This window comes from Corvus cornix, chromosome 3 (genome assembly GCF_000738735.6).
Source record: "Corvus cornix cornix isolate S_Up_H32 chromosome 3, ASM73873v5, whole genome shotgun sequence".
Lineage (NCBI taxonomy): Eukaryota > Metazoa > Chordata > Aves > Passeriformes > Corvidae > Corvus > Corvus cornix.
The window spans coordinates 78,659,661-78,803,839 of record NC_047056.1 but is presented as its reverse complement, the minus strand read 5'-3'; the positions used below and the strand labels follow the sequence as shown (position 1 = coordinate 78,803,839).

The 144,179-nt window shown below is 43.0% G+C and overlaps 1 protein-coding gene and 1 long non-coding RNA gene across 7 annotated transcripts; one reads left to right on the top strand and one right to left on the bottom strand.

The window, feature by feature from the left end:
• Positions 1–15,470: 15,470 nt before the first annotated feature.
• CNR1 (cannabinoid receptor 1) lies at positions 15,471–34,010 on the bottom strand. 6 transcript variants are annotated; one of them, XM_039569064.1, is made up of 4 exons: positions 33,804–34,010; positions 26,490–26,582; positions 25,987–26,043; positions 15,471–20,955 (listed from the first exon to the last, which is right to left on the bottom strand). In XM_039569064.1, the coding sequence occupies exon 4, from the start codon at positions 20,892–20,894 to the stop codon at positions 19,473–19,475; it is 1,422 nt and encodes a 473-aa protein (XP_039424998.1). In that variant the 5' UTR covers positions 20,895–20,955; positions 25,987–26,043; positions 26,490–26,582; positions 33,804–34,010; the 3' UTR covers positions 15,471–19,472. The 6 variants fall into 6 exon arrangements, with proteins under 6 accessions (XP_039424998.1, XP_019145618.1, XP_019145615.1 ...); XM_019290073.3 differs by lacking the exon at positions 33,804–34,010 and adding an exon at positions 32,835–33,364; XM_019290070.3 differs by lacking the exon at positions 33,804–34,010 and adding an exon at positions 27,636–32,804.
• A 31,332-nt stretch (positions 34,011–65,342) lies between these two features.
• LOC104692348 lies at positions 65,343–143,241 on the top strand. Its single transcript, XR_752349.3, has 3 exons — positions 65,343–65,686; positions 138,873–139,531; positions 142,176–143,241. It is a non-coding gene; the product is annotated as an uncharacterized LOC104692348 (long non-coding RNA).
• Positions 143,242–144,179: the final 938 nt, after the last annotated feature.

Sequence of the window (144,179 nt, the reverse complement as noted above, 5' to 3'; positions counted from 1 at the left end):
CACACCCTTCAGTGATGTCTTAAAATTTCAGCTTGTCTTTGGCAAGATTGGTTCATCAAGAAGTGAGATGCCAGACCTTAGCAGAGAAAGAACCGTATTTATCTGTCTCTCGCAGACTAATTCACAGTGTTACTTGAAATGCAAACAGTGTTTCTAGACTTTTCCAAGATGAATGAAAAAATATTAAATAGAAAGTAAAATTAAAGGATCAGAACATGGTATAGAATCCTTCCTTTCAAATACAAGTGTAATTCCCCTAACCTTGCTGGCTACAAAGTATCTTTCTTTCTTTCTTTCTTTCTTTCTTTCTTTCTTTCTTTCTTTCTTTCTTTCTTTCTTTCTTTCTTTCTTTCTTTCTTTCTTTTTTCTTTCTTTCTTTCTTTCTTTCTCTTTCTTTCTTTCTTTCTCTTTCTTTCTTTCTTTCTTTCTTTCTTTCTTTCTTTCTTTCTTTCTTTCTTTCTTTCTTTCTTTCTTTCTTTCTCTTTCTTTCTTTCTTTCTTTCTTCTTTCTCTCTCTCCTTCCTTCCTTCCTTCCTTCCTTCCTTCCTTCCTTCCTTCCTTCCTTCCTTCCTTCCTTCCTTCCTTCCTTCCTTCCTTCCTTCCTTCCTTCCTTCCTTCCTTCCTTCCTTCCTTCCTTCCTTCCTTCCTTCCTTCCTTCCTTCCTTCCTTCCTTCCTTCCTTCCTTCCTTCCTTCCTTTTCCCCTCCTTTCTTTTTCTTTCTTCCCTCCTTCCCCATTTCATCCCTTCCTGAACTTGTCTGCTCCTCCCTCTCTCCTTCCCTTGTTTCTTTCCAGAACTGTTGACTTTGAATGAGAACGGGCAGTTTTTAAAATTAAAATTGGCATAGGAAAAAGGACAAAGTCATGCCACCTCTTTGTCTCAGTTCTGAGGATTCCAGGAACACAAAAATAGTTTCTAAAAGCACAGAATTAGCTCAGAACTTTGAGTCGGTTTTCATAGATATCAGTGAAAAGTTGGGTCCTGATGACTAAAACTGCTCCATAATAATAATCTCAAAGTAATAATCAAAGTCTAACTCTTTGCTTTGAAAACCACAGCTGAGCCTCTGGGCTGTGCTTGGGGACCTGCATGCCTCTGGATGCTGGCAGCATGGGCGCTGACGGAGGGCTCAGATCAAGCTAGTGGGAACCAGGCAGCTTCTGCTACTCCTGTGGGATCTGCAACACCTCCTGGCTGCTGTTTGCCCTTGGGCCAGAATGGACTTCTTCCAAAATGAAAAGGAAGGGGCTTGTTTCAGGGTCAGCATTAATGCAGGGAAGCACTTGAGGAAAGCCCTCAACGCTGCTGAGCCCCATAGCCCATGGGGGCAGAACCTTGTTGTTAATAAGGTCTGAGTGCAAACTATCTCCTGATAACAAGGAAGGTACTGGAAATCTGTGCTGAGCTTTGGTGCCTGGAAGGACCCTGGCTGCAGAGAGAGGAGTAGGGTAGGATCAGTGCCAGCATATCACTAGCCACATTACTGCCTGTACCAAGCCTGTGCCAAACAGTGTGTGGCACACTGGGGGTCTGTAATCCACTCGGTTGCCTTTCAAATCCCTTTCGCCTGGCAAATAAGTTGCATTGGAACCAACTCACACCCAGGTGTCCTCCTTATGCTGCTCTTACTGCTGAGCTGTGCAGGCCACAGACCTCCCTCGCTGGGCTCTTCACCCCATGCTAAGGATGAGCCTGGGGATGCCACAGGTTTCCTTGCACCGCTCTTTGGGCTCGTGCATGTCAGCTGCTCCCCTCAGGAGTTCCTACTGCCAGCCAGATCATCATCTTGGACCCCAGATCATCTTTCCCTGAAGCAGGGGGTGTCGACAGCTTCAAGTAGGCAACAGCCCTGGTGAACTGGTGGGTGCAGAGGAGTGTGGGGTGAATTCACAAAGTTTTCTTCCTGCCTTTCATGGTCAATGCATGGGAATTCCTGCACTTCAGAAAATGGCAGCTGTGTTGCAGCAACAGCAGTGAGCTCCATGATTTAAATTCTGGTAGGAGAAACACTTGTCAAATATTTCACACTAATCAATAAATGTCATCTAATAACAAAAGAATCTGTCATCAGCCATGAGCTCCATCCACGAGACATTCACCTTGGATTTACAAAAAACCTTGCGTGACCAGCAGCTGGGCTTGTTAGGTTTCTTGTGAATACAGCTCTGAAATTCTTGTCTTACCTCTCTTTGCATGCCAAGGAAATGAATATTTTTAATTTCAGAGTAGGTCAGTCCACGTATACCTAGCAACAAAAATTATGCCAGTAGAATCACAGGGCAGGAAATATCATGTTAACTTGATCTTGGCTGTGCTTTTTATCCTTAACAAGAGAAAATCAGGAAATAAGGAGAGTGTTGGATTTAATTTGGAATTTCCTGGCCCCTTACTGTTTGTTGTCTTGAAGATAACACTATCTAAACATCCAGGGTCTTAAAAATTTAATTTCCTTTCTCTATTTCCTAGTTTGTATTGCTCAGGATTTCAGGCTTCTATTGCAGCTCCTCTTGAAGAAGAGACTTTTTATAATTCTGAGTGTGTTTCCACATGGCATTTACATTCCTCTTGTTCTTTTCCACTTTTCTCCCAAGTGAAAGCTGTCCATTCCTGCACACTTAGTCAGCCTGTGGTGCTAGAGGGTAGGCACAGAAAGGAGAATTTGTTGATACTGCTGGACCTTTTGTATTTTCCTTTTCAATCTTCTTTTTGTGTCACCAAAGCTGGCTATTGCTCAACAGGGCATGTCAGCAGACCTTACATAGGGCATCTTTGATCTCAGTGTCCAGTGTGCTCTGCAAGAGCAAGGAATTCTCATTCTAGAGGCCAAAAATAAACCCTGTCTTGTCATTGCATCTGGAGACCAAGAGGCACAAGCACAGATGCTTTCCTGTGATGTCACTGAACTCACCTGTGTGAGCTGCTGCCACCTCAGTAGAGGAAGGACATCCTGTTAGGATTTTGACCACAACTGTGTCCTTGCTGCTCCCTGTCTGGGAGCTGGTGGTCATACATGGGCCAGGGAGTTCACTTCCATCTCACAGTGAATTCTCTGCCAAGACCAGCAAATTCAGAGGGATTCTGGCAAGGGACATGGTTGCCCCATTCAGACCTTTTTGAAGGTTCAGAGAGTCCTCTTGCTTGGTTAAAATACAGGGACCACACATTCATTTTATTGGTGCTAAAAGGGCATCACCTATTCTTTCAGTATGGTCTGGAGAGTCACACTTTGCAGACAAGGAAATAAAGACATGTTTTCATAACAGAGAATCTTTTGCTAATTCTAGGCAGCATGTAGATTAGGCACACTGCTTCCCACTTAAAATCTAAAACAAATTCAAGTGGCTTGGTATATGCGGAAATTATTTTTTAATAATGTGTAGGTATTCTTGTTTATTATTTATGTGCATATAATTCTGGTAGCAATTAACATTTTAATGAAATCTTTGTATAGAATAATTTTTTTAATGAAAACACAATTGTGAATATGATTTGCTGCTCCTAGCAAACCAAGCATAATTAGATCCAGTGTAATATGGAAACTATTAACATATGAAAAATGTACTCTGAACACATTCCTGTGATGACACAGGTTCATCAGAAGAAGCTGAACTTGCTTTTCCCAAGGTCCTGCAACACAGATGAGGCTGAGATGCTGTTGCAGTTTACACCACACTGATCCCACTGGTGAGATTCCCAGGCATTTATTTGCAGAAAGCCTGTGCACTATGAACCTTTATTTACCTTTTCTCACCAGAGATTTTACTCCTTGAGCAAGGGATGAAGCCTCTTTCAACTTTAGATTTCAGGAAACTCAAAACTCAATGAGAAATTAAGGTCTTGTTTGGTTTGGGGATTTTGCCATATTATACCACTGGTGACAGCCACTAGTGGAGCTTTGTCAGCATTGTCCCCAAGTGCACACAGGCAAAGCTGCTATTTGCACTGGTGGAGATTAGCTGGCCACCAAACAGCAGTAAATTGCACAAATGCAAATCAGAGCTTGCTGTGCCTTGCTGACATATGCCCCTGCCCATGGCAGGGGGTTTGACTCGAGGATCTTTAAGGTCCGTTCCAGCGCTAATCATTCTATGATTATGTGACTTGCATAAAGGGTTTTCCCAGTGTCAAGGGGAGCATTTTTACAGGGCAACTAAAGGCTGGTGCCTAGCGGCTAGCATAAATTTGGATGTGACATATCACACCTCAAGCAAAGCAGTGGAAAGGACAGTCAAGCTGTGAAATGTGCTTCAGGGCAGCTTGACTCAGACACGGGCCAGGTGACTTGCAGCCCACAGCCTTCCCTCCTAGAGTACACAGAAGTCTCTTCAAAACTTCTGGTAAGTCCAAGATTTGAGCTTATACTTTGAAACCTTCTGGGCAGGTTTTTGTTTGAATTTTTTCTCTTTTTTTCTTGAACATGAAATAACTGCCCCATTCTGCTCAAACTCACACTGGACAGACCAGGAAAGGACTGAGATGGGAATCCTCTCTGGATGCCTGAGGAGCTCAGAGGCTGCAACAGGTACTTTAGCAGGCTTTGGCCACAGTTAAATCCAGATGGGCTTTCCCTTGTTGAGACATATTCTACCATGGCCTCACAATTATTTATACACGAGGACTCACATTTTCCAGTGTGGCTGGGTACAGCCATTTTTACACACCTAATTAAGCCCAGAAATGCATGTTTAGTGTTCTAATAATGACAGAACCACCCAATAATTTTTAGCACTTATATACATATGAAATGGTGCATACAACATCAAAGCTGTGTACACACATTAAATAATTCATCCTTATAATAAGTGCTGGGGGCAGGGGGGTGAGGCATTAGCTAAAAATCTCACCCCCCTTGTTGCAGCAAGTCATTGGTAGAGTCAAGGTTAAGCACTCTGAGGGTTTGGTGCTGGGCTTTATGCTTCATCTATTAGCTCCCACTTCTCCCCAGTTCATATGTTATTTGGAACGTTTCCTACTCCAAGACATTCTCCTGTGGGAAGCAGCTATGAGTCCTTATGAACAGAATATTCCATAAAAATAAAGCAGCGATCCCCAGGTTGGAGTGACTGATGCTGTTGAGGAGACACACAGATAAGTGATGCTGCCTGAGTTGCTCATGACACAAACACCCACAAATGTGTTGTGACGCTGCGAGGCCACGCACCCACACTCTCCAGTGGTGGGCAGGAGCATCCGGGTGTCACAGTATTGGGAGCATGGTGCAGAGGAGGGCTGGGTGCTGGGAGATGGAGAAAAGCCCAAAACAAGATGAGCGTGGCAGCTGTGTCAGTGTCTTTGTGCTCTGCTGTGCTCATGACCAAGGAGTACAGCCCTACTTTGATCACCCTCCTACTCACTGTCGTGATCAAATTCAATCAGCTATTAACAGAAATTACGTAAAAAATGACCCCAAAATCCCTTCCAAAACACGAGGGGTTTGAGACTGGTGGGGGCTCCCTTCCCCCTCCATCAGCCTTCAGCCAAAGTGAGAGAACGAAGCACTACAGGAAAATTGAATTTCTCTACAGACATCCTGTAGATTTATGATCAGGATGCATCCTCTTGCATGATATTATTTGCATGGTTCAGCTGTGTGTCACATGCGTTGGCTTTTGTTTGTCTCTTCCCGTGAGCGGTGAGGTGTACGACACCTCTGAAAAAGCCCATCTGCAGAAGGCAGCTTTCCGAGGCTGGTAGAGACGGTAGCCAATGCTCTGGGAAAGAGCCAGCTCAGATGCAATAATAATGTGATGTTTCACTGGCCGAGGACAGCAGCTCCTGCTATTCTGCTGACAATTGGCAGGTATACGGCTCTACACATTGTGCATTTCTGACAGAGATGGCTATTTTTCCAAGAAGCCTTTGGACTTCAAATGTTATAAATGTTTTGTTGTCTTATTTTAATCTAGGTTGCCATTTGGTGTAGTTATCTTTGTGCTCAGTACACGTTTACTTGTGAAGTTTATATTGTCCTTTTGGGATGATAGCACTGAGTCCACATATTCTTACAAAAGTCACATTGTCTTCAAAGAAAACATCCTAAAAATCCTGTCCATATTCCAGAGCTTAGCACAACATATGAGAGGCTCTGGAGAGACCTAAATAATAGGGACCATTTTCTATCTAGATATGTTTGGACATTCCTTTGTAGAGCATGTGGAAATATATTCCATTTTCGAATAGATACACCCTCCTCCTGTAACATGAGTCAAGAAGAGAAAGCCCACACAGTTGTTTTGGTTACTTAGGAACTTCCATGCCTGATTAATCAGTTTCTCTCCTCTGCTTCGAGGAACCTAATTGAACTTGTCATTTTATTCCTCTGAAATGTACTCGAAGATCCAAAAAATTCTGGCATTTCTAATATTTATTTCCCACACTTCAGTTGCCAAATGTACCTCCCTTGGGGATATTACAGATTGGCTTCCATATTAGCTGAGATCATCCTGTACATTTTCTGGTCCTTGCCTATGGGGAATGGAGCATCTTCTGCTCTTTTGGAGCAGTTTGGCAGGAACTGAGCCCATTCCTATATCATGGTGCTTTCTGTACCAGCAGTGCACCTCCTTCTCTTGCTCCCACAGTATCTTTTCCCTCCAGCATCTTCCAATTACAGTATTCCTTCCATTACCATTAAATTTAATATAATCCATCAAATAGTCCCAGAGGGGATATCTTTCACTTTGGATTTATCTGCTAATAGACACATGGTAGCAGATGATCTCTCCTCTCTCCCTTTTTTTTCTGTGAGATTATTAATTACTAATGCAATTTTATCACAGAAACCTGGCAGTCTCCAAACATAGTCTTGTATCTTCCTGTTTCATTTGAATTTCTCCAGTGTAAGTTACTGCCTCACAGTCCTGGTTTCTATAGGTGTCACTGCATTCCAGCATAATTCATTAAAAAGTAGAAATAAATTATGTCACTGGTGTGTTTCTTCATCCTTAGCTCCCCATTCATTGTTTCATTCTATTCTCTTTGGTGCATTTATACACTCATTTTTCACCGGATTATAAATGTTGCAGTCAGAGGCTTGGATCAAATTCTCAGCTATAGGCACAGGGCTCCCATCTAGATGAATGGCTTCTTAGGTTTAAGGCCAGAAAGAAACATTAAAGCATCTGTTCTTATTTCCTGTATATCACAGGCCATTACATCTCACACAATTACCCATGTATTGAACCTAATAGTTTCTTTGGCTAAAGTACATCTTCTAGAAAGGCATCCAGCCATGATTTGAAACTCTCCAGAGATAAGAATCCACAGCTTCCCTTGAGGATTTGTTCCAGTGGTTAATTAACCCCACTCTTAAAAATATATGGCTTATTTCCCATTTTAATTTATCTGGCTTCAGCTTCCAGTCACTGGCTTTTGCTATACATTTTGCTGCTGGTTAAAGAGCTTTATAGTAGCTCATATTTCCAGGACAGTTATCTTTCAGTCTTCTCTTTGACAAACCCCCAAAAGTTACAAGCTAGGTATCTATAGAAAAATGGATTCTCAAGGCATTAAATAATTTCCATGGCTTTTTCGGAACCTTTTTCAATTCTCCCTTACAAGAAATAACATTCACATATCTGGAAACCCTGCTGTCTTCCCCTCAGTCCTTTTAGAATGTAGTCCAGGTGCCATCAAGACATGGTCATGCATGAACATACACTTGGGCCCAGTCCTGGGAGGTGAGCTTTCTCAATCAGTCCAGCACAGCCCGAAAATTAAGTCTTGTCCTTCCCAGGACAAGGAGGCTCTGGACGGTAAGACAATCTTGATCCAGATGTATATCCTGCCTCCTGCCCTCCCAGCCCATCATGAGACTGGAAAGAAGGGCCATGCTGCTTCATGGTCCCTTGGCTGAGCTAGCAGGCATCCATTATGGAAAACCTCTTTTGGTTTTTTGTGTTGCATTTTTCTCCCCCAAGAACTGGCAACTTCTCTGCAAATAATGGTAGTTCCAGAGAAGAAGCTTTTGAGTGGCCATTCCCATGTGGGGCTCGGGCAAGGTAGAAGCAGCTACTGAACACGTGCACTGATGTACCTAGCCTACCCAGGCCTAATGCTTATTTTTATTAGTGGTAAGTTGCTGTGAGTGTGTCTGAATGTCTCTTCTAGATAATGAAATTTTTGCTTCAGAAAACAAGCAGCAAATAGCTTTAAGGAAGTGTTCTGACCAAATTGGGAGGTGCTGTTCATTTTATGGCTTGTGGACCCCAAGGAGAAGAGAGGGCTTGAAGCACTTTGCATGAAGCTCAAGCTGCATCAATTCCATCTGTGTTCAATTAAATCCTGGCCAGCCAGTGATACCCATCATCGGGCCTGCTGCAGAACGCACTGCAGCTGCTGCAAGAGGTGAGACCCACTTGCAGCCTAAGACAAAGGGTAGGCGACTGAGGCAGGCATTCCTTGTCCACCTATTCAGCCCAGGATCAGGTTGTCACCTCAGAGCTCCTGTTTAGGTGCATATAAGCCTTTATGCTCCATAATGGAGGTATTGATGGCGGTTGCTAAAGATTTTAAGTGCCTTTAGAAATTAGATGCTGTCAAACCATGCTGGATTAATGAGGCTTAGGATGCCTGGCATATGGTGGGATTTAGATGTGCTTATGGCTCATGGCAGTACAGGACAAGGAAAGCGTCAGGCTGAGTTGCCTGTGCCTGTACCTGCTGTGCAGTGTTTCATGGCATTATCTTCTAGCATGCATGCAGGGATAGTGAATGGTGCTGGCCAGTGTTCCTCCACCTGTGCCAGCCAGCATTGAGAAAGTGCTTTGACTCTGCTCTTTCAGCTTCATTAGCAGGCTTCAAGTATGCATCCCCAGGAGGAAATCAAAGGCAGTAAATAAATTCAGATTTTCAAAACAAAGATCCTGTGAGAAGCACTGGAAAAGGTTGTGTTTGTAGGCTGCTGAAGACACTGGAGAAGGAAGAGACACTTAGTGCTCTGCAAGACTGTGATCTGAGGCTTATGACAAGTCATCAGCCTCAAGGTTTGTTTTTAATCTTGTAGCCACACCAGAGGGGTTGATATTCCAGTTCCATGAACAAGTCTCTCCTAGATCCCTGAGCTCAAGGATATATTAGAAATGTCTGTGCTAAGTGATAGTCCTTAGATATTGCTCTTCTGCAGACCTCGTGGCCATGCTGTGAAGATCCTCCCTTTGGGCATGCGGAGAGGGAAAGATGAGGCAGGGAAGAAGCTTTTTTTGATGTTGAAACATTTTGTTTTTCAGGGAGAGGGGATAGCTATTTATTTACTTTTGATGGAGCCAGGACAAACCATTTGTTTGATGGATTAGGCAGTTTTAATATGTCAGGTTGCCTAGGGTACAGGCCAGGCAGGTTAGCTGAAGCAATTGTCTCTATACAAATGGAAAGAATAATGTCCTGAAAAGGCAGCATTAAGGGTTCTGCTCTCTCATCTGCAGACTATTCCACAATACTTACCCTTTAAATCCCAGTCGAGCCTCTTAAGGAGACCTGAGTTAGCAGTGAGAAGTAAAGGCTTTTGTGGCCTTTTAGCTGCAGACTAAATACTGCTTTAATAATGCAATGTTACGTTTTTTTCCCCTCATAGGAATTGTTTGATAATGACTGGTAGTTTTGGTGGGGTTTTTTGGTTGGTTTTTTTGGGGTGGTTTTTTTCTTTTGTTTGGTTTGGTTTTTGTTGTTCTTGGTTTTGTTGGGTTTTTTTTTGTGCTGTTACAAATACCTCAAGCCTCAATTATCATGAGTTTCCAGGTGTAACTGCAATATAAGTAAAACCAGACCATTATCTCAGTGACTTGCAAAGGAGAATATTATGAGTCTAATCCTCTTTGGCCAGAAAGCTTACACATTACTGGCAATGCCTGGCTCAGTTTAGGTTAGGGTGGCTCAAGGGTACACAAGGTACATGTCAGTGTGAGGAGAGATAGTCTGGACTGCCAGGGATGATGACGACTGCCAGCTTCCCATGTGAGTCTTTGTACATCTGGGACAATGTGGGGTGCTTTGCCCTCCTTTGAAAGGATATGGTTGCAATTGCTTTTGGGTAGTAAACACATCCACAGCTCAGCAGTGTGACTGACTCATGCATGATTGGCCTCTATTGCTCTGCTTGTGAATATGGTAGAGCTCTGCTAATTTATAGCAGCTTCCCCTCCTGGTTTATTTACCAACTCAGCCTTTGGAGAAGATTGATTTTTTTGATACAGAGCTAGGCAGTTTCTTTTTTTTAACAATACAGGCCTGAATAATCAAAGTTTGACTTGTTTTTTTCTAAGAGCGAACATTTCCCAAGTGCTCATGTTGTCCTTGATAGGGATTCAATTAAATTTGAGAAATTAAAAGGCACCAAGTGCTCATGCTGCTGAAAAGGTTGGGGTGGTTGTCATGCCTGAGTGCTGCAGATGCGCCCAAAATGTCGTTTGCTTCCACAGCTACCCACCAACTGGCCAGCAGCTCCTGCTCTCTGCAGTGATGAGAAACAAGGGGCTTCAATTCCCATTAACTTACTGCTTTGATTCCCCATAGTGACAGCACAGAACAGATACAGCAGTACAGAGAGGGACCCCCTGAAGCAGGTAGCAAGAGGAGTTTGCCCCAGAATTGGTGGCCACTTGTGCCAAGGGGTGCTCACACTGTGACCCAAGGGCTGCTGCAGCACCACCATGCTCTCTGCCTGCCCTGGGACATTGTGTTCCAGTGTGAACAGGCATTCACCAGGCTGTGCCTAGAGCAAAGGGAGCCCGTGGCCAGCCAGCCATGTGGCTGGGAGCTGGGCTTGCCTGTTCTGCCCATTCCTCTGGAGGGAACTTTGCCTATGAAGGACACAGATGCAGTCCCTACAGTTTTGGTGCTTCACTGGGCTCTGAAACTCAAGTTTCCCTCAGAGTTCCTGTTTGGAAGCACAGAACACATTTAGATTGTTCTGATAATGAAAAACAAGACCCTGAAAGTCACATTACACGCTTGGCACAGCAGGAACCAGGTTTGATGGAGCTGTTGAGTTGCCTGCTTGACAAATTCTGCTCCAGTTTCCAGCTCTGAAACCCAGGTCATGTAGTCTGGACATGATTTGGCAGGCATAGTATGTCCAAAACAGATTTTTTTTTTTTGGCTGGATCAGTTCAGCTGGATCTGACTCACCAGGCAGGCATGCAAGCACTTGTGTCGGCACTGTGGAGGTGGCAGCATAGAGAGAAGGCACAAATTGCCAGAGGGCATGGGACCACAGAAAATGTACATCAGCCCATGTTCTTATGCCTTGCCATTGTTCACTTTTCAGAGAGAAACACTTTCCTATTCATTCCCACCTCCACACTGCTCTCTAGAAGGCAAGCAACATACTCCTTTTTGAGATCGCAGTCTACACTTTCCTGGTCAGCAGAAGGATTTAAGCCTCAGCAGGGGCCAGCTGACACAGCAGCTAAGATTAGATCTCAAATAACTATTTAAAAACCTTGTGTAACCAGCAAGAAAGGGCAAAGAGCTAAGGCATGATCATAGAGCAGCACGGAGTTTGAATGCCCCCCTGTCCTTTCTTATAACAGGAGTAGCTTCATCACGTCTGCAACAATAAAACAAAGCATTGCAGGGCCCAGTGTTATTTTGAATGGGATTAAAAAGAAATGAAATTATGGACACTTGCTTCAAATCAGGGCTGAATGTTTTGGATGAGAGAACCCAACAGTTCTCAGCTTATATATCTGTTTAGGAGGTCAGCTGTTGGTCCCTGTATGGTCCTTTCCAGCATCAGATGCAACCACTGCCTGCCTTGGCACTGAATGAGACAATTCAGCCTTTAAGTAAGTCAGAGTAGATCCTCAGCTTTCCCAGGGGAAAATGAGATAAATGGTTTACCTGCATATATCACCTGCATAGAAAAGTACTTGGGCTAAATGACTAATTTATCCGTGGATAATGTGGCCTTTTTTGGTCTTTTATGACTTTTAACTTTGCTGTTAAGCTATTCTTCCTGCAATCTATCTGTAAGAACAGTAGACGTGTAGTTTTTTATCACATGCACATACCCACATTTTGGTCAGCTTCAGGATCCTGAATGAGGAACTCCAAAGGTGCAAGTGGAAGGTTTCCTTAAACACCAACTTGAGCTATAAAGTCCAACTTTCAAGCGAGGCACAATTCACAGTCAGCACAGGCAGGAAGCAGCCAGGTCCCTTTGTAAGTGCCTTGCCATGGGCACTAATCCTGGGATACAACAATTTTTGCTGGGCTTCCTGCCAAGGAGCCCAGCAACTGCTGCCAAGGAGGGAGTAAAACACGGGGCTTTCCTACCCCTGTGACAGTGTCCACGCAGCATCTCCCAAGCTGTAAGGGGCTGCACCCCAGAAAGCTTTGCTCTTCCTTCATCTAGGCTAGCTATGAAGTAGCAAATCCTCTCTCTTTCCCTCCTTGTCCAGATCAGCGTTTCACATTCCCTGGGTGCCCTGAACTTGCTGCAGCAGGCAGTTCAGCAACACCAGTGGCCACATGTGGAGAGATTGTCTCTCCTTCTGCCACAGCTATCGGGTTTGCAAGTGCTATAATAAGAATAAATAAAACCCCTCAAATAAATAGGAAAAGATAAGGAGGCAGGTAACTGTAATTCTCATGACTGATAGTATTACTCAATTTAGACATTAACATTCTAGCTAAAGCTTTAAACCTTGGATTTACTGAGCATGCCTGTTACTAATTTTGCCAACTCAGACTGCATTGGTAGCAGGTAGGTGTATAATTTTAAAATTGCTTTGAATTATATTGCAAGTTAAGCATTGCAGAGACAATGATTATATTTTTTTCCCCAGGCAGCTGATGAAAGGTCTTACAACATTTATTACTACCCTTCTGAAGGTTTGGGAGGAGTGTTTACTGGATGGATCCATAGCCTGCATAACTTCCCATATTCCTCTATTAAAATGATACCCTTAATCCTTGTTCTGTAACTAAGAAATGACACATAGCAGGTCCCCATCTCTGATTCATTACACTGCAAAATATTAAATCCTTTCTTTTAAGGGTTTCAACCAGAGAAGATTATTCTTCACCCCTCTTGATGTGGTTTCTGCTCTCAGCCAGGTCACAGCAACCACCTTTCCCGAGGGCACAGACACCATGGGGGAGTCTCCAGAGACTCTCACAGCACTACACACACAGCAGCTCCAAGAACAGCCTGGCACAAAAAAGGACCAAGGAGTTTCCAGCTCCCTTTCCTTCTCTCTCTCTTCAGCTTGACGGAAAGTGGGGTATCCCTGTTGTGCTGAGCCCTGGAAGGACTTTCAGTGAGTTCCATGGGGAAAAATAAGAAACGGTTCAGATAACAAGGTTAGGATTTGATCCATACAGATAAGGCTTCAAACGGCAGGAGAGGCTTCCCTTCTGTGAAATCAGTGGTTGCGACATTGCTTCCCATAATAATATGAATATTATTAATATTATTAAAACAAAACAAAAAAAATACAGGTAGAGATACTACTTTATTTTGGGGGAAGATTTTGAATGTGTGTGGCCTGTTTTCACCATGCATACACATATATGAGAAGGAAAGAAAGCAGCATCAAAACCGCACCAGTGCAAGCAGTCAAGAAGCAACTGTCAGCATTACTGAGAGCAGCTTTGCTCATGATGTTCTCCACCCCATCTGCACACAAATGGATAAATAAATTGCTTCACTCACATGACAAGTCCATTGAACTCCTGCCAGACTACAATTCTGCATTGACCCACCAAAATTCAAAATAGATTTTCTTGAAGGTAAAACCCCCCAATGAATATAGAGGCTGTTATTTATTCTGTCCCATCTTTGTTTTAATGTCAGTGAAAATGCAAATATACTGGAGTATAAAATTGCACTTTCCAAAAGCAAACTGATAGTTCAAAAACCTGGGGTAAGATATAATTTCTGCTGAAGTCATTAAAAAATTCAGAGGAACTTTACTGAGACAGGATTCAATACCTTAAAATGCTTTAGCATTAAACTGAGTGCTGCCCTAAATACACAAGATGATTTATTGGAAAGCAATACCAGGACATGTCATACCTCATCATTAAGATTACCTTGGTCTCATTATCACTTTTTCTCCCAACTGAACTTCAAAGATCAGTATTAGATGGCTGCTTATATTGAGGAGTCCTGTTAAAGACAATCATGCTTCATATTCTGTGCTGCTATTTAAAGAAAAGTCTTTATATTGATTACCTAAAAAGATCAATGGACAAAAATAGAATGGAGGAAGACATGTATTCTAAACTGTCAGATACACGCCCCGCACTGCGCTTTCTTAAACACAGGAAAAATTATTTTTTTCTCTTCTGTTTTAAACTGTTCCCTGATATGATGATTTAATTTTTCAACAAGCAAAGCTGGACTTTAATTGAAGACAAAGCATTAAAAAATCCAAACCAAACGAACTGAAGATGTTTTATTGATGTTGTGTGTGTATGATGATATTGTAACTTCTTAAAACAGCTGTCAGAAAAGCAGAAAGAGTAAGAGATGTTAATGGGAAGGGCTGAAACGATGATGGTACTTTTGCCCGCATGCTTCCTGAGCTGGTATAGTGTGGGAAAACAGTTGCTTGGAAAGTTGTCATTATTTCCTTTTGTGTTGTTCAGTACAGACTTATAAATACAGCCAGGTGTTACTGTGAAGAAGAGCTGTTAGTTTGTGGTAGCATAACCCTTGTTTTCCAGTGAGCATGGAAATACAGAGGGAATTGTCTCCTGGCTGCTTTGAAAGTGACAGCTTTCAGCAGAAATATTCAGACTTAATTTAAATGTAATATGCAGCTAAAGATTAAGAGCTAATCTTTTATTTCTAGTTGCTTTTGCTTTGCCAAGACTTTCTCAATTCACCAGTGACCCAGTTTTTAAAAATAAAAATATTGTGACACAACCGTGATCCTAAGCCTTGGCAGTGTGAGGTTCATGTTTGGACTTGATGATCCTAGAGGTCTTTTCCAACCTAAATGATTCCATGATTCTATGACATGCTCACTTTATCCCCTTAGGATGTTTTCAAGCCACAGATGTGAAGAAGGAAAATTGCCGAGTAACATGAATCTGAGATTAAATCATATGGAAAACCGATCCTCTGAAACAGGCAGGGACCTTTCTACAGCATTTAGTGGTCTTTTTCAACCCTTCCTTTCAGATGTGGATGAGCAGCAGTGGGAGCACTTAAATGTGATTCATAGGCAGTGGCACGGCTGAGCCTGCTATGCCTGCACAGCTTCGATGAATCCCTGCTGGACCACTTCATCATCCACTCCCTACACCCATCAACTCTGTCCCCACTGGCACTGGCCAAAACTAGACTAACTCTTTGTTTGTCTCCAATCTTTGATTACCCTCACAACCCCCAACAACTAATTTAGGTTGTCACTGCTGCTGGCAGCACTATTTTAATTTGTACTCCTTTCTTCTTTTGTGTTTTGTTTTTCTGAAGAATATGGGCTTGTCTTAATGTGACATCTCTGAGCAAACATATGCATCTGAGGAAGGCAAAAGGAATTTATTGCATTTTGGCTAATACAGAGGAAAGGGGAAATTGCCTACATAATGAAACAGGAGATGCAGTTTTAACTGTCATTTCTCTCTTGTCTCCATAGTACTGAATACACAAATATAAAATATATGATCTGCCTCCTCCTTCAAACATATCAACGTACAATTAAAACCCACAAAGCTTGACAACCTGTTGTCAAGTTGTTTAAGCAGTTGTTTCAGAATGACAGACAAACTTATAAACAAAACGTAGAGCACCAGATCGTGGGATGAGGCAGCATCATCACGTGGCTTCCTCAGTTATCTCAAAATTTGGAACACAAAAAAGCAGAGGAATACTTTTTCTCCTTGAATAAATAACAGTTTAATTACATTATAGAAATAAAATATGATATGATAGGAATACACTGGAAATCTTACAGAAATACTATTCTGCTACTGGTAGGTAAATGGTCAAAGCTACTTTTCATGACAATCTGAACAGTACTTGTGTACAAACTATTATACAGGTTGCTAATGAAAAATATTGCAACAGTTGCAAGAATGTTACCAGCTCAAACAAACATCTAATGATACAATATTCTTCTAAGAGGAAGTAATAATGTTAGATTTACAGACAATAAAGAGTTATGTTCTCCACTTCGAAACACTGGAAATAAAAAGCTCAGGTAATCCAATTTCTTTACCTCATATTATCACAAGGAAAGATTTTCCTTTCACTGTGAAACAGCATCCCAAGAGACCCTGTAGATAGTTTATTCAAAGGTAGTATTTGAGATGTCACAGCAACTTCAACAATTTTCCTAGTCCACAATTACAGACTTTTTAGGCCACTGCTTGTAGAGATGACTTTTTTTTTTTCACTTATTTACATACATTCAGCCCAATAACATCAAGTAGAATGCACTGTCTATCTCACAATAGACACACTAAAATTTTCATCAAAAGGCCAGTGCAAGATGTGGATAGTGACTGCACAGCATTGAGGAGATTATATTATACAAATATACAATTAGACTGTTGAGAATCTAACTCTACACACATGTGACATAGATGGTCTTCTCGGTAGGTACGTGACACTTGGAGTTGGCACATACACGTAACTGCAACTAGCGGTGGTGGGTGGATGATGATGATGATGATGGTGTGGGTGGCCATGGAACACAGTGTCGTTTGGCTGTGCTATCACTAAGTGAAAGTAGGCAACTGCAAATTAGGAATACCTAAAGCTGAAGTATAAGAACAGCTTATCTTGGAACGGCAGCAGATTTTTCTAATGAAAGAATAGTTCTACTTAGTGTGCAACATGTACGGAAATTGTTGCCATCTCTTTAATAAATGGTTCTAAGTGAACCGATGCAGTTCCCAGAGCTTTAGAAAAACTCATTATGCAAATGAAGATACTGATGATAGAGGATAACATTTCACAGGATGCTATTTCTTATTATATCAGTAAGCACCAAGTTAAGTGCCAAGACAGCCCCATTGTCCCATGATTTATCGTAAAATTTAGAACTTGAAAGCACAACAAAATTCCACAAAGTTTGCATTTAATTCACAAGAAGACAGTTTCAAAAATGGCTCTTAAAATACCCTTACATTTCAAATGGGCTTTCCCCCACTCCTCCAAGAGGACTGCTTTAGGATGGACTAGACCCAGACATAAAAAACATCTTTCAGGACTTGACATCCTCTGGGAATCCTCTGCGATCCACTGGTTTTGGCTGACTGCAGTGGGCCCCTTGAGAGTGTGGTGCGCTGTCCTGCCACACAGGTAAGCTGCAGGGGAGGTGGGTAGAGGAGCAAAGTACCCCTGTCTCTTCCAGCTGTTGCTCAGCACCTCACCTGATCCAATCTTACCTTTAAAACATGTCATCCTCACCAAGCCTAAACTTGGAGCCACTTGCATCCCCACAGGGCCACTGCCTGAAAGGGGCTGGGTGCTCGTTCAACCAGTTGCTCTGGCCTGCACTGAGACAGCCAGAGACCCTGGGCTGCTGCCCCTTCTCTCTCCCTATGTAAGCACAAGGATGGGTGGCAGGGCAGTATGGATTTGGCTCCACTCGCCCTGCGTCATGGAGAAAGTCACCCCCTGTTGCGGCAAGTGTCAGGCAGCTGAAGGACTAAGCTGCGCTTGCAGCTATTTTGGCAGAAATCAGTCAGAAGGGTGAGGAAATGGTCTGAAAAAGCAAGGCAGCAGAGAAGAGGATCCCAGACCTTATGACTCAGAACAGAATCACAGAATATCCACGCCTAAAAGACTATCTGGTAGCATGTTCCTTGTGATGGTCTCAGGCTGCAGAAACTGTCCCACTGTGGAACAGTCATTATTTTCCATCAGTAACTTCTTCCTGGTAGTGTCAAACCTTGTCAGTGGTTTCAGTGAGATGCACCTCATTGCAAGCTATCAGATTTTAATACTCACAGCCTTAAAACAAACTACCATTTACTCCTCAGACATTTCTCAGTCTTCAGGAACACTATCAACAGCTGCAGCATTTGTCAGTTCGGGCTCATTCCATGCTCTCTGCCTCTTGTTTCCCTTTATTTTCAAGTGTAACTGAAAGGCTGCTTCCTCTAGCACATGGATATGCTGGATCGAGATATTCTTAACATGGTACTTTCATCAGTAATCAATTGGAAGAACTCAATTTTAGAAACAGAATTCGTGTGCAAAGCGTGCAACAAGAAATACAGTTACATTTGGTCATAGTGTCCTATCTTAGCTATGCTACCATGACTCACACCGATTAGTATACTTACACACGCACGCACACACACACGTACACACACAGAGATATTTATTTATATACACGCTCACACAATAAGAAAATGTTTAAGTCTGACAATATTTCCTCCTCTTTTAGTGAAGACGGGAGTTTGGCATCTCAGGCTCTGAATCTGCTTAGACCTGGGATACAGGAATGTGACACACCTTCAAGTATACATCGACTGCACAGTGATAACATCGCACATTGAGTCTGACACATGCTGTCTTCAGTGGTCCAACACCAGCACATGGCTTAAAACCAGATGCCTATTAAAGGAGCCAATATCCGGGACCTTTGCTTTTCAGTGTTCATATTCACGCAATGCCCAAGAGCAGGGCAGTAGTCTGTGCAACCATAAACATCCTTCTGTATAAACGCAGTGGTATTTAAAAGTCTGAACCAGTGCATTCCTTTCTCACATTCCTCCTCTATTCCTCTGTTGCTGTTAGTCTCATACGCATGTGAAAGTAAAAGGTAGTGGGGAAATAATTTTAGTAGAAGAACACAAAGCCTCTCCTCTAAGTCCACAGAAGACCACTAAAAGTGTAAAATTTCCAAAATACCTCATAGGAATTCTTCAAATACAGTAAGTGTTTTCAATGGGGTTTACATATCACGTTTCACGTTATTTCCACGGAATTCTACCTTATCACTTTGTTTAATCAGACGAATACCAATAACACATAATAAAACAGCACACAATTCACGGGACACGACACATTTTACAAAACCTCTAAACTCAGCACTGCTGCTTTTGGAAAAAATCAGAAACTCTTATTACTTACAGACATGAAATACATTTCACATTGAAATGAACAGCATGATTACAAGGCTTTTTTTCTTGTTTGATGGTATTGGTTTAGGACGCGTTATTTTTCAATTAGGTTTCACAATTCTTCTTCACACCCCCAAAGGAATGATTGCTAATCTGGTATTTTCTCTGTGCTCTTTCTGGAAACATTATTATTCAGTAAACACCTTTTGAGAAAAACTTGTGAAAATTTAGCTAGAATCCCTAATTGTAAAACCTGAAAAACTGGCTGATGGTAATGCTCTTAACACAATCATTGCTCAGCTTACAATGACAAACCAAAAAATATTACAGGAGGGTACAAACACGTTAAGCCATGGGTTTGGTTTTCTCTGTTGTTGATTTTTTTAATTTTAATTTTTTTTTAAACTTAAACTCCTTTTCTCACAATGCTGAGAAGTCTCTGACTTACAACGCTTCAGCAGTTGTGTCCGTGGAGACAGACATGGTAACTTTGGCAATCTTAACTGTGCTCTTAATGCAGCTCTCGGCAGCCCTGTGCACATTCCCTGTGTTGTTGGCATGTTTGTGCTGGCAGTCAGACTCCATGCTGTTATCCAGGGGCTGCGCAGTCCCTTCACAGGTGGGGAACATGCTGCGGAAAGCGTGTCGCAAGTCCTTGCTCCTCAGAGCGTAGATGATGGGATTCACTGTTGAATTCAGCAAACAGAGCATGCTACAGAAGGCAAAGATAGTCTTGATGAGCTTGTTCATTTTCCCAAAGACATCATACACCATGATGGCGAGGAGAGGGCCCCAGCATATGATTAAAACGACTAGGATAAGGACCAAGGTTTTGGCTAACCTGATGTCCATACGAGTTTGATCAGGCCTAGTGATCTGTACCTTACCATCCTCCGTCGACTGAATGATTATGCTTTTCTGTGTGCCTCGCTGCAGCATGCGAACAGCGTGGCTGTGAGCCTTCCACAGAATGTACATGTAGGCATAGACAATGAACAACAAGAGGACGCTGGTGACCCCGATCCAGAACATCAGGTACGTCTCATCGATGAGAGGGAATATGTCCGAACAAACAGAATTAAGTTTTTTGCAGTTCCAGCCGAGCAGAGGAAGAACGGCTATTACAATAGCAATGGTCCACATCACACAAAATGCTACGACAGCCTTTGGTCGGGTAACAATCCTTTTATAAGCTAGTGGCCTGTGTATAGAGATGTACCGGTCTATTGCCGTGAGGAAAAGGCTACCTACAGAGGCAGTGAAGGAGGCTGTAACTCCACCCAGTTTGAACAAGAAGACATTGGGGCTATCCTTCCGATGGAAAACATGGAAATCCACAAAACTGTAGACAAAAATCACACTGCCAAGGAGGTCGGCCACAGCCAGGCTGCCGATGAAATGGTAGGAGGGTCTACACCGGAGGCTTCGGGAGTGGAGGATGACACACAGGACAAGAAGGTTCTCTAGGACTGTGAAGGTGCCCAGGGTGAGCGACAGTACGGCGATGGCTAGCTGCTGGCTGGGGTTCAGGATCATAAAACACTCCATATCCATAAAGTTCTCCCCACACTGTATATTCTCCTCATTATCCTTAAAGGTGGACAGGGACTTGTTGTAAAACTCTGTGATGTTGACCTGATCTGAAGGAATAATGGTCAACAGGGAATCATCTCCTCCAGTCATTTTTTCTTGGAAAGGATCTCCCCTGAAGGAGGAAAGAGGGAACTTCTGGGGGTAGTACCCCAGCTTGGATGCCATGTCGCCTTTCATGTCTTCGTACTGGATATCGTTGGAGCCCACGTAAAGGAGATCTGTCGTGATTGTTCGGAAAGTGGTATCTGCGAGGCCATCTAGAATTGACTTCATAACCCCAGTCTTGTTGGTTTCAGAGAGACTTGGGGGACAGAAAAATGCATCGGAGGAAATCCTGTATGGGGAAAAGGTAAGACTTCATTAACATAAACAGGGAGACAAACTCCACAAACAACTTAGCTGAACTCTGTCAAACAAAATCAACCCTTCTCTGCTATTCAGTGCAGGTCTAGGCTTTGCCACTGTGGGAAATCAGGGTGGGTTGAGCACTTAGAAAGAAATCACCTGGATTTCACTAAAACTGAATTACACTAAGAAGTGACATGAAAAACAGAGGCACAGGGAATTGAGTGTTTCACAGGAAAGTGATTTTCATTTCTCGTCAAAAACTTCTGAGCTGCTCCACCATAAAGATATTCTTCTCAGCTTCTGATTGCAATGTACCTTGCAGACCAATATTCCATGGGCTTGTTTCATTTAGATAATACCAAGTGCCAATGGAGGAGCAGCACTAAACTGAGTCACCACCTTCATTGTTTTTCTTACAAAAGGCACTGAGGGTTTTGAAAAATTGACAACAGAGGGGCAACAGGGACAGAGCCATGCACTCCAAATTTCACAGCTCACCCAGTATGCCTGTATATTCTTATTATCCTGCTATAGCTATCTGAGGTCTACTAACATCCTGAATTTGCTATTGCAAATTTATTAGCAAGGTATTTAATCTAAAAATATATAGCTTCATTACATTCATATACAAAGATTATTCCTTCCTTCTGCTAAGCAAACTAAGGTACTGGAATACTTGAGCAAGTTGAGGGAGGTGGGTTGTTACCCAGCTCTGTCCACAGTTTCAGGAATGGTGACCAGCACTGTTAAGTCAGTGAGAGAATCAGTGATCTGCTCTGTACAGACCAGAAGCCTCAATCAGGGCAGTGTAAGCTTGCCTAGCTAAACATGGCACCAAGTTTAGATCAGGGTGCAGCAGTGGCCAAAACTCCAGGCAAATGGGACCAGGAGTCACTGCTTCTGTGAGAAGCACTGTAATGTAACTCGTCCCCCTAGGGACACCCTCCAAAACATTCTGTCCTCTCCAAAACTGGGGGGACCCAGCAGAAGGTAGCCAGCGGTTTCTGAGTTCTGTCAAGTACAGCCTTTGCTCATGGATGGTGATTTGTGGAGGGGAACAACTCCTGGTCGGGGTTCCCTTGGGAGAGGACCCTCATCAGCACCTGAGCATGCATCGACATACAAGACAAGTCTAACAGCTCTTGTTATGCTGTACTCCTTTATATTACTTTGCCGATAGAAAATGCCTTGAATATGGACTGAACATCTGCTTTACGGCCCTCTTCCACCACCTCAGTGGTTGAGAGTGGTCTGAATACAAATAAGAGCCAGAATCACTCCTTTTGTGTGCTACAAATATTCTGAATCTGCTATGGGACATCTTGATGATTAATCAGCAACAGGAGCAAACCAAGTTTCTTCTTGCTTTTGGTATGGAGGAAATTGTTGCTCTCAAGAAATCCCAGATGCCATTTATAGGCTTTTACTGACTTTACCTGTTCACTTTACACAACTGACAATAAATGGTCAGAAAGGCTGCAAGAGTTTATCTGCCAAAATCAGAGTACTGATCACCTCAACTTCTAAAGAGAAGACTTGCACAGCAGGTACCACTTCTTGTTTCCCAAGAAAATATAGGCAAGAAGAAAAGGATGCCTCTCAACAACAATAGCAGTACTTAAAAATACGTGAAATTATGAGCATTTCCAAAAAAAACAGAGATCACTTGGCTGATGATATATTTATACTGCCCTTATAGTATCTGAACACTCAGGACTTTTTCCACAGCTCTTTAAAGTTTTGCCTTTTATTAAGCAGGCCTGGACATTGATTATTAAAGGAAATATATGAACTTAGACCTTCAGAAGACACTGCAACTCCAGTGCTGCAAAGAAGTATGAGTACAAACAACCCTTACTGGGAGAGTCGCAACACACAAAATATACTGGCTGAGTCAGCTTTTGCAGACACAATTTGCTCAGGAAATAACAATTATTAGACAGACAGTATTAAGGAATTTAATTTTGAGGGCGTGAGCAGGGAGGGAGGGAAATGTCACTGAAGCATACATTAAAAATGAACAGCAATCATCTAATATGGAAGGCACTTTTCTTCCAGAAGGTGTTTTACAGCTGCTCCTAGAGAATTTGCAGATGTTACAAGCTGCAAAGATGACTCTGCTGACAAATCTTCTTTGGGTGAAGTCTGGCAACTTTAAACTTGGCATTGTAACACCATTTTAAAAACACAAATGAAGAATGTGTTATTAACTTGAAAACTATCCAAAAATCCATTAAATAAAACAAGTAGTTCTATAAATATGTAAAGATTGCTGTGGTATCCTGTGCTATTCAAGCTTATTTTTGACAGAAGAAAGGCAACCATTTTAATGAGTAAAGCCACAGCCCCATGTCGAGAAGATTATGTCTGAGGAAAGCTTCATAAATTGTATTCAACTGAGCACTTCTGCTAGACAGACAAACAAATTGTTGTCAGGTAGCTGGTCCCTGCTGGAGTCATGTCAAGTACAGACTTCCTCAGAATTAGGTGCCATGCAACCCCTACCTTTATTTGAAATACAAATGAAAGAACACGAATTCTTGTGTGCTCTTTTGAAGGTGGCAGTGAGTTATGTGACAATATCACTATGCATGCATATGCTATGCTAACAACACGGTTAATGGGATCAGGAGAGGCAAGGCTTACTTTGAATGTCAATGATTTTTTTTTTCCCTCTGTATTTTTACATTGAGATTATTACAGTAATTTTTACCTTATTGTCTCTGCAAAGAGAGTTTTCTTTGAGAGTACTTGGGAGTTCATTAGTAGTGTAGTTTAGGCTTTGGGGGATGCTGCTAACATTAATTTTGTTTTTGTTTGCTGCTGGGAATATCCTAATTGGAAATTTCTAGCAGTATGTGTGCATGCACCTATTCAAGCTGCAGTTGATTTTTATTAAAGTTGCAGTAAAACAACCATTTGCCTGATCTGGAATTACACTTTACATGAAATTCATTTATTTTAATTTAGATACTAGCTTATCCCAGTATAAGCTCACTACTAAAATGCACTGAAGAGATCAGTGAGGTTTTTCCATAGCTGTCTGGTGAAAACAAGACTGGACCTTTGGCACTGCAGTTATCAGGTTACAGGTGCTGCATGATTTGACATAGAAAGAAAAGCCAATGGCAGCAGCAATGGTCTTTTTCTTGGTCTTTTCACATGGCCAGGTGCACATGCCAGTGCCACACATATTTTGGCTCTGAGCATTTCTGTCCGAACCTGGAGTGGTGAGCAGGCACTGCCCATGAAAACAGACACCCCATGCCACGCAGCCACACTGCTCTTTGCAGTTGGCTTCAATACAACCCAAACCCATCCTGCCCAAGAGCCCAAACCCACACTGCCCAAGAGCCATGACTATCTCCACATGAAATACTCCAGGAGCCTCTCTGGCTTCTCAGAGCCTCCCCAGAGAATAAGCGTTCCCCTACACAGATTCATCCTCTCTGCATGCCACTGGAGTGACAGCTGTGTGCTGCAGAAAGCTGCCCTCACGGGCAGGGTGGCAGAAATGGAGAAACTCCCTGCTTTGCCAAGAACTCTCCTGCCCTGCCAGAATGCACTCTTCCAGCTTCTTTTGAGTTTTCAAAGCTCTCAGCTTCATTCCTTCCATAAATGAACTCTACTACCTCACTCATTTTAAAACAGCTTTTAGAAGACTGAAACATTGATTAAATATGAAGGAGAGGCTGCACTGACACCGGCACTCAAAATTTTTGAGGTATTTCCACAACTGCATGCAGCAAGTCACGGCAAGTACTGAATTATGACTACGGATAAGAATTAAACAACAGAGAAAAACTTGAAGGATCTTTTATCTTGAAGACCAGACCAGAACTGTCATAGCTGAACACCATTTTAGACCTTTCTCCCACCATCCAGCAGCTGTTGGTGGGCACTGCCAGACCAGCTGTGTGAAGTGCCTGCCACTAGATGGAGTGGCTTTGACAAACTCCTGGCCTAGCTGTCTGCAGCGACACGCATTCAACTTGCTCCAGCCCTTTTTCCCTGCCTACTTTAGCAGGGATCAAACGTATGAGGTGTTAAACATCACCCAAAGGTTGAAGACACAACTTTGCTTTGCCTTCAAAGTGAAAGAATTAGTGAAGAGTTGAAGGGTCAAGTCTTACTAGTGCCCTCCACTGTGTGGTTACATATAGCCCTAAAGATGCTTGGATAACAGAATATAAATACACGTTAGGTAAAATAAAAAATATGTAGTACAAAAGAGGCTGGTAACTCATCAAGGACAACAAGGAGAATTATACTTCCTCTGGACTTCTTGTTGGTCCACAACACCAGCTCACTTGGGGAACAAGAACATGACTTCATTAAAATGCTATTACCTATCTTCTCCTGCTGTTCTGGGATAGAAGGAGAGCTGGAAAGTCTTTATCATTGTCTATAAAAAGAGCTGAATTTGTTACAATTTTCAAATCAGGATGATTGATAAAGCAATTTTAATAGCCTGAATAGAAACAGTGAGTATTTATTCTCTTCCTCAGAAAGTAATTATGAGCAATACAATGATGATACTGATAACTGCAAAAATGTTGACATGGCAAGAAAAGGAATCAAAACAAGCAAGGGAAATCCACAATCAAACCTCTTTGGCTTCCATTTTAGGAAACATTTTGATCTCCGTGTCTATACATTTCTTCTATGATAATCATAGTTAATTAAGAACAGGCTAAAGGACAAGTAGGAAGAATTCAAACAGTTTTTGAATGCATAAAAATACAGAAACGCACTCTCCTTGTTTACACCTTATAGGGTTCCAAGTCATTCAGAGAAGGGCATTATCTTCTGATAAGTTTGTGCAGTGCCCAACACACTGGGACTCCTCCCAAACTGGGTCCACAAAGTACTACGGCAGGAGAAACAGCAGCAATTTACACTCGTATATGCAGTCAGCTGTAAAACTGTGAGAGAAATGAGATCTACCATGGTAACTGTTGGCCTCTAGGAATTAGAACTGTCCTATAAAATGAAAATTTATATGGCTAATAATTACCTTATCCCATATGGTGATGAACAATACAGCTTCGAGGACAGAACAAGGTTTCCAAGCCTTGGAGAAAGAAATGTGCAGACTGAGAAATGGCATTCTCAGACTCAGTAACACCAAGCAAGGAAAAAACACATGTTGAGAAGAATGTGAAGGCAATGTTATCCCTATCCTATTTACCGGTTTACTGCTCCATCTCCAAAACTGTGCTACTCCTAGGCTAAAAATGGCAAATATGCTGTCACTCCTAATTCAGGAAAACTTGCATTCATTTCAGTCAGAATTTTCTCTGTGTGAGGGATCGGGAAGGAGCACAGACGCTAGGAGAGGAGCAAATAAGGGATGTTATCTTCTAGATACAGCAAGGCACTATCAGCTATGGGGTAAACTAGGGCATGCAAGTAATGAACCAAATTTTGTTCTTATGTAATGTGATCATATCTTTGGCAAGTTGAATCTTAATTAGCAAGAAGGCACAGCTACATGGTTATTTATGTTAATTAACATACCGTTTGCACACTAGCAGGATAAGGGCCAGACTGTTCCAATGTGTGGGCAAATGGCTCCTATGTGACACCCCCCAGCATCCAGCAGCTGACAACCTGAACAACAAAAACAAAACAAGGGGGAAAACAGGGTGTTAATCAGTGACGGACTGTTTTTAAAAGCAATAGTATTATTCCCTCCCCCCAAAGTTTTGCTGGCAAGATGTGTGCACCAGTTTAGCACAGGTGACTTGCAGGTGCAGAGAAAAGGAGGCTGTGCCTTACATCCCAAACAGCCAGAGCATATACATGTGTCTAAAGTCAGAGAGGTGCAAGAGCAAGGCTGAAGTCCTGCTCCTTCTGGTGCAGCTGAAGGACCTAAACTTCGCTCTCTGTGAGCCAGGTGAGCGTGCTGGCAACCTCTACATTCTGCTGCCCATCTCTAAACTGCTCGAGCTGTTCCATGTTGGATTGAGAGCTAAGCATCCGCAAGTAAAGGCACCAGCTGGTATTCCAGGAGGCAGGGTGCATGCCTGGTGAGAGGCTTAGCTTGAAGCCCTTTCTCTGAATTAAGCAAATCAAGGATGCACCTCCTGCATTCCACCCAGATGCAGGGGAGGAAGAGCGGGGGCAGCTGCCCCGTCTGCCTGTAAAAAATCTCTAGAACTCCTGAGATCACCCAAAACCTCTCAGCTTGTAAAATACAACCCCCCACAAACACATTTCCTACCAAGTTGCAGACAAGATGAAGTATTGAAGTCACAAACCAGCAAAGGGACCATCAGGGTGACATTAATGGGAAACTACAGCTAGCTGCTCTGCCCAGCTTTTGGGAGAAAGGACAGAAGGCAAAGGTGGCTATTGTAAAACTGTGGGATTTAAAGATCTTTCACAGTTTACTGTATATTATCTTAATTTCATCTAAAGATAGAAATTTTGAAAGAGGATGAGGAGTCTTGCTGAAATATGAAAGACTCAGATGAAAGGAAACAGTGAAGCAATTGTGACCTGGTTTGTTTGCTTAAAATCAGCTCCAGTTTAGGGACTGGTTTCCCAATAAAGGACTTTGTACACTTCTTTTCCAATAAAGCAGAATGAACAGATAATATGAAGTTTGATACAATGCTATGGAATTTACATTTTAAAGAAAATGGAGGAGAACTCATTAACCTGGTTAATTTTGAACTCTCAAACTTTTTCACAGAAGAGTTCCTCTTGGATTTCAAAATTCCATCAGAAATCGTGTCATTTCCAGCCTCCTCTCTAGCCATTCTACAATGCCAAAAGGTGCGGGCAATTGTTGCTGAGCAGAATTGACATAAATGTTAAATGGGGACAGAGAAGCCCAGCCAGACGCAAAAGAGATGGGGGCTGAACAGTCAATCTTCTGGAAGTACCTAGAAGAAATGGCAGGTTAGTACACAATATGTAGTTTAAGGGAGAGAAGTCATTTGAAACAACAGAGCAGGACATAAAAGACCGGGCTCCATTGGATGCTAAATGCTAAAGGTCTCCAGAAGAACGTAATGTCTAGAGGATCAAACTGAAGGAAAAACAGATTTATTAGGAAGAAACGAGAGAGAGAGGAAGAGAACCACTCCTAGAAAATAGTTTCCATGCAATGGCCAGAGCAGAACACAGAAGGTCATGAATTTGTTGCAGCAGAAAATATTAATGAACTTTATTAAAAGCAAAAGGTTTAGAGACAGAAAGATAGCAAAAACATCAGGCTCCAGGGAGAATTCTCATAAACTGCACAGAGTGTATGTCTGCCTTCTCATCCCCCCACAACAAACTGGCTCTAACAAGTTTTAATTAAAGAAATCATGAGATAGAGCAAGGAGATGCTGAGAGCAAAGGTAATGTGGGTTATTTGTGTGGTGAGGATTGGTAGGAGACAGGAAAGATAGCTACTATCCTCATACTGGGAATAAGACATCTCCACGTGAGACAGGAGCAAAGTGGAGAAAGGTAAGAAAGGAAGACCCAAGTGGAAGTGCCTCTGTGAGGCAGGGATACAGATTTTAGAGACAGAGAAGAATTGCCTTTGTGATAGGCTGGAGGAAAGCAGATGAGGTGAAGGAGAAAATTCATGAGAGAAAACCTCCCTCCTCTTCTGAGCTGTGCGAACTTCAGAGACACCTCCGTAAGCTGAAGGATATAGCTAGTGGGATTTTTCAGATCTCACCATAAAGAAAGAACAGATCCACTGCTCGCTCTGCAGGCAATGACTTGCTCTTTTGAAAGTCCATTTCTGATCTGCATTCAAACGACAAAGGAAGATGCAAAGGGCTCTGAGAAGCCATCCTTGGTAAGGTCAGGGAAAAGGACAGCACTGTACGCACTGACAGTTGGGACCAGGCTGGGGACACTGAGGCGAGGTTAGCTGAGCAAATTTGGCCAGGGACATTAACAAAAATCAAACTGCTTAGGGAAAATGACGTACAGGATATGGACTTCAGAGGTGGAAAGGAAGAGAGTGCTCAAATGGAGCCACTAAATGACCCACACAGCAGATAAACACACCAGAAGTGAAAAAGGGGTTCACAGGCAAAGACAAAAAGTTAGTGCACAGAAGGCCAGCAACACACTGCAAAGCAATATCCCTTCTACCTCAGTCTTCAAGAGTCTGCTTCTCCTGCAAACTGTTTTTAGGCCATAAAGTATTGGCAATGCTCAAAAGCTAGGATAAAAAGGCTTTTGGCAACTGCGATGCCCCATGCCACCAGCATTAGCAAAGGACAGAAATACGCACTCCCAGCTAAAAAATGAAAAACATTCTTTCATTTCTGGAGCCGTCTGGCCTTTCCTAGGATTTAAATAATCTCAGATAACTGTCTTCATAGTTACATTCACAATATAATGATATTCAAATATACTGCCTTCACACACACAAATAACTTGTGAAATTATTTGCCAGCATATTAAGCCACTACACCAGATTGCTTGGCAATGGTGTATGTCTTTGAAACATTCAGATGCTTTTCTTTTTTTAAAAAAAGAAGAGAGGGAGGGAAGAGGAGACGTGAGAAAGAATTACAGTAGAATTTGATATCCAAGTAGCCAGAACAACAAACTGTGGAGAGACTTCAACCAGTATTACATCAGACTTGGAGAAACAGTTAAAATATACTGAAGGATGAGTTATGACTTTATATATATAGGTATACTTCTATGCATAAACTTACAAATAGACATAAACAAAAAAACCATATGCCTAGAGGAAGAACTGAAGTCTCACAAACCCTGCAGTATGTCATGCATAAACTCAAATTTCAAGCGCTAGAGTACATGCAGACAAGCTACAAGTGTAGGTACAAAAATATAGGCAAGATGATTGCTGAATATCGTCCTGAATTCCCTTATACACAGCCTTCTTGGCTAAAAGCAAGAATCTAAAACTAGTATATCTATCACTGACATCCTGTAAAAGTTATTTTACATGTATATATAAATGTGTCACCTAATATTCCAGACATGTACATAGTCTGGACTTCAGTGCTGCATTCCTTAAAACAGGTACAACTGACTAAAACCAGTGATTTCTGAGAGCATGTTTCACATACTCAGCAGAACAGGAAGGTAGCAGCCCCCCAAGATCCTAAACACAAACTTTGAATTGTTTCCTAAAATGCAGAAAGATGGAAACTACTCCAGTGAGGGCTGAAAGTGAATTGACAGTACAGAACCTGCTCCCACTCAGTACTTTGTAGTGAGTAAACACACCTTACTTAAGAATGCATAATTGCCATAGAAGAGGTTAACACAGGATGAGGTACTATTTGAGGCCATCTAGCCTCAATCTACACAAACAATACAACATCTGAATTGTGTAAAATATCCACCTTCACCAACAGTCCAGCCAACGCATAAGAAGTGACCATTATACTAACACACACTGTAATTAAATACCTATTTTGTAATTTGGATGTGGCCAGTTTCACCAAGAAAGGATGTTCCTACTGAAGAGAGGCAGAACCGAGCTTGGGGTGTGCGTCACCGTAATGCCCCTGCATGAGGCACAAATGGCAGAATAAAATGTGCTCCGACCTTATGTTGCAAACCCAATAATTTTTCATGGGCAACAATGGCACCTTCAGGAAAAAGGGGAAAAAAAAGAGAAAAGTTCTTTCTGACAAGAAATTGATTTATAAGTCATTATAGCCATTTCAAAGGGACAGGTCATAGCTGTTTTCAGAGACCATTAACAAAGCCACACACTTTCAAAGGCTGTGAGTTCTGGGGGGAAATCCTTATCCCACCAAGAGTGATTGGGATGTGCACTTTTGGCAGCAGTACAGCATCAGTCTAGAAATGGAGACATACAGAGCAGTACTGAGAAGACAGGTTGACACATTTTTAACTTTGCATTAATAGCAAATGCTCTTGCTGTCTATTCTGGCACTTTTGCAAGTTTGCTTTTAGGTACAAGGGACTTGCATGCATTTCCACTGTAGATAAGAAAACAAGAGCAGCCTTGTTATCATTAAAAGGGTCTATTTCCCTCTGCCTTCTGTTTTGTGTGTCCATCTGCATAGCTGCTTTGAACTTGGCCAAATCCCAGTGTTAGGGTCGCCCACAGTACAAATTTTAAATCATCAGCAGACTGTGAATTTGCTGCTAGAGAAGAGAAAAATCTCCAAATTCTCACCTAAATGGTCGATGAGTGGTTTTGTAGAACATTCATCATGTTACATAGCCTAAACTATTTGGGAAATTGCAGAAAAAAAATAATTTACTGTTTCATGAGAACTGTCAGATGAAGACAAAATAGACATCTGGAAAGAAATGAAGAGCAATCACCACTGAGAAAAATGAATTCTGTGGATGACTAGGTAGGTGACTACATGACTAGAGAGGTCCCAAAGTTTGCATTCGAGAAGTTACAGTAATTTCTCTTTAAGCCATCCAGATTTAGAGGAACTAGGTGAGTGGAAGACAGTGCATGAGACCTGCAGAACCAAGAATGGCAATGCATTTGTAAAAATCTTGGGCAATACTAAATTAATATATGAGTTTGGATTCTTAATCTCCTCACCTACCTCACCTCTACTCAATAGAAAAGAAAACCATGTCAGCTCTCACTCTCTAGTGCACAGAACTTTCAGCACCAAAATTCCCAGTGGGATGACAGTCTGCAAGCATTTTGAGATGGCCACATTAAAGGCTGAAAGTCAAAAATGGCTTCAAAAAGAAAGGAAAAAAAAGTTATTTCTTTCTAAACTTCTGCTGCCCAATCAAAACGTTGTAATAGGGGAAGTTAAAGAAAGGCTTCAGTCCTTCAACAGAGCAAGAAAGCCTTTAACAGGGTCCTTTATGCAATTGAGCTCACATCATTCACGAAAGAACAACAGCCAGGATCAAAGGCATCCACCAGCTCATCCTCGCAATACTATAAACTGCTTCCACCTGCACCTTGAGTTTTATAGGTATTTTGATTGCAATCCTGTGAGTTTAGGTATCATAGAATGGTCAACGACCTAAATTCTCAGCAAATAAATCAATTTCTTTAACTAGTCAACTTTTTTTCACCCTCCTGGCAATAGGTGCCTGCTGGCTCAGTCAAACAATTATTGCTTTTAGCAATTCTGCTTTAAAATGGTTTTATTCAAATGGTTCTGCCTCTTATTCCAAAGACCAACAGATAATAAAGCAAAGCTGTTACTCGTTGCTACAAAACTAATTTTAACCTCAAGCAAATCAGGAATTACACATGCATCTTCTGAACTGTTTAAAGATGTTACGTTCATTTCTTTTATGACTGATTTAATAAACTCTGCCTGCATAATAAATATTCCTGCTATAGTCACAGGGCTTTTTTCTCTTCTTGAGAAGGAAAAGCCCATGCTGGTGGTTGATATGAGGTATAATAGGAAAAGAATTAAGCACAGCCAAGTAATTTTTGCAATGTTGGACATTTTGTTATTAAACATCATATTCACTATTACTCGGATTCTTTGCAGTAACAGCAATGCCACCCCCAGCAGAGAATGCCATATTCCTTTAAGAAAGGGTGAACAATAACAATGAAAACAACATGATACATCTAAGAAAAAAAAGGAAAAAAATTACTACACCTTTAGCAGGTTAAAAAAGCTATACTATTAAAAAAAACCAAAACCCTAACCCTAGCAGATACTAAAGAAGCATTTTGCTATCTGCTTCTTATATATGTCCCTTTATCTTCTGAAATTAGAAAACATGTGCCGAAACTGTTAATATTTTCATTTGCTGCCATACAGAAAATAACACTGATGACAATTTTAGAGAAAGAAGGAAAACTATAGACTTCATCTTCTGACACCATTTTACTTAATCAAACTGCAATCTCAGTAACGAGCTCTCTCCTACCAAAGGTTTGGTACGTACCTCATCCAGGGGTGTTCTCAATGGAGATTTGCAGACGTCTTTGAGACAAAAAGATTCCCATTTAAAATAAGCCCATCTGGTTACTCAAAATTATTTCTCAACAGATGAAGATTTGACATGACAAACGCTGCGTGAAGTTTAAAAGGCTCACTCTTTTTCAGCTCTTTACCCCCCAGACTTCCGAATTTCAGACAAAAACAAACCAACCAACCAACCAACCAAGAAACCCTACCGGGATATTCTGAGGATGCTGGACGACTAAGTGACATTTTTTAAGGGAACATCGTTGCGCACAAAATTGCGAACCGCCTTTTATTTCGGTTACAGCCTCAAAGGCAGAGTTTGGAGAGGAAAAGTGCACAGGAAAGCCGGGCTGAATGCCACCCGCTGTAAATCACCAGTGGGTCAGGACGAGAGGAGAAACCTCCGATGTCAGATAAGGTCCTGTGGGAGCCCGGGAGGCTGCCAGCTCCGCGCACAGAAGAATAGACGCGTGTTAACCATAACGCCACCAGCCGCCCGCACCCCCGCCCGCTGCCGGGCTCCCCTCGCCGCCGGGTCCCCCCTCCTCCGGCCGGGCTCGCGAAGCCAAACTGCGCTCCTCGGACCATCGGCTTTTCCCGGGCGGCCCCGGGGCTACCTCCAACTCGCCCCAGCCGCCCGGGGCGGCGGCGCGGGGCCGTGCGCGGGGCAGAGGCGAGACCCGCGCGGTCCCCGGCCCCCGCCGCAGCGTGGGTCGCGATCGCCGCGGGACGCGGCGGCGGATCACGGGGAGGATGCTCCGCAGGCAGCCGCCTCCCCTCCGCCCGTTCCGCCGTCGGGGCAGGCGCTGTCATTCCCCGAAACCCCCCCTCCCACCCACGCCGCCAACAAACTTTGAGGGGGACGACGGGTCCCTGGTCCCCGACCGGGGGGCACCCGCCGCCCTCCTCTGCCCCCCCGCTCCCCTCCGCCCCGCGCCGTCCTTACCCTCCGCACGGCACCGGTCGCGTTCCCCGCCTGCTCCGGCCGCGCCGACCCCCAGGAGGGAGCGGGAGCGCCGCCCCACCCGGGCACCCCAGCACTGGGGAGCGCCGAGGAGGCGGTGCCGGGAAGGGGAAGGAGGAGGTGGGAGACTTCTCCCCCCGGCTGCCTCCCCTTCTTCGCTTCCCTCCCCTCGGCGCCTCCTCTCCGACCACCGCCGCCCTCGCTCGCCCGGATCAGGCGGCGCGCGGGGCTCCGCCGCCCTGCCGCCGCCGCCGCCGCTCCATGTGCCGCCCGCCCGCCCCCTCCTCCGCCGCCTCCGCCGCCTCCGCCCGCCGCCGCCTCGGCGCGGGGAGGCAGCGCGGGAGCCGCCGGGCGACCGGCGCGGCTCCGGCACACGCCGCCGCTGCGTCCCCCCCGCCTTCCGCCCCGCTCCGGTCCCATTTATGAAGCCCGGCGCCCATCACGTGTCAGTGTGTGCCTTTTGTCCCGGCCCTGGCAGCACCGGGGCGGACAGGCGGCGCTGGCCAAACTTCGCCCCGGGGGAGGGACACGGGAACACCGGGGGACACCGCGGGGGCGGGCGGCGGGTCCGTTCCCGGCCGTGCCCCACCCCGCGGCCCCGCCGGCCGTGGGCGCTGCCCGGCCGTGAGCCCCGTCGTGCCACGCTCCGCCGCCGCGCCCCCCGGCCGGGCGCGGGGAAGCGGGACCGGGGGAGGCGGTGCGCGGGCCCCCAGCCAATGTGGAAGGCAGCGCCTCCTCCGGCCCGGGGGGGCGGACAGCGCATCCCCTCCACGGGGACCCGGCCCGGCCACCCGCCGGCGCTGCGGGGACAGCGGGCACCGGCTCCGCTCTCGCCCCGGGGTCGCGGGGTTGGCGCACGCAGTGGGCTTCAGAGGTTGGCGGCTCTGGATGCCCTCGTGGGGCGTCCTTTCCCCGTCCCGGTATTTCCTGTGGAACACCAGGGGTTTGACATAGTTTATTTTCCTTTTTCTCATTACCCCTGAGTTCCGCCTTCGGTGTTTCGGGGCTTACACGACAGCCGTCATGGCAGCCCTCAGGTGTGCTGGGGGTTCCCTCATTTCCGAGGGGCGACATGGCTCCAGAGGTGGACTGGCAATGGGCATAAGTGGAAAGCTGAGCTTTATTCAACAGCCAGTTCCTAAACACTGTAATATCCAGCTGGCTTTGATCGTGTGTTTTTGCCTCTGCAGTGTCATACATATGTATTTGTCTTCACACGAATTAATACAGAAACATAATAAATATTTATCATTTGACATAGTGTCTAAAGACATTAACTGGTCCATCTACCGTTTACCTGAACTGGTACATCCACCCATGGAGGAGGAATATGTAATTTTCCTTAAATTTCCTTAATTTAAGTTTATCAGGTTAAAAAAATCGCTCAGCTCTTCACAAGTGATGGATAAAGGTTTCTGGTGGCTGTATTTTTAGGGGCGTCCAACTCAAGATGTGCCTGCCATCTGGCAGTAACTCTTCCTCCTGAAGGCTTCTCAAGCTGGGCCCCCAAGATCTGAGGCAACCAAAATCTCCAGGCTGCACCCACCAAAGTGCATCTGCCAAGGAGCAGAGCCTCATTCTCACAATCCAATGTTTTCCCTGCATCGGGTCCCAGAGCAAGTCTGCAAGATCATAATTACTGCCTATAATTTTTCAGCCGCTGGCTCTTTCTGATGGTAATCATTAAATTAACAAGAAAGGAGATAATTTCAAATGGCACTCCCTGTGAGAAAAGTGGAAGGGGAAAAAAAAAAGGCCAACTCATTTGTGCCCAGCTTGAGTTTCGTATTAGTCCGTCTGTTTGGTCATTCGGAAGTGGTGGAATGTATAAAGAACTTTATTTAGGGCTGCATTGAATCAGATCAGATTTCTCTTTAGCTGTGCATTTCAGAAAGTATTGAGTTCTCAGAGGACTAAGACTTTTTCTTCGATTCTTTGAAAGAGTTGAGTACTTTTGCTTTCAATGTGAACCTGCCAAGTTAAACTTCTCTTCTGTGTTTGCGGAGGAACACATCCCCTCTGCAAGGCACATCAACTGGACATGGCCAGACCAAAATCGGCCCTCAGAGGGAATTTAAGGGCAAGTAACTGTTCATCCTACCTCCACATTCTTGCCTTGCTAAAGATTCCTATCCTGAACTGAGCTTTACTCCAGGCTCAGAATAATCCTTCTTTCCATCACTTCTAAACTTGGATGGTAGAGAAGAACACTGCAGGGTTGAACATATAGCCATGCCCACATACTGGGGGTTTTTCCTCCCCTACAGTCCCGCACAGTTGCCACTGCCAGTTCAGCCTACAAGTGTAGCAGTTCCACAGGAGACAAGCCATATGGGTAGCCAGAGGTGATTCAAGCAGCAGGTTTTCAGCCTTCATAAACATTGGGCACCCTGTGACCCCTTATGCCTTGCACGCCCCAGCCCCTCTTACAGGATCCCGCTTGCAATTTAGCAATTTTGCAAAGGGAAGGTTGTTGCAATCCTGTGAAACCTGTTCCCAGTGGAGCTGGTTGGAAAACCTTTGAAAGAATGGCTTTCCACTGGAAAATGCAACCTTGTCAAAATCAAAATGCTTTGCAAACTTGTGTCAGTTGCACTGAAAATGTCATTTAAAAAAGAGTAAGTGGTGGAGGGATGTTCCAACAGTGCGGGAATGTCTTGTGACATTTCCAAGCTAAATGTTTCAATTTCTTCCTTCAAAATTAGTTTTGGTTTCAAAATATTTCCTTTTATATTATATATTGCAAAATAATACAAAAATTGGAAAAGCTGAGTCACTTATTACCATCAATCTGCAATTAATGTTCCCCACAGCTTTCTTGAGGTAAGAATTTTGCTATTCTGATTTGGAGCAAAATTTTAAACTGCAAACACCTAGTGAAACTAGAATATCTGAATTTTGCTGGCCTCTCAACCACATGATGGAATTCTTGAACAGACCATAACTGCCTTTTAAAGTGCATGATTGACCACCCCAGGTACTATTTTCTCCTGATTTGGGCTGTGATAAAGTCAATTTTCTTCCTAGTAGCTGCTACACTGCTGTGTTTTGGATTTAGTATGAGAATCGTGTTGATAAGACACTGATGTTTTAGTTGTTTCTATGTGGTGTTTACACTAAGTCAAGGACTTTTTGGCTTCTCACCTGTGTGTAGACGAAGGGCAAAAGAAGCTGGGAGGACATGGAGCCAGGACAGCTGACCTGAACTGGCCAAAGGGATAGTCCATACTCTATGATGTCCTGCTCATTTTATAAACTGGGGGGAAAGCTGCCTGGGGGTTACTACTCAGGGATTGGCTGGCCATCAGTCAGCAGGTGGTGAGCAATTGCATTGTGTACCACTGGTTTGGTATATTCTAATTATATTGTTACTATTACTGCTGTTATTATTATGCATCACTTGTTTTGTAAATCCATTTTTTCCTCCTTCCTTTTCTGTCCTATTAAACTGTTTGTGTCTCAACCCATGAATTTTGCTTTTTTTCCCTAACCCTCTTCCCCATCCCTCTTGGGGGCAGGGAGTAAGTGAGCAGCTGTGTGGTGCTTAGTTGCTGGCTGGGGTTAAACCACGACATATTGCAACTGGGATTTCCTTCAGTTCTTATTTCAGGAAGAAGAGGCAAGAGGGTAACAGATGAGATAATCCAGCTGATCCTATGCTCTTTCTAAATCACAAATTCTTGCCTTCTCAGTCAGATATTTTTTCCAAATACTTTTATTTTGTATTTTTATGAAAAATTAACTTTACCACATCAGGAATGTTGTCCTTCATCCATTAAGTATTTTAGTTTTTTATTTAGGTTGATCCGAGGTGCCTAATGAGGACCTTGATGATTTACTTGGAAAAATCTGTACAACAGTCAGGTTAAATGCTTTGGTTACCTCAGAAGGATCACTTGCTTACTAGTTTTACAGACCCTGGAGCACCGTGACTGCTTTCAGGATTTCTCCATCATTTCTTGTCAAGAGTGTTGCCTTCTGCTGCCTCATATAAACTCAGAGGTCTTGCTCACTTTTATCTCTTCATCCATAGGTAGAGCCAATTATCAAACAAGACATAAATGATGCACTTGGAAGTGTGCACGTGGAAGAAGCCAGTACACTGGTTTCTAACACCCATCCAGTGTCCTGGCAAGTTGATTTTCACAAAGTTTATGTGGCAGTTTCTTAAATCATTTTCAAATGAGAGAGAAGATTTGTTCTTATGTCTAGTTCATAATTTCAAAGACTGTCTTGTTATCTCAAGGGCTCATCTTTATCTATCCATTTTAAGGGACTTTGCTGCTATGATAGCAAGGAGCACCATGGGTGCACAAAATCCTTTCCACCACTTCACAGGCATACAGTCTCTGGAGAAAACTGAGGAGGGTCTTTACTGTAAGTACAATTCTGCCCCTGCACACCTTGAGGACCACAATAGAAATTCTTTCGGACAAGGAGAATGAAGGATTGAAAAACAAGACCTTAAACCTTGACCATTTCCTGTGGTAGCCTTCTCTTCCTAAACCACAGAGCCTGAGGAACCACCAAGTTCAGGTGCTGCTGCAGCACAAACAAGAATTCTTAAAGCAACATGATTTTTCAGCTTTTCTACATTTTGTCTGCAAGCTGTTAAACAAGCAAGGTCAGTTTGGGACCCACCAAGTCCTGATTCTGCTCCTTAACTTATTATGTGATGTTGGCCCCTTTTTTTCTGTACTGTTGAAGACCTGCAGTTTTCACTGAGTTCAGGAAGAGCAACATGAGCTCGGCCCCTGGGGACGTACTGCTGTTTGTCTTTCTGTGCAGTTGCTCCCCCACTATAAAAAGAGGATAATAATATCTTTTTTCTTCCTTCACTCTCAGCCTTTTCTGTTTAAACTATAAGGTCATTGAAGTGAGAACTGCCTCTTACTAGTGTTTTGCGAGCACCTATCACAACAAAGTCATAATCCTGTCTGTGACCTGCAGGCACTAACACATTGCAAATAATAACAATAAAAACCCAATCAGAAATTTCATTGTCCAGGAGCAGCTTTACTGCCATTCAGCAAATAAAAAAAAACCAGCCCAGGAAATGACAGAACCCATGAAAGTGAGTGGGTTACCCGGGGCCTTTGCTAATTGTCCATCTCCATATTTAGTCAAATATTGGTCTTTTCTGAAAGGGTTGAGCTGCCAGGGGACAGTCGCTGTTTGTGTCACTGATGAGGCATGGCATTGTCCTAGTTATGGGCTGTCCCCACAGCACACTTCAGCCTGTTGCTTGGGTAGTACAGTAGCCCTTCTCCTTCCCCACATCTGACCTTGGCTTTTTGACTTTGCCAGCTGCTGAGAGTGAGAGATGTGCTGCTGGGTTTTGTAAAGGTGTCCACCAGCTAGGAACAGACCGAGACCACCACCTCATTTCACACAAAGGACCTACAAATTGCTCACAGATAGTAATGACTTTGTGTCACTACTGCCCTGAACCAAATTAAAACCAGTGATGCAGGCATTCAAGTCTCTCTATCCCATCATTAACTATCCCCTGAAGCTATCCAGTTCCCCAAATATTTTTCTTTTCAGCTTTTTGCTTTGTCCTTTTAAATTAGAGTTGAGCAACAATGAACCAATTTGGCTGCCGATCTATGTAATTTAGTTATGAACTCAATGAATTAAGGAAAGAAACACGTAACACAGTTAAGAATGCCTGTTCTAAAAAAATTCTCAGTTTACTGCTGACGGGTGTTGGTAGCCATACCAGTCAGAATGCAGTTGAGCTTAATCTTCTGCTCTATTGATACTTTGTGATGTTTTGCCTTTTCTGTTGAGACTGGCACTGCAAGGTACTAACAAGGTTTTTTCTTTTGCTCTGATGGCAGTGATACTGTGCTGTGTCACGTTCCTTCCACCAACTCCTGACAAAGATGACAGAAAAGAAGAGCCAGAAGATTGGCGAGCACTTGCTAGGAGAAACCTCTGTTTTAAAACAGAGGCTTTCCCAGATTCAGAGGTGGGGAATTGCTGATCTAACATCTGTTGCTTATCACATGCTTGCCGATGCCTGGGGAAGGAGCCTTAGAAATGTTCCTTTGGGCTGAAGTCCACTGACCTCTCCTCCTTCCTTTTTGACTCTCTGTGATGCTCAAGTCTCAGCTCTGGCACGCTGGACAGAAGCTGCTGTGCTGAGTGTGAAGCCAAGGCACGGTGCTCCCACTTGGAGCAGCACCTTTTGGCTCCAGCGGCTCTAATTGGCTCTGTGCTTTGAACTATTTGGCACCTCGTGCTCTGCTCAGTGTGGCTTGGTATTGTTCTTCATTGCAGGTATCCAGAGCAAATGGCAGAAATCTCATGAGCATTTTAAAGATCATTATTTTGGAGCTGCAGCATTTGAACATTTACCTAGAGCTGCAGTGTTTGAATCTGTGGCTGCAGCTCTAGGTAAATGTTCATGAACTGCTCCACTGATGGTGCATAGAGCTTCAAGTGCCTTCTGTGGCATTTTTGCACGTTCCTTCAGTACTAAAAGCTTGCTGAGATATTTGAGTTTATTTTCACTCCACTATCTGAAAATTACAAAATGCTGATACAGGTGGAAAAAAGAGGTTGTGAGGAGGAGAGTGAATATACTGTGTTAGAGAGGATGGGCTTCTTTGACCTTGGGGATGCTGCTTTCGAAGCTTTGCATTGTATTTTTCTAACACAAAGGAAATCACTGCTCTACTCCTAAGTGATCTTTCAATCCAGAGAAACACCCTTGTTAGTGGGGTTTTTAATCTTCTCACCTTTTTTCATTAAATCATATTCTTTATGGTTCCAGTTCACCTGCACGTTATGATCTGACTGAAAATCATTTTCCTTTGTTAATGTTTTTTCATCATTGAGCAGTAATATATATAATAGAGCAGTAATGAGGACACAAATCATCTTTTCATTATAAATATGCACAGAAAAGTATAAAAAAAAGAGTGTTCCTAAAACAAATAAATAAACAAAACAGTGTGGTGAAGGGAAGGAATTGAGGAAAACAAGATGACAAAGCTTTTTCCTGATGCTCTACCTTTGCTAGTGTACAAGCATCAAAGTCAGGAAAGTCTCCAAGTGATGTTGGGTGCTCTGAATTCTGCATTTAATGGAAATAGACATAGGATTGTATCTGCAACTTCTGTGTGATGCAAATCAATATAATTCGTCAGTATGGCAAAAGAAAACAACAAATAAACAAACAAAACCCAACTAAAAGCACAGCCTAAGATGACTCTAAAATAGATTGGTTCTTTCATGGAAATATACAGATTTGTTTTCTCTCTTGACTTTTGTTCACATTTTCCTTGTTCCTGCTAGATACGAAAACAACCCATTATGTCATTTTTTTAAATAGGGACAGTATATATCAGTCTGTGTGGCATAGATGTTCAGTTCCAGCAATGAGAAACAATTACGAGTTTGGATGAGAGCTGCACATTTTCTAGCTCGAGTTTGTTTGAGATGTAGCTGTGCGGAGAAGGCACTTTTTCTGCGTGTGTGTTTGTACGGCACTTAATAAAATGAGGCCATTATTGGAGGGTGAGGGAGAGAGCTCAGTTGCTATTGTAATGACTGTAAACCTCAGCTAGGATAAAATGCACTCATCATCTACTTCCTCATCCCTCCCCACAGGTTGCAGAGGATTGTGGTGGAGCTCTTCCCTGTTGCTCACACTCTGCTCAGTGCACAGGTGCAGCTGTACTTAGGGGTCTCCCTCCCTCCCCAGGCTGCGTCTTCCCATCTGTTTGTCCTGCACAGGGAAGCATAGTAAGTCTGGAGAACCCACTTCACCCCTGTTTCAGCAGAAACATGCAGTCACTCCAAAAGAGAAAGAAATACAAACTTCTTTTTCTTCTTACAGTGCCAGTCCTCAGGCTGTATCATACTCTGGTCCTCAAGAGACAGTCTGGCTATTTCTTTTGCCTCTGCCAGCTTTTCTATGCCTTTTCCACAAATACTACAATTATTGTGGCTACATTTGTTCATATGGTCAAAGATTGCTAATGCTATCCCTTCCTGCCCCACAAATTCATTGTAGTGTCTTACAGTATTCAGCATAAAATGTATAGTTGCATGTTTATTTTTACTAATGAAGCACTTTGGTCACAGAAAGGCTGCCAGCTCAGGTTTTGTTACTTCAGAATATTCACCTGAAATCTTGTGGAACCTGTATGACACAGAGGTCACTAGCACTTTGAGCTCTGTGAAGCAGGGAGAGGTGCATGTGTGTGCTTTACAAGTGCTTGTTTAAACAACAAAACCCAAATTACAAATCTCAAGCCCATTCAACATTGTCTCTACAAGGGGGGACTGAACACCATTAACTGTTCACAGCCCTACAGTGTTCCTGGATGCACTGGAAAATAAATTCACATAAATGGCAGCGAGATTGGACAACAAAAACACAAATCAGCCAAGGATCACCTTGCAGGATCAACTCAAGGAATGAAATGGGACAAAGAGCTGGTGGGATGGGGCTTCTTCTAAGGAAACCTTTCTGTAATTGTGTTTTGGCACCACCCATCTTGCAGCCCTGTTGAGAATAGTTAAATTTTCTCACATCATTTTGAGGTTGAGAAGGGGGGTTTGAGGAATGTTCCTGCCACAGGTTGTGTCCCTGTAGCCATCTCAGAAATCCGACGTGTGTGTAAGACAGGTTCATTTTCCATCCTGGAATGGGTTTCTATGCTGTGTAATGATTCTCTGGCTGCTTTTTAAGGCATGTGTTTTTGATTGTGCTTATGAGGTGATTGCTGAAGAAGTAGTACATCAAAGCACAAAAATAGGAATGTTACCTGCTTCTTAATGTCTGCCTCTTTGCTCCAGTGTGCTTCAGGTGCCAGGACAGATAAAGCAGCACATGGTTACCTGGAACAAAGATGATCCAGCAATCATTTTAAACTCTCTGAATGAGAGCAGGTTTACATTAAATTTTTGGGAAGAAATTCTTCATTGTAAGGGCAGTAAGTCACTGGCGCAGGTTGCCCAAAGAAGCTGTGGATGATCCCCATCCCTGGAAGTGTGCCAAGATTAGACTGAATGGGGCTTTGAGCAACCGGGTCTAGTGGGAGGTCTCCCTGTCCATGGTGGAGGGGTTGGAACTAGAAGGTCCTTTTCAATCCAAACCATCCTATACATTCACATTATGAAGAAAACACTTTAAAAATTAAGGAACAGGCAATATGTTTTATCACAAGGGTAATCAGCATCATGATGTGTCCCTAAGAGAACTCTGTCTTGGAAGTATCCTCTGTGGTTGGCTAGGGAAAGCTGACTTCTGAACTCCAACCTAGGGAGGAGATTTAGAAATGAAATATGGTTTTGTCATAACGGCTGAATATTTGAATTCACAGTTCATATTGCAAAATATTAGAAAACAACAGTGTCATTTAAGGACTAAGATATGGACTAAACTATTTTATTATCTGTGATCCAATTCCCCGTTCCTGTTTCTGAGGCTTGAGCTTTTCTTCTGCTGGTCTGTATTGGCTCCAGCTCAAAGAGTCAGATAACTGACTGAGTCAATAACAGAGCTTTTAGCACCAGCACCAGGAGCCATCTTGGATAAACAGAATCATGGATAAATTCTTCAATTTCTCCACTTCCTTCAGCCATTTATAAAAGCTATTTTTATTAAAACCTTCTTGGGTGCTTCTCCTGCTGCAGCTGGGAGAACATGTGATGAGCATTTTCTATTAAACCATAGACAAAAGAGTCAGAAGTGCTTTGTTTACTTCAGAGTTGGCTTTCCTTTGTTTCTGCAATGTTTGTTTCCTTTAGGGTGACCAAGAATACTAGAATGCGACAGAAAAGCCCTGACAGATGCTGCAGCAGCAGAATTTCTCTGTTCAGATGGTATTTTCAGATGAAAAGGTGTGAGACATGTTTAGCTTGTTTGTCAGGAAATTGTTTATTGGTTAACTCATTTTTAGAGCAACAGAGAGAAACCATCTATTTTAGCCCATTACATTGTTTAGGAGGCTGTCCTACAGGACCACGGTTAGCTATTGCACTGAGTAAGAAATGAAATAGTGTGGCAAGGTGTACTACGCTGTCACCACAAACTAGGGGTGTCTTCTCTCATTAGCAGTGGTACATTTGTGGTTAAGTTATTCACAACTGGAGAGTGACAAAAGACATAAAGCTTTCTCACCTATTCACATTGTCTAAACTGTGAGAGAGTTTCGCCTGCACGCTTGCTAAGTCAGTTTTCTGCTGATTTCAGAGTAATTGGATGACCTTAAAAAAGGAATTTCTGTAGCAAGGGTTGCAGAATCAAATTCTGTTGTGCCTGATTTTTGTCCTATATGCAAGTCTGTGTAACTGTGCCTTCTGTTTGCTTTGTACTGTCCCCCCCAACACACACACCTTCACCCCTTTGGAATGGGTATTACTATGGAAACAATTGTGTCCTTGCTATTGTTAAGGGCAGCTGAGTGACATCCAGAAATCCCATATACCCACAGAAAATTGTAATAGTAAATCATCTGACCAGCTATTCTTAGCCATTCTTTTCCTCATGTAAGAGAAGGATGATATATAAAGGGAGATTATATGAAGGAGCTTTTTTTTTGCTCTTAGGAATTTATGACTGCTCAGCTGAAGCATAAGAGTAAAGGTAAAAAACCCAAGGCATTTCATGAGTAGCAGAATTAATGAAGCCTAGTTCCCTATGGATCTGTAGCCTGTGGTTGGATTCTCTGATGACTAATATAATGCTAGCCATCTGATCACATCTTTTCTTTTAGCAGTGACATTCGGAATGCCTTTGTGCCATGTGGATCCTCAGGTATCTAATAACAATTGAGTTCAAATTGCAGCTTTTTGTCAATGAGGGTACTGATAATGGTCTCTCTCATCTGCCCACAAAATGGTTTTCATCAAACTTGTAGAAATCTATAGGAGATTGCTGTACTCCATCATACTTGCTTGAAACAAACTATCAGGTTCAGAGAGTATCAGTGGGGAACAAATAGACATGAAGACATTGAATATGTGATCTTGTGAACCTCTTTTTCTTGGGGAATCAGCCTAAAATTTTGCCAGGTTATTCAGTCTAGCGGTTGAGTAATCCTTCTCTGCTTCCCAAGAGACGACATAAAGATTTTCCAGTCTTTTTTAACAAATGGTTAAAAAGGGCAAAGTTGGAGCAAGGGAAATTCACATGAAATATTAGGAGATTTTTTTTTTCACAGTGAAGATGGTGAAGCTGTGGAACAGGCTTTGCAGAGAGCATGTAGATACTCCAAAGTTGCCCAGGGAAAGCCTGAAGCTACCTTCTGTAACATCTGCTTTTAGTGGTGACTGAACCAGATGACCTTCAGAGATCCATTCCTATCTAGGGTTTCTGTGCTTCTGTATTACTTATTACTTCAGATTTCTCTTCTGTAGGCCTTTGTTCCCCAGGAAGAACCACAGTCAAGGTCAAATGCTCCAGGAACATGATGTTTTGATAAGCATATGCATGCATAAATGTGTGCTGGTGAGGGCAAACCCTCCATGGAAAGGTTCAGATTTTTACTGTCTGAGACAAACTAGAGCTTTTCTGTTGAGTCTTCAGTATTTTCTGAATATTGGTTTTCTCACTGTTTTATTTAAACTGTGTGTAAAGTCACTTTGTATTGGATAAAAAAGCCCTCCTTTTGATATCTCCCTCTCTGATAAACTGAAGAGTGCAATGCAGAATGACCACTGGAGCAACGTCTCTTGCAGAAAACAGTTACTGCTTTTATTGCATGATTTTGGATAATATGCTCTGGAAAACTTGGCTGAAGTGGGAGAAAAAAAGAGAAGTCTTATTTTTATGAAACACAATATTTTAGAGTGTGATTACCTGTCCCAAGTGTAATCAGTCTGTCCATTGAGTTGGCAGTGTTCAGAGGCAGATGAAAGTCTCTTCGGATCTGAAGATTGCAAATGTTGCAGAGCCCTATATTTGGAATATCTGGACACAGGAACTTAAAGTATACAAAAAACCATCATAAATTTATTTTTTCTCCTTACTTTTTTTTCTTTCCATTGACAGTAGTGCAGTGGGAGATGGTGAAATAGTACATCTGTAACGAGTCACAAGGCCAAAACCAAAATGGTTCTGCTCACCCTGTGATAGCACCCAGGGGCCAGTGGCAGGATTGGAGAGAGCACACTGGAAAGCAACAACCCTTGTAATACAGGGTTTAGGAGCTCAGTCCAAAGGCAACAGGTGGATACAACAAACAGCCAGAGGCAGCTCAAGGTATCAATGGGGCGATTATGAACAGCATGGAGAGCAGCTGTCACAGCACACCAGCTGCCTCGCCACCCGACAGCTCATACTGAAGAAAGACAAGAAAGAAAACAAGCCACTAATAACTGATCCCCCTCCCTGAGCCTCACTGGCAAAGACGAGTCTAACTGGAGGTGCTGCATCATTGTTTTTTGGTTACTCACGTCCTTTTTCACCCCTACCCACATGCTGGTGGATGCTGTACCCTCATTTGCCTGTCATCTCTTCTATTTGGAGGCTAGGCTGTTACACATGAGGAGCGTGAAGCAAAACTTTCCTTACCTCATCAGAAGGAAGGGGAGATTTTAGATATTAGGAGATGGGGGAAGGAACACAACACATTAAGAGCAGAAATAGGGAAGTAATTTACTTCTGTAGCACAGCCTGAATCTATGTGAGCATTTGCAGAGGTGAGGTTGGTAAGGATCTTGGGGGCCTGAGAGGGAAGGAAGAGGGAAGAGTGGAGTACCTTTTTTAGTGTACTGAGACACTGCTGTGCACCAGAACAGGAAGTGACTGGTCTGGTTCCTCAGTACAGGCTGAAGTGTACATCTGTCCCTTAGGGTCATCACAGCAGCAAACTTGCTCATCACTGTGGTGTTCTTCATAATCACACACTGGGAGTGGTGGCCACCCGCATATTAAGAGACCTAAATGTAACTGAGTACTTGTAGGTGTTGTGTGTGGGTTGTCTGGCCTCCCATGGTGGCCTGTGAACAGGTTTGTAAGTTGGAGCTAATTGAAATACTCTGAAAATTGCACTGACTGCACTGACTGCCTCTCTGCTGAGTTACCTTGGGGCTTGGATGCCTGTGGTTAACACCTAAACACCTGCATGTACACACCAAAGTTGTAGTGAGACTCTAGAAAACAACAGATAGAAGTCATAGCAATTACTGCAAGGACACAGCTGTTAATTGAGAAACAACTTGAATTAGTACATGTAGAGCTCTGTGCCTCTGCAATAAATCAACTTCCAGTACCTGAGCTAATGTGCTTAAACCTGTGTGATATCCTCATGCTGCATTGATGCTTGCAATGCAGTGCACTTGAAGGGTGGTGGTCCCTTAGGCCAATGTTTCATGTTGAGCATTCTCTGGAATCGTGATATTACTGCACTTTGCAAGAGGGTAACCTTTTGAGTTTTTAGCTGGTGATGAAACTATCAAACACGTAAGACAACATTCAACCCAAAATGTCCTGTATTTTTCCTGCAGTTTGTCTTCAGGAGATGGAAGCAAAGCAAGAAAACAAAACAAAACAAAACAAAACAAAACGAAAAAAAAAGAAAAAAAAAGAAAAAGTGCCAAATTAATAACATTGACAATCACTGACCAGCACTGCTACTAGCATGGAAGGTGTCCCTGGCAGGAGGCAGCTGAGGGCCACCAGCTTTAAGATTAGCTTCAAGCTTACAATAACTTCAAAAGTATATGCAAAAAGACAGAAGGTGAGTATTTGGTGATGCTGGAGCAGAGGTTAGTTCAGAACATGAAAGATGGGGGAATATAGAAATGTAGTTTTTTAATGTTGGGGTTTTTAATAAGACTTATGGTCCTTATGCTTTTTGTTGTTGTTGTTGTTGTTGTGGCAGCAATAAGGTAGCAAATCCTCCCACACTGGCTGTAGCTGAATGAAGGACAAGCCTACCCCTGCAAAAGGAGTGTAATGTGATTTGCCCGCACTAATTTTTTTATTGGATCCAAAGGCAATACAGTGCATCAATAAAGCACGGAACCAGAATAGTGCACATGGACTTTATTAGGCACAGTGGTGCATAGAGGGGGGTACTTCATGTTTTTGACCCCAGCAAGTGTCTTTGCTGTGTAGGAAGAACTTCAAGTATCTTCATCATTGATTTTGAAGGAGTTTCTGCTGTGAGGTCCAATGTAGACATAGTCAAAACTCTTACATGTGAATAATAATTAACACGTGGCACACATACTGACCAGCAGCAATATATCATGTTTTCTTTTTCTTGATGTATCTCAAAGTATATACCCAACACACATTCAATCTCACAGAGACAAGCGTACGTGTGGTTTCAGAAGAGGCAAAAGGAGGGACTGCAGGCTATAAGGGCATTTGCAAATGAGTTGCAAATGTCAGCCGGGCCTTATTTGCATTAACTAATTTTCAAATCAGGAATAAATGGGTTTTGATTGGCTAAATTAAAAGATTTAGGAAAAGAATATGAGAAAGGAGAAGCATTTGAAAAATGTAATTGCACACTATAAAATCCGTGAACATTACTTAAGGATTTACAAATCAGCCTTGAATTACTGGTGAGTGGAGACAAGCATTTTGAATTGTTTTGCTGAAACCCTCGCAGAGCTTGAAATTAATTTAAGAAGGATAGAGGTGGTCTCAAAAATGATGTTAGAAATGCACCCTCATATTCCAGTTTGCAAGGAGCCTTTTAAAAGTAATTCCCTGTCCTTGTTATTATTTGAAGTAGAGGAGACAGAAGGTAATTTTTCTTGGAATCCAGGTAGGTTAAACTACAAGCAGAATTTTTACAGTTTGAAGGTCAGACCCTCAAAATGCCAGTCTTAACAACTGAACTCTTACCAAAATTCCTGCCACCCTCTGAAGGACCTTTGGCTAATGGAAAAAAACTCAACAAACTGAGGAATTTCTGGTTTGTAGTTAAAGGTCCAAATTAACTTCTAATTGTCTGAAAGAGACACAGTCTCAAAAATTATACTCTCTTGTCAAGTGGTGGGGTTTTGTTTTACTTTGAAACACAGGCTCTTTGTAATAAATTCATAGCTTTTCTTTGGCTGTTTCCTCTGTTTTCCTTTTGTACATATCACATTGAAATCTTCCTCCTTGTAACTGGATGTAATCCCAGTCCCAGTTCATAATAGTGGTGGACACGGGTGGTGAGCAGTTTTCCAGGGGGATTCATTGTCTGACTCATTTATAAGTGGGCTGAATAAAACAGTCAAAAGTGTACAGAGGGAGAGGGAACAATTCCACAGTGCTGAGGGTTGGGTTGGATGACCAAAAGGGTATTTTCTATCTTGGATTTCTATGCTGATCATGGAAGCACACAGTCTAATGAGCCAGATATTCAAACATCTTTGAGCAAAGCATTTTAGAGAGGAAGAATGTGCATTGGATGCTCAACTTGATGCATCTGAAAGAAAATCAATAGTTTTCCGAAGGCCATAATAGGACAGAAATAGTGCTGGCAGTTCTGGATATTTCTCTGTGAAAATCCGTTATATAAGCAACCAAGTATTTTTTTGCATCAAAAGCTGTAGTGAGCAATTTTAGTTACTCTTCCCTTTAGATCTTAGTCTTGCTCTCTTTTTATGGATGATATTAGCATAGCGCACTCCAAAGTCTTTTTTTTTAAAATCACATGATTTCCCACCCAGTGGCTTGCACTATTTCCTGTATTGCAGAATGTCAAACAAAGGACCTCCAGTACAGAAAATAATCATCATGTATGTATGGCAAATGAGGAACAACCTGTTTGATGACCCAGCTTCCTTTACCATATCTGACTTCATACAGCATTAAATATCCTGATTGAAGACCAATCTTGGAAAAAGTTCTGCCATATCTGCAGGCTGATGTGATATTCAGATGATAGTTCAGGAGTGGGTGTTTCAAAGCAGGATAACGAGGAAATGCTCCTTTGGGGACCATGTCCAGGATGTCAGGTGGGTACAGCTGGGGCTGGGTTTCAGCAGGGCCAGCTGAGTCATGGCACTGATCCCCTGGAATGTGATCTCACACATGCCAAGAAACCGAGAGGAGAGGAGAGGAGAGGAGAGGAGAGGAGAGGAGAGGAGAGGAGAGGAGGAGAGGAGGAGAGGAGAGGAGAGGAGAGGAGAGGAGAGGAGAGGAGAGGAGAGGAGAGGAGAGGAGAGGAGAGGAGAGGAGAGGAGAGGAGAGGAGAGGAGAGGAGAGGAGAGGAGAGGAGAGGAGAGGAGAGGAGAGGAGAGGAGAGGAGAGGAGAGGAGGAGAGGAGAGGAGAGGAGAGGAGAGGAGAGGAGAGGAGAGGAGAGGAGAGGAGAGGAGAGGAGAGGAGAGGAGAGGAGAGGAGAGGAGAGGAGAGGAGAGGAGGAGAGGAGAGGAGAGGAGAGGAGAGGAGAGGAGAGGAGAGGAGAGGAGAGGAGAGGAGGAGAGGAGAGGAGAGGAGAGGAGAGGAGAGGAGAGGAGAGGAGAGGAGAGGAGAGGAGAGGAGAGACCCCTCACCCATTGCCCCTATACACTTTCCCTTAGTTCAGCAGCACTTTCTTCAGAGCCTCCTGTGCTGATGTAATGGGGTTGTAAGTGATGTAAGGGGCTACAAAACTGCCTGTGTACCTGCAGAGATGCTTTACCATGCTGTGTTATCCCACAGGGGTAGCAGGCAGGTGACAGACCAGCTCTGTAGCAGGTTCAGGTCTTGATGCCACAGAACGGTAGAGTTAAACCAACCAAAATTTCTCCAGAAGTATGTTTATTTAATGGAAAATAACTATTTGCTGAAATTGAAACATTGAAAGGACCTTATTGATGTCCATAAATTTCCATTATTAAAAAAAAGTTCTTAAAATTAGGCATTTTTCTAAAATTAAAATATTTTAGTAAGAGATTTCTGGTTTGAAATTATTTGATTGCCAGTTTTGTAAACTAGCTTTATTTCAAAATATTACATATTTTACATTATTAATAAGTTAATGTGTTTTGATCACTTGTTTTGTACTCTCTACAATGCCAATTGCTAAATCAATTACCAAACCAATTATCTATTACAAATGACCACTTTGCTCTGTTACCAATGAAAAACCAAATATGAATTGCCAAACCAATTAGAATACCAATTAAAAATTTCCATTGTAATTACCAGTCACTAGTAAGAATTACCCCAATGGCCATTTGGAACACCAATTACCAATTAAAATACCAATTACCAAAGCAAATATCAGTTACGGTAACCCTTACCAATTAGAATACCAAAGAATTATTGCATTACCATATCTGATATTGGTTATAATTAAAATAATTATTATGCTCTATTCATATATAAAAATTAAATTACAAAATTTAAAAAGTTCTCCAAATCAAAACAGAAGCAAAACCTTTCAGCTGATGGCAATTATATTTCCTCACAGATATTGCAAGATGGGAGGTTTAAACCTGGGGGCCATTTATGCTAACAATGAACGAAAATGTTGGAACTCCCCGCAGAAGGGGTATTTGAGGTTACCATTTGTAACAGCCAGCTCCGTATCTGTTGGAAAGCCCACCTGCTCCTAGTGCTAAGGCCTCAGACCCTGGCTTTCCTAGTCCTGAATCCCAGGGGTAGGAGCCAGGGCTACTTGCCATGGGAGATCTGGACGGTTGGGTCACAGCTGTCACAGCTGTCACTCTGCCCATGCGGGACACAGAGGTGTGTGTCTTGTCCTCAGCATGAGCAACCCGCAGAGAAACACTCCCCCTCCTAGAGAAACAGCTGCTGAAGGCACTGCTGCTCACTGCCACTGCTTTCCTGCGCCTTTTCTGGCCTGCAGACCTGGGTTTGGCAGGTTCAGCTGGTTGGTGCCTTGTGTGCTTGAGCCCAGAAATCCTCAGTTCCAGGATAATTTTTTGGCCACTGTGATGTTAGCAAGGAGAGGCAATGCCCTCTCTTGTGCTGGTGGAGCAGCCTGACCAGGGGCAGGGGAGCTCAGGAGGCAAGCACGGGTAGGGATGGAGGAGCTGCAAGGCTGAGCCGAGCTGGTGCTCCCACACTTTGGTCGCACAGATGTGGAGTGCCAGGTGCATACATCAGAGTAATGAAATTCTTTCCCCTCACAGTGCCCAGCCATGACAGCAGTCTCACCTGTGGCCATCCCTGACCCTGGCCACTGTCTAGAAGAGCACTATTCAATCCACATCAAAACCTTTTCAGGGCTCCTACTAACTGCCTGACAATGCCAAGAAAAACATGAAACTCCTTGTGCCAGTGCCCTGGGCCTCTTTCACTAGAGGAGGTATAAGCTATGTTAGTTTTTGTTTAAGCATGCTGTGAACTGCAGTTTAGCACTCCTGTTTCTAGGATGGGCTCAGGGACTTGATGCACAAAGATCTAAAACTGGTTGTTTATTTCATTTTCCCTTTCTGACCAGCCTCACATCCAGCAGCATCACTGCAGGGCTGCAGCAGCTCCTGCGTTTTTGTGGGGACAGATAAGCTGATGGACTGCCACATCACACTACATGAATACATAACCTACTCCCCAAGCTATATGAGATCCCAGCAATACACAGACTATTGCTCATTACATAGAATCTGCAAGTCCATATGTTCAAAGGATGATGTGTGATACATATTCACTCTTGCAGTTACTTCATAATTACATGTGTTTGGCTAGCTGGGGCACATAAGTATTCCGAGGTGTCAGTCAGTGTGTTGGAGGCTTCTCTAAGAAATTCAAGATATTGGGGTTTTATGTAGCCAAGATGCTCTCTTGGGATATTTGGTACGAAACATAAGCCTTGGCAGGAGGCTACTGGTGCCCCTGGCTCAGGGGGCTTCTTGGCAGGTGCCAATTACTGACAATTACAAACATCCATGGCAGAGCTTAGGAAATGACAGGCACATCCATGTGTCCAGCTCGGGGATGCAGATACTAAAAAAATGTCTGAGTGTAATGTCCCTTTGCATGAGCACAAATCTCAGCAGGGTGTGTGTGGGAGGCGAGGAGTGGTGTGGGACGGAAGGGACCAATATGGTTACGGATTGCATTTGTGCCCTCTGTGTCCTTGGCTGTTCTGGAGAGTGTTAAGGTCCTTGGCAGTATTTTAGCACTCCTGGGGGGAAATATGGCATCTCCTCCAGACTCTGCCCCCAGCATCTCAGCAGAGGCCTTTAGTGCTTGGCACAGGCACGTTCTGGTGGTCTCTGCAGTGCTTGAACTAAGGGACTGCTCCAAGAAGAGGGCAAGGGACTTCTGAAGCCCTGTAGCACCTCTGTAAAAAAAGTGGGGAAGGGCAGGAGCAGAGCAGACACCTTACCTCAAAATCTCACAATGTTTAGTAACTCCTGAGATGAAAGTATGTGAGAAGAGAAAGATTTATTTGGATTGGAAATGAATGTGTAGAAAGAAAAGAAGGGGAAGGGAAGAGAAGGGAAGGGAAGGGAAGGGAAGGGAAGGGAAGGGAAGGGAAGGGAAGGGAAGGGAAGGGAAGGGAAGGGAAGGGAAGGGAAGGGAAGGGAAAGGAATTATCAATGTTCTACTGCAGTTCTGGCTTCCCAACAAGTACTTAATCTCTTTCCCAGATATTGTTTAATGAACCTTTATCTCTTTCCAAAACCAAAAGTGTTTCTTTTTCTTTTTTCATTTTCTCTTCCAAAATCTGAAGTGCTGGGACTCCTGAAGTTCAGCAGAACTTTGATTTTTGTGAGTTCTATTTGTGCTATTGCAAGTCAGCAAAGCATTTTTCTGTAAGCAATTGACCAGGAAGAAATACACCATTACCTTTTGCTGCCTTAGTAACTTTCATCCAACACCAATGACTTACAGGCAATATTATCCACATCTTAATCATTAAAGATAGAGATTAATTGTCTGGTCCAATATCTCATTAAAAATTAAAATCTATCCCTATGCAGTATCTCTTCATCAGAGTTAAATCAGACTAGACTTTTTCTGGTTTCTTCAAACTGAGGGATGAATGATCATATTTTATCTCTGCAGCATTACATCATGGTCACTTAAAATAAAGTTTTGCAGTGCTCTAGTATTTCCTCCCCAGTTTATGAAAAGATGGATTTGGGAACTACAGAGCAGCTGGCCAGCTCACCTAAGTGATTCCACAGGATTTTTGGTATCTCTTGGTCTGCTTCCACTCTCAGTTCTTTTAGAAATATTAAGGAAGTGTAATGGATTCATGCTGCTAATGGATCCATTCTGGTCTGCTCGTTGTTATTGTGTCTTCTTTCTCATATTTGCAACTACAGTGCTGCTTAAGTTCTTTCTGAGGTCTGTAATTTAGCATTTTTTTTAATTGGAGAACCAAAAAATATACACCTTGCTCATCTCTTATTTAGAGAAGCATGGGATTGCCCTCTAGATTGATACACTTTCAGAAGAATTATCAGACTGAACAGAAAATATTTTGCTCTTGGGAGGACCATATACTCTGGGATAACCAGTTTACAACATAAGCATTTATTATACCGTAATGGCTTTGGGGCCAAAGTTTAATTCAGCTACTTCGTGAGACTTAATAAACTGATTGGTAGTGGAACCTGATTACTGTGTTATGAATAGGGAAAGGTTCAATTCTGGAGAAGGATGTGAACAAATTCTGGTAACCCAGTACAGGAGTAAGAGCCTGTGGATGCCTCAAATCTTTAGCTACACCTAAATTTCTTACACCTATATTCTCTAGGATCTTTAAGTACCTGAGTACCTTACCACAGTTTAGCAACTCAGCCTTTATCACATGCTTAAACCCAGTGACATCCACAAACTGTGCATTTTCCAGATGCTTATTAGCACAAAGGGATAGAGATAACAGGGTCGTATTGTGCTGGCAATGTGGTGAAGGCACTCACTCTAGCTGGGGCAAATCCAGGCTCAGTTCCCTCTCCTGCCTGAAGAAGTTCAAACCCGCGTTTTTCTGCCTTCCTGGGGATTACCCTGCTTTTGAATCTTGCCTAAAAAAGAGCCTCTCGCAGCAAGGATTTACACCCATATCCCCATGTTAGGAGAAAGTAAAATTTAATAAATTTCATATCTGGTTTTAAAGAATGACCAGTTTTAAGAGGAAAGAGTGGCAATTCAGAGAGGAGGGATTTTGCTTGGGATCTCTAGCATTCCAAGCACTTGCCATGAGGATACTGTGCAAGAGAGGAGGCAGGAAGAAGGCAATACCACAAATGGATTTTATTCAGAGGTGCAGGGAACTCGGCACCTTGTCTCCGGCTCTGGACTAGACCCCAGGAGCCAAGCACCTCAAAATTCACCATCAGGATTCATAAATCATCACCATCCCTAAGCCTTTGCCAATCTGTGGCAGAGCACACAACCTTTAAATCAGCACCCAGGTTCCTGCCAGTGCGAGGCTCTGGCTTGCAACAATCAGCAGAAGAGAAACCGTACATGGGCTCAGCTCTAGCACTGCCAGGAAGGGGGCCATCCCTTGCACTTGTCTCCCCTGCTCCTAATGCCTGGTTCTCCTCCTGGATAGCTAATTCTTCTTCCCCAGCTACCCAGGAAGGATTTAATAAGCTGAACCTGGAGCAGCTGCCAACATGGTTTGAACCTGTGTTAGAATATGGGTCAGCAGAAAAGCATGATTACAGAAATGCTATTTAAGGCTTTTCACTAAAATACAAAGGCCATGTAAGAAAGAAAAGGAATCTGTGGGGTCAAGTTGAGAACTGTCTGTCCATCCATGAAATAAAAAAACCTGTCAGAGCGCAGCCGGTCTCAGGAGCCGACAGGGGAGGTGGCATGTGTGAGTGGTGTGTGTGTGGCCGGTGCTGTGTGTGTCTGAGCAGTTCCCGGGAGGTGACAAGAGCTGTCAGCACCTGTGAGCTCCTGCAGCACTTTGCAGGTTTGGGTGTGGGGTGCCTGGTGCTATAAACGCCCACTGATGGCAGCTGCAATTGAGGAACTGTGAAGTGTAGGAACGACTGTGCCACATATCCACCCCCTCATTTCACCACTACCCACCAAGCATCCTGCACCCAGACCTGTGGAGCACAGCAGGATCACAGGCAGGATCTCCAGGATGGGGCCCTGTATCAGCAGGCTGCTCCTTCCTCTGTCTGCCTTTGCCTTCATGGATGACGGCCTTTAAGAACAAAAAATGCCGCTAATTTTGTACTGATTTTTTATGGGTACCCTGCCAAGGTCAACAGGCCTAAAATTTCACATGCATGTGCTACCCTAAAAACATTTAATTTGGTGTTTGTTCTTTTTTTCACATCTCTATTATCGAGGGAGAAAAGTACCACTTTCCAAAAGGAGGGATGCAGCTGTATTAAAATCCCAGCTGGGTGAACTGCTCACAACAGATCCAGCAGATGCGGGTGTGCTGATGGCAGGGTTTTGCATGCCAGCTGTGCCCTCTCTTGCCTCTCCATGTCAGCTCTGTCACTGATAGCTGGCAAGGGATGCAGGCCATCAGGGTGCTGTGTGCAGAGTTCAAGACACTCATCTCCAGGCAAGTTTCTGCTGGCTCACATTGGGTGCCAGGGAGGAGAGGACGACCATACTGCCGATGCCTGTCAGCAGCATAACTGTGTTAACAGAAAACCCAGTCTGCTGAATTAACTCTTCAGCACCAGGCTGTTGAGCTGGGGTTTTTATCCTCCTGCAGCCTCAGTCTCTCTGCATCTTTCAGCCCAAAAGGGGATTCTTTCTCCTTCCCAGCACACACTCAGAAAAACCCAGCAGGTTGAAGGAGGATCAAATTTTGGTCTTGTCAACCTTGCAAATGTTCCTTTAGCTTGTCACCACCCACACATGCTGCATGTACTCATACACATATGCAAATAAGCAAATGTGGTCATATGTGAGTGCATACACACAGAAGGACATACACTTGCACCTAGATAGGTTTTGCGTAGTAAGCATAACAATAACGTACAAAGGACTTGTATAAAACAAGAAAGTCTTTGAGATCTGTGCAGGGGATTTAAGCCCACCAGCCTGCTTTTTGTTATCTTTTCTCCAAATCTCGTCAGAAATTTTGCTGCCATCTTCATTCTTTTTTTTTTCCCCAAAAAGTCCTGCAGTTACCTGTGGGGTGGACAGATAATTACAAATATTGACTGACTTTAAGGTAGAGAGCAATAAAACATTGCCTAGGGGATAAAACCCCCTGCTCCTCAAGTTGTCATACATTGCCTGAAGGCAAAGAGCCAGCAGAAAATACACAATCAAAAGGAACTATTTTTATCCAAAGACAATTTCCTTTCCCACTCCTATCCTCAGAGACAGTTACTGTTTGTAGTTATTACCTGTAGGTTTGATGTGCCCAAAAGCCCAGTCACATCAGGGATACAGTGTGCAAGGCACTGTACAAAATATAGTAATGATGTTGATTTTCTTTTCTCCGAAGATTACTTCCTAAAGGAGACTCCAGGGATGAGGGCAAGCCAAGCCACGAGGTCTTATCCATTGCCAGGAACATCCCGTGAGAAGAGGAATTTCTGCACTTATCTAACACTGCCCTCTCACTCCTCTCCCATGTGGATGAAGAGTCTCTGTAGTTGCAAGTTTCCCTGAGGAAGAGGAGGTCAGAGTTTTTGGATCCATCTCAGAAGGGGCAACCCCATCATTCCCACTGCCACAGTTCTGTGCTCCGATTGCAGGGTGAAGAGCTCAAGGGGACCTGTGGAGACGGCAAAAAAAAAGTGTTTTCAATCATCAGTGTCTCTTTTTCCCAGTTCTGGTCTCCCCAGACAGCTGATACTTTGCAGTCCCACAGAGCTGCTATTTCTTAGCAGCATCTTCTTGCTGCTGGCACCTGCACTTTATGTTCTGAGTCAGACATCCATGCTATATTGGCGCACACACTACCATTTTCTATGGCCAATAAAAATGTGTTTGTGCCTGTGTTCTTGGAAATGAGTCCCCATCTCGCCTCGACAGCATTTAGCTTGTGAGTTAGTGTTCAGATGGGAGGTAATTAGGTCCTATTGGGGGTCTGGATTTACCGCTAGCTCTGAAACCAAATAAATGCATGACACATAACTCATGTTCTCTGTTCCTGAAAGATGTCCCCAGCATTTACCTCTTCTCCCCTTGGAGCAGGTACCACCAGCCTCTGTGTCTCAGCAGTAGTTAAGGCACCTGGGAGAGCGAGTGAGGAGGATGTTGGCATAGATCTAACATATGTTGTTAGCACAACACACAAGCATATCCCTCAGGCTACTTCACTGCCGTCTCTAACACAAGCAGCAAAGTCTTTTGTAACAAAAACACCATGCTCCTTCCCTTATCCAGGGAAGAGGGAGCACAGGTGCATTAGCAAGATTTGCTCTTTGATCTCCCAGTGCAGGTTAAACAGAGACCCTACCATATGCCTGTGATCCCAGAGGATGGTCTTGGAGATCAGAGAAGTATGGCAAACATCCACGGACTGCGTATCAGTGGATGCCCACCGTGAGTTCCCAGATACCTCAGTGGTGAGTATGAGTAATCTAAGTGCTTGATACCGAGAGATCACAGTCCAGGCAGCTAAACTATTAAAATCAAATGCAGAGTTATTACTGTGAGCATGTAAGAGCATTATCAGGAGTACTGGATACAAAAGAGCACTCTCATACACTTTAATTCCTCTTACGCTCATGGTCTGTTCCTGTCTGAACTCCCACAATAAATTCTCATCAGTTGATGCTCAATAGGCTGTGCTGCCCTAATGATGCACTTTAACATTTTTTAACCTTTCTGATTCTGCTTTTGTAATTAGCCCAACATTTTGAAGCCTCATTTGACAATTCTGTCTGATATGTTGATGAAGTAAATCTAAGGGCTTCCAGTATGAATCTGCAGAATGTGGCAACCAGAACAAAACATTTTTTCAGCTTTGTGTACAGTTAGTCTAATTATCATAATGTATAATTACAAATATTCACATGTATATTTGTGCACATTCATGCACACACTCATTTACACATGCATGTGTACATTCCTTAGAGCGGAGGCTGAGGGATGGGTAGACAGATACTCGGCATATACAGAACCTACTGTCCTGAAAAACCCATATTTTTTGAAGTACTGAAACTACTGGCCAGATAATGAGCCCATAATCTCCCTCTTTCCCTGCTGAAAGAGCAGTGCTGGAGCTCTGACATAAATACACAAAAGCAGGAATATTTGAAGTTAAAGCTTCCATTCCCTGGATGTGTGTGGTATATTATACTTTAACCCAAAGATTTCTGCAGTATCTAGACATGACTAACAGAATTAAGCTCACAACAGACAATGAATCTCTGGGGATTTTTGTACCATGCTGAAGACAAAGAAAATTACTGACTTTTCAAAAGCAGAACTAGTGGGGAAAGATATTTCTGTGTAGATGTCAAAGAGATGCCCTTGCTTCATGTCTCCATTTATATGTGCCCGGACATGCACTCACACACACAGACACAGAGACGTGTGTTTATGCACTGCTAACAGAGAGGATGTATCTGTATTTTTAGACTGCTGTACTTAAATCTGTATTTTTTAGTACTATTGTGCATGAGTTGAAAATTTGCTAGCCTAATTTTTAGCCTATTGTATTTGTATCTGCAAATTTTACTGCTATTGTGCATGCATTGAAAATGTGTTCTTAAGGGCCATTCACAGCCTTTTTCCCTCAATCCTACCACTCAAACAATTTCACCTACTTCTGAAATTTTTCCTATGAGAATACAAGTCTCTACCATTAAATTATTTCTTGTATGGTATATTCCAGCATTATACTTTAGTGTCCAATTTGATGTCATAATATTTAAGAAGCGGGCAGGCATGATGATAAAGGATTGACTCTCCACACCCTAAATCTATCAGGGAGTTCTCATGGGAGCAATACAGCCCCATACATTTTGAAATGTAGCATTTCTTATTCATTTCAATCATTTCACCTTTCAACAGTTGCTAATGATGCTTAATATCACATTCAAACCATTTACTAGCTAACCAAGAATGAAAATAAACATCTTTGGCCACTTTGTTTAAATTTGGGAAACTGGCCACATTCAAGAATTAAGAGAGAGTCTCGTTTGACTGACTGTTCAGCTAGTACAGTGTTGACAAATTGCATGACTGGTGCTGAAAAAATCCAATCCTCTAGATTCTACATCTTGCTAAAAATGCAGATAATCTTGATGGTTTTTTAATACTGCAGTGAAACAGAAAGTTTTCCCTGGAATGTGTCGATTGAGAAATATTAAAGGTTAACTTTCCCCATGCTGCAGAAGGTCAAATATACCCCCTTCCTGGGGATTAGCTCTCTGGTAATTCAAGCTACAACAAAACATATGCCTTTGCCTCTCTTCTCCTGCAACACTGGCTCTTCTTAGGGTTTCCTGCAGGACTCCCATCTGTTAGACCAGTCATTTTCCTGGTGTGTATATAGCAAGATCTATAATTATCTAGGTATAGATATGTAAAAGATAAATGATACACATAAATGATACAGATACATATATTCATACACACATACTTCCACATTTGTAATTCCAGACTCTTTGAAGCCTCTGACAGAATCATGACTGATTTCAACAGAGCCCAGATGTGTGACTTTGTTTGCAGGTGCAACTGAGCAGTCTGTTAACAGTAGAATCGATCTGAAATTTTCTAACAGAATATTTTCCTGTTAGAAAATGCCAGTTTGTCCAAAGGGAGCTATTTCATGAAAATGTACTAATTACTGTGACATTTCTCTTGCAGACAGAAATTTAAAGAAGCATATTGATTGGGTCAGATGTGACCCTTTTTGGACATATTTGGAATAGAACATACTTCCTCCAAACTATTTTTCATGTAGAGAAGTTAATGCAGCATTTGATACTATTTTATTAACTAGAATACAGTGGGATATGGCTAGTTTATAAAAATAAAACTCCTGAGTAATTTTTTTTCTTGTGGAGAAAATTGAGAGAGTTTTTTTTAGCTTTTGCCGCAGCTTAAGAGATTCTTCTCTCTCTCTTTTTTTTTTTTTTTTTTTTTAATGGTGCAATTCCTAGTGAAACTCAGTTCCAAAGAAACTAGTTCGATCACAGCCATATGCTACATGGATTTTCCATGAGGTCAGTCTTGAAACATCTGATAGGAAATTGGAAGATGAAGAGGAAGCCATGGTCATGTTATCATTAGTCCTGCCCAAGGCACTGTAGAGATGTCCTGCCTTTAGGCTCTGTGCAGCCTTTGGGTGTTCTGGGAGCCAAATCCAGAGGACTGCTGACACCAAAGGGAGCTGCCTTTGGGTCTCTGTCTTGGCTCAGAGTTCCTCTTTCCTTGTATCTTATAAAACCTTCAGCATATTTTCAGTGCTTAGCCAGTACCAATATCGTGTGAACAAGGGGAAGAAGCTGCTTGCACTGCTTTTTTCAAAAATGGTACAATAAAGCAATGGTCATCTTTTCTGAGACAATGGCCAGTAAAAGGCTATTATATTTTTCCTTCTATCCTTTAGAAACCATGTGAATAGATTGCTTAAATCTCATTTGCTGTGAAATGTGCTACATGGCCCTTTGTAAGTGGGTTGTGTTCGATGCTGCATAAAAGAACGATGTCATGAACTTCTCATTATTTTAATTTTCGAACCTAGAGTTGGTATTTCAAGTTGATGAAAGACATGTGCTATTCACAACAAAATGGTATTGTTTTACTTCATTTTGAAACATTTTTGCAGTGAAAAACATGACCATGAGTCCTCAATTTTCCATTACAGATAGACAGCTTTATTGTCAGGCTGATGGTTATGGGATGATGTCTTTTCTGGAAATGTTGAAAAACCTGCCACATTGTAGATAAATTTCAACCTTGCTGGCAGCGGAAATTCCAAAATAGACTTCAGGTGATGCTGTTATGAACAGCAGAATCAATCCAGTAGTTCAGAAGAAGGCAGGATTAGGAAAAAAATTTAAAATAGAAGAGCACTGCTCACATATGGAAATGAAAACAGTCACTGATGACTCCACAAAGAGACAGCTCAAATTATCCTCACAATTATCAGGTAAAAGACTGCAAATTATGCTCCCAGTTCACAAAGAAAAAGCAATCTAGAGGAGAAGTCCTGATTTACATAATCAATATCATCCAAATTCAGGGATGCTGCCTTTCAGCACACACAAAAAGAGAAAGCAGAGCAGGAGACAGGATTTGCAGTAGGCAGATAATAGAAGAAGAACCCTGCCGAGAGAAAACTGAGATAAAAGAAAAAGGACTTTAGAGAGAGGAGGCAGGACAGCACCACCTTGCCTGTGTGCCAGTCCCAAGCGCCAGCTCTAAGAAAGCTGAAGTGGGGGGTATGATTTAAGGCAACTTTTAAGTTTCTTAATGTCATCTGAAATGGATACTGAGCCCTTAGGCTGGCTTCCATGCTGGAAGTCACAAGCATTTGAAGGTTTCCAGAAGCTATAGGCAGATCCTGAACACATCTTTTAACTGCAACATTGAAGTTCCAAATTTTACGTTCATTTACAATTACAGTATTCAATTACAATTACCATATTCCAAGTGCCTTTGAACTGTGATGGTACAATGACTCAAACCTCTTTTTTTCCCACCCACCTCTTTTTTATGATGTACAGACTCCACGAGATGGATTAACAGCTCAAGCAAATGAGAAGTGTGCCATGAACTCAGTCACACTGAAAGAGTCCTTCTTCCCCTGAGCATCAGACCATCCACTGAGCAAATGTCCCACAGTTGTTCTCGCATGGATCTTTCAACCTGCAACGTCCTGCTGCTGGGGAGAAGCTGAGCGTTCACGGATGTCACTGCAGCCAAGACCCTTTTTGCAGTTGTGACCTGCAAAGTTGATGAAAGCATTCATTTGGGCTTGTAGCTGTAACTGCCAGACCTGTAAATGGAACGGACTCAGTTATATGGATCCTGATCATACTTGGCTTGATCCAAAGGCAGGAGGTGATTCCTGTGGGATTGTGAGCATTGATTAGCAGAGAGCTAGTCCTGCAAGATAGGCTTTGGACTCTATACACATTCTAAAAAGGGCTTGGACACATTTGTAGCTTTAAGCATATTTCCATGGCTCAGTGGAGTCACTGGGACCTGGTGAGCTCAAGGTTGGGATCAGACCAGAGGAACTTCTGGAAAGCAGTAGTGATGGGAAAGGGTGTGTCAGAGCAGGGTACTGGTGCCAGGGCTCATCACATTACTGCTGTGTGTGGCTGGACAGGCTGTAGCCCTCGCAGGGTCCTCCCAGAGGGAATGTTGCAGGACACAAACTGCAGGGAGTGCAGGTGTGTGCGTGTGCAAATGGATCATTGCAGTCACGGCACAGAAATGCACGTGGCAACTGCAAAGGCATCGTTCTCGTCAGGCTTCTTCCTTTGCTCAAAAGCAGCTGAAATGAAGTGCTAGTCAAAAGACTGACCTGTGAAAACATATTCTGGTGGAGAAACTCCCTCCTGCTTCCATTGGCAAAACTCCCTCTGACTCCCGTCAGGGGGTCCCAGCACGCCACATCCTCTGGATTGCTGAAGCAGAACCAAAGCCAGCCAAAATCAGCCGCCAGAAAGCTGACCACAGCTCTCTGTTGCTCCAGGCCACAGTGAATAATGCAATATCCACAACCTTGGAAGAAAACTAAAAATAAATTTACAGGGAAATAATACATTCTTTCTAATCTGAGTCAAACCTAAAAATTAAACAGCTATAATTATCAAACCTAATTTAATTAAAACTGCTGCTCACCATCTGGTGTTATTTGTATAAATTTGGAAATCTACTATTTCATATTAAATTCCTCCATTTAACAAATTATATTAGAGAATATATTTCTCCACTGTAATCATTATGTAACTGATCATTTTACAAATTATGTTTCCTTCCACTTGATAGAAATATATTTTGTACAATAACAGGCAAAAGATCAGCTACTTTTTTCATCAAAACTGAATTTAAAATTAAGACTTGCAACATCAATAAAAAATAATTCACTGAACTAAAAAGATGTAGGATGAAGCAAGATTTTTTTATTTCTCAGTTTGGTCAATGTGAGTATAAATGAGATCTCCATGGGTTTTTTTCTGCAGATGCAAGCACATATGCAGACTGATAATATTATATGTGTATTATGTGTATGCATACATTCTATAATAGCTAATGAAGAACAACAGTTTGATTGGAAGAGCACTGTGTACTTTTCTGAGGCAGTGTGGAAATGTACAGTTGAATCATTTAAAAAGTACTGTCAAAAATATATTTCTTTTTCCCCCAAGACATATAATGATCATTTACACAGTGATAAGTCTATTACTGTAGAAACTGATGCTAAAATAATGATGAGAACATCATGAGAAGACCACACATTGATTGGCACCTAAATACAAGTGTTTGACACAGCCAGCATGGGAGTCGTGGGTTTCTCAGTGCCTTCTTAAACAATTCCTATAATTTTTGACATGTAGATATTTCAGTAAGAAAGTAGAGCAATGTATAGGTATGATAAAAAATAATCCATTGAAATGGGCTCAACTGGATGTGTTTGCAGAATAATACACACAGTGGTCATCCATAGGAAGCCACAGGATGGAGAGGGATCACAGCAAAGTGTTGAGACAGCAGAGTGAGTTCAGTTTAGGGCATGGGTTACTGAAATCAGATTTGGAGACATGGAGTTTATTCCAGCTTGCCTGTTGATCTGGTGTATAAATTATTTATGAATTAGCTCTCTTAGTCCATTCACATCTACGCAGATCATAAACACATATGGGCAGTGGATGGTTCTCCAGTTGCACTTGGGTGAAGAGCCAGAACCTCTTAGTCGTGGCCTCAAGACAGTACTGCAAAAATAAACAACACCAAAACGCAAAGACCAAATAAGTTATTCAAAGTGGATGGTGAGAGAAAAGAAAGGAAGCAACGGAGAGAAAGTGGAGGAAAAAATCTTCCCTGAATCTTAAAAAGACACGTTTTTCAGAAATATGTTTCCACCCACAGTTTTGGCATCACCTGTGGCTGCAAAAACATGAGCTAATCTGTAAGTCACCTATTTGCAATTCCCTAAAAATAAATGCAGGGAATTCCCTTAAAGTGAAGGCAGGGACACTCTAAACTATCCACAGTGACCAGAGGCCCTCTTCAGAGTGAAGCATTTGTTAGTAACATGAGTATATAGAAACAATAAGGGAAATAGTGCTCATGTTTAGCTTGTTTGATAAACAATTATCTTCCACATAGAAAACTTGGCTGGTCCAAGTTTCCTGGGGCTCACCAGCAAGCAAGATGCTTCCATCCATCTTTCCCCTAAGCAGCACCCAGGCTTTTTCCTTGCCAGCCTGGGTTCTCTGCCCCAGAGCCGCCTCATTGCAGTGGGCCACTCCATTCTACAATAATTCTTTTTCACTGACAAATCACTTGCAGAACTTCACCCCCTTTTGACTCATCAGTATTTATAGATTAGCACACAGCAGCATCCATTCCATCGCATTTGGTACTTTGCTTTTTAACAATCAAACAAGTCCTGCATGGCTGAATTTTATAGTTTGGCTGCTGTTAGACTCTACCCTGATGGGAGCCTAAACCCACTGATCTCTTTGGACTTGAGCTGCTTGGCTGCAGAAGGAGATGAGCAGGGAACAAAGTAGCCCAAATGCAAGATGCTCAGATGTATGCAGAGTATGCAAGATGACAAACTGCTAGGTTTGGTTAAATTGGGACTGTTAATTATAGCAGTTTAAATTGGGTTCTGACTCAGATTTTGAATTTGTAGTGGCAAGATGACAGCCTGGAGAAGGTGGTTGCAAATGGCTGACTCAGAGGATGATGATCAGCACGACAGTGCCTGCTGCCTATGCTAGTACTATGTGTTTATAGGAGAGATGTTATAAGGTGACAGTCACCAGTTCAGCTCCACCCCTTGATCTGTTCACCAGACATTATGGAGACTGGAACGACCAAGAGACCAAATGGAGGAAGGAGCATATTAATTGGGTGAGTACAAAATGGCAATCCGCCATCTCTTTGGTGCTCTCTTCTCTTCTTCCACATGCAATGCTGGTTTTCCAGATTCTTCTGTAGGCATCCAGGTGCCTCTGACTTGAGTTGATGAAATGGCTTCTAAGGGAAGAATGACTGGGAGCTTGGTGTCTCCCTTCAGGGGCTGCCAAGAGGATGGACACTTGGGAGAAAAGCTCTCTGATAAAAGCGTTGGAAAACCTGCTTTAATTTCTGACCAAATTATGCAAAAATTGAACACTGGTCCTGGAAATACCAGATGCTGACAACTCCAGTGTCTTTCCTCTCCCCAAAGTGCTTTTTTTCTACCAGTTGTCCTTGAAGTACTTTCAGTCATGCTTTTATGCAAAATGCAAATGTCCAAGATTCCTTTCCCTGTGTACTAATGTGGATTAGCTCAAGTGTTCAATTGGTTGTTGAAATTAATTTGCAAATGTTGTAGGTGACTAAGTTTTGTAACTGTAATTTGTGAGTTACAAACAGGGGTCAAAAATCTAATTCCACAAGAATAATGTAGCTAACCCATGCTTTGATCTTAAAAATCCTTACACCAGTGCTTGGCTGAGGGCACTGTTAGCCAGCCTCCGAGCTGGGAGTGGGGAGAATTTGTTACGAACTACTTGTGACTGACCCAGAAGCCAGGAAGTACATGCACTAACATCACTTATCAGTTTCTTGTAGAAATTATATATAGAACCTGAAATTATTTTCTTCGGATCTCTAACTCTGCTCTAATTGCTAGAATTGAGAGACTAATATATTCAATAAATTACTTTTTTCACCCACCGAATAGCTGAGAACAGACTGTGATTCCCCGGTCTATTTGCTATTCAAATGAATTCAACAGATACCTTTTCTAATCTTTAACACTGTGGACTGAGAGCGAATATCCACGGCATGTACTTGCTGGTGCTCTGATAAATCACTGCTGTTTCCTGACAGGAACACCGTGCAGATACCTCGGCTGAATCCTTGTTTATGCAAGCATACAGCTGGGTTTTCAGAAGTACTTCCATATGTGGCTTTAAAAACTGTTTCCTCTTGCCTTTTTTTGTCATTGTTATTTTGTTTACCGAAGGTCTATTTTCCAAACTATCACTGAAAACAAAAGGAATTTAAAATGGGGCCAAAGCAAGCTTATTTACTCTTTTTCCCCCCCATCGAATATCTATTAACACGCAGTGATTGAGGCCCTGATGCAGAAAGGTGATTTATGATAGGCATAACTTTAAAAGTGCTGTTATGCTCACATTTAATTCCGTGTGACTGTGCAAGCAAAAAATGAAGCATAAGCATTGTCTTGGGAAGATCAGGACCTAAGCAAAGATTATCTGAAAACTTTCTGAATCATTCAGCTACAGTAATTACTGTTTGAATACTTCTCCTGAAAGAACTAAGTCACCCATCACAGTTTAACTGTCCTTTAGACAAACCAAAAAATTGAATGTTGACACTATTTCCCTGTGCAAACAAAACAACAAAGATAACAGTGAGCATCCACAAATATATGCACTCTGTAAGGGGACATGCCCAAGAGACAGAGACCCTGGACAAAGGAACAGTCGTTTGTGAATTTCCCAGAAGTTGCCAGTGGGATTTTTTACAATGTAACTTATTTCACCAAGCAATTTTTTTTTTTTTGCTTGTTTTTTTTCCATTTTTTTTTCCTTTAGAATAGATTTTTCAGAATAGATTTTTTTTTTTTTTTTTTTGGAAGTAAGCAAGAACATTTCTCAAGGGCTTCCAGGAGGATTTCACAGAGTTTGGACTGCATGTAGCTGAGAGAAGGAGGATGGGCAGAGACCTATCTGTCTGAGATCATGTCACCCTATGTATTAATCCACAGCAGAATTCCTGCAGGTAACATCAGGAAGCCTGACTGCTGGCAAAAACAAAACACTGATCTTCAAGTGTTAACTGAACTGAAATTATAATTTCCACAGCAACAACACACAGCTTGCTGGGAACTATTCTTTTGTTGAGTGTACTCTTCCTGGTGATTTTTTTGCCACTGCTTTCCAGTCTGGGAGCCCATTCCTACAACCACACAAAGATGCCCTGCTTTGAGGTTTACGTGCCTGCTCTGTAGAGTAGCCATACAGATCCATCACACAAACTTAATCCAATTCTCAGTCCCTGCTGTGAAATAGATGTTCTGAAGTTAGGGACAAACCCTCTAGCAAAGGCATAAAATCAGAGTGGAGTCTTTCCCCAGGCACAAACTTATGCTTAGCCATATGAGAAATGTTCTAACCTACATTTGTGCCTGAAACAACTCAGCTGGAGGAGGGAACAAGGCATAGGTACAGAGATGTACAGTTTTTTATGTCCTCCAGGGTAGAGATGTAGTGACAGATTGCCCAGTCAGAGAGAAGGCTGGGAGAGATGGAAAGATAAGGCAGGGTATTAGCTGCTTCTGATCAGCCTGCCATCTGGGTGAGCAGCTCTGTTACTGTCCATGGCCATTTGTTTATTTTTCTCCTACACATGCTATCCAGCCATGGTATACCCCATCAGCATATTGGAGTATATCATCTTTGCCTTTCTCCCCACCCCTCTGTGGGTGTGTGTTTGCACCACACCCCACCCCTCATTTGTGTCTGTGTTTGCACCACAGAAGACACTCACAGGGTATTTAAACCAGAGATAGCCAGGCTCTTCCTCTGGGAAGCTACAACCAACATTGCCAAACTCCAAACTGAAATGCTTCCACCACAGTCAGTAGTTTGAAGCAACCTGGGAATGGTTCCCAGTGCCAGAGTTACTCCTGCCCAAACTCTTGCTGTGGTGGAGAGGGTCCACATGTTGGGAGGCCCTTAGAGAAATCAGTTTCTGCCTCCATACTGTGGTGAAGCAGTGCAGTGGATGGAGGAGGCTGGGTGGTTCCAGAAGCTGAATGCTGCTCTGGAGAATAAAAAAGGGCAGGGGCCAAAAAAATAAAATAACAAAAAAACCCCAACACACAGGTGGGCAAGAGGCAAATGGGGAGTGAGTGGCAAGAAGGGCTGGCAGGTGCTGGGGGTGGTGTGAGTGTGCTGGAGGGCACATTCTCAGCATTTTGTGCTTGTTGCACCTTCTTGGGGCTGATGGCCTGCAGCAAAGCAGCCGTAAAAGCCGGCATTGTTTCAAAGCACTTACTCGGTCATGCTTGAAGGGTTTGTACGTGTTTGCTAGAGGTTGGAAGAAAAAAAGGTGACTGAAAAACATAAGGCACGCCCTCGGGGTAGATGTACTCTGTGAGACAGTATAATCTTGTCCTGCTGCTTACCAGCTTTGCACCTGGTTAACTCTAGGTCAGAATGAAACTATATAGTCAGAAGTGATTATTTGTGACCTCAGACAAGAACACGACCTTTCTATCTTTAGACTCCATTCAAATGGCAATACCCTGATTATGGAATATTTCTCAGCTAATTAGGAATGCAGGCTCTACAGGTCACTGGGGGTTCATACTATTCCCTTGGCATAAGCAGATGTCTTCAAGATAAACTTGTACTAAACACATCAACAGCTCCACACTATCTTGTGTGCACTGGGGGAAAAAAAAAAAAAGAAAAGAGAGACAGCATCTCACCAAGGCCTAAAGAGCCAGATGACTCCAGGAGCTGGATATTAATTTATGAACATTAAGTAAATAATTGCCTTTCACGTAGTGGGTCCTGGGCTCTACAGCACATGGCTGACAATATGTAAGCAGGACTTACTGGGGAGGTGCAAATCTGAGGCCAGGAAGATATGCTGCACAGCCTGCAATTCCTGCAGAGCTGGGCAGGATTCATGCAGGGCCAGTGTGGGCATCTGTGCTGTGCTCCCAGCCTGGAGGAGTTAGGGAGCACGGCACACAGGCACTCAGGTAACCATCACCACAAAAGCCTGTGCAAACTTGGTGCAGCAACATCTTCATTTCTGTTTCTACCTCTCTCTATTTTTGTCTTTTTCTTCACTCTGTTTCCCCTCCCAGACGTACTACTGCCTTTCTGATTGCCTCCCAGCTGCTAGCCAAATTCTCCATTCCCCTTTATATCTCCTTCATCTTTCCTTGCCTACCTTAAGCAAACCTTCACATCTTCTCTAAACTTTATTCTCTACTGCTCTGCTCTTTGCCTGATCTATTTTCCCATTTCTCCTTCAGATGGATGCCATATTCCAGTTGCAGTTTGTCCAGGATTCTCTTCTACTCATTGTTCTTGCTGTGATTTCCCCTCCTATAGCAAAGGACTGCTTTCCAAAGAAAACTGGTCATCTTTCTTGGGGAGCTTATGTCCCTCTGCCCTCCCATCAATCTTCTCTGTACGAACAGCTATGATTCAGCTGGCAAGCACCACACACGCTTCAAATACATGCTCAAGGGAGGAGAGTCCTGCTGGCATTGCAGTGCCAGCAGAGAAGCTGAGTGACAGCCTCTCTTTCTCTGAGTAGCCACTCTGGCTGTACTGTCCCAGAACGGCACTCTTAGTTTCCCAAAAAAACAGCAAGTATTTTATTTTGTTGGCCAGGCAGGAGAGCTGAATCTTTCTCATGCTCATGGCTTATAACTCTTCATGTGACAGGTCATGATGGTCAAGGCATCTGCTTTGCTCTTTGGGAAGCAATTGAATTTCATCTGCTGTAGTACAGGGTGCTGTTCAACAAGGTAGCTGATCTCAAAGTTGCTGTCCTGGCCATTTTCCATGAGGATGATAAACTGCCTAGCTACACCTAGCCTGCACAGTGAACACTGTAAGCACACCCCTTGTATGGTTTTATCCTGCAGGACATTGAAATGTTTGCAGCTGATAGGGATGCAGGATGGCATGAGCGATCCTTCAAGTGCTGAGCTGGGATTTTGTCCACACTGCTGCACAACCGATTTTGCACAAAAAGAGGTGATAAATAACAGCCCTTTATGTGCGTCTGCCTCGGGATTCATGGGTGAATCCTCCCCTCTTGTCTGTGGCACTAGTGAGACAGATACACAGGGGATACATGAGAAGCCCCCAAAGGGTAAGAGACATACCCAAAGCCAGTGTTAGTTGTGTGTAGTGGGCATGGTACATGTGAAATGGGAAAGGAATTGCCATAATGTTGGAATTAACGTTCCTGCTTGAGCCATAAAGAAACCAGGACCGTATCTTTGTGTGCCATAACAATGCTAATGCTCCTGGTGGAGCTAGGGAAGCTGGCAGGAGAAGGTAGGAGACTGCAGAAAGCCATGCACTGCTGCCAGAGTTGAGCTCAAGCCAGTTTATACAGGCTGGTCACCCCAGGATGGATACTGCCCTTTCCCTTTCGCATGCAGAAAAACTGGCTCTTCTGTCACCATTCCTCTTCCTCAACCCAGCAGATACATTTGCACACAGCTGGTCAGGAGACAGGAGGGACAGCCAGGGACTTGCTGTGGTACCTGTATTTTCATTAGTAGAAGCACCATCTCTGATTTGTGTTTTATTGCCTCGACTTCCTTTACACCATTGCTTGTGTGAATGATAATGTTTTAATACAAGCAGTATAAAGGCACTGCAGTAAATAGGGGCATTTTTAACTCTGAGCCCTTTTTCTCTCTTCACTAGGACAGTTTATGCATTGTTCAAAACAGAAAGACATAGTAGGAAAACAATTTCTCAGTGGCACCTGTGATGTATGTTAAAAATGTGTGGGCTACTGAAGGGGAAACCTGTTCTCATCTGCTGTGTAAAAGAAATTCAAAGATATCATCCTCTGAGAAATATGACCCAGGCACTGAACAGGTCTTATCCTATATCCTCAGATATTTTCACGATACAGTGCAGGGGTAGGGCTTTTTCCAGTTGTTATATCTACATATGCTATTTCTTTAAACATAAACAAATACCTTTCTGCAGAAGATGCCTGTGCCTTTCCTTCTTTACTGTCAGCAGAGATAAGATATTTTGACTGGTGGAGTCATTCAGGTGGGGAGGAACCCCAGAATGCATTCCGTTGGCTTCCTAAGTGCCCCCAAAGTTGCCTCCTCTCCAGGCTGAAAAAGTGCCCTCATGGGGCCAGTGCCCCTAACCATTTTGCTGGCGCTCTGAATTTGTTCCCATTTACCAGTCCCTTTCCTATTTATCAAGGAGCTCAAGGCTGGATGCAGTAACCTATGTGGTCTCATGAGCAAAGAAGGATAATCCCTTGCCTTCAGCTCCCAAGCAGGGAGTCACTCACTGCTATCACCGACATCACATGGAAATATATTTCCATGATATATGCAAGTAGCAGGCAGATATGTAATGATGTCCCAATGATTTGTTTGTCCCAGTTGTGCCCTCCGTAGATTTCCACTTCTCAAGGACTCTACATATTTTGGGGGAAAGCATAAATGTTTTTTTTCCAATGTCATGTTGGCCTTTGGAAGTCTGACATCACCGTCTGGTCTCCTCTGACACAAAGGGAAACTGTCTATAAAATATCCCTCCTTTTCAGTAATAATAGTCTTAAATAGATTTTGTTTTCACAGCATTAGAGTAGGTTACAATATTTAATATCATTTACCTTTCATAGTGGACCTGTGAGACAGCAAACTAGTTTCATTTTGAATTTATGAATATGCAAATGAGACATGGAGGAACAAATAGATTTATAGAGAGAAAGGCTGTCATAGAATAGGAGCCTGAGTCCATATCTGCTCAGCTATCATGCTCTGTATTCTGGCTATTTCTTCTTTCCTGCTTCTATTTTGGTGTCCTGTTGCCTTCATGGACGAGATGACTTGTATCACTGCACTCTGTTGAGATGTGCAGCAAGATGCAATCTGATCCCACACACCCAATAGAAGTGGGAGAGCACTTGGGTTAATCTATCAGCTCATCAAAACTGAGAGCCCCAAGGGATGCTGAACTTTGTCATCTCCTTTTTTTCTTATGCTGCCTTGAAATGAGCTGATTTTTCACCCTATAAAATGACAATACAAAAGAATGCAGAAAGTTAATTCTTCAAATGCTGATCCAGGAGTACTAGTGGAATAAACACAATCTTCCTTTTATCTATTCTGCTTTTATGTTTGGTTTTGGCATTGAACCTTCTCTGTCCCTCTTTGCCTTGTTTCAAAGCACAAATCATACATGGATCTCTCCAGCCCCCACTCCCCATTTCATTAAAAAAATGGAATATGAAAGGTGTGCAGAAGCCCTGGAGGGAAGTGACACAAACCCAGATGTTGTACGATCTATGTCCCAGCTGCAATGAGCCTGCATGTGGCAGCTGCTTTTGCACAGCCATCAACAACAGCAGCTGGAGGGGCTCTGCTGTTAATGGCTCATCCCCCAGGAAGGAGCTAGTGTGAGGAAAACCAGCAGGCTTTATGTACAAGATATCACATCACTACGCTTTATGGTTCGTTTTTGTTATAAAACAAGCAAGAATCTAGAGAAGAAGAAAGCAAAATTAGATATGGTCCCTTGCCCTAAAAGTGCCATGAGCTATTACTCCCTGTCCCCCAATTAAGCCCTTCCCTTTCTGATTCAGTCCATAAGAGATCAAGGTATTTGTTACTATGTGAACTATTCTAAATACCTTTCCTAAGACAGTAAAAATAGAAGTGGCCTAAAAGCAAAATGAAAATGAAAAAAGAATGGCAAGCTTTAGAGCCTGTCCAGTGAATGCATATTCCTAGTGGGGTTCTTTCTCATCCTTGGAGAAAAAGGCATATATTAGGAGAAATAAAACAAAATAGAGGTTTACATCCTCACTAAAGAAAAAGTAGTTTCCACCTTCATTGTCACTGTGTTTTGATATATGTTTGGTTGTGTTATATCCTAGGATCATCTAATTTCCATATAAAGTGTAGCTACTTCCAGTTTTACTATATAGTGTTCAGGGGAGACTTTGATTTGTGTGCCCTAGGGTAGACCTGAGAAATGCATAATTTTCTTTAAGTCCCTTCTGTCATGCACCATCAGTAAATTCCTGTACAGATTACAACATGGATGTTTAGTCAGAGGTCTGCACTCCCACGGAGGAGAGTGGGAGGGATAATAATAAATGTGTGGACCAAAGTGAAAAAAAAAGGTAAAAGTAAAGAGAGGAAGAGAGAGAGAAATTCCATTAAGAAAGGTTACTGAATCAAGAAGAATTTATCAAAAGTAGACTGGTGAGAGTGGCTCTTGAATTTTTATGAATTTGTGGGGCACACAAGTCAGCCTGCTTTGGACTGTAATTTCAGGTAATAGCAGAATTGGGACCACTAGGGCATAGTCTGTCACTGTTTCTAATCTCCACTGCTCTGGAACAACAGTTACGCATCAATTCAATTAATCACCCGTGATAACAAAAGTTGTTTTTTTCCCACTTTAGAAATGTTCTTTTTAAATTTTTTTTTTGTGCAGAACTTTGTCAGACACAATTTCTTTCTCCCTTGCGAAGAAAAGCTTATGAAGTTCATTTATACAGAGAGCATAAATCCTATCTCCTACTGTTTTCTCCTGTAACCTAACATAAAATATGGCTTATAGCTCAACTAATTCTGAACATTTAGTGTGAACTGATGAAAGTAGTTCATCACTCACAGGGATGCACCAGACTTGCAGCAGCACATACAGACCAGGAAAGGTGCATGCAGCAGCATCATGGCATGACACACACAGTCCCAGATATGCCAAAGCAGCCAGGTATCCTCATGATGCTCGTTGGGGATACATAGCATTAAAAAATGAGTGCTTCCCATTTTACAGCAGCAGTGTCTCTCTTCCTTGTCACTCTTCCCCCTCCCAGATTTATCTCCCTCTCTTAATGACTCCCTTTTTTCAATTTGTCTCTCTGTCTGACAGATAATACTTTGTCTCCTTGTTCTGCTGGCTTAGTATGTGTCTTGCCTTGTTTGCTGCTCATTATTTGCGCTATTTATTTGCAGGACGTAGGTACAAGAACTTGCCCATAATCAGTTCAATAATTCCACTTCAAAACAAGCCATTCCGCTGCCACATATAATCCTGACAACTCATTATCCACCAGCCTGGGTAGGTCTGGCTATTGCACATTAGCTGTGCTGTGACCTCAGCTTCTTTCCCTTGCCTCCTACACTTTAATTCACTGTGAAATTCCCCTTGCCAAATTTTACCTTCAGTTGCATCACTGCAATGGGAAGGAAAGGAGCACAGCAATGCGGCAGGGATCCTGACCTCTTCCTAACTCCCCAAATACCATTTTCCTGGTGAGAACACTTGAAACTGTATTTCCAACTTGTGACATATAAATTATTAGAGCCAATATTTACAATATCTCCCATCTGAAGCCTAGAAGATAACATTTGCCAGCCTGCAAGCAGGCAGGTGTGATCACCCCATGTAATGGAAGGGTAAACTGAGGCATAGGATGAGGACATGAACTTACCAAAGGAAGTCAGCCCTGCACCTTAGATCATTATGTTCAGCTCCACTATCAGGTGGATGAATGAGACAAACACTCTGTTGACAAATGCACCCCACTGCTGCAGCCCTGGCGCCAGCCAGTGATGCCAGCAGAGTGGGCAGTGCAATGTTTTACACTGTCCCGGGGCTGCCCTGGAGAACTGACCAGGAGCAGAGCAGAGTAATGGCCCCAGGGACCCCCAGGCACTCCACAGGATGAGGAAGTTTTCTTGCTGCTGCATGCAGGAGGATCTCATCTTGATAGATGAGACAGGGGATGGTCTCCATGGCAAACAGGAGTGCCTTGCTATGTTCCAAGAGACAGGAAAGTCGGACATTTAGTAAGGCAGACAAGGACCTAACCACATCCTCCATAAAGAGACAGGAGCATTCACGTACAGTTACTGTATCAGTGTGAAAGGAAAAGGTTGAATATGTAGTCTACTAGGCAGCAAATAGGTCTGTCTTGTATCTCCCTCTCTCCTTCAGTCAGGAAAGAACATGTCTATTTCTAGTCATGGAGACCCTATATATAACTAACCAGAATGTTTCTTCTTGTGAAGTGGAGGACAAGGAAAATTTCACAGCCCGATTTCTCTCAGATGGTTTGTGTAAGAGTCAAGCATGCGTTTGAAGCTGAGCATTCATGTATAGCTCAGAAGATGAATCAGGGTTTTGGGTCTGGTTCCTTTGCAGAGACAGCAGCCCCAGTGATGACCAATGTGGTGGCTCTTGCATCAGCTCCTCATAGTGAAAAACGTCTCTGACTCAGTGTTTGTGCCAGGCCATACAGCACCACCTGGCTCAGCCTTTCAGGTACTGTCACAGCACAAACAATGGAAAGAGGCTCTGATTTTTGGACACTCAGTGGAGCTGTCAGTTCAGCTACCACTACCCTGAGATGGCTGGGAAGGTCTCAAGCAGGTGTTGTGCACTCCAGTGCCAAAAGACATTCAGGGCACAGCAAACTGCTCCTTTTTGTATCCCTGATCTGTGTGTCCCCTCCACATCAGGCATTCACCATCCTGCCCAGTATAAAGGACATGCTGTTTATTCAGCACCATTCCTCACCATCTCCAAAAGTGCAGTCCATGCAAGCAGAGGCAGCACTTAGACCACATTTCCAATCCATCACTGATAGCAGCGCCCGGGATGACAGAAGACCTCAACACTTCTGACATGTCAGTTCTGTGCAATCCTGGGCAAGGTAAGGCAAGCTCCAGGGTGCTCCAGCCTGTCCTTCAGTACAGACAGGGAGCAACTTACAGCTGGAAAGGTGGGAAACAGCTGCCATGCCAGTGAAAGTCTAACCTCTGTTAGGACACAAGTCCCATCATGAGCTGTACACATGTAATTAGCATGACCTTTCCTGGAAGGCCCCTGCAGTGATTAGTCCATTTAAGCAGACGCTGCAGTTTTCCACCTCTAGGGCAGTCACTATGTCAACTTTCACTATTTTGCATGTACCTCCTGGTGGCTTCAAGAGCCTTTGCAGCTCTGACAGCCCATACCATGCGGGGCTCAACTAGTACTCTACAGAAGCTGCAAATGCCTGCTCCAGAGAGTGTCCCAGGCAGATAGGTCTCAGGAGAAAACAAAAGAGGTAATATTTGCTCTGCAGTCCTTTTTTTTACAGGCTAGAATGAAGTAGATTGATGCACTGGCGATTGGAGCCATTGAGGCACCCATGCCAAGACAGGTGGCTATGTGTTTGCTGGGGAGAGTACTGCCTGTTTGGACATAAGGTTGTTTGCTTTGGGAGAGTGACTGCAGATGGCTTTAGGACACCTGTTCACACCTCTTTTATACCTTTGAGTTCTTGTTGGGTGCTTTTGGCTGGTTGTGGTGTGAATGCTTAAGTCAGAGAAGACCTGCTCCTTCTGAAGAAATGTTCTCAGCTCTTTTGCAGTGATTCAGTTCCCAGCTGATGCCCCTAGGATGGGAGGGTCTGAGGGCACAATAAAACTGATAGCTTGAACAACTGGGCAAGGGTGTGTGTGCTCTCAGAATGCTCTCAGAGGACAGTACTATCTCTCCATGCTTCTTTGCTTCTTGTCTATCTTAATCTTTTTGCACCATAGGTCTTTTTTTCTCTAATCGCCTTTCTAAGCTGTGCCAACTGACTGCAATTTTCTCCATATCTTCCCTCAAATTCATAAACCATGTGTTCCTGGGTCTCTCTTCGGGTTGCTCTTGCATGACCCTTACAGAAAATTTATGCAACAAGAAAGGGCTTTACACAGTAAAAGTGTTGCTCACCGCAAAGGGCAGAGAGTCAGAAGGCCTTGGGTGGTCAGCTTCACATAAAAGCCAAAGAGGGATATTAAGCAAAGGAAAGAGCAGCAGCGACAGCTGCCTGCAACGACTGTAGCAGGGCTAACCACAGAGTGGGGGCTGTGGCTGTGGCCGAGCATCAGGCAGGCTGAGAGCATTTCACTGCGAGCTGCCACTGCCGCTCCCTGGCCCAGCCTCTCCTCTCCCCCAGGAGCACTGCTTTGTCCCACCCTCCACTTATTCTGTGGGGTGAGCCGGGCTGTGTCCCCTCCCCAGAGGGACAGGGTTCATCACACCACCGAGACACATCCCTGACTCTGTGGTTCAGGACCTGCTGGCACTGTGCATCCCCAAGGCTGATGAGACCTATCTTTCACAACCAGAAGCTTTTTTGACATTTTTGCTCTTGTCAATTCAATTAAATATATTTTTATGGAAGGGTCAGAATAGTGCTGATGAACACCCTTTCCCACCCCTTTGCCTATTCAGTTTGCTGTGTCTCTTGGTGATATGCCTCTATCCTACCTCTGTGAAAGTGGTTTCACTAACCTTAATGCCTGATTGAATCTCTTGTCTCTTAAAATCACTTACTGTCTCTGCCTTCCCCATGCCCCATCCCTGCCCAAGGGCTGGGCTTCACAGAGTCCTGGTGTTTAAGATATTTAAGAGAAAGCTATAGAAAGGAATGGAAGAAATAAAAGTACAGTGATGACCCAACACTCTGGGATAGTAATTAATAATCTAGGATCTACTGCAATGACCTGGATGAATTAGGGGGGCTGTCAGGAAGGAATGAAATATGACAAGTATAGGCTCAGAACAGTTAAGGGAATTTCAGATACAAATACAAAACAGGGTATCCATGAGTGGACAAGACCAGTGCAGGGAAAGAACCTGGGGTAATCAGTCATGAAGAAATAAGGATGAGTAGTTAATGAAAAACCATAATTAAGAAAAGGTAAATAGAGACTTGGGATGTATGAGAAGGAAAATAATATGAAAAATATTACCCAGAGTGTTTTGTCAGAGCAGCTACCATCAGCTGAGATGCAGCTACTAACAGGGCTGGGTTTGTGCCTCTGGAAGGTGAGGACAGGAATCTATCTCCAGGCTGAGGAACTATACTCAAGGTCTCCCTTCCGTCCCTGGGCCAGCAAAGCCTATGTTAAATAACTCACACACACAGTGTAAGGTCAGTCAATTTTCAGGCTGTTTCAGGGGCTGAAAAAGCAAGGAGAGCTTAAACCTTCCTTTCTGGATCAGATGGCAGTTTTCACATCTTTATATTTGATGTTCATTTTTAAAATCTCCTGTTAGTACACAGTGGGGTGAGTCCTAAAGCTATAACAAACACGTGTGGATGAAGAGTTTCTCTCCTGTTCACAGCATGCTCTTGTACACACTGTTGAAATTATGCACAATGGTGGGCAATGGAAAAGGAGATGTGACATTGCTGAAATGCAGGTGAGGGCCTGCTGAGCTTCAGCCAGGCAGCATCTGATGTCTGACTAAAATCACATGGTGACTTCTCCAGTTTTCCTGAAATTGCTGCTTCCAACAGCTCACATGCTGTATGGCCAGCAGCATGAGGAGAGACAGGAGGACAGCTGGCAGTAGGCAAGCTCTGAAGATAGCTGATAGCTGGAGGAATGACAAGACTCGAAGTGGGATGTTCAGAGCTCATATTGGACTCTTTGCAAGTGCTTGTCTGCCTTATCTCTTTTGGAAATTTTGTCCACCCACAGGAAGAGTTACCCACCTGGGCTACCCAAGTCAGCATTCTGGGCTAGTGGGAGACTGACCCATAGCAGGCAGAGAAATGTGACTCTAAGAGAAGATAGCTGCTAAACCCCCAGAATAATGGGGTTATCATGAAATACAAATCACTTGAGCTAAAATAAAAGCAGAATGTGTTATAGAGAATGGGTAACTGGCAAGACAGGCACTGGCTGGGTCCTAAACATGAATACACAAGGTAGTCTCAGAATGAGACAGAAATGGAAATGCCAGTGGAAATGCCAGCAAACACAAAGAATGGAGCAGGAGTCTGCTGTGGTTCTTAACAATGTCAATGGAAAACTATTGCTGCCATCAGAGGGGATGAGTACATTTCCCACATGTAACCACGGTGAGCAATTCTTCCTTACTCTTTTCCATCATGGTGGAAAGATGAACCCTCTCAGCCCTGTTCCCTGGGGACCCTACCCTGGTCTGACTGTGTCTTGACCACCAATACATCACTTTGCACTGGAGCCTGGAGTGCACTGGGGCACGGTGATAAAGAGGAATGGCAAGGGTGCCTCAAACCATCTTGCAGGGAGGCCTGTGGGGCTGATTTTACTTGGTCTCTTCCTTTCCCCTGTGTTTACCAAGACTGACTCCTCTGAGGAGACTGATGGGTTGTTTGTTGGGATAGGAAATGAAATGAGGAGAAAAATATTCAGTGCTCAGGAGAAGGGGAAAATTATGAGGAAGACAAGGTGACTATCTACCTGCCCAACTTCCTTAATCCTATAGAGGCAAGAAGCTACTTTAAAAGTCAGTATTCCCTCTGTTTCCTCATCTACCTGTCTTTGAAGTGAGCTCTTGCCTGAGTTCTTTAAATTCTACAAGGAAAGGGGAAGGAATAGGGGTTGTCTTACCTCAGGAAAAACATCCATGCTGATAACAGTCTGACTTCCCTTTGATGTAGTGAAACTTGAGTATCTAAGTACCGCCACAGTAAAACTGGACATGTTGGGCTCTGTGTCCATTTTAATGCCTTGGTTTGCCTGAAGCTGTGGAGGGACTTCTATGACAAAAGTTTGCTGCTAATAGAGAGGAGATTGGCCCTGTCCTTCCTGTCACAGCTGGGCTACAGCAGCTGACATTGCCATCACAGTAGTGGCTTTTTGCTCTTTGGATACAGTGAGTCCCTACACCCTCTGACACACAGGTGGGAAAACTCAAGTAAGTGTTTGCACATCTGGAAAGCAAATGTGATTCATTATTAATACAGGCCTGTTAAAAGTGTGTTGCACTTTAGAGACATTAACTGATTGACAGGTCCCTGACCTAAGGATATTTCTTCCTATGTTTCAGCATCACAGGACAGGTAAGCATGGCAAAAAAAGGAGGGTTAGATGGAAGAGGTTGAAGTGCTGCAAAATTAATATTACATGCTAGCAAGGTTCATTACACATAAATCTTACACACGCTGAAACATTGCTGACACCAAGAAGTCTGTAAGGTTCAGAAAAGAATTTGGTATTTTACTGTTATGAGGAAGTTTGACTGGTTTCTAGGGAGCCTGCCTAACCCCAAAACCTTATTGAAACCACTGGAAAAAGCAGCAGTTTTCCATGAGGAGGTGTTGAGTCAGTACTCCTTTACTCAGCAGTACCTGACCAAAATTATGGGCTCATGTGAAGATCAGGACACATAGCGAGGGGATTTTAATGCAAATATTTGAGAGCCTGTGAGTCAGAGGTAAAAAGATGGCAAGAAATCCTTTAAGAAGCTAGAGTTTAGAAACAGCAAGTGGAGCAAACTGCTGCATGGTCTGGGGCAAAGGCTACAAGACAGGCAACCTCTTTGGGCAGTATTCTGGCTGAAAAAAAGAGTTTCAAATTTTGCTAAGGAAAACGCTTCCTGTGTTCTTGGTGCCTAAATAAAAAAGGTTGCTTCAAAGAAATATCTGATCACATACTGATAAAAGGCACAGTAAAGCAGATCATCTGCAGCAAATACAAGTGCAGAAGCTGCTGGAATTAACCAGGGAGATATCCAGCTAGCAAGGTAATAAAGTCTGTCTGAAGTTATCGCCACATTGCAGCCCCACCTAGGGCTCTTAATCATGCTCTAGCTCCAAATTCCCTACTATTCATATACAAAATCCTTTGAAATCTGACTTGAGCTCTTAGGCTTTCCGTGGCTAAGGATATGGCTTAAAGGTTGGGATGCCTCAAAAAGCTGGCTTTGAAGTGGGGAAACATCTCCTGTCCATATTGCAGACTTTTTGTAATGACCAGTGGGGTAACACTGGCTGTGATCCTTTCAGTTCTTTTACACTCCTACCTTGCAATGCATGAACCAGCCTCTGAAGGGGCTTCTCTTCGTACTGAGGCCCCTGGGTGCTCAGCTTCAGTGTACAATTAACCTTTGCTAATTTGCAGACCTCTCAGTCAAGCAAGGCAAATCCCACTGGACCTTGGCTGGCAGTGGCCAGGAAAGCTTAGTGAATCTGCTGAAGAGGATGTCATGCACAGGGGTGCTCTCTTTCACCCCATTCTGCACATTTTCTGCTCTCTATTTAATCTTCTGAGACATATATGGGAATATTTTTTTATCATAAGCACAAACCACTCTTATTCCAAAACCAAATTTACCTTTTATTTATAGGATCTGAATAGAATTGCGCTGGATAATTGTGGTCCTGATTGCCCTCATAGGCAGCACAAATGTGTCTTCCTTGCTTGGGTTTTTTCATCAAGAGGTCTGACACTGTGTTACGAAAATACACTTTTCTGTATTTTGGAAAACCTTTCTCCCAACAAACATTCAAGTGCATTGTTTGATCAAGCAATAATAACACTTTAATCTACCTTGTGTATTCCCTTCAACATAAGAGGTCAGAGAATAATAGTTCTCTCTGGTTTTAAAATGAATCCTTTAACAAATGCTTTTAGATGCAAAGTTTTGGTGAAAGGATTTTTCTTGCTTGGAGAATTTAACATTTTGCTGGAAGAAAAATCATGTCCATGGAGTCCAAGATGACAGATAATGGGACTTATTCTTTTGGTGTCACAGATAAGTATCCCACACAAATGTACTGCTCCTCTGTTCTTCGGCAAAATCACTCTCAAATCACGGTCTGATGCAGTTACTTCAAACTTCTCCACTGATATCAATCACCTCTGGATTAGGCCTCCAGAGGATGAAGGAAGAAGTATCTGAATTTGACTATTTATTTGCATCCTTACCCCCCATTGACTCCGTGTGACGAAAAGGAGACTTGGCACATAGTGCCAGAAACTCAGTACCTTATACAGAGGGAGTGAAACAAGCTGGGAGGTGGGTAAGAGAGGTGTAGAGCAGCTGAAGCACTGTGGAATTCACCAAATTCAGTCTCACTCACAGCTCAACGACACCAAGTGAGTGTGGGAGGAAACCTTGGTCAAACTGGTACAGGATTTCCTATTCCTCACCTATGTGTTCAACTCCCATACATAACTACCACAAAATATTACTGATCTCAAGCACTGATCTGGGAGCACCTCAAATACCTGAATGTTTCTATCAAAAGCAAACAACCTTGAGCTTTGCTTCTTTTTCTTACCAAAAATTAAGTTAGTGCTGGGATTCATTTCTCCCAGATTTGCCACTGAAAAGACAAGTGCCAGTTCTACCTAGCTCTCCTTGATACCTTCTTTTGCTACCAGGCAGAAACGGATACTTCCACAGGCCAGTCCATCCCACACCCAACTCTTCCATACCTCCTACAGGAATGTAAAGTACTAGTTAAGCTTTAGGTGGGCAACAGTGGGTAGTATGAATGTATCCTACAAGTAACATAAATGTCTCCTACAAGGACATGGGTATTACACCATGCTTGATCAGGACTTTGTTTACTGTACACTGTTAGCCCCAAAACTGCATAGCAAAATTCTTCTCTGTCTTGGCTGTTCCTTTGAAAAAGATTAGATGCCTGGCTGCTTTCAAATTCATTTAAAAGTCTAGAATGCAGCCAGATAGCACAACAGTCAATCATGACTGTTTTTATCAGGACCTCATCTGTTTCAGGATGTCAGTGGAAGTTCTGCTTAACCAACCAGGGTAGAAGTTGCCCTAGGCATTTCCCCCTCCCTCTGGCTATTATGTTTCTTTGCCAGAAGTTCCTGTATTTCATCTATAGTTTTAGGAACAACTTTTGTTGGAAGTTAGAAAAGTGAAAGCAAAAACTGGAAAGTTAAATTCAAGAATAAGTTAATAAGGATAATTAGGCAATAATGTAGAAAGGCCATCATTTATCTGAATGAAAAGCTCTGGATATGTATGGCCACATTAGGAAAGGCAACAGTCGAAATAATATAATAAGGAATTCTGTAAAGCTAAGGGGTCAAAGGGGAGAGACAAGATGATCTTTTTCTACCTGCATTTTTAAGCATGTCTAATGACACAGGATTTTTGAAGGAGATGGGGGAAAAAGTATCTTTCAAGTTTGCCCATTTGTCAGACAGTAATTCAGCTGAGTTGAGCAACCTGCAAAATGGAGCTGACAGATGCCACTGACTTCGGTGATAAGGTTTTATTCTCCATTATTTTTAATGAATACAAGAAGGATCCAAAATTTTTCCCACAGAAGACCACATCTGGAGATTTTCCAGAAAACTCAGGGTCACTGATTTGTGTAAGATTGAGCAAAATAGAGCTACCTAAATTTTTAATGAGGAAGTAAGATCTGCACAGAACACAGCTCCAACATGCCAGGCTAAGCTGCTGCCAAGGCTGGTCATGTTGAGGAGCTGCAGCATTGGGTTAAACCTCTGTGAGTCTTCAGGACTCGGCAGTACAGGCACAGCAGGACCATGAAACATCAGCCTTGGCTGATCCAAAAGCTATTTTCACCCAAACAGTTGTTCTTTAAAGTGAAACCCAAGTCTGCAAAATTATTTTTCTCTTCTTATCTTTTAATAGAGATGAGCAACATCGGTTTTTTTTTCCCCCCATTCAAATGAACAGCCATAATTCTAGATTCTATGCAGCATTTTAGGTAAATTTCCATCCCTTCCTTTTTACGGAATACATACTCCTGGAAGGACCAACTGGAGATAATATAAATAAGTATCACAAATAATTTTATGAAGCCAAAGGTGATTAAAAAACAAGTCCCAAATGTTTGTGAACCTCGGACTAATTTCCACCTCATTGATGCTGATGCTGCACATTGTCATTCTGAGATAGCCTCTCGTGTCTCCCTGATGTTATTGACTGGAGAAGGTGCAGAGATGAGAACCAGACTTTGCATTTCACATTTTAAGGTTACTTTTAACGAGTGAACTCATTTCACACCAAGCTCTCCTAGAGCATCTTACCATAAAAAACATAATAATTAACAAGCCCTCTTGAAGCATAATAAGCAAGCCCTCTTGAGTAATTTTCAGGCATGGGGAAGTTGACCTTTTGTAGGAACTTCGCGCCTCTCTGCTAGCCCATCCCTGAGGGTGTGTCACAGCCAAGTCTGCCCACAGCCCTGCTGAGAAATCTGCTTCTCCTCTTCTGCCCTGTGCTGCCTTGGGCTGCATCCACTTCCTGCTAGCCAGGCCTCCCATGGGTGTTGGGAAAAGGAGAGCACCAAGCCACCATCTGGAGCTGATCCCAAAGCTCATAAAGCTTCCCCACATGTGCAGGGTCTGGGTAATCACACACAACTCTGCATGCAGACAGTGCAAAGCAGCAGGCATTTGGAAAAGCCCAATAGCACCCAAGGAAAATCAGGGCTTTTTTAAATTTCAATTAGTTTATAAGAGCACATGCGTTTTTGAAACATCATAAATGATGAAGTAATTTGCATTTAACTCAATTGCTATATTGTGGGATTCACCAGAGCTCTTCAATTCAGGTTACAAACTGTGTTTTCCGAAACAATGAGGACAGGCCACATGTTATTCACCAGTTTGTCTCACAGATGCTTCAGCCTGGCTGGAAAAGTAGGGGGATCTGCACAGTAGCCCCATTGCAAAGAACACGGCCAGTACATTGAGGGAGGTGATCCTTCCTCTCTGTGTAGCCCTGGTGAGATGTCTGGAGTGCTAGGTTCTGGTCTGGGCTCCCCAGAGACATTGACATACTGGAGTGCATCTGGAATCATCTTTGTGTCCCTCTTCTAGACTCACTCCAGTGAATCCTGCAGAAAGAAAAGCGTCTCAGCTGCTGAGGAATCCAACTTCTGCTACAGTGAGGGGCAACCCAGCCTGAACGTCAATGCAGTTTTCTAGAGAGCATGGACCCTGGAAAGTTGTTTGGTACAATGAACACAATCTACATTTCCCAGATGGATGGTAAAGATACAAAAATGCCTGTTACCTAAGGAATTTAATTTTTTAGAGCTAAAGGGTTGTCTCTGTTGGGAGAATTCTACCCCTGCACACTCAGCCCCTCAGTGATGCTCCAGGAGAGCCTGGCTGGCAGCAAGAGCCCTGCTGCCTCTGCCATCCTGAAATTACGACCTTCTTCTAATGCCAAGATATCCCCAAGTTAGCAATCATGCAGCTGGGCCTTCCCAGCAAATCAGAACCTCTCAGGTATCCCAAAGCTGCAATGGCTATAACAAACATCCAGAGAAAACTTCTTGGCTGTCAGCAGAGGATAGAGCAATATCCCTACAGTGCTATGACAATTTTACCACGTAGTAGTTCTTTCCATGTCCCATAACTGCAGGTATAGTGGGATGATGGGATCACTGTCAGGTCTGGCTAGTGACATGCAATCTGAACACGTGACAAGGCAAGTGTTGTCTTATTTGCCTTTAGTTAAAAATTATGATGAGCTCTATACTTGCTGTATCACGATGACCTTGTTTCCACCTCCAGTTTAGAAGACGGTCAGTTAGCTCCCCTTACAAATTGCCAGTCATTCTTAGCTTAAGAAGAAAAATTTCACTGCTAAATTACTACTACCATGTCCTCTCTTATTAGAGGTTCTGCTATTCACTTGTATTTCTTTAAGATTTCATTTCTCTTATCATTGGAATGATTATAAATATCGTAAGTGTATTTTGTATTCTCCAGTTTGGTAATATTAGATTATATCTGTGGAACAATATATAACCCCTTGTTTATAAACCTAGAATCATGCATCTAGGCAATGTGTCATTCAATAAATTTATTTGTTTGTCTTTTCCCAGTGATGAATCACTTTCTTCACACCATTGTACTCTAACCTCACAATGGCATTCATTATCATACATACTCAAAGCCTCTGCCTGTGAATGTAGTAAGGAGTGGTTCTTATAATAAAGATAAATGGGGTGGGAAATCTGGTAGTTAGCACCAAGCTAAGTTACAGTCACTCTTTGGAATAAGAATTCTGCATTCATTTGTCCACTAGAAGTTAATACATAATTTGGATTAAAACCAGATGTTAGCATCTGGGCTTTCCCAATTCTATTCTGAAGGACTGCATAGAATCATTGAATCATAGAAAGGTTTGAGTCAGAAGGCACCTTTAAAGGTCATCTAGTCCAACTCCCCATGCAATGAGCAGGGACATCTTCAAGTAGATCAGGTTGCTCAGAGCTCCATCCTGCCTGTACCTAAGTGTTTCCAGGGATGGGGCATCTACAGCCTCTCTGGTCAACCTGTTCCAGTGTTTCACCGCCTTCATCATAAAAAAATTTCTTCCTTGTATCTAGACTGAATCTACCCTCTTTTGGTTTAAAAACGTTACTCTTGTCCTATTGCTACAGGCCCTACTGTAAAGTCTTTCCCCATCTTTCTTATAAGCTCCTTTTAAGTACTGAAAGGCCACAGAAAGATCTCCCTGGAGGCTTCTCTTCTCTAGGCTGAACAACTCCAACTCTCTCAGCCTGACTTCATAGGATAATTTTTGTGGCCCTGTAGCATAGTGCCCCCAGCAAAGATTTTTTCATCACAAACTTGAACTTTTCTCTGTCCTGGGCTTTGAGATGTACCTTACCCTGCTATAATGATCTCTGTATTTGCTATATCATTATAGCCTCATTTCGGAGGCTAACATGTCTTCCCTGCTGCAGATATCAACAATCTTGTGATTTTTAGCAATGTAGTAATGGAAGTAAAGGCAAATTAGGCTGCTGAGAGGCCCATTTAAGTAGAAGGGGGGGTTTTTTTGCATTAGGTGTAAGGAATTGCTTATGCTGAAGATGATGCATGGAGCAATTTGTTCTCTACCAGGAAGGGCAAACAGCTTTATTTCAGCAGAGAAGTTCAAGCCATCTTTGTTTTAGCTGCGAAACAGATTATAAAAAATATCGATGCCTAGTAGTTTGGGATGTGTACAGAGTAAGTTCTAGGATCATTTTGCTTTAGAGAATTTTGGTAAGACATCTGCAATAGTAATATAGCAACACAATTTTACAGTAATGATGATAAGGTAACCATGGCAATGATGATAAGACAGAACTGATTCCAACACAGCCATGTAAGCCACAGAGGAGAGATCCATGAAAAGAAGCATGAGTATGTTAAATGCATATGCTCAGGCCTAAAATCCACTTGTACAAAGGGTAGTTGCTTTTCCCGTTAGAATATCTTCTATAGTCTTGTTCCTTTTTTTTCTTGCTAAGCTAGAAACATGATGGACCTGGAGGATATAAAAGGCTGTTAGATAGCTTTGCTATCTTAATTTTAGCAATAGAGTGAGTTATTGAGGATTTTGGTTTCTGAGGCAGCCATACAAATACCACAGTAGTAATTTCTGTTTGATTGGACAGGCGAAGCAAGTACAGGACAAAATGTTTGAACATTTCTACTTTTATCTGAGAATAAACCTGAAGTCAGATCCAGAATTTCTTTGAAAATTAGAGGCAGCAGTTTCTGTCTGAGATGCCTGTATTATCATCAGAGGTTGACAATGGAGTGGCAGGTCTGAGAATGGGGATCATGTGCAGGCCATGTGCTGTGCAGGCCAGGCTCAGGCACATGCACATGCACAACCTCTTACTTTTGCAGTCACAAGAGAGCCCAACCAGGTTTTACAGCTCCACTGTTGAGTCCCAGTCTCTCTCAGTCATACACACAGCATGTCACCATCCAGGTAGCACAGTGATCTCATAGATGTAAAGAAGAGAAGCAGGTAAAGAAGAGGAGCCCATCAAGGAGGGTCTTTAGAGATGAAGAACAGTAGTTCTTCAAGCAGTAAGTAATTCCATAAACCTGATTAAAAAAAAATTCCCATTGATTTTAGCAGGAATTTTCACATATTGGACTTGCAATATTCAGTCTACTGCAAAGTATTTTGTAAGCCTTTGATTGCAAATATGGTTCACAGGTCCATAAGCTTGGATTAACATTGTTAAAGTCACTGAAGTTTCTGCTCCTCCCTCTTTCAGGCTTGCAGCTTCGTGGCAGTATCAACTGTTGCTTTTTTCCTCCTTGAAACAGAAAGGAAAAATGCAAATTTGCAACATTACAAATCTGTTTTGCGTAAGTCCTTGGTCCAAAGCCATCTCTGGTGGAACTCTGTTGCCTGGAGTAGTATATATTTTCTTCCTGCATTTCACTCCAGAAGTGTTATCACTGTAGGCAGTAGGATGATTTGGTGAGAACAATTGCAGAGATTATCACAAAGAGATCCTGATCTCAAATGTAATCCAAATCTCTGTCTAATACTCTTCACATTAAGTTCAAGTTCAAAGTACTGCGCACAAAATGATGCACTTGGCATCTCTTGGACCAAGCAGCAGAAGCAAGAGATGAATGCATAAAATGGGAAAAGGATCATGGCCAATTAGTGGTGCAGAAACCATGGCGAGTCATTTCCAAAATAACAAATGAGCCTGGCAGGCTGGCATGTCTTTGTGCAGTGACCTGGATCAGACAAGTGTTGAAGACCTTATCTGCGTGGGCTGGTTTTGGTGCTGCAAGATGGGCTTAGGAGGCCCTGCTAGTCTGCAGGCACAGAGCAGCTGTGTGAGGGAAAGAACAAGAAGAACTTGAGATATAAGTCAAACTTGTCACTGCAAGACATTTACAAATCATCTGAACTATGGTCCCCATTACTCAGAGCCTGCTTCTGTCCAAGAGGGATATCTATCCAGAAGGGAGGAGGGGAGGAAAGTCAAAACGCAGATTTCAGCCAATTCCTTTCACTGATTTTTTTCCCCCTTCAGTTTTCAAGCAGAAAAAAGCATCCGAGGAGCTGGGAACATCTAGTCAGGTCATTGGAGGTCCATGAGCCCAGCTGAGCTCAGAGCACACCTTGCCAGGGCAGGCAAAACACAAACAAACCATGCAAGATGCTCCATGCTGCAATGAGTCTGCAGCATAAAGAAGGGAAAGGGTTGAAGGGGAAAGAGAGGCAGAGAAAGATGATGGGATTTGTCTTGGTTTGCTGTTGAGCACAGTGGTGGGCACTGACCTCCCAAGAAGAAGATGGTGAGACAACATGATGCCCCCAGCTAATGGCTGTCATAGTGGGTACCCATAGGTTGGTGAGGATGGAACCCTGGTGTACAGAGAGAAGAATCTACTCTGATTTGAAAAAAAACCACCTAGTAACAATAACACTAGGATTTTGGTGTTCACAGATGTCACTATTAAATGAGAATGATCAAATTGGTTCATTGTAATTTGATGTCAAGGTGAAATAGAACAAAAGATGAAGGGACCAGAAGCTCTTTTTTTGTGACACAAGAGAGCACATACAAGAGCAGCAAAAAAATGTAAAAGAGAAGAGAACAGAGAATAAAGACACTTGTAAAGCTTTTCCTCGCAGCTTTTGTTTAAAAGAGAGCTATGTAAGTCCCATTGTATTTTCTTTCTGTTTTTTAACCTTACTAGTTTTGTTATGTGGCTCAAAAACATCTTACGTCAGTTGTGCTTTAGGTTTCTTTCCATCATTAAGGCCTTCAGCAAATAGTTTTCTCCACAGAAATGGTTGGGGGCTGGAAATGAAGAACTTTGATTTCTAGAACCTGATACATGAATTGATGAGGTATAGGTGAAAATGAAGACAAAGGCAACTTTCTTACAAAAGAGGCAGTTGGAATCTCAGGCTGTAGGCCTGAAATTAGGCTGTACAGCACGTATTCCTGACACCAGACAAGTTTTACTCATTCCTCTTTCTGAGCTTGTTACTGATGCTATTACAGATAAATATGTTGACAGCCCATCTTAGGAAAAGAAACATCTCATCTCTGTAGAGAACCACCTGCAGGATGGGGTGTGTGGCTGCATAATCTATACAAATCCTAGGGCAGGAAGCTGCATCTGTCTAGACAGACAGGCAGAAAAATCTTCAATATTGTTGTCTAGATCTTCGAGTCTTCGGCAAGAAACCAACCCAGGACTAGCTACAGCGGGCTGTGCTGAATTTTTGAGCATTTTTGTGTTGAGATTGAAGCCATGCAGAGAAAAGAAATTCTGATTAATGTGAATTTTCAAGGTCTTCATGTAAATTTTCACCATGAAACCCTTATGCTTCAAAATTCTTCACAAAAACTTTTTGAAGATTTAAATTGCTCAAAATACATTTCAGCAATGAGACATCATTTTTATTTTATTTCTCAGAAATGTTGTTACAATATAAAATAGAATACATAATTGAACAATTCAAAGGAACACAATGCCTTTAAAACTAGAAACCTTGATGGTTAATTCCAAAAATGTCAAAATAGGATAGCCTGATATCAGAGCTACTTTTGCTGCTCAGACTGGAATTGTCAAAATTGACATGGTTATATAATAGAAAATGGTACTGCTAGGTTTTTTCCTGTCCACTCCTCACGGACTTCTGCTAAAATGAGTACAAATTATTAACTATTTATAAATATTAACATTTTTCCTTGCTGTACAACAAAGTTTATCAAACAAGTAATGTAACTGGCTCAATTACGTACTTTTAAGGGGAAACAGCACTTTGTTTTAAACAAAATTTTATATTGCTTACAAGAGTTTTTTATTTTACAAGCACACTTTGTAAAATTGCACTAAAAGCAACAAATGATTGGGAAAGGACACAGAGAGCTCTGATTGTGTCAAAGAATCAAATGATTTCTTTAAAGACCACACATATTCAATAGGAGATTGATTCCTATTCTGTAATAGAGTCATAACACTATTGAGCCTATGGTACAATGGGGAAGTGACACTGCCATGTTGCATGACCAGCCTTGGACACGATAGCTGTGTAGATAGGGTGAACAGAAGCTTTAGGAAGTAAAACCAAAAAAATTAGAGTTCAAAAAATATGTATGCAGAAACCCAAAGAGTTGCCCCTTGCTAGACCCAAGACACTGCTGCTTATGACCAATGGACTTACAGGCACAAAGCAAGTCTGGGATCCCTTGTGAAAGAAGCTTTCTGAATTTGAGATGGTCATGAACTGGAACTGTACAAAGGCCCTGAACTCCAGAATTACTGGGAAAAACAGGAAATTCAGTAAGTCAGGAGCAACAGGAGGGAATATTAGAAGTTGGGAGGCATCACCCTAGTAATAAGGATGGGGTCAGCCTTCCAAATGAGTGGAAGGGCTGTGTTAACTGATGGGCTAAATGAACAGAAACAGAAAGAGGTGCAATAGCATGACAGACGAGTTTATCCACTTTAAAAAAACCCCAGCTGTGAGCTGAAGTTTGCTAACTGGAAATGACAGAGCTGGGTGGATACAGTCAGATGACCATAGCTATGAGATTTCCGTGGGTAAGATAGGCCAACTGAGCTATTTCCACTTGAGACATGAAATGTATCAAATAGCACAGTACAAACTGTTTTGGAGACTTAATCTGGACTTTTGCATGCAACTGTAATTATTCATGTTTCAGAAGGCAGCTTAAAACTAGACCAGGCAAATGAAGAACTGTTAGGAATATCCAGGGAATGGAAACAGCTACACAAGTGAAGTCTAAAAGAAGCTGTATTTATGCTGTAATGAACCATAAATTCAGGTACTTACAACAACATGATGTTTTCCTGGAAAGATTATCCTGCAAGGGAGTGGTATAAATCAGCCCGTGCAAAACTCCATGCCCAGGACACTTGCTAAAACCTAGTCCAGCTGTTTTTACACTGCCCTTTATCAACCAGCTTATGGCAATTTGGCATGTATGAACTCAGAAAGCAAATACTGAGACAGAATCTGATTGCCATCCATAAATGTGGTGAAGGTGGGAAAGGGAAAGCAATAGAGAGGAACAAGTGCTAATGAAGCTCCAGGGCTACATTGTCACCTGGACATGAGATAAAAATTGGTCATAAGCAAATTCAGTCTGGACTTTTGAAGAAGGATTTTAACTGTCCAAATAGGATAGCTTGAGAATGGCTGTGTAGTAGAAAAAGCAGGAGCAGAAAACTTAATTGATTTTACAGTTTCATCAAACTGGAACTCAATTAATATTTTAAAGGGATTTCATGGCATAGCTCTCTGAAATAATTGAGATGTGGATTCAGTGATCCAGAACACTGCTTCTAATTTTATCTTACTAAAATACAGCTGTAAATAATACGCCCAGAAAACATGAAAGATTACAAAAAAAAAACCATCCTCTGAAAAAAAACATAATGGGGAAAAAATAGAAAATAGGTACAAAGGGCAGTATCATGGTTCTGGGAGAAAGAAGAATCTGAACTAGAAAGCAAAAGATGCATAGGCAAGGGCACTAGGCAACACATCGGAGTAATTTAGTTAAAAAACCCACAACAACATTGTTTGTGTCAGAAACACTGTGATTTAGTGTCCTTATTAATAATACAGGAAATATGAGCTGCACACAAAGGGCTCTCACAGATGACCCTGGCCTGGGAGGAACTGAAAGGTGAGTCAGAATATGGAAATAACACAGAGTGACCTACTGAGTCTGGGGACATTACAGGAGAAAATAACAAGATGAGTTTCCACTTGTAAGTATGAAAATACACCTGAGGCAAAATCCTCCAAAACACTTGTAGTCAATGGCAAACTGCTAGCAGGAATACTGAAACACTTTGCAATGAGAGTGGGTGGCCAATTGAACATAAGTGCACATTACAGTTTGGCTGCAAAAATGCTGATGCAATTTTAGGGTGAAGTTCCCTTAATATTTGAATCAAAGGCAATAGAGATCTATTTTCTACATCATTTTAATGCAAATGTATCTGGAATAATACACCCAGTTGGGGGAGTTGCTGTGCATGGACAAATAGGAACAAGAAGGGTGGAAAACAATAAAAAATATCAGGAATCTAGACAGACAGCCTTACAAAGCAGATTTAAAAGCTCTGTGTGTATGAACAACAACGGTCCTTTCAACCCTGTTTTTCTGTGACTCCATGCTAAGCAGGTATAGATTCAGAAGATAGGAATGCCAAAGGGGAGGTAACAATTTAGACTATTACATAGGAACAGAAGTGCCAGATGGGGTGAAACTAGCAGCATGAAACCATAGGCTGAGTAGCAGGAAAATCTTTAAAGATGTATTCAGCTGTAGAAAAGCTGCTGGGGGATCTGGTGGAAGCCTGGTCACTCAGGATTTTTACAAGGCTGGACAAAACATTAGAAAACGTACCATAGGGAGCAATTCTCCACTGGCCAAGAGCAGTGGAGCAGATGATCTAATAGGCTTCTTGCATCTCTAACCTCTACAGTTTTATGATTTCTTACTGTAAAGCACAATATTTCAAGAGGAAAAAGCAATAAATAAAAAGTACAATATTAGATGGTAAAAAACCCCAACAAACAAACACAAAACAGATGGAGAATGAATGGAGTTCTGTCCTTTTGCCTTTCTGTATTTAAAGGAGTTGCTTCTGGCACATTGTTTTCTTGTCAGAGGCACTTCATTTTCTTTCTCTCACTTACCATTTTCTCTCTTACAACAAAAGCAGAAATAGCCACTTGGGACTGCTGATGTCTTTCTAAGGAAGGATGCTGCTCTCATGCTGTGGAACAGCATCAAGTCTTTGGTCAGTCAAAACATAAAAATCTCATTGTTTTCTTTGGGAACAGATTTCTTTTTAAATCAAGCCCCAAGCAAGTACATGCATCATGGTATATTCCCCAGCATAGCAGTCCTGCTCCTCTTCTGCATTTCCTTCCTCTCCCCTCCCAGCACAGACTCTCATTTTACTACCTTCTTCACCCATTGCTTTTGTGGAAGATGAGCATTCACAAGTCCATACTACCTTCAGGGAGAATTATGTGTGAACAGCGTGTCCAAAAAAACCCAGGGACAGTAGTTCAGATTTTTCAGTGTGCATTCATTTGTTCCATTCATCATTAGAGGGAATTGTGAGACTTCTGGTGACTTTGAAATCTTGATCAGCATGTAGGTCCGGATGACAGGCAAATGCACTTTCAAAGGGAATAATAAACTGATTTTCAGGAGTCATGGCAGCTTTGACATACAAACATGTCAGTTAGATAGATACGTAACACAAGACTATGCACCTTGGCTGTTACCTCAGTCTGCCCTAGGGCATTCTCACAGCACGTGGTCCCCCTCAAACACCAGGGTACCATCCACATGAGATCAACAGGGTTACTGAAACCTTGAGGCATTGTTTCAAAATGCTGTTTGAGCACGGGCGTCTCTGCTGAGGTTTGATTGTTGGGAATTTTTGTAGAGACGGAGCAGTAGTGGTGGTAAAGAGGGCAGTTTGTAATTGTGTGCATCAGAAAGAGTTTCCCGAAGAGGAAGCTTCAGCAACACTCCCTAGAGACAGATCCATAATATTACTTCCTCAAAACCTGCTTTTAGATAGCAGTAAAAATCTGACTGCGGTTGTGGTCATGACAATACCTTTAAACTGGGTGAGGTTTCAGGAAAAACTGCTTGTATTTCTTGCGCAAATCACGTGTTCTGTATCTAGACTAGAAGTACTTTATCTGTCAACAAACTGCAGCCAGCTTCAGGTGAGTGTCTGTGATTTACCGCAGAGCAAGGCCCCACTTGCACTGAGAGAAGGGAGCTATTCAGCCTAGAGACTGAATCCAGGATCTTAAGAGCTTCTGCCTTAAATTGCCATGCACATGCTGGGATAGTTAGCCTGTCAGGACCAGGCAGTTCCTAGGGGAATGTCCTCCAGCACATGGCTAGTTTTCAGAAGAAAAGCAAACCCAGCAGAGATGCTGTTGAGTAGCAGGTGTTCTGAAGATGCTTTGGGTCCCACTTTCATTCTTCTTTCCTTTGCCATGAGTCAGTCCTTCCCAACCTACTTCAGTCCTTTAACATTTTGACATGTGGAGCTGGTGTCAGCCCTGCTGCAGCTCAGGACATGCTGAAGGAAAAAAAATCCAAAAAGAATTAAAATGAAGAATTAAAATGAAGTAACCTTATCACAGGCTGTGGAAGAGTAGAGCCTCTCTGGTGGCAAGCTTGTAGTCAGAGGGTTGCCTGGAGTATGTGAGGGAAGGGGATCTGCCTGAAATGGCTGTCTTACAAGACATGGGGGAAAAGAGATTCCTATTTACCTTATAAAACTACTGGCAGCACATACAGATTTGTCATGGTTTGTGATATTAATGATAGCAATGGGATGTGGGACTTTCAGATTTTACATCTCGGCTTCACACTGCTGACAGCTCACTGCTCATCAGTTCCAGTTTGGGGGATCTTCTAGTCTATTTTTAGTTACCTAAAGATCTGGCATATGGTCTGAGCTTGCCATTTGCCTTCCTTTTAGAATCAGTGGAGAGAGCCATGACTGGTGAGTTGCCCCATCCTGTCCTGCAGCACTCTGAGCTTGAGCGGAGATGTCACATTGGGGACAGCAACGCTCATTGATCTACAAGCAAAGGTGCTTGAACCAGACTGAGAAAAAGGCTTTGCTCACACAATTAGAAACCTGTATTTGTGCTCAGCTAAAGCACTGTGTGTCAGTGAGGGAAGATATGAACCATGTCTTCACTCTCAGGTTTGCCCACTGTCTTTAGAAATTACAGGAGGGTCTCTGACATTTTTAGCTTGGCATGTCAGTGCATGAACACCCTTGTTTACACAGGGTAATCACAGGGACATAAAAAACAATACAAGCCAGGAAGACAGAAACACTTGCAAACACCTCTTCAGTCAAAATGGAAAAGTCAGTGTATTGAGCTCTGCCTGACTTTTAAAACCTGTATTTCCTCACTCCTGACGGGTGTGAACAGGACACCATCCTGTTTGGGGACTGCCTTCTAAAGGAAGCACATACAGTAAATGAACCTTGATTTTAAGTTAGAGAATGACATGAATCCAAACCACCTGGCTTGTGATACAGCTCCAGCCTCCCTCTTTACAAAACTAAGGTCCAGCCTTTTTGTGTTGCTTTGAGCACGGTCCTTTGCTCCTCTCCAGGCTATGGGGTCCTTGTGTTCACACAGCCCCTGGGGAAAAAAAAAAATTAAAGCAAAGCAAAACAAACCAAAATTCATCCAGGGGATAAAAGGAATATGTTGGTGACTCGTTACACCACACAGAGTGCCCATTATTTTTGTTGACTTCAAGGCCGTAGTCACTCACAGAGAACAGGGTGATAGTATTTACATTGGGATTTCAAGGAAGACTGCTCCTATAAATTAGTAAAAGGCATGAGTCATCCCAGCACAGTGTTTGATCCAAGAGATGCAGTTATCAGCCCAGCATAACACTCTAGCATCTGTCCAAAACACTGCACACCCTCATTAGCACACTATTCCTGGGAGCTAAGCAGGCTGAAGGTTGCAAAGGGGAGCTATTGTTATACCAGGAGTAATTCTTATGTTTTATTGATACCCAATAAACTGTGTGTTAGCCTGAAAGCACAGAGAGAGAGAGGGAGTGGAGGGCTGGAGTAGTCTGTTATATAACACTCAAACACAGGGAGTGGAACTGGCCAAATCCTTTTCAATTACTTTTTTTCAATAAATGTCAGGTTTGGGAAAGAGCACCATCTGAGCAATTTAATAATTAATAAGAATGCATTCATCCTGCTGTACAGCTGGACACATCACCTGTGAATAAATCCCCTAGATAATATATTTGTGGATCTTCATAATATTTTTTCATTCTGCTTTTTTCACCAATTTCTTTTTTTGTGTGTGTCAGTCTAGTCCCTGTTGCCCTGGGATTTTCCTGGAAATCAGCTAGAGAGATAACCACTTGAGGGAAATGGAACAAGCATGTGGACCTCAGGCACTTGCCTGTTCAGGAGCAGAAGTGATGTTTGCAATGATTAGGGCTTATGGCAATGCAGGGAACCTGGATGGTGAGCTGCACAGATTAGGTGATGCGACGGGACTCTGGGAAAGACAGACAAATATGGGTGCTGCGCACAAGCTGGGAATTACTGTGGGTGTCAATTAACCTCGCAGATCACAGGGTTTATTAGGCTGAATTATTTATCCCAAAGATAAAACACTGAAAGAAAGTAAAGCATCATTAAACAGCACAGCCTTGCACAGAGTTTAGGCAGTGAACCAAGTTTCTGAACAATTTAATTTATTAGGGACCTAAATTGTACTAGATTATCAAATAAAGTGGAATAGAGGGAGGCAATGCATTTTATATTCAGTGCCTGGAATGTAATAAGTGTGTTAGTCCATTCATGCCATGTCTCAGCCTGAGTTATGAAGAGAAAGGGATGCTTCCTCTGTAGGGTAATTTTCCATTTTATATCCGTTTTTAAAAACTGTCAAACAGTTGTCATGAAGGAAAAACATTTCTAGTTTATCACTGAAGCTTGAAACCTGTTAAATGTTAATGTAAAATGGAGCACTACATATACTCCCAATACAATGGGAAGAAGCTTAACTGTTTGAAGTCTGTCTTTGTGAAGATTATACCCTGGCAGAAAAAGACAATAGGAGAGTTTTGCCTTGGGAAAAGAGAGATTGACAGGTCTGCATGTTTTTCTGCAATCAATATTGTAGACAGAGCTCTTCTTACACGGTGGGGTTCAATTAAAGAAAAAAACACGAGAATTTGGGGGAATTCCCTAAAGAGTTCAAATCCTTTCTGAGAGGAGGGAATGTTTTTTTCAAGATGAGCTTGCATGAAAAATTCATGCAGTGGATGGATACATTCATACAAAAAGAAATTTGATAAATAAATAATTGTTTTAATACTGAGTCACGTAGCAATTGCACATCCATATTGACCACTTTAGCTTGCAAAACTAGCCCTTAGTGTAAACATGTGTAAAATTAAATCATCCAGAAAAACAAAATAAGGCAAAAGGTCATACATGTTAACTGAAGCAAGTAGTTCATACTAAAGTCTCTCACAACATCCAGTAAATAAGAAACTGCCACATGCAGCCAAGAAGCTGGTACAGGGATGAACACAAAGAGACAGACAAAACACAGCATGAAAACGGGTGATAAGCAGAGATTTGCAGCCATCAGGAAGGAGAGAAGAGGAGGCAGCTGCAAAGACAGGAGGCCGGAAAAGATAGACGAATTGAGCTGGAAATATATACAGTTATGATAGCAGCTATGAAAGCAATTACATGAAGCTGCAATTAGCTAGCTGTACTCGACTGCTATTCAGTCATACTTGCAGCCCTCTCCTCATTTTCCCCTGTATTGACTGCAGGAGAGTCAGTTATCTTTGTTGGAAAAGAGTTACGTACAGAACACTCGGGATGGGCAAATAAGGCACCAGCCTGGTCTGTGGTCTCTGCATCTCCAGGCCATGGAGAAACAAAAGAGGACAGGATCTCACAGAGACCTCATCAACAAGCACAGCCTGCATTTCTACTGCACTCCTTCCCCACTAGGAAAGTAAAATCAAAGAGGGAAAACTGCAATGCTATTTTTCTAGTAATTTCTGTGTCTTTGGTACCTGTCAGTTCCCCTCCCTCACCTTTTTTCCACCTTTGCATGGCTGTTTTCTATGTTGTCTCACATAATTTTCTTTCCTCAGCCAGTTCTTCCCTCAGATATCTACAGCTCAGTGCAAAGTCCTGTAAACCTCTTTCCTTTCCTTTTCTGCACCTTTTTCCACCTGCCTTCTCCCCTATCCATGCCCCTTGCTAAAAGAAACCTTCCTTTGTGTTTCTTTCACAATCTCTCTCTGCACAGTTATGTTCTTTGGCTATGTAATTCTGTCTGCACCAAGGAAAGCCCTACAACATAAGACTGAAATGGCCTTTTCTTCAGTTGCAAGGTAAACAGCTCCAGTGCTGGCACAATCCTGACAAATTAGATGAAATACTCTGTAAGAAGCTAGGAAAAGTCTCACAATCACTGGTCCTTGATCTCACAGGGGCATTCAACTTATCAGATGTCTGCTGGAAATATAAAACAGCACAAAGGAAGCAGTCTAGAAGGTTCCTGAGACACCTGGTGAGTGAGGCAACTAGGGAAGGCAATCATGAAATGATAGAGATTGTTGGAGAAGTCAGGAGGAGGATCAGCAGAGCTACTAGCTTGGACTTCCAGGGGACAGACATTGGCCCATTTAGGAGCGTGGTTGACAGAGTCCCTTGGGAGGCAATACTGAGGGCAAAGGAGTCCAGGAGAGCTGGGCATTATTCAAGAAGGAAATCTTAGAGGTGCAGAAGCAGCACCCCAATGTGCCAAAAGACAAGTTATTGGGAAGACCAGCCTGGCCGAACAGAGAACTTTGGCTGAAATTAAAGGAGAAAACTACCTTTGGAAGAAGGGGCGACAACTTAGGAGGATTGCAAGGATGCCACACGAGGTTGTGCAGACACAAAAACAAAGGGGCAAAAACCCAACTAGAATTTAGGGCTATGGTTTAGTGGTAGACTTGGTGGAACTGGGTTAATGGATGGGCTCAATGATGTTAAAGGTCTTTTCCAGCCTGAATGATTCCATGATTCATCTTCTTTTCCCTTCTCCAAAGGGGACCCCCAGAGTCTTGCTCTGAGCATTTCTCTTGAACTGCACCCCAATGACAATGAGCTTGGCTTCCTAAGCAGACCAAATAAATGAGAGGAAAAGTCATGCCTCCCATCCTTCCTCCCGTAACAGGAATTACCTTAGGAAAATAATTTTTTCCTATTTTTTTTTAAAAACAAGACAGAATTAACTCTCCCTCAGTCTATGGTACTACAATAGCCCATGCTCTGCTTTGACTCATGACAGTGTTAGTCCCCTTCAAGTTAGAGAATAGCACTGTGTAGTAGAAAATACTAATTTTTAAAGAGATAACTAAAAACTAGAGGCTGATGGTTGTGTTTAATTATAGCATACATTCAAACTGCATTGCTTAGTCCCAGACGGTGTCCGTTACTACACTTACTACACATTTCACCACAAAAGAGCCCCTCAGGGAAGGAGGCTGGTGAGTAGGAGACCTACATGGTCATTGCAATGGTGACGACAGGTTTTGGCAAGTAGTGCTTGAGCAGACAGCTAGGTTTATGTAAAATAAGCTGAATCTCTGGTTTATAAATCTGTAAAATTCATCCTTGCAGTAAAAGGAGAAAACTCATATGCCTGTGTATTTTTAAGGTCTTGTCCAAAACACCCTACTACAGAAAACTCATTTAATCTACCTTAGAGGGATGAAGGGCTGAGTCAACCTTGCTAGGATTTGAACCTATCACTCCAGGGAGCCTAATTATTGCAAATGCGGTGCTTAAATCTCTAAACCCTTCCCTCCTCCTCTAATCACTTCTCAAAGAGTCCCTTTTGATCCCCAAAGTTTACGCAGCACCTGTGATAAAGGCAAAGTATTTAACAAAGTCTCTGTAAGCTGAGTGTATCATTATTCATATTACAGCAGGTTTAAAAGAGCTGGGCAAGGATGAGAACGTTGTGCTGCAACAAAGATCACAGTAGCAGCATCGTGAATTGCTTCTCAGCTCCACTCTCTCTTTTCCTTCTGCTACACAATAGAAAAATGGAGTGAGAGGACAGCTGAGACAAATTGTGCGTGCTCCCTTGATGCTGCACCCCTAACCACGGGTTTACTTGAAGGAGGTTTCACATCATGTATCTTGGCCACAGGCTAGTGGACTGCACGGCTGGAGGGTGACAGCTGAGTGAGCCTTGTTCCCCTCTGTACTGGCACCAAGTGTCTCCAGGAGCCATGCACTTGGGAATGTTCCTGATAGGGGCATGACTGTGCTGCAGGAGCATGGGAGGCTTGGTGTGTGGGCACTGGTGCATGGGAGGGCATTGGTGCTGCAGGGTAGCAGCTGATAAAATATCTATAATAGGGACTACTAATGACAGCTCCTTGAGTTTCTTTGCTTATCTCAGGATGTTGGTAGTATTTCTGCACACTTTAGAAGGCAGAAGTGAAAGCTGATGAGAATCTCTTGACAAGGCTCCTGGTTGGAGGTGGAAGGAAAAGCAGGGCTGAAGAATAAAAGAAAGACTTTTTTTCAAATTCTGAGCTTAAAAAAAACCATATCCCATGCTCCTCTGCAGAGATAACATTGCAACTAATAATTTTGCCTTTTATTCCCTGGGAGAAAAGGGAATTTTTGTCCTCCCCTTCCTCCTTCCATTACCTGGAGGGGATGCACTTTTTTTACTGACACGCAGATAGACGAAATCTGAAATGGTAATGGACTGGCAGTGTTTGCAGTGGGGCGAACAGTTTTCTGCTGGAAGGCTGGTTGGCAGGATACCGTCCTGCAGTCATTGAATCATTGCACTGAATCACAGCCATGTTGGCAGGATCCCATTCTGAGGAAGTTCACAGTACTGTCAAACACCTGCTGTTGCCATTGAATGGTATTATGCAAGATCTGAAATTCTATTTATTGAAATCCCTATTTGATTTTTTTCCCCCTCCTTTTCAGTCACTAGTCTCAAATGACTGCAGCAAAACCTATTCCCAAGAGCGTTTTAATTCAGCCTGATGCCAGGATACCAGTTCTCATAGGGTGAAAATCTGCTCTTCTTTGTGCTGATGCAGAGATGCCAAGGTAGCGCAGGATACAAAGACACGCAATCATTCCTACAGTATGCGCTCTGCAGAGTTACTCAGGTAAGAAGATCAAACAGACTTTGACTCACAGAAGGCCAACCAGCTTTTATTTCCTTTGAAAGCCCTAGTTGTGCAGCCTGGTGGGAGAGTCCACTGCTATAAATAGGTTTTATCTCCTAGTGTTCTTAGAGATAGGGGTTGTTTCAAGTTTGAGCCACCATGATGGGAAGCTTGGCTTACACACACCTAGGAAGCAAAGAATGCCAGGTTATGAGAGTTAGAGAGTAAGTATATTCTTCTTTCTATTAGTTTATAAGATACAGTAATTTAAAGTGGTATTTCACTGGTGTGACCCATACCTTCTGTCCTGCCATACGGCCCATTTCACCTTGATGTTTTGGGGCTCTTTCTCAAAAGCAGTAGCTCCACTCTGTCTCTTTGGCTTTACTCCCAGCCCAGCTGGCATCAAGCATCTCTGGCATATCCCTGCCCCAGGGCAGCCCCAGCCATCCCAACTTCCCAGCCACCTGCATTGTGACCAAATCTTCTTTTTATTTCTATGGACCTGCCATCCTCTTTCCTGCAATCCTCTAATTTTGGATATTCTGTTCTGCAAACACCACTCCCTGTCTGACTCTTTCCTCAACCAATGAATCTTCTCTCTGCACAAAAAAGGTCTCTTCCTGTCCAAACTAAAATATCTATTTGGTTAGCAATTCATTAGGAGATGTCAGGGAGTTATGTCAGACTGCAATAGAGCTCTTCCTGTCAAAGCCCAGTCTTTCCTGCTGGTTCTCTCTTAAGCCATCGGATAACACTGTTACCTTGCATTGAGCTTACAGTCTGTGTGTGAGCTTCTCTTTAGCTTGTCACAACGATCCCCTAGCCTAAAGTTTCACCTCTTTTTTTTAAATAAAAGTAAAGCCTAGACTTGCTTATCCAGTTACACAATAAAACCCTCAACCCGGAGCTCATCAACTTGGGTCTCAGTTCTTGCAGCATCCTTTACTTTAGCACTAACACAATCTTGCCTTGCCAGTATTCCTCTGAGCACCACTGCAAAAATCATTTTTGTAGCCTGTCTGTTTACTCATGTCACCTCTCATTGTGAATCCCTCCACTGGCTGCCTTTTCTCTGTTGTGTAAAGATATTGCTTGTCCCTGTGCTGTCATTTTCTTTTTAACACTTAAGAGGTGATTTCTGTCTCCCATTTGCCCGTGACTCTCATCTCTGCTGCCCCCTTTGAATCTCAGACAAGTGCCTTTTCTTTCATACCATATTCTCCCCCATGATAACACTTGGAGTTTCAAACAGCATGTCCCCAAACAGGTGTAAAAAATGCCTTATTTTTGTCCTTGTTTTTTGCTCCTTGTGGAGGAAATCCTTCCTTGCACTTGCCTTGCATAGGAGAGTTAAAAAAGCCTTCATATAGTTAGGCTGGCAACAAGTTCTTCATGATAACCAAGAATCCCTCTCCAGCTGTATTTTTCTCGCTTTCTTCCTTTCACAAGAAGTCACCATCTCTTCAGCAGATTGTGAAACAATAGGATTTAACAACAAAAAAATTTCAAATAAGTATCTTTAAAAGAAACCAAAGCAACCAACAATCAAACAAAAAAAGCCCTATGAGAAACTGTAAGCCCCACACACAATTTTACACACGTATTTTAGAACAGAGCCCCAAAATTAGTTTATATTTGTAGGAGGGATGTGACAGAACCTGCAACTGGGGTAACAGAGATCAACCGGTTGCTGGGATATCAGCAACTAGGATATCAGCAATGCAGAACTGTGTCCAGAGCCACTTGCTCCCCCCAGTCACGTGTAGAGCCTGTGGCAGTGCAAGGGCCTGGACCCATCTCACAGACCCCCAGTTAAGTGCCAAGCACTCAGGCATTAATCATCTGCACACTTGCTGTCTTCAAGCTGATACAAGCTATTCACTTCTAAACTAAGAGCTTGGAAACAATGGCTTTTAAAACCAGGAAGCAAGATAGTAATTAACATGACCTGTCTATCACCCAGATTATTAAACTGCATTATAAATGTTTTGTTGGTGAAGATTAATTATGTAAATCTTCACAGGAGTCTCATACAACTGAAGGAAATATTAATGTTTTTTCATCAGCTCTGATTTTTAGCTCTCAGCTGCTTTCTAAAGATTGTTGGAGTTCTAGTCTGCTATCAACCTCACACAATTACTGTTAGCAATATCCCCAGTACTTTGTGCTGCATGTAGCTAATAGCTCTGTGTGCATGTGGTTGACTAGAGCTTGTAACAAAGATTCAGATAAACACTGTCTGAACCTACAGACATGGGAAGTCAGGAGCTGCAGCTCTGTTGTGGTCACATCCACTGTAACCTGCTCCTGATTCTGTGACCAAGAGTTCCCAGGTGGTTCATGGAAAAATATTGCTTAGTGAAAAATAAAAGAAGCTGAATTTTTAAGACCATTGGAACATTAAAATATTTTTTTATTACTTTTTCACTGTGTAACACAGATGTCATTCAGACAAGCAACTTTTAAGGCCAGCATGGACTTCTTAGAGCTTTTTATGTGCTGCTGGCAAGCAGAATCAGCTGAGAAGTATTATTTCTGCTGAAATTTTCATGAAGTTCAATGAAATTACTATCAGCATGTACAAAACTCATAGGCTCAATAGAAAAAATGTTTTGGCAAGATGGTATTTTGTCAATAGCAAAGTGCTAACATGAACCTGTGTCTTGAGGCCTTTGTAGAAATGTGATAATGTGTTCAAACTCCAGCTTCAGTTTCTACCACCAGTATCTCCACTGCTCAGAGTCACAGGATTTTGCAACCCAAGAGCTCTCCTGGACAGAAAGGAAGCTGTGGTGTAGGTGGAACACCCCATTACAAAAGCACAGTAAGTAAACAGGAAAAAAAGTTTAAACTTTTTTTAAGAGGGAGCAACTCTGCGTTGTAAGTTACACGGGAAGATGAGCATAGTTGGCCACACAGTTTCAGATTCAGGATTTCTCTTTTGTACTCTAGGCCTCACAGCCATTTAACAGTTTATCTTTGCTGCAGAACTGAGATTTTCTTTAAAAAAAAGGAATCACTTTTACTACAGCTAACCATGTGAAAATTATGACAAACCTGTGTCTTGTTGATTCCACATATTTCAGTACATTGTTGACCCTGAAACACAAAAGGCAGAAAGAAAAGATGTCATTGATTTTCAGTCCTTCCCTAATGGTCATGTTAACAGAAAAACACAGCTACCTTGTTTGTTTTATACAATCTCCAAGCATCTCCGTGCCTCCTCAGGTGCCAAACCCAGCACTTATTAACACCCTGTTCCCCTGGGCTCCTTGTGGAACACTTGGTTGCTGCTGCTAGTGGCTTTCAGGCATAACTGCACAAAATTAAAAAACAAGCGTGTTAAAAAAAAAAGCATGCAAAATTAACATGCGAACAAACAACAGGGGCCACTCAACTGATTATATTTTCACTGTCATGTTGTATTAATTAAAGCTTCCCATCCCTTAATTAAAACGAAGCAGCCGGAGAAACTCCACCATGTTATGCAGGGTAGCTGAATCAAAGGGCTGCTCTGAGGGGTTTACAGTTATGCTGCCAGGTAGTACCCAGGGCTTTGAGTGAAGAGTTCATCCTGATCAGTGGCATTCAGAGCTTGGATCCAAATTTCCACGAAGTATAGGCTTGTGACCCAAGGTTTTGTTCTGGCCCCATCTTTAATTAGGACCTGCTTTGGCTTTCCCGAACTCAGCTGCAATACTTGGCATGGACCTCCTGCATATTTAGACGACAGCTAATGAGGATTTTTATTAAACTTGAGCCTCGGCTGGGTGGGAAAAGGGAACAGCTTTTTAGCATCAGACGGAAAAGACTTTTGCCTCTGGAATATTTCTCAGCACGGAGCAAGGAACTGGGGGAGGAGATGGCGATAGGAATGCTGTCAGTGCTGCCTCTAATGGGGCCTGCCTGGGGCACACTCTTCGGTATCCCTTGGAAGGTGACCTTGACTGCTAACATTTACATTTTAGCAGCTATTTGGCATATTTGATTGTGTCTACAGCAAAAAGCCATACAATTCTCTGAGAGACATGTAGATCAGATCAATGTCTTCAACGCCACTGTCCCCCTTGTCCTGCCATTCTCTGATGTTTGCTATTTAGTCTGAAAGTGCAGGCTAAAAGAACACCATGGCACTGCCCCTTCCTATTAATGTGGAGAATCGATTCCATCAAGTACCGTCCATACAGGCTGACTCAAGGTACAATCTGAAAATTAAAGGCCTTCTCAAAACAATTAAGTAATTGAAATTGGTAAGAAAAGTGCTTGTTGTCCAATGAACCAAACAGCTGGCCATTATTATTTGCCTTCAGTGTGATTTATCAGGCTTGGACATGTGGGAGAGACTGTAGGTGTCTGCCAGAGGTATTGCTGGGTCAGATCCCAGAAAGCTTTGTGACTGCAGCTCCTGTCATTTCCTTACCGCACAGGATCTGCCTTGCAGAAGATGGAGATTTGACAATAACTCCCAGTCCTTTCTGCCACATGTTTCAGCAGCTCAGCAGATGGCTGTGTGCTCCTACCACCTGGCCAAAGGGTGCTGTCGCCCTTCCAAACACATGGCATTAGCACCTCTGAGGGACAGGCCAACCCACTGATGCTGATGTGCTTTAATTCACAAATTCAGGATGGCTAAGAGCACACATGGGGCTAGATACGATGGCTTACCAGATGGGTGGTAATTTGTTAAGCTGCAAAAGCTTTCAATTGAGTAATCATAAGCTGAGGTCTTCAGCCAACATAAGAGTCATCTGGTTTGTCTTTAATATAATTGTAAAAAAATAGGAAATCAAAATTTTGGGCCATAGTGCATGCCAATCCTTTTATTTACTTCAAAAATAAGCATCTCCCTCTGCCTTCCCTCTCTGCTTCTGAGGGTTCAATCACTTCTCAAAACAGTGGTGTCCTTTGTCCTGGTACATTACTGTAATGCTAAAACATATGCTATATTAAATATTAACCAACTGCTAATTGGAGCATCATTTGGCCAAGGAAAGAGGTGACTTTATATTGTCAATGGTTATTTTCAGTCTTCTCAGTACTTTGCTCTACAGGTAGCTTACCCAGTTACTTCGTCAGCCTTGAGCTTGAGAAGTATTGCATCATCTCCTGAAATGAGTTTTGAGCTCTCCTTTGCACCCCAGTTTATGTACACTGGGAGTCTCCATTGTGGACAATATTGCCCAGGGTGTGAGCTGATGAATTGAACTCTGGATTTCAATTCAGCTTGCCAGCTGTCCTCCCAGGTGAACATAGGAAAATCACTTAATTTACCCTGGGCTTCTGTTTCTCAGGTATGAACTACAGGAGGAAAAACATGGATGTTTAAGTTATTAAGGTTGTCCTCTCACTGCAGGTCATAGGAAGAAACACGCATTGTAAAATCCCATGCTGGGAAATCTTTGTCAAAATCATTGCATCCAGTTATACTGCTGACAAATTCTTAAATATGAGATTGGTTCATTCAACACACCTGGAGATGATGAGTGGCTTACAGGCTACAATTACAGCGTGAGATGAATAACTGTCTGATTAATTGAACAGCGGTGATTTTTCAGAACAAGATGTGTAACACACCTTCATTTGCATGGCAGGAACCCCAGGCCTTAAAATATTTTCCGGATTCCTGAGCAAAACTGGCTTCTTGCTGAGAGCCGCAGCTGGGGCAGCTGCAGGGAGGGACCAGTTGGAAGATCTGCATAGCTTAAAGAATGACAGAAGTCCAACCTGCTAGGGGAAAGGACAGTGCACACTAGAAACTGACCATACTGCAGCCTGGTCACTCTTTATCCTTCCAGTCGGGACAAGGTGTAAAAGTTAGCAGTTGAATCAATAATTAACATTCCCCAAGCTTCTTGGATGTGGTCCTGTTTTTGCAGCTTCAGATATGCCAAACTGGGCAACCTCTAGTCTCACAGATCTGGCCCTATGGCCCATGTTTCCCCAAAATCCTAATGGTACTGGTAAAAACTGTGAGGCTTCAGAGCAGAAGTCAATCATCGGCAACCCAGGGTTGGAAAGAAACTTTCTCAATAAACAGTTTGTCTCCAAACTGGGACCTCTCCTTAAAGCACTAGGTACCTGTCTTACCAAGATAACTGAACGGGGGTGGATGAGGCTTCTCTGTCCCTGTGCTCTTCATTCATAAATGTCTTGGGTGCAAGACTGGAAGGAATACTAAGCAAGTTCACAGACGATACAAAACTGGGAGGAGCTGTGGACTCCCTCGAAGGCCAGGAGGCCCTGAAAAGAGATAATTTAGAGGGCTGGGCAATCACAGACCACATGAAGTTCAACAAGGGAAAATGCCGGACTCTGCACCTGGGACGGGGCAACCCTGGATTTATGGACAGAGCGGGGAATGAGATGCTGGAAAGCAGTGCCATCAAAAGTGACTTGGCACTCCTGGTCAAGGGAAAGTTGACCATGAGTCAGCAGTGCCCTGGCAGCCAGGAGGGCCAGCCCTGTCCTGGGGGGCATCAGGCACAGCATCACCAGCCAGGCAAGGGAGGGGATTGTCCCGCTCTGCTCTGCACTGGAGCGGCCTCACCTCGAGTGCTGGGGGCAGTTTTGGGTGCCACAGTGTAAGAAAGACATTAAACTGTTAGAGAGTGTCCAAAGTAGAACTACGCAGATGGTGAAGGGACTGGAGGGGAAGCTGTATGAGAACCGGCTGAGGTCACTTCGTCTTTTCAGCCTGGAGAAGAGGAGACTGAGGGGAGACTCCATTGCAGTTACAACTTCCTCATGAGGGGAAGAGGAGGGACAGGCACTGATCTCTTCTCTGTAGTGCCCAGTGACAGGACCCTAGGTAATAGCCTGAAGTTGTGTCAGGGGAGGTCTAGGTTGGATATCAGGAAAAGGTTCTTCACGCAGAGAGTGGTTGGGCACTGGAACAGGGTCCCCAGGTCAGTGGTCACAGCACCAGCCTGACAGAGTTCAAGAAGTACTTGAACAATACTTTCAGGCACATGGTATCATTCTTGGGGATGCTGTGCAGGGCCAGGAGTCAGACTTGATGATCTTTGTGGGTCCCTTCCAACCCAGCATATTCTGTGATTTTGTTCAAAGTCTTCTACCCCTGAATTAGAAAGAACAGGCATACACTGAGCCTCTTTGTATTCACTTCCCTCCTTGCTGCCCTAAAGGATGGATGAGAGAAGAACTACTGAGGCCCCTCAGTTTGGGGCAGGAGCCTGGGCTGACCATCCTGGCCATACAGCAAGGCTTGGCTATCAGCTTCAGAGCTGAGCCAAGGAGAAATGCTGATGGCTGCAGTCAGGAAACAGCGAGGCAGTATGGTCTGATGAGTTATCCCAGAGTTAGAGTCACTGAGGAGCAACCTAATCCACAGAGCCTGTGTGGCCAGATCCACTATTAGCACAGCTCTGGATCTGCTTACTCAACACAAGCTGTTACAGGAGGGAGACATTAAAGATTAGCCTGGACATTTCAATGTCTAGAAGACTGGTTTCCTTCCTTTCTTAAAGAACTCAGAAGTCCTGTTCCGTTTTGCAAAGAGTTAATTCTCTGTTAAGAAAAATAATGCATAAAAAAATATTTTCGTTGTGCAGGCCCCAGGTTTTCGAAATGCTTCAGTGGGCTACTGGGAAATCTCTTTAGGACAGAGTCTGGCTGAGCTGTCAGACTGACTGCAAGAGGCACATCCGAGTTTCAAACGGACGAGCAGTGTGCGTGCGAGATGCATCCCAGAAAAGGAAGATGTTTGACAAGTGAAGTGTTTTTATTTTATGACGGAGAACGAGCAGGAACAACAGACAGGTAAATCAGCCTGCCAAGCATGAGAGTTCCTGACTGACAGGCTCATCACCAGCCCTGCCTGCTCAAGAGGATCCAGCATTCCTTCTACTGAAAAGCAACTGTTTAAATTGTTATTTGCTGACTTTTTGTTACTGATTATAATTGCCATGTGCAGGTTCAGAAGAGCAAAGGGAAGCCTTTGCTTTGCAGGCAGGGGAGAATGGGAAGTGATTCTTCTCAGAAATGAAGGAAGCTGGAGCAAATGAAAAAAAGCCTGCAAATGGTCAGGATAAAAACCAAACAACCTGAGGCAGAGAAGCAGGACTAACACTGATGTTTATAAAATTTTAGTCATTAAAATCACAAAATACCAATTAGAATATATGTCAAGGATTGACTCCTACTAACATGCTCTAGCAATGCAAGCATTTTTATGTTAGAAATTTTGAAAACATAGCACTGTAATTTGAGATTATTTACTACCATGTTACCATACAAACATGTCTAATTAAGCATTTTGCTGAGTGCTATGATAAAGATGTCCAAATAAACAAACAGACTAGAAGGAGAGCATGAGGACATTGGATAGTGTGACATAAATTGCTTATCCATCTGAATGTGAAATGCCTACTTTAGTCACAAGTGCCAAGGCCACTAGTGAATGTGTCCTTTCATCCCTGAATGGGTGAAGAAAAAACCTTGCAGTACAACATCATGTATTTTGTATGGACTGTATTCAGCAAAGTGTTTAAACATGTGCTTTAATCTATTACTATTCAGCAGTTAAGTACTTAACTTGTACTAAAATCCAGGAGAAAAGATGCACTGAATCAGGCACTATACACTGAGTATTTTAAAGCAAAACTGTTTTGGCAATACTTAAACACTTTTAAATCTTTACTGGGACCATTTTGAGATTTCTATACTTCTCAAGATCTGGTTACTGTAAGGTGAACTGTACACAGCTCAGAAGGAAAAAAAAGATTAAACTTAATTAATCCAAAGTGATTCAGAAAATGTCCAGAATAACTTTCCTGTACATGGGAAAAGGTCTCAGTTTTGAAGCCTATTGGAGAATATTCGGGGCTAAAGACAAAGGCTAAATATCTTGGCAGAAGTCTTTGATGTTCCCCTTACTACCACTGTTATAAAGTTCACATTTCTAATCAGTAAAATTATAAGGTATTTGATCCCCAAGCAAGGCTTGGCAAAAAACTGAGCCCTGCATGCAGCAGCAGTGAAAACAGAATAACCTCAGGGGTGAGAGCAGCGAGGATCTTTGGAAAGAAATAAATAGGCAGGATATCCAAAATGGCAGCAGCTGGAAGCTGCTCCAAGGTGGGATGTCAGGATGAACCCCCTGGGAGATGCGATACGCACACAGGGCAGGGGAGGAGGTCAAATGTGCAAGGCCCTGTAATTTGTCAGACGGCTAACACCATCATTACCTGTGTGTGTGTGTGCACGGGGCATGCTTGCCGATAAATTACACTCACAAATTTCCGGGCTAAATGTCCTCTTATTGGCAGCATAGAGCACTGTAGCCGCACCACCCCACCTCCCCCTCCCATTAGGAGATATTGTTTTATAATGGGCAATAAAAGTTAGCTCTCACAGCGTGAGCCTGAAAAAGAGTCACTGCTGAAATTAGCAGCAATGTCAATAGTTTGGATTTTTCTGCGTATTACATATTTTTCCCTTTTCTGACATCACTGGGAGGAAGATTGTAGGAAGAAGTATGGGTTTGTAGACACAGAAGTGGAGAAGGGGCCTGAGGGTGGAGCCAGGGAGATGAACAGGGGAGAAGAAAAGGTCCCTTGTTACTATCCTTACCCAGTATCAGGCACACCAGCCTCAAACAGTGGGCATCACTGGCAGGAGCCAACAACTTAGCAACATCAGTGGAAGAAAGGAGGTGAGAGGACACAGAAAAGGGAAAATTAGTCTTCCCTGTGGAGACAGGATCAAGCCCATAAGGAAGGAAAACCAGCAGCCACTTCCATAAGGTGACTGCAGGGAGGAGATCTGTCCCATCACCCTGCTGGGTCCAAGAGCAGCATGTGACTTACCACAAGTTGTATTGCCCTGGCTTTCCCACAGCCATCCCAGGCTCAGGATGAAGGCTGTCTTTTGCAGCTGACAGCTGCCACTCCCAACACTTTCAGGACAGGGAACCAAGGAATTGCAGAAGATGCCACTTGTCCAAATTAGATAAAGCCAGAAGCCTTGGCAGTGGCACCGTCGCCCCTTATGCATGCACACTGTTGTGCCAGTCATAGTGAGCCTTCCTGGAGTGGGAATAAGAGAGGGTGGCGAACACAGAAAAAATATCAACACTGTGAAATTTAAATACGCTTAAGTTTTCCTATATAAGCTGCACCTAGTGCTTTCCTAAGAGTCCAGTACTCCTCTTTCTCTAGATCCCTGCCTTGTTACTCCCAGAACGGCCATCCCTGTTGAAAAACATCAGTTGTGCACTGGTACCTCCTCTGATAATCAATGAGGAGAGTTGGCATTGAGATGGCAGAGAACAACTGCAAGGTAATGTGCACTGGGAGATACCATTTGAACTACCCAATATGCATTCCTGGGTTCTGAATTAACTGTAATCATTTAGGAAAAAAAAAAGGTCCAGGCCGCTTACTGAAAAATTCGTTATTTTATGCTGGTCATTGTCTCAGACTCTGTAGGGGACAAATTTTGGTAATATTTTTGTGCCATTATATAAATTGAAGACCTTTGTTCCATTCTGGTTATTCCAGATCGAAAAAGTGATATGGTAAAAATAACAAGGGCCTGGGGACAGGTGACAAAGAGGATTAGAGGGACGAAAAAGCCAGTGTGTAGAAGAGATTGAGACGTAGGATTTGTCACAGTTCCAGGGTTAGCTGCTCCTCTGACCTCTTTCTAGTATAGAGGCATGCTCTGCTTCTTCAGGCCCCTGTGGGAGTCTGTCTATCTGCGTGTCCTTTCCCTGCTAACAGCTCCCTGACAGCTTAGTGAACATGTCTTTCAAGGAACTTGCTTTTTAATGTCCGGCAATCCTTGGATCTTTTGACTCCTGGCCTTGGCAAAAGAAATCTCTAGCTGAACTCTGGCAATAGCATCCTCCCAACTCTGGCTGTTTTGTCATGACCCCTGCCATGCTAATTGCTAATCTGGAGGCACTGTGCAGCCTTCCAGCTAGTTCCCTGCTATTAAACTAAGCCAATGTTTACATAGAGCAGTCTCCACTGCCACTCTATCACATACCTTATTCTTAGCGACTTCAAAGCAGCCCTGCATCCTCCACACTGTGGTTCAGTGATGGTGGCATACACTTCAAGCTTTTTTCCGTTTTTAAAAAATGGGGGTTATGTTTCTCCTTTTCCAGTCAGAGGGAACTTTACCAGACTCCCATGGCTTCTCAAATATGATGGACAGTGACTTAGCAACTTCCTCCACCAGTTCGTTTATGACTCATGGATGCATCTCATCAGGTCATGGAATGAACCATAGAATCAGAGAATGGTTAGTTTTTGAAGGGACCTCAAAGATCACCCAATTTCAAACCTTCCTGCCATGGGCAGGGATGCCATTCAGTAGATCGAGTTGCTCAAGGCCCCATCTAGCCTGGCCATTCCTTCCAGGGACGGAACATCCACAACTTCCCTGGGCAACCTTTACCAGTGCTTCACCACCCTCTCAGTAAAGAATTTTTTCATAACACTTTCCCTACTCTTCCTTTTATCACTGATGTACCTATATAATGCAGTTCTTGTGCTCGAGGCACGAGCTCTGGCACGCCCCAGGTCAGAGAGAGTCCAGCTGCGTTACTTCTGTGCATCGCAGAAGCAACTTTGGCATCAGGAAAGGTGCTGCTGGCTGGGCTAGCTAGCTGGCTTCTTTGCAGAGGGAAACACAGCAGGAGCCGATGGTACCGGCTCACGTTAGCTCGGAGACAAAGGAAGAGAGAGGCTGTTCTGGTCTGACTCCTAACAGGTTTATTGTTAGAAGTTTTGCAACCCGAACAAGCTCAGAAGGGATGGAATGTGATGGGAACCTCCCCTTTGGCTTGTCCTCAGTTTTTATAGAGAGTTTGAAAGCCCCGGTGAAAGGGGAAAACAACCAATGAGTTACAAGGCAGGGGGAGAATACAACTGAGCAAGAACCAACGGGGGAAACCGGTAGGTGGGAGTTATAACAAAGAACCAGCGAACAACCGAGCGACCAAAAATTTTCCCGAACCGGGGGAGGTGGCTTGGATCCGGGCACCGCCCAGGGGGTGCGGCTTAGGCTTCTGAGCCACCCCTCGACCTCTGAGTCTGCCTCTTCGGGAAACTCGATCCAGGGGATGGGCTGGGATTGATTGGCATCTCTCTGCCCCAGCCCCGCAGCGGGCTGGATCGTAGCAACACCTATAGAAGCTTTTCTTGTTGCCCTTGACAGCCCTGGCCAGATTCAATTCTATCAGGATTTTAGCTTTCATAATCTGATACCTGGCTGATTGAACAATTTCTTCTGTTCCTCTCAGGCTACCTGTCCTTGCTTCCTGTTTTGTGTTGGAGTTTGTTCAGGAGCAAACTTTTTGTCCATGCAGACCTTCTGGCATTTTTGTCTTGACTTCCTCCTTGTTGGCATGCATCTCTCCTGAGCTTGGAGGAGGTGATTCTTGAATATCAACCAGCTCTCTTGGGCCCCTCTTCTCTCCAAGGCTTTATCCCACAGTGCTCTATCAAGCAGATCCCTGGAGAGGCCAAAGTCTGTTCTCTGGAAGTCTGGGGTAATGACAAGTATTAGCAAGGGAAATTGCTTTGCTCTTCCCCACTCAAAGCTGCATGGCTGAATGAGCATGACAAGGAGAAGCTCACCTGAGCTTCTGGTCCACAGGGAAGGTGTCCTGAGACACTGAGAGAAAGCCACTAGGCTTGTTTCAAGCAAACCTAGAGGGCTGAATCAACCCACCTAGTGTCTCTTCTTTACCAGGATGTTCGAGGTTAGCCTGCTGCCATCAAAGGTAAAGCAGGCACTGAAGTGTGATGAAATGATCAGCAATTATGCCAATATATAAACCTTCTAGTTCTAAATGCCCTGGTCTGTGAAGGATTTTGTACCCTGATTTGGTGTCATTTGGTCTCTCAACCACCCAAGAGAAAAAGCAAAGTGGCATGGGTCCGCTTTTGGCTCCCAGTTGCCTACACATATCAAACATCAAGCTGATGCCACTGAGGTGTGAGTGACTCTATTCCTAGGAAAGCAACTAAGAAAAAAATCCAAAAAATCTCCTTGTAGAGGCAACCAACCCTTGTGAAGAGTTAATGGAGAGAGCTGTTTCTGTAAAAAATAAAGAATGAGTTGTGCCTTCAAATCTCCTCAACTATGGACATGTAAAAATCTCCTCATTTTTCATTTTTCGTATTTATAAGCCTGTTTTGCAGAACTGCCCTTCTTTTATACAGACACTTACCACGGTACATACCCTTCCTTCCTTTGCTGTCATAAATTATCTTGTGGATTTGCTCTGTGAAGTTACTAACTGTGATTTTGCTATTAATCTTGGGTCTAACTTTTTCTAGATTGTGTCTCCTTGCCAATCCATCTTAGGCAAGAAAGACAAAGCTTTGGTCAGGGCTCTTCTCCCCTCAGGGGAGCACCACTCTGCAAAGTGTCTGTAACAATGCACCTTTTAATGATGCTCCCCTTTGGCTTTTACTGGGCTTATTGCAAGGCTTGTACTCCATTTTCCTGTAATAACTCAACTGCCACCAGGTTGGTGCTCCTGACAGTTACATCCTTTCCAAGACTCTTCTGACTTGCCCCATCTGGAGCAGGGAGATGCAAAGCGACTGCCGTGCTCTGGGGAAGTGATAAGGGCTCACCTCTTCAGTGACCTGGAGTATTTCCACTGGGGATACGATCAGCAGCAGCCAGCAGAAGAGCACATGAATTAATGCTCCCTGCAGCTCCCTGGGGTGGTGTTATTCACTCATTTCCTTGCACATCTTTCTGCAGACCTGAGCACATGTATAGTTTGTGCCGTGTTTACCACCTTAACCTCTTCCTTTAGTGGACTGTATCAAAACAGTCAAAGAAAATTCACTCCCTATACTAGATGCTCATACAAATAAGAGAACTCTTCAGCTGAGTGAGTTCAGATGGTAAAATAATTGGTGTAACTATACTCAGGATGAATATATGCATGCAGGATGCAGTCAAAATATTTATGCCCTTTACCTCCAAAGCACACAATTCTACCCAATAATCTACAAGAGCATTTTTGCAGGCTCAGCCAGTGGAAAGAACTGATAAAACACTTGAGCGACCCTCATGTATATTTAATCTGGTAGGTAAGGGTGATGGGTGCACACACACACACACAAACGCATATGTACCTTCTTCTATTGCTATATAGCACTTTTGATGTGTTTTAAAATATTAGAGACTATACAAGCACCTCCCTACCTTGCATACTAAAATGGGAGGGGCAAGGAGGAGCAGCATGATAAGACAAAGGCCATGCATGAAAATATAGTATCTGGGATTCTGTTTTATTTTTACAGGTCAGTACCTGATTTTGGTAAAATGTGTTAGGAGGCTACTGTCCTCCCACACCCAGATGGGCTCAGGCATGCCTGTTTCAGAGATGAAGGCAATGTCTGCAGGGTAGGATGGAATTTAACAGCAGCCACATCAACAACTGAAAGCAGTATTGTGTTGAAAACAGAATAAAGCAAAACAAAACATACTTCTCTGAACAGCAGGACACAGAAATTTAAGAATATCCCTTCCTGGGAACATTTATCTTCCCTTCCCTTCCCTTCCCTTCCCTTCCCTTCCCTTCCCTTCCCTTCCCTTCCCTTCATCTAGGCATCTTGTCCTCATCTAGGAGCCTTGTCCTCATCTTGAAAATTCCAGAATCCACAAGTTTGGCACTAGCAGTCTTTCTCCCCCTTTTTTCCTCTCTCTCCATCACTTTATATAACAATTCATCACCTATATTGCAGGGCATGTTACATCTGGCACGATGATATTTTATATATTGATAAAGCAGGCAAGACCACATAGATATTCCACCCCTTCCTGTTTCCTTAAACATGAGCTCTCAAAAAAACCTTGAAAATTAAAGTGGTGGGCTGAGACTGTAAGACCACCATGGCTGACATAGAAGTGCTGTGACTGACTGAAGTCTGAGTCTCCCTTGCAAGGCCCAGGCACCACCTTCCCCTACTGCATCCTACTAAGCAAGGAAGGTAGTCAGCCACAAGTGAAATCCAGGAACTAAATACTTAGGATAGAACATAATTTTTGCTAGGGAAACTGCACTATGATCTTGAGAGCGTGCTGAAAGAAAAAGATTGAGCCTCTTCCTTTGGACATGGTCAGCAGAGGAATGGCCCTGGTGAGACTACTTTCGCTCGCCTATTCCCTGGTGACCTTGGCAACCCAGGATATGCAGAGAAGGGCAATAGTAGTTCCTGGCTTGTGAATGGTTGCAATTCTTCTCAAGTTTGATAAACCTTAGGGCAAAATTTTCCACTAATAACAGGTGAGTGCATGCAAAGCGGGTAGCCTCCAAAACTAGGGGTGTGGATCCCTCCTACCAAGACTCAGTTGGCAGCTACAGACACAGTGCACAAATTTTAGGGAAGTGCACCCCAGAAAATCTAGAAAAACTGTAGTGCACTTTCTCATGCTTGAAGAGCTGAATCCATTGCAAACAGGGAACAAATTGCTGATATGAAATATTCTTACTTAAGGGAGAAAAAACTTCTCTGACAAGGTAGAGTTGCAATAAATAATTGGTAAAATGTATGTACAGCTCAAACAAACTGAAGTCTTCTGGAGGAGGCTGGTGGGTTGCTTTTCCCATCATGCTGTAACCTTCCCTCTCAGTCTGAGACTATTAACTTCTGACAAGGTGCGAGGCCTGATTTAGACTGACCTGATCTGATGGAGTGACCTATTTCTATTACCCGCTCCCTCGCTCCTCCTGCTGCTCACCTCTCTGATGGCCACTCCAGCTTACTCCCACAGTTCTGCTAGCAGCTTTTCTATTGCAGCTCTTAGAAGAGTAATCATAATGATGAGAACTGGACATAGTTTCTCAGCTCACAGGAATTTTTAAAGCCACTTCTCCTGTCTCACACACCTCACAGGAAACTCTTACACAATCCCTTTTCCTTTCTTCACTTAATATTATGACTCCCATTGTAGCAGAAATGCCCCTCAAACATCTAAAACAATCTGGCTGCACGCTAGTCCACCATTTCTTGACACTTTTCTTCCCTTCTCTCCACCTGGTGCCAGCTGAGGGTTGCTTCTTCTGTGGGATCCCCACCCTGGGAACATGGAGGGACTGTGGGAAGCAGAGCTGGATGGAGGAGTCTCCACTCTTGGCTTGGACTACAGAAGGCTGCACATATTTGGGCAAGTCTTTTTCTAGAGCAACTATGCAGTGTCCTGTCAGGCCCTGAACTTGTCCATTCTGGGACATCTTTTATGACTCACTGGGATAAAAAAGTCAAAAGCTCCAGAATTTGGGGGATTTTGCAAATCTTTTTTTTTTCTTGTGATTAATCTTTTTCTTTTATTTGTTTGTTGGGGTTTTTTTGTCTGCACTCTGCAAGCTATTGCCCTTTTCAAACTGCTTGACAGAACACTGCTTCATGACACAATGTCGACAAGCGAAATATTGAATGGTTAAATGCTATTTTCTAAAACCGTGTGGGACAGCTTACCACCAGGAAATGGACCATGGCCAGAGACACTGCGAGAAAAACCACCACCACATCAAGTCAATGCTGGCACTTGATATAACATTAGGACTTAGGGTTCTAATTGTCTTAAGCCAGGATTTTGTGACCTAAGAGATATAATGAAAAGGTTTAGATTTTTTACAGCTAGTCTTAATACTAGGACAAGCTGAAAGAGCTTCGAGTTTTGCTATTGATTCTGACCTAAAGTGATATTGATATGAATTTTCAATGCTGTGTGTAGATAAAAAGGGTGCAATGATCAGTTTAAATATACTCTATTAGTGCTTGTTCTGGCAATTTTGTATCGCGTAACATGATAAAAGTTGGACAAGACCTTATTTGGTTTCTATGTTTGAAGCTTTAGCAGGTATGTGCTTTTTATGTTCTCATGTCTAATCAGTGCATCCTGGTTTTTTGGATTGGTCTCAGTCACTGCCTAAGGACTGATGGAGCTCAAATGCTGGGACTTCACAGTGCTGTTTTCCCTTCCATTTCTGTACAATCATTGTCATTCTGGAGAGATAAGGTATTGTATATCCAGGAGCATATTTACAGGCCTTTTGTGTTTGCCTTCATGATGATAACAACAAAAGTACTGGTGGTAGCAACAATACAAGCAGTAATAAAAATATAAATGCATGTCCTGAACAGCACCCTATTGTGTCTGTGCTCTAATCTTTGTAAATGCTGATCATCTTTTGTCTTCCTAGAGCTAGAAGATGCTTTACTGTTTCAAGTTTTTCTGCACAGAAACTCTTTTCAAGGTTGAGGCATTGTTGGAAGCTAACAACAGTGGCTTTGAAATATATCATCTAAGCTGGAGAGTGACAAACACCCTACCCAACCCCTGGGAGAGTAGCTGTGCTTTCAATTAATGAGGTAGTTGAAGACATCTCTGGTCCTTTTCCCACTTTGAGCCCAAATGCCAGGGGCAAAATGGTGAGCTTTCCTTGCATATGTGCAAAGATTTCAAGCTCTGTGTCTCTATGCACTTGCAGCTGTTGTCACCTTTCTGGAAAGGTCATTTTGACTTGCATAGTTATTAAATCTTGTCTCCTTTGTGCTACCCAGATCAATCCTAGGCCAATGCATTGACGAAGCAATGTCTGATTCTTTGTAAAATGGAGCATGATGGCAAATATTGTTGGTAGGCAAAGGCAATTTAAGCCTGACTGTATTCTGTTTCCTTTTGAGAGCATGGCATCTCTTGGTGGGAGGGTAGCTGGGTCTCTGTGACCATTTGTTATGATTCAGTTTTAAGGTTCTTAGAAATGCCTCTGCCTGAATTAAGGTGCAAACGAGACCATATGCCAGTGACAATAGTAAGGGTTTTATTTGATGGTAAATATGAGAGAGAGAAAGAGAGAGAAAGAAAGAAGTAGAAAATAGGTGGGGGGGACAGAAAGAGTGACAGGGACAGAATAAGGAAAAGATCACCACTCCGTGGACCCCAAGATGTCCTGTTGATCCTCTCCAGCTGGTCTTCTTGGTGGTGAAGGTCCCCCAGAAGGCACAGAGTCCCACGGGTGTACATGCTCAGGCTAGGCAGGCACGTCCGGCCATGTCCCCCTGGGGTGGGGTCAGTCTCTCACAGCAGACTCTGGGTCTGTTGCACCACGTGCAGCCCTGTGGGGCCAAGCCTCTCATGTGAAAGTCCCGTGGATGTGCCTTGTGGGGTTGGGGGTTCCACAGCTGGGCCAGTTTGTGTAATGGGAGGATGGTTGTTTGTTGCCTCTCACCAGAGGTTACACCATGCACCCAAAATCTCCTCCTCCCCCCTCGGTTGGGGGGAGTCTGTGTAAACCTGGCTTCTGTGAGCTGTGCTCTCCCCCCACCCCAAACTCAGCCAGGGATAGTTGCAGCAGGTGGCTTTGGCCTTTGTGGATGCAAACCTTTCCCTCAGCCTGAGGTGACTGACCAATGTGTTTCCCTTTATCTAATCAACAGTTTGACTTTCAGTCCAAAGTCCCACTCTTCAGGGAGGCTTCTTCAGTTGTAGCTTCTTTATAATGAGCAAAACTTTATATCAGTGTTAGAGGCATGAACTGTTTTCAGTCTCTGACACCAGTATGCCTGTTAGTACCACGAAGAGCAGCAAAGTTGGAGTACAGCTGCACCAGTAATGAAACTACCTGGTTCAGTGGCACCAAACAGAGGCAGACAGAGAAGTATCACTTAGTGATTTTTGCTTGTGTGGTAGCAATCAACTCTGCATCTACCCCAAAAGATGCCTCAACTTGAAAAGCTCATTTGCTTCATAACCATGGCTGTGTCTTCTGCACTACTTTCTTTACAATACACACTTCAAAAAGGTTTCTGAAAAGAGACCCTATGTAGCACCTCTGAATGTTATATTCAGAGCATATGCTCAAAGAGAATTCTTATAAACTCTTCTTTGTGTAGCACTTAGATAATGGGTATGCCCAAAATTCTAAATATAGGGTAATTGTCACATGCACGTGGAAGAATTCTTCCATGAGATACATTACAGATTTATGATGCACAACTCATTAGGTTTTGTTATCTGATTCACCAAGTTGTCAATGAAGACAGATTGCCAAACAGGAAAAGAGGCAAATAAAATTCACTCAATTTATTTGGAAGGATCCATTCTTTCCATAGGACATTGTTTTGGGAGAAGTCTGCTTTAAATCAGACTTAATAATATCTTTCAATATGCAGTTGGTTAATGCCACAGTTTGATTTGATGGTACTTGGTTGTCCTTATCAAATGGTATTTATTTTATCAAAGCAAAGGAAACAGAAACTTGTCCAGAAATTGGAAGCCTTGCTCATTAATCTAATGAGAGCTGTTTTTTCTTCCCATTTCACTTTCATGCCTTTTGGGGACAAGAAGGCCGTTCATTTTATCATCGTTGTCCATACAGCTATCCCACACTGCAGAATCCATGATGACTGCATTTTTGAAAGAGTGTCTCCCCAGGGACTGTAATTATTCATCTTTCAGGAGACACAAGATCTATAATACACAAGTGCTGCAGACAAGAACTAGTTTACAGGTTTATCTCATGACTGAAAGTATAATCCATCTTCCCTGGCATGATTTAGGAGGTGCTGCATAAGAAAAGAAAGAAAGTGGGTCAACCCCATTTCAACTTGTATTCCCCTGTTCACATAGATCTTATTCTTTTAATTTCTCATTGAAGAGAATTAGCGCTTGAGTGAGCAGAAGAAATGGGCCCTATTTCCTGTATCCTGCAGCACACCCTGTAGCCATTAGGGTTGTGCCTGCACCAGGTTTGGACTCCCGGCAAGCTTTCTTGCCTCAGCAGAGACCCAGCCTGGCATCTGCTCTGTTATGAGAAAGCGGAACAAGGAAGCTCTGCTTCTGGTGGAGATAGTGGCTTGGGATCTGGAAACCTTGACAGCTTCATGAGGTAAGAATCAAGCTAGTAATAGAGAACTTGAGTGTATTAATGGAATTTTCCTAATGTTTACATGGTAGGTCTAAGCCTCTGAAGAAGAATTCAAAAATTTCCCATGTTTCCTCTAATGAATGATACCTTAAGACACTTTCTTGTGTCTCATCCTTCCTCTTTTGCCCACAAGTCAGTCATTTCCCACTATCACCGCAGAATAGCCCGCTACAACTCCTTTCCCAGGAAAGTTTATTCTGAAGATGGGACTTCAGGTAGTTTAAGCTTCTTGGAATGCAATTTAGCATCTAAAGACATTAAAGACACAAGACTGCCATATGTTCATGCATCTGTTTGGAAGTCCAGGTTGGGTGTTCAAAAGAAAACATGAATGAACATGGCTCCAAACTGAGAATTCGTGTGCAGAATAATATGTTGTGTGTGACCATGTTGCCTCCTTAGAACTTACTTTTTCACCTTCATCCCCACATATTTCTAATTTCCATGTATGCTAAAATCGCCATTGGAAACAACCCATTCCTCTGTGTTTGTTCTCCCCACACCCTACAATAACCATCTGTTATTTCTAAAGGGTAAACATAGCTTGTCTTTTTCATTGCGACATAAAATGTTACTCAACAACCCTAAAATATTTGCATCTTCTATAAAAATCTTGGCCAAATCTACATTCTGTGGTCTTCCACACAGCCTTGCCTGCTCGGAGGGCACCAAGTGCTAAAAAACCTACTAAAGGATTGTTAACAGAGAGAGCACAGGGTACATCCAGCACTGGGTACATTAGGAAGCAGACATCAGTCCTGAGTGTTCACATTGCAAAGTATTTCAAATACCAGAGTAAGACAGGAACAGCTAAACTGTGCTCCAGACATCTAAATTTAAGGATTTACGTTTCTTCTGATGCAGCAGATGACATTATCGATTCTGAAAGCAACAGAAGGAGCGTACCACTCTGCCTTGCTTTTGCCGTTAGCGATTAAATCAGCTCTGCTGGGTCTTTGCAGATAAAAAACCCCAAAAAACTCTTAACAAACCAGTTAAAAATTCAACAGTGGTCTTAATGGGCCTAAATCTAACCACCTCAATTTTAGCTGCGGTTTGTAAATACCTCTAAAATATACTAAGATGGGTGGAAACCCTAAATCTAGGGTTCTTTGAACATATAAATCCAAATATTATTGTTGCTCCATGAGGCTGTCTGTGATTTTGTTAGGCAGAATTACTGATTTTAGTAAGGAGCCATCCTTTGAAATCAATATCATAGTCTGGGCAATATTTAGGAAAAACATCCTTATCTCTAATATTTATACGCATTCGATTATGACCATCTGAAGTGAACTAAGTTAAAAACAAGTCTTATTTATTTTTTACCATTTCGCATCAATGAGTGAGCTGGCTGATTTATATGATCGTTGGTATCATCATAGTGGCTAGGAGAACTTGCTTACAACTGCCTTAACTTTCCTGGCTCCTGTGCACTTCTGTGCAGACACTGGAAGGCTGCAGACACTGCAAGAAAACAATCATAGGCAAAAAAAAATCCCAATAAATTAATTAGATGGTTTTCGTAAGTCCCAAGTCTTGCAACACAAAGAAATAACCCACAACTAAATGAAATTTTGGGCTTCACCTGCTCAGACCACATCCATTAAATAATATATAGGTCCTCCAAAACCTTACTCATTTATTTATTGCAAAAGCATTTTAGGTTTTCAGCTCACCTTCATTTTCATGCAATTTTAGGATGGTAAACTGCAGCAGGAATTGATTTGTCTGGACTTTGCCACTTCTCTGTACCTGCCTCCCATGTTACTATAGTTTCTCTCTGACACTTGCCCTTCTGTGACATTTTTCTGGGAAGCTGACCACTGTGCTTCAATTTATTAAGCCCTCCACATGAAGATATCAATTGCCTCCTGGAACAGGAGATTTGTTATATGTCTTTGGGAGACAGGCATTTTCAAGAAAATTTTCTGAGTGAGGAACGCCACTTGCTGTTAGCTCTTTAGAAAGGAGGACACTATCACCCTTCCTTTCATCAAAATTTTTCAGAGGCAGAAATACTGACATTTCTGTCAAAATGGTCGCTCACCAAGAGGTGAAGAGGCAGTTTTAGAAGTTGCATGTACAACAGTTGTGCCCCAGCTTTTCAGAGCAGAAGAAGTCTCTTGAAGGGGAAAAGCATATATACATGACTCTGTGACTCTGATACTTTGTGGATTTCTCTGTGAGATTTGCTTGAAGAGCTGATGAAGCCCAGACTCCCAGACCCCAGGGGCATGCTCACTGGTTTCTACATTCTATCACTTGTTTGCATGAAGGAAAACAGCACACTTAGGCTTACCAATGTTTTTAAAGAACTGAACTGGGGTGTTTGGGATATTATTAGAGGACTAGATACTAATTCATATACAAGTGTGCTCTTGATGCTAATCTGTTAGTGCTAAGAGGGTCCAATCATTGCAGGGCTCAAAAAATGCATTCAGATTACTGTAAATTATAAAACATAATTTTTAAAAGAATATTGTAGTGGTTTAGTTTGAAAAACCCATTACTTACTTAGTTCTCCTTAACTAAAACCCAAGCTGTGCTAAACCACGACAAATATACATTTTAAAATTGACTCTAACAGGACACTTCCATTTCTGGGCACCAGGACACAGAATGAGGAATTGATGAGCAGAAAGGAGACAGAAGGTCAGTAACAAGACAAAATGATGGGACACTGCATCTGGAGAACTTGTATTCCAGATATGGAGTCATATAAAAGCTTAAATATAAAGAGAGAAAGCTGAGACAGAAAATGCCCTGGCAGACATTAACTTGTGAAGCCACAAGGCTGCTTGTGCCAACACTCCAGGTCTCACTCCTTTAGAACCCTTTGCACACAAATCCTACCTCATGGCTGCCTCCACTGTCACTTTACTGCCCTGATCTCTTCTGAGAACATCCCCAGGATGTCTGGCAAAGATCCTGTCTGTGCAGGGTATTGGTCAGCTGCTGATTTCCCCACTCCTGTGCAGCTTGCAATCAAATCTAAAGAGAAATCAAGGTTGTTATAATGAATGATATTGGGAAGACAACAAAAGTAAATTGTAATAAACCCATGCTTAGTGCCCAATGCCAAAAGTTTCTTCCCATAGCATGTTCCTACAGCATTAAGCAAGATAGTGCCTGGGATGAGGACAGGATATTCTGCTAAGGAGGCTGTGATAGTGAGCAGCAGCCGAGAGAGGCTTGTCCTGAATGTCAGGTGAGGTGAAACCCCTGGAGAAGCAACAGGAAGGAAACTTTGTTCCTTCTTGGCAGCAATGCAGTATGGCAGAGACCATGAGCACAGAGTGGACAGCACCACAGGGCAGAAGAAGTATCTGGGTGGACAACAAGGACTGCCTGTAGCAGGAAGCAAAGATTTGCACTTGGAGAAGATAGCAAACTTTCCTAAGAATCTAGAGAGGGCAATAAGGAATTCATAGACTTTGAGAAAAAAAAAAGAAAGTTGCTGGACAGAAAAAAAGTGAAAAGTGAGGAAACTTCTATTAACCATTTTTTCTTTCAAGCCTTTTATTTTAATTTGTCTCACCCATCAGCATCTTGGTTTGTTCGGCTGCTCTTTCTTGTTGTGGTTCATTTCGGGGTGTTGTTTTATTTATTTGTGCACATCTGTATAATAAAGCATGGCTTTGGATCTTGGATACCTTTCTTCTCTATTAATATGCTTGCTTAAAAGAAAATAAGAGGTGGGTCCTTCTGAAAATGTCAGCTATTTTGTTGGGCCAACCTAATGGTACAACTGATAGAACCAAAAATAAAGCCAAACCAAACCGGCTTCGCAAGGCCATACATCAAAGAGCACGTAGTAACCGATGAGTAAAGCTTTTCAGCAACTTGCCACTATGAGTTAACCCAGTAATATACCAAATCTCAAAATACCCACCATTTCACAGGCTGTTGGATCTGCTTTAAACAGCAGATAACCGGGGAAAAAAGTAAGATGGGATGAGGTGTCCATTCACGCATTCTTGGAAGGGATCAGGCTGTGGGTATTAAGTCAAAGGCCATATGTGTGATGGTACAGTGAAAGTGCTTTTTTAAGACAAAATATGGGCTGAGATACCTTGCTGACCACCCATTTGTGGTTAAGTGAAAGGACATACATCACTGGAAAATATTAATAGCTAGTCTTCAGGGAAAAACAGTGGAATACAGTCAGCATTAATCACATCCCTGACTCTATCTCAGGAGCCAAGAAGAGGTCATTTTTTTTCCATCAGGAACATCTTGGTACTTAAAAGAAAAAATGCATTCACACTTAAAGGTTTCTGTGGTGTAACCATAGAGATGTGTTAATGTAATAATCACACACAGCCATGTAGGGGCTTGTGCTGCTTTGTGCAAAGGGGGTTAGCAAAGTCCAACCTTTCTCTACACAAATGCACCCTTTTATAAGTAAAGATAAGGAAATACGTAAGTTTTACAAAAGCAAAGGTTTTATTAAAATTTAATAAGCTTAGTTCCCCTAATTGTTTTCTTTGTGGTCTAAAATTTTGACAGAATCTCCACATGGTGCAAATCAGTGCACCCAGGGTAGCTCTGGGGATCTGCTCCTGCTAAGAAACCAGTCCATCACTTCCTCAAGGCTCTGACATTTTGAGGACCATGTTACGACACAGAACAGAAATTCTGAAATGCCAGAGCAATCCCACTTTATCACCACATGATCCTGCTGAGTAAAATAACAAAGCTCAGTTTCTCTGTGCAGTGTACATTTCAGCATGCGAGTTTATTTTTCTGCAATGACAGTTTTCTTCCTCTAATTTTGCCAGGAATTACTATGGGCCTGCATACTCCTCAGGTGATACTGGCTCATCAAACTGATTTGTTACAGCTTCTGGACAGAATCAAAATTCATTACACTAATCAGGTTCTTTGATAATTCTGTAGAGTACAGCACTCAGGTGTGGTGTGGAACCACAAATACAAACATTCTTAGTGCCCAGTAGCTTTAAAATCTGGTGAGATCTCTTATTGGACAGTTCATCATCTCTGCTGATGTGTGCACACTTACTGTTAACATTGTACTGAGCCATACTGAGCAGGCAGAGTACAACCCACCAGAATGTGCTGTTTTCCCTATTTCTAAGAAGTGAGCCCACCTCTGTGGGAATCCATCCCCAGCACAGTACGAAGACATCTGGCAGTTAACAGCAAAGCCACAAATCATCTCTAAACTCACCTAAACAAAGCCACAGATTATCTAATTTATTGCTGGTGACAGTCCTGCTTTGAGTTGCTGTAGGTAGCCCCTAGCAGCCCTCTAGCAGTCAACAGGAAAAAAAAAATTCCTACTGGACTTGAAATGAATCAAGGGTATTTGGGGAGAGGGGTGGGAGTAGCTTAAGATTTTAAAAATTACACAAACATTTCCAATTTGACCAGGAATTTGTCCCCTCTGATATTGAAAACATGTTTCATTTTCAGCTTGCTGATGCATTCAAAAGCATTATTTCTTTAAAAAGTGAGAAGATAATTGCCTGCCTGAGAATGAAAATGTATTGTGATACCTTTAGCTGGTTTCCATTCTGCATATCTTCAATACTCCTTTGAGTTTGTGATTGCTGATATACACGATGTACTGTAACAAAATGTTATCTTGTTTTTGTGCTACTGAAAGGGTTGTTAGCTGTTTCCTTCCTGAACTGTGGCACCACAATATACATATTGTACTCACTGGCAGGCAATTCTCTGACTGCTTCCATCTTCCATCTTAGAAGAGGCTCGGGGGGACCTCACTGCTCTCTGCAACTCCCTGAAAGGAGGTTTTTGGAGCTGGTCTCTTCTGCCATGGCTGCAGTGACAGGAGTAGTGGGAATGGCCTTAAACTGAGAAGGAGAGGTTCAGATTAGACATTAGAAAAATATTTTTCACTCTTAGGGTGGTCAGGCATTGGAATAGGTTGCCCAGGGTGGTGGTGGAGTTGCCATCCCTGGAGGTGTTCGAGAGCCATCTGGATCTGGCACTGGGAAATGTGGTTTAGGGGTTACAGTGGCAGTGCTGGGTGGACGGTTGGACCAGACGATCCCAAAGGTCTCTTCCTGCCTTGATGATTCTATGATTCTATGTGTGCAAGACTGCACTTCTACATGGTTCCAACTTGCTTGCCCTGGCAGTTGCTGCAACATGGCTCTGAAGCTTGCTTGCTTATCCATTAGGGTTGCCAAATGAGGAAAATGTGGACAATTTTCCAGAAACCAAGAACATACCCTACACAGGGGTCTGCCCGGTTAATCCTCTAATCCGTATTACTATGTTCCCTCCAGAAACTCCATTTAACAAAAATAGCTGTCATAAAAGGTAGGGAACAGTCAGAGCTCTGACTGAGCTGCAGCTGAACATGCTCCCAGCAGTTAGGCACAATAAGGAAAATCCTCTTGAGTGCTCAAGCAGGGAATTAATTATTTCCAAGCTGTATTTTCACAAAAGTGTTTGGGCTTCTGCTAGTGGCACCTGAAGGACTGAAAAACAGAGAACTTGCTTCAGACATAGACATATTTGGGAACTTTGTACAGTCACATTGTTTCAAGACAACTGTTTGACAAATGAGAGCACAGTGAGTGCTAAACAAAGGTGATCTGTTCAAATAATGTCACAGCCTGAAAGAAAATACCACTATCAGAACTAGTCAAGTGTGCGTCCATCACAACTAATAGCTGGTGTCAGTCCCCCCTGAGCGACAAGCGCTGTGCTCTGGGGCAGGCGGAGCAGAGCACCAGCCCAGCAGGGCTGTGGTGGCAGCACACCAGCTGGGACCCTCCAGCTGGCTGGGGGCTGCAGCGGCCCCAGGGCTGCGCACAGGGAGCCACAGGAGCAGGGCTGGGCTTCCCTGAGAAGGACTCAGAGTGCTGGTAAGGAGGCAGATAAAGCATCCTGGAAAATATAGGTCACAAGCCAATGCTAAACTAACATGAGGAACCAGTTCGTTTACTGCTTGACAGCTGTATTGGGTGGGGCTGGGGAAATACGAATCCACGGGTCTCTGAAGAACTCACACTGCTGCTGTCCACAACAGCATGGATGGTATCAACAAACATGCGAGTATTAATGGCGCTGTAACTCTGCTGATTTTCATTTAAAACCCCCAAAACTATCAATCAAACAAACAAAATCAAAGGTAAAACCTCAGCTAAAAAAGGCCCAGTGGAGAACTGAGAATGTCCCTCCTTTTCTTGGTTTAAATCATGCCCAGTTCAAGTTATATGAACCCATGTACCTTGAATCTGTAAGGTCTTTGTTGTGGTTACCAGGAAAATAGAAAGAAATTTCTGTGCTGGTGATTCCTTTTTCAATTATGAAGTAAAGGATAAATGACTATAAAATACGAGTGACTTGTACAGACAATATGTGATATCTTTTCTCTTTGTCCTGACTACTGCCCCTGTAATCATATAAGTCATTTAGAAGAGACTGGACTAGCCTTTATAATTCCCCTTCAAGGCACTTAGAAAGGATGGGAATTCATTCTGTTTCATTTGCAGACAAACTTTGCAATTCTGAAGTTTCCTACCCCAGTAAATCAGATTTAGGAGGTAAAACAACCATAGGGGGAATGTGAGTCTGATGGAGGAAGAAGACTGATTAGGTTATTGGTGTGTCCACAGTAATAATCACGTTTAAACTGGATCTGGAACCTGGCAATGCCCTTAACAGGCTTCCTTGATCAGACCCTCTAGAAAGAAAGTGGAAGGAAGGGAAAAAGGTGAATCTGAAGAAGGAACATGGTAGAAATAATGTAGAGCAAGGAATATGGGAAGAAAATGCTACACCAAAAAGCCAGCAATGAGCTGCACGTTTTCCCACATAGCAGGGATTAGTCAATCCAGTTGGTGGTTTGTTCTTACACCTTTCTTAACTGCACTGGGTGCCTGTTCAGTGTAATACAAAACGAGATGTGTTTCTGTATTTTAGGTGAGTTTTTTAAGTTCAAACCACCTTTAAAGTGCATTAGCAATCCGGTAACAGCTGACGAAGAGGAAAGGCTGGGTACAGTTCTTCCTCCCCAATACACCCAGCCTTCTGTGCCACACTCTCTGCCCCCAAAAAAGACATGGTAAGAAAGAGGCATTCTAATCTTTACAGACCATTCACTTCAATGGGCTTTGGATTGCTTGAGCCCTACACTTCTGTATTCTAAAGAAACCAAGAGAAAGCTCATGAAGATCAGAGGCAGCTGAATGTCTTTATGTATAAAATAACTTGAAAGGTAGGGCTTAACCCAGCAAAAGAGAGAAAAATTCACAGTTCACCTACTCTATCCAGTCATAGATCTGTAATTTTGACACTTGTGATAAAACGAAAAGAAAAAATGTTAAAATTACATGGGGAAGGGAGGAGGGCCATGAGTCTAAACTAAAAGCCTGAAAAAAATAATTTCAGGACTTCAATTGTCCCTACAGATTTCCTCTAAAGACTGACAGCATGTGGCACTATCTTACTCTAATTTTCTCCAAAGGGAAAATGTGACACTGTATTAACATTGAATTAATCAGAGGAGCCAAATATATCTGTATGCACAACATATCTGTATCTCCCTATCTCAGAAAACTTTCTACCCCAACTGAGCACCAGCTGGAAGAGAAATTCTTGCAATGGAGCCCTTTCTGTTTAATCCCTTAATCTTCTCAACAGTAGGGATTCTCTCTTAAACCCGACTGGAAAGTAACATCTGCACTGTTGAAAGAGAGAAAGCACCAGAAGGCAAGCCACGGAGGTCTCAGCTCCCTCTCTCCCACTCAGTAGTTTTCTATTGAAGATGCCTGTTTAAGGACAGTTTACATTTAATGGCAATGACACAGATCAGGCAGAATCCCAGAGGCTGAAATATTTTCTATTTCTTAGCAGTTACGGCTCCCCATTCTTATGCTGTGGAAAGGGCAGGAGAACTTTAAATGACAAGGAGACCATAGAGATGGATTAACCCGCAGAGAGGGATTAACCTGCAGAGAAGGATTAACCTGTAAGTGTTGTTATTCCCTGAAAGTTACTACCTTTCCTCCCTTCAACCATCCCTTCTTATTATTCATAGTTAGTATTTTGACAGCTTAGACCCCAGTGATGTTCCTGTCTGTAACATGTCCTGACTGCCAGTCCTGGGGCTTTATTACGGGTTTCAATGTCTCTTCTAGATTTGAGGTTAAGCGACATAGTAGCACAGATTAGTTGAGGGGCTGCCTCCCAAATGCTAGGTCCCGATTTCATGGGTCTCCTGGTTAACCCAGCCTTACAAAATCCCATGAAGAGTCAGACCCAGCACTCACAGTCTGGTTATGTCTTCTTACAATCTAACAGAAAGGGCAAAACAACCCTCTCTAGTATTAGAGAATTAAATGTACAATATGTATTAATGTATAGAACTCCTATGTATTAATGTCTTCAAAATCTCGAACCACTCTGAACTCAGGTGACCAGATGGGTCACTAATGTCACTCACTTCATTCTGTTCTCTCTTTGTCTTGTTTCTTCTCTGCCCCTTTCCCCCCCCCCTTTTTAAATTCTCACAATGCTGCAGTACAAGTATCTGTTGCAAAAAGGAGACGTGATGGTAGCTAGCCTTATGCTATTAGACTGGCCTGCTTCTGAAACAGCACTCACAGCCAATTAAAGCAAACTTTTTACCAATGGCCAAGAAAATTCTCACAGAAATTCTTCATGCTTACTTTTTTAGTAACCCTTCAAGTTTATAATAGTAATCACTTGCTCTGGAGAACAGAGCCATGCCATATCTTAGGTTAAAAGCTACTTTTTGGAAGAAATACTGAGTTTTGAGTCCAAATCAGGCATGTGCTGAAAAAGGCAGGTGCACAGTGATAAGAATGCACCTTTTTGGTCTTCCATCTGAAGTCTGTAATTTATCATAGGTTGTATTGGATTTTCTGTGGCTTCTGGTGAGGATTAAACATAAAGAATGCTCTAGTTTAGCTATCTGGGCTCAGAATGTGTGACTTGTTTTATGGTTGCGGAAAAATTGGTGTGCGGGTCCAGAGCTTCCTTCAGTCTCGGCTGGAAGCTTCTGGCTCCTCACCAGGGTGAGACCTGCCCAGGAGCCAGTGAGTTATTAAGCTGTGACACCACAGAAAAGGTCCCCAGGTGAGACATTTAGATGGCACTGCAGTGGTGGTCCAGAAAGATATTCAAGGGACTGGGGACCTAAGTTTACAAGCAGCCCTGAAGCCCTGTGAGCATATGTAGGGCATCATCCCTGCGGGTATTCTCTTTATTCAAGTGATGCTGATAATAGCAAACACCTCCCCTACTGAACACACCACACTTTCCAGGTTGTGTGTGTCCAAAACAGACTAGAGACCTGAGGCAGACCTTCTGATCTCCTGTCTCTTCCAGCTGGATCCATCACACAGAAGACACAAGACTATCCCAGATTCTCATAGAATCAGGTCTTAATAAAACATATAACTAATAACTTAGGTAAATTATTTCAATGGGGAAAATTTAGGTAGAGTGACTGAAAAAGATGAACTAGAAAGGCTGGTAAACAACCTTCCTTCTATCCACTGGGTCCTGGAAAGGTAGGCACATTCCTCCAGTCCTTGTTCAACTTTCAGTGCCTTCCTGAGCCAAAAATACCCCACTAAGGCTTGGCAGTAAGCCTGCCTCCATGACAGGCCTCCTTCTTCTCTCGCATGCTTCTCAGTCTGTTCCTTGCTTGTTGCCCCTTTTGCCCACTGCCCACCCCACCCTTAATTTGGGAAAGCTTTACCATGCCCACCTTTTCTTAGGGAAAAAGAAATCATCCTCCCTTCACCTTCTCCACCAAGGTTTTGGCTTGACCCAGAATGCAGCAGGGAGGACCTTCTTACTCTCATAACCTCTGCAACATGATGTACAATACATAATAAGGTATAGTCTGCTGGTTTTATGTCTGCAGTGATTCTGGTGGGGCCCTTTAGAAAGCCAGGGTTAATGCAATGGCCCATGAGTAACAGAGTGCAATTAGTGAAGGCTCCTGGAAGCATACAAAGCAGGAAAATCGATCTTTGCACACCTTGGCCTTACCCTGGAAAGAAGTGGTTTATGATCATGGTGCTGTTTGACCTGTCAGCATCATGGCAGTATATTACAAAGGCTGCTGCTGTTCCTCCCTGGATCTGCACTGGAAACAAAAGTGGATTAAGGGGCAGAGGGCACTGGGCTGCCTCCTCAGCTATCCAAATTCAAAAAGAGATATATTGCATGGCCAACAAGAGCTTGTAATGTAACAGCTTAGTACTGTTGTTGACACACCAGCCCAGTATTAATCCCCATGCTGTTGCAATCAGAAGGTCAGGTGCCTCCCTTCACTGTATCTTAACCAGGAGGCTGGCTCAGTGGTGAGCACTGATTTGTGGTCAGCATCTTTTCATTTCTGCCCTGACCCAGATTCTGCTCCAAACCAGCATGACACTGCAGGCATCAGAGGACATTTGCTCTATTGCTGGCAGCTAGGTGCAAGAATATCCAGGGAGAGGTGGAGTGGACGTGTTGCAAAAAGACTAGTCTCAAAACCAGATACCTTTACCTGGGAAATCCTAAAATGCCACTGTATAATCAGATGATGCCATGGATGTGCAATACACTGCCCTTAGGAGCCAAGAGCTCCACTTTGTGAGAGCTTTAGTGGAATAGCAGTCGGGTGGTGATGTAATCACACGCACCCCTCTGCACCTCTTGCTTCCAGTCCTCTTGATCCCATTGCTTTGAATTGCAGATTCAGGCTCAGCATATAAAAGAACATACGGTGAAAACATGTTTCTTTCTCTTTCTTTCTTTCTTTCTTTCTTTCTCTCTCACTTTCTTTCTTTCTTTCTTTCTCTCTCTCTCTCTCTTTATTCTCTCTCTTTCTCTCTTTCTTTCTCTCTTTCTTTCTCTCTTTCTTTTTCTTTCTCTTATCAAAATCTCTGCAAGTGTGCTGAGAAGGGGCGGGAGGGTGTCTGCTGCAGATTATTACTGAGACCACTTGTGACACTTTCTCATTAGCCCGTGTAATGGGAAGCCAATCTGCTGCTCAGGAAGCAGCACTGCAAATTATTTTCAGCCACAGATGATGCAGCCTGGCTTTGAACTGCTTAGGCCTTGTTGTAACAGAAGCACCAGCAATACTCATTTAATGTGCATTGACCTTTCCCTGACCTGGGAGACAGACACAGGCTCCTGCTCTGGCCTTTTTCTATCACCATGCCTTTTTCTGTAAAGATTTCTGCTTGGCAGGCTACCAGGAGGAAAATACTAAATTCTGTCTGCAACAAGGTGCAAAGTTTATTTGGCTTCAGTACAGCTGGGGGAGAGAAACAATCTCATTTATCTTTCCCCTCCTGTAGCCATGCTGAGGACACATGGCAACTTTTGAACCTTAAAGGACAGTGATATGGAGTGAGGACAAAGGAGTAATCTGGACAAAGGGTGCCCCTAGGGCATTAAAAAAAACTATTCCCCTCACCTTCTGTTGCTGCAGTAAGCTCACACCACTTGTCACCCAGCAGGAGATCTGTATCAAACAGGATGAAACTGGGGATGACAGGAAGTCCCTGAATGTAGACAAATCCATCAAGTTTCATGCTTTGGATGTGAAACTCTGAACCACTGCCTGCTCCTAAAATGATACTGCTTTCATATGCAGTTGTAAAGGCCCAAGTTTTTTGTTTTCTGTGACAGCAGAAGAGAGACTGGGGATGATGCCCTGACCCCAAAGTTTGACATATGACACAGTAGGAGGCCAGCACAGCCATAGGACCCATTGCACCAAAATTTGAGCACAAACAACACAGTCATAAGTGAGGAGAAGGGGAAACATGAGACAGATGTGGAAGGGCATGAAGAAAATACCTCTTCCTTGAAAATCAACCAGAGCTCAAGGGAAGAGATCAGGAAGAAGGAGAATGCAAGATACAAGACTACTGCTTGGTCAAAAGCATAAGACTTCATACTTGAGTTGGATGAGCCTTTACTGACAACACTACACAACCATCACAAGTGCCCGAGTGGGTCAACCACACCTCAAGACTTGATCACAGAATCACAGAATCGTTAGGGTTGGAAGGAACCTCTGGAGATCATCCAATCCAACATCCCTGCCAAGGCAGGGTCACCTTGAGCAGGCTACACTGGAACACATCCAGGTAGGTTTGGAATATCTTCAGGGAGGGAGATCTACAACCTTCCTGGGCAGCCTGTTCCAGGGCTTTGCCACTCTCAATGTAAAAAAGTTCTTCCTCATGTTGAGGTGGAACTTCTTGTGTTTTAGTTTATAGCCACTGCTCCTTGTCCTGTCATTGGGCACCTCTGAAAAGAGTTTGGCACCTTCCTTCTGACACCCGCCTTTGAGATGTTTGTACATATTGATGAGGGCCCCTCTCAGTCTTCTCTTCTCCAGACTAAACAGGCTCAGCTCCCTCAGGCTCTCCTCATGAGAGAGATGCTTCAGACCCCAAATCACCTTTGTGGTCCCTGCTGGACTCTCTCCAGTAGCTCCTTGTCTCTCTTGTGCTGAGAAGCCCAGAACTGGACACAGCAATCCATATGTGACCTCACTAGGGCTGAGTAGAGGGGCAGGATCACCTTCCTCAGCCTGCTGGCCACACTCTTCCTGATGCACGCCAGGATCCCACTGGCCCTTCTGGCTGCAAGGACACACTGCCAGCTCATGGTCAACTTGTCATCCCCCAAGACTTCCATGTCCTTCTCCACAGAGCTGCTCTCCGGCAGGTCAGTCCGCAGCCTGTACTGGTACTTGGGGTTATTCCTCCCCACATGCAGGATCCTACACTTGCCCTTGTTGGACCTCACTGGGTTGCTCCCCGCTCAACTCTCCAGCCTATCAAGGTCCCATTGAATGGCAGCACACACTTTGGGTGTACACTTAATGCTGTGCTTTTATATCATCTGCCACCAGAAGGCAATTTTTGTTCTGCTTATTCCCACTCCATCTTGTTTTCTGCCTCCTTGCTCTACAGATTACTCTGAATGCTGAGAAAAACATAGTGCAGTTTCAGTTGCCTCATTGGAGGAAGGTCTTTATATTTCCTTCTTGGCCTTTCTTGCTTCTCTGGTTTATGGATTGCTGACATACTCATGTGGCCTTTGTTTTGATCTCTGCACTATATGCCAGGGCTTGATAGAACTCATCCAAGGAGCAAATGGACATTTGTCAGAAATATTTATGCAAAGACAGAGTAGTGATGTCTCAGAGAGCCTGCCCTGGATGCAAAAGGGTTGTGTCACATTGAACTGTTCTGACATCAGTTGTCACCTTGGCCAGTCATGCAAGTAAATGTTGGACTGGTGCCCACTTCAAAGGAGCTGTGCTGAAAGATCTCACTTTTCCAAAGTGCTGGCTGATTAACAGCAGGGCTGTGAATTGTTCCTCTAACTTGTTTGCACAAACTGTGAGGTTTAGAAGGGGTAAAGGTTCCATTCCAGCTATTTATCCTGTGTAGAATCAGAAACCCAAAAAGATACAGCTAAATTAATTTCTGGCAATAGAGGAGTTTAAACAAATTGCAGAGTCACGGGACAAAGCTTTGCTGCATAGAAAGGCCAAGAGGGAACAATACTAGAGCCAATTGCAATTATCTGCTAACCCTGGTACTTCTAAAGCTCACCTCTCATTGCTATTGCTGGCTGCTTATTTTTTACAGCAATCTGGAATGTTTACATCGAATTAATAAAACCCAAACATTTGTGCCATTAACTCCTGGGCTTGGTAATTCTGACATTTCTGGTATTTCTTTTCCAGTGTGCAGAAAGCACTCCCTCCTCCCCCTCCTCCAGTTCTGTAAAGGCTCCAAGTAGCTCGGTGTAATCTCTGCCCTTTGTTCCAAGATCCCCTCATGGGTCCTTGCCCCGATTTGGGATCAATCTGAATATATCCTCTGACAAAATGACTATACCCCATCTCAGCACACTCCTGCTCCACGTCCTGCTAAGTTGATTATAGAGCTAATTGGACACAAGGAACAGAGCAATTTAACTTCCCTGGAAGATGAACAGCACTTAAATGCCCTGAGCCATTGAGAGTAGCTCTATGCAGGAGCTAATTTTTCCACCTCACTTAGCACGGGCAGCTTTCATGCACTGGAAGTTTTAGGGCAATACTTCTCATCAGAAAAGAAACCAAGTGTTTGGAAGCACACTGCATCAGCCCAGGACATTAATTTCCTCATTCTCTAATCTGTGTTGAGGTGTGTCCCAAATGGCCCTTTTCCCCACTGGGAAACATAAGAGCCAGCAGCATTACAGCTCCTAGGAAAAATGATGCAGAGGATGGAGTAAGCCTGCTGCTGTTCACTGAAGAGAGCTGAGGGAAATGGGACGGGAATGGGGAAAAAAAAAAAAAAAAAGGAAGACTGAGCATTTGGAGAAAATTAAGCAGAGTAACAGAGGAAGAAAGGCAGACAAGAGGAGAGAGGCCTCGCCTTTGCTGGAGTTGCTCCTTCCTGGACACGTAAATCTATGGCACTGAACAACTTTGGGAAAAGCATTCTGGTCACCTGGCAAGAGGCTGCTGAAAAAGAGAGCAGAAGACTGCTCCTGATATCCCTGTAGTTTTGAAAGCTTTCAAAGGAATTGTTTCTTCCAGGTATTCATCAGTGCTGGTTTCCCATGGATAAGATAAGGAGGGGACCCTTTTAAAAGGTTTTAGCCACTTGAAGGTCACTTCAAACAACATGCTGAAAACAATGACAGAGGCAAACATTTCAGCCTCACCTATGCTCCAGCAGAAAGAACAGAAACCTTGTTGTTTTCCTGGTGAAAATAAGAGAGCCCATATATCCAGACATCTCAGACTATAATGTGGTTTAAACCCCATCACACACCTAAGCCCTGTTCACAGCCATCCTTCCATGGTGGGTGTGGGGCCCTGTGCTAGGGACGCACAAGCACTGCCCTAGGAAATGCAACCTGTTGTGCGACAGCATGTCACCCCCTTTCCCAAACAAAAAGCAGCTGGGAGAAAACATCTACCCCTAAATGTAGATTTATTAACACTCAGCACCAGGAAAGTCAAGGTCAAGGGTTAAAGCTTGCCTTTATCCATCACCTCTTGATATGACCTTGGTGGGGCTTTCTGCAAAGGGCAGGGACAGTTGACGCCATAATGAGCTGTTCTTCCCAGGAGACCCAGCACGATGAAACAGTACAGAACATCCACTTTCATGTATCAGTGCAAGAATACAGGTTTGATTGGTAATAGGTTTCCCATTAAAAATACATGGGAACTTACCTCAGAGAGACAGAGAGTAGATCCCACAGGATAAAGTCTTTTCAGCCAGCTTTTAATGAAGACAATTATATCCATGTATTTGAGGATTTCCTTCTTCATTCTTCTCTAAAGAAAACAGGCTGATTTCATGGGGCAAAACTAGAATGAAAAATAAATTCACAACTGTTGTTCTTTAAGTGGGTCAATTACATTTCGAAATCTGAATGACTGTGGTTTTAATACAACTAAGATGGTCCACAATAATATTAGCTCACATGAATGTGTAATAACTACTTTTCAGAATGAAATGGTTTTTAAATTCTGAGGAAATTATTAGTTTCTAAAGAAACAAGAAAACTACAACTTGGGTGGTCACTGAGACCATTCATTTTAATGAGTTAGCCAATATATTGAATCATACAAGGAAGGATCTAATGCTGTTTTACTCTAAGGATCTATTGAGGCATTCATTCATCTCTGAGTCAAGACTGGATGTTACAGGTTTTGTCATTTGTTTGGACTTATATTCCAAACATGGTAAACAAGGTGCTCTTCAGTGCTCTCCTTCACTTTTTCCTGTTCTCTCTCTCCCTCTCCAGGCACACATGGAGAGCCTGTAGCAGTTCGCTCAGTGGATTTGTGGATTTTACCCAGTGGACTATGGAGTTTTTTCCATGTATCTGTATTTCTGAACTTGAAATCCAATCTCATATTCATAGCTGATGTACCTTAAAGCATGGAAATTCACAGCACACAAAATACCCTCTTCTGCTTGACTGGTTCTCTGTTACTACTGACACTGACTCAGGGCTGTTATTTTTATGCAGGTAAGGACAGGGAAGAAGGCCACTCAATCACCAATCCAGACTGGAATGATGCCAAAAGTTACTGGTGTTCTATGTGGAATAAAGGCAGAAAGATGGTGCACATAAATCAGTTTTACACCTCTTCGCTAGCAGTTCTGATCCATCAGGATTAAATTGTCTTCATCTATGAACATTTTACCTTCTGTGCATTACAGCATCTTCTGAGCTTCTGAGGTGAAGTTAGGGGTGCAGATGGAGTTCAAGCATCATTCTTAGAAAAGAGAAGTGCTTTGGAGTACTCAGATCATGATACCTTTAAAGGTGCCCAACGAGTTCAGAGCAGACACTGTAAAGGACACCTCTTTTAAAATTGTCTCCAGCTGGGAATCAGAAGACAAATGAACCGTAGTCACCAGAACTTTTTGGAACTTTGGTCTTGGTTTGAAGAGCTGAACTGTGAACATGATATCATGTGAACCATAACAGCCTCATAAACTTAAAGCAGACCTGGACCTGAAACTCTCTTTGAATGGCCAGGACGCAGGGCCAATCACTTCTCCATGCACCTCCAGCAGCAGCACTGGGGAAAACAGAGGCACAAACATCTGCCAAACACACGCACGCTCCCATCTCAGGAAACATCACACCGGATGGTATAAAAAAACCATGAGACAGCCCAGGTAAGAGCCCATGGCCAACAGGGACTACAGCAGCACTGAATCTTGGCTAACTCTAAATCTGGGTAGATTGGGACAAATGGCTCTTCTGCTCATTCTGCCTTGCACTCTGCCCTTCTATGAAGCAGCCACAGTGGGCCACCATCATGGCACTGGGCTGTGTTCCACTCCATCCCCAGAAGCTGTAAGGAACTCACATGGGGAGCATCCTTTATGAAAGTGCCCAGCCCTGCCAGGACAGGATTTGGGTTCAAACGACATTAATTTGCAAAATTCTCTGATCTCTCTCCGGGTGCTTTCTGTGTTGTTTAGGCAAAGTGCCTCTCTTAGAGCACTCTATTTTTTCTCAGTATTGCATTTATAAGAGGAATTTCCTTACCCAGAACCAGCAGATACTCCGCCTGCTCCACCCTTCCCTATCTTCCTCCCTGTCCCCATAAAGCTATTATTTAAAAACGGGAAAAAATACTCTGGCAAACAATCTTCCCTCCACCCTCCCTCCTATCTGTTTAAATATCCTTGACTGCAAGACATTCAGTACAGAACAGTCATCAATTTTTAATTCATTTAATCTCTTGGTAACAGTGTTCTCATGAACTGAAGGGCCCCTGAGGAAACTTCAGAGAAACCTGACGCTGGATCCAGGAATAAAATTTTGATAATAGAGTGGACTCCGTGGCACTGTATGGGTTAATGGGGGGAAAAAGATACTTAAAACTGAGAACCTTTCACCCCCAGCCAAATAAAAACACATTGTAAACCAGAGCTCTGTACCCTAACACAGCACAGACTGAAACAAGCACCAGGGAGAGAATTCCCTGCGTCAGAGTTGTTCATGATTCAGCAAACTTGGGAAGGAGCCCTCTGAGTAAACCTGTGGGTTGCCTGTGCTCCTGGTCCTGCTACCGCTTCTTCGTTCTTGTTCCAAGAAGCTCAGAGAACATCCTTATACACTGTCCGTAATTAAATTCTGCCTGCCTAAATGCCCTGGAAGTCTCAAGAGAGGACAATTTTCTCCTTGAGTCTGTAAATGTGGTGGAATCTAATACTGTGTGTATCTGCATTGTTCTCCAAAGAACTGTCATTCAGAAACGGACAAAATGCTACCTGTGTACGGCGTGAATGTTAATTGGCTCTGCAGGCATTTTAGGGTAGGGAGCAAGAGGATTCTTGGTTATATTCAATCATATCATATAATGGAAGCTCTCACAGGTCCCGGTTGTACTGGAGTGTTGCATGAAAACAGGGAAGAGCAAAACCCCAGTATTTTATCCCCAAAATCCCCAGTATTTTATCATCTCATGAAAGAGGTTAAAAATAACCTATAGCTCCAATTCTATGGCAGCCAGAAATGATGCATTTTATCTGAACCCAAGCTTTCTCATAATGGGATGCATAAGAACTACATTTCTCTGAGGAGGCTTTTGGAAGGAGACACAGGTTTGATCACACGCTGTGTGATACCAAACTTAATGCATACATAGAGCCACATCAACTCTACAGCACCCAAGCAGCACAAAGTGCACATGCACCCATAGCTCCGGATATCCAAAGTGTCTGGGTGCCATTGGCTATCACAGAGAAATGCAGTGCTAACAAGGGTGGCAGCAGGAAGAAGCCTAAAGCCTTCAGCCACCCTCCTCACCTCCTTCAGCCCTCCTTCCTAGCAGAGATCCCTGCCCAGTATTTCCTTACCTATAATACCTGTTCTGTAGGGATGGGCATAGCCCCGTCCTGCTTGGCTTCTAGAGGCCGATGCTGAATAACAACTTCAAGCAGACTCAGTTGTAAAGTCTTCAAGCAGACTCAGTTGTTGTAGTCTCTTTACACTAAATCACACAACATAATTCCCTGTCTTTCCACAGGCACCTTAATGTAACAGGCAGGCTGCTACTGTAATGACAGGCAGCACAAAAACACAAGGCATTACTCTACAGAGCTACTCAGTAAATTTGTATGCTGTTTGCAAGATTATACAATGTATAGGACATTTAGGGGTCTATTTTTCAAAAAATGGTGACTAGAAAGTCGTGATGCAAAACATGGCCTCGATGTTTAGTGCTAAAGCCCTTTCCTCGACATGCACAGCAGAACTGCAGCTCAGCCCGACACAGAGGAGACAATTTGCTGGGACAATTTGCATAGTTACTATTTCTTGCAGAGACTTCCCCTATTTGTGGTGCCTTTTTCTAACCAAGTTGTCATTTACCAGCAGCAACCTCTGATTCTTTGCCTGTGTACCTCCTGTTCTCTTTCACACTGTTAAGAACATTATTTTCTATTCTTCTGTCAGCGGAGAGCACTGGTGATTAGCACTGCAATATCTGGTCCCCTTTATTGAAAATGTTAATCCTTCCTTTTTGCAGGGTTTCTTTAGCCAGGGGTGTTAATACTTGGTTAATATAATCAGGCTGCCTTTTTCTTTATTTCTTGTCTTGCATGTGTTTTAGGAAGGAAATTCTTTTTTATCTCTTGGTCAGAATTTATTATAGTCTCTCGTTTGGTTCTTTTTTTCTCCAGAGGGGCTGCTTTGACTTTTCTTGCTTTTTTTCTCTCTCCTTTTTTTTTTTTTTTTTTTGCTGTGATTATATTCTAACATTTAGCACCCAGCACACTCATTGTTTTGTGTCTTTTTTTGTTCCTGTAGTCTGTAAAGGGAACTTAAGAGTGTGTCCATCAAGGAGGAGTTACTTGTGTTCATAACCAAGAAGAGGACTGAGAGCTGAGAGTCTTCCCTCACCCACTGCAGAGGTAAGGCTTTCTTGGGCATTCCACAAGCTTCCCTTCAACCTGAAGATCCTTTCAGTATTTGGATAGTAACCAGCATCAAAGATCACCACCCACTGCTCATAAGACATTTTTTCCATGGAGAGAGCATGATATGAAGCATGGGTCACCTGTTGTAACTTCAGGAATCACAGATCTTGCCCCAGGGGAAAGGTGAGGTTGCCAAGATACAAACCAGAGATGGCTGCAGAATGAAGTGTAGGCAACTTCAGTGGTATGATCTTTTAATCCTGATCAGTAGCAGTTCAATGAAAACTCCTCTTGTTTTAATGTGAAGAGCACAGACCCTATATCCCACAAATTGCTGTTATGATGATTTTCTTTAAAAGGAAAGACATCACCTAGAGAAATACAGTCACCCAAGGAAGAAAAGTGCCAAGTCACCTGAAGTTTTGTCTCTCCTGATTGCAATCATATTTTATTCTCAAGTAAAGAGAAGCAGCTTTGGCAGTGAAGCTAGGAAACAGTGGATGTTCAGCATGTGGCTACTGTGGATATAGGACTCCAAGACAGTTTTCAAGGTTGCCCCAACACACACACAGGTATGCTTCCACTGGAGATAGTTTCAGCAGGCACACCTACAGCTGGATGGAGCTATGGGAACTGGTCGACTCTCTCCCTCTGTCTATCCAGCCAGCCAGTCAGCCAGCTAAAGTGGTCAGGAGCAATGGGGGTACTCCGGGGGGACTTTCCTTGTGTCTTCTACGAGTAGAACATGAGGTTGGCAGAGCTTTCCTTTGGCCCTTCGCTTCAAAACACCCATGAGCCTTCCTGTGCTACAGCTCCCAGGCACAGGCGGAGCGGGAGAGGGACTGGGAGCGGGAGTGGGAGCAGCACCTGGAGCGGCACTGGGAGCGGCGCGGGATCGGCACTGGGAGCGGCACTGGGAGCGAGAATGGGACTGGGAGCGGGAGCGGCCCCGCCCGGCGCGGCCCCGCCGCCTGCGCACGGCGCCGCCCAGCGGCAGCAGCGCCGCGTTGCACGGGCAGCGCGCGGAACCCGCCCGTGCGCTGCGGCGCGGCTTTGAGTGACAGCCGTCCCTAATTATGCTAATTGCACAGCTCTTTTTTTTTTTTTTTTTTTTTTTTTTTTTAAATTTTTTTTCCCCTCTCCAGATACCCTTAGGCTTTTGTTTGCAGGGAATAAATAAAGAGGGATTAGTTACGTTTATCTGTGTTTCCCTGAGTCTTTACAGAATAACTGTTACATGTAATTAAGTAATTTGGCTGTCCTTGACCAAGCTGATAGCAAATTACCAGACATTACTGATGAGGTTCCATTACGTTTCAAGAATAGATTACATGGATCTGGGATTTACTAATTTTTATTTATTTTAGACAGGTTCAGCTGGAAATAATGGTCTTACAAAGGTGAAAATGCAACGTGCTTTGACAAGTCACCTTTATCGAGCAGTATTGTTTGGCTATGTGTGGATGTAGGACTCCAAAACCATATTCAAGGTTGCCCCAACACCGAGATATTCTCCCTCTAGAGAGAGTTTCAGCAGGCACACCTGGAGCTTTGGGAACTGGTTGAATCCCTCCCTCCATCTACCCACCCATCCAGCTGAGCAGCTGTTGTCTTCACAAAGGATCTGCACTGAACCGGCTGCAGAGCAAGTTTCCCATTCACAGCTTTCCCTTGCCCAGTGTCAAACACGCTGATGGGATATGTTCAGGCAACTTTCATTAAGAGCAATATCATCCTGGATTTGTCCTCTGTGATCCTGTCAACTGATATTTAAATAAATCACACTCTTCAAGGATCCAGCTTAGCTGCTTCCCCTATGCTTTTCTGCATCTCAAATCACTAATCCATATACTCTTTTCTTACAATCTGCTTCCTGTGAGGTTTCCCATATAAT

What these genes read in the sequence shown, in the direction of transcription:
- CNR1 (XM_019290070.3), bottom strand. Translation starts at nt 27,736, where the DNA reads ATGGCTAGAGAGGAGGCTGGAAATGACACGATTTCTGATGGAATTTTG. An exon ending in GAGAGTTCAAAATTAACCAG is followed by an intron (nt 26,583 to 27,635) that starts GTTAATGAGTTC and finishes TTTGTTGTTCAG; the next exon opens with GTTGTCAGCTGCTGGATGCT. An exon ending in TCATCACCATATGGGATAAG is followed by an intron (nt 20,956 to 25,986) that starts GTAATTATTAGC and finishes TTCCCCATACAG; the next exon opens with GATTTCCTCCGATGCATTTT.